The sequence below is a fragment of the Bos indicus genome, chromosome 15 (assembly GCF_029378745.1).
Source record: "Bos indicus isolate NIAB-ARS_2022 breed Sahiwal x Tharparkar chromosome 15, NIAB-ARS_B.indTharparkar_mat_pri_1.0, whole genome shotgun sequence".
Taxonomy (NCBI): Eukaryota; Metazoa; Chordata; class Mammalia; order Artiodactyla; family Bovidae; genus Bos; species Bos indicus.
In genome coordinates, this window is record NC_091774.1 from 56306220 (window position 1) to 56450398 (window position 144179).

The 144179-nt window shown below is 39.6% G+C and overlaps 1 protein-coding gene and 1 pseudogene across 16 annotated transcripts; both read left to right on the top strand.

The window, feature by feature from the left end:
- The first annotated feature begins 14882 nt into the window (after nucleotides 1–14882).
- On the top strand, nucleotides 14883–95711 carry EMSY (EMSY transcriptional repressor, BRCA2 interacting). 16 transcript variants are annotated; one of them, XM_070803930.1, is made up of 22 exons: nucleotides 14883–15029; nucleotides 16719–16827; nucleotides 22107–22206; nucleotides 23707–23781; nucleotides 25120–25161; nucleotides 28535–28710; nucleotides 30322–30471; nucleotides 32200–32459; nucleotides 41417–41693; nucleotides 46069–46323; nucleotides 58369–58518; nucleotides 61213–61383; nucleotides 67015–67151; nucleotides 69624–69797; nucleotides 71801–71999; nucleotides 79988–80152; nucleotides 81854–82009; nucleotides 83017–83058; nucleotides 85606–85757; nucleotides 87667–88230; nucleotides 89199–89699; nucleotides 93666–95711. In XM_070803930.1, exons 2-22 carry the CDS (start codon nucleotides 16758–16760, stop codon nucleotides 93858–93860), a joined length of 4011 nt encoding a protein of 1336 aa, XP_070660031.1. In that variant the 5' UTR covers nucleotides 14883–15029; nucleotides 16719–16757; the 3' UTR covers nucleotides 93861–95711. The 16 variants fall into 16 exon arrangements, with proteins under 16 accessions (XP_070660031.1, XP_070660044.1, XP_070660039.1 ...); XM_070803928.1 differs by having other exon boundaries at nucleotides 14884–15029; nucleotides 30319–30471; XM_070803929.1 differs by lacking the exon at nucleotides 14883–15029 and adding an exon at nucleotides 15058–15240 and having other exon boundaries at nucleotides 30319–30471.
- Nucleotides 95712–112313: 16602 nt separating this feature from the next.
- On the top strand, nucleotides 112314–117297 carry LOC109569034 (prefoldin subunit 4 pseudogene; annotated as a pseudogene).
- Nucleotides 117298–144179: the final 26882 nt, after the last annotated feature.

The window sequence follows — 144179 nt, forward strand, 5'->3', positions numbered from 1 at the left end:
ATTCCTCTTTTGTCCCAGGTATTTAGTTCTACCTGGATGGACCTAACCAGTTTCCAACTGCCCCAGTAAGAAATTACTTTGCATCATCCCCTGGTAGCGAATCGGGGGTGCCAGGAAGGGAATTCTTATGATCAAATGCAGGATTAGACAAAATAACAGTTAAGGTTCCATTCCTTTTCTGAACAGTCTATAATTACCTGAGAGGTACCAAGAAACCTAGAAAAGCATTTTGGGATCATTCTGAGATAGTTTCAACATGCCAGGGAAAATGATTTGAATTTGATAGTAAATGAGTACCAATGAAGGCTTTTGATCAGAAACACAACATGCTCAGCATTGTGATTTAGTATATGTTATTTCGGCAGGTATAAGCAGAATTGATGTAAGAAAAGATGGGGATGGGAAGACCAGTCTGAAGATTTAAGGGACCCCCTTCTCCTTTACCACCTAATGAAGGCACTACTTTCTGATTAGCAGAGCCCAAGTGTCTTGCATACCACAGAAAACAGCTTCAGTGACCTGGGAAGAAACTCACACCTCACTCTGAATGTTCCCACCCAGCTCAAGGCTCACACATGTCACGCTGCACACAGCAGAGGTGCTGACAGAGCCAGAGGACCAGGATCAGTTACACGGAGAGAGGAGGTAAGACTGCCAGAGCCAAGCTGCAGAGAATTATCACTGAAGACAGCAGGCCCCAAAGGAGCTTGAGGCAGCCTCTCAGCCAGCTGCAAGGAGCTCAGAGCAGGAGTTTCAGGCTCTGGGAAGGCTGGAGGCCTTAGACAGTACTTGGAAGTGCAGGGTCATCAGTCCCAGGATGTGAGGACTGGGGGGTTTCTGAAGGATCCAGTAACCCTCTTCCTGAGAAGCTGGGCCAGTTCTGCATGATTACTGGGGGCAGCCTGGTCTTATGGCTCTGGTTCTGGAAGCAGGGGTTGCACTGCATTTCCTCCATGCTGTCACCAGCTGCAGAGAACTCCTGTTATTAGCTGCCTTTGGGGCCATGGACAAGCTCTTTTCTGAGCCCTCTCAATTTCTTTCTACTTGATTCATCACCTACTCGAGGCTGTGAAAGTCAGTGTTGGCTTCTCTTCGACAAGCTCTGGCCAGACGTGCACATGTCTCCTACACCTTTAAGACAAGCACTCCCGGCACATTCCTTCTTGATGGCCTGTGAACATTGCAAGATTTTACGAAAAGTAAGGCAGCCCCATGAAGTCATCGCTCTTTATATAGCAAACCCCTGCAAGGCAACATAAATGAGTGAGGGGCCTGGGTTTAAGAGAAAGTTGCATTTCTCCAACAGATACACGTTTCTTCACATCCACAAAGAAACACGGTATTCCTTTTTTTTTTTTTTTCATTGCCATGGCCCTTGTGATCTAACCTCCATTTCCCCCACTTTTCACAGAGACATGGGTACTAAGAAATATTTGTTCTCTTAAAGAAAAACATGAGTGCAAGTGTGATGATAAACGGTGTGGTGGAGACTAGCAAGTTATAAAACACCTTTGGCATTTAAGAGGGATAAACAACACTCGGCTCATGTGAGAATGAGAGTGTGGTAATGGCTAGATCTTCTGATTTTTCAACAGAAGCTGGAGATCCAGAATTTTACGTAAAATCTCCCAGTTTTAAAACATTGGCTCATTTCCCTCCACTTACCAACTATGTTTCTATGCTCTTCCCACTGCACCAAGCCAGCTGTCACTCCTGCCCGGACCTTGATCTCTCTGTAATGTTGGTCCCTGTCTGCAATGCTTGTCCTCCCTTTCTCTGCCTGAGAATCTCTTACAATTTCTCAAGACCCAGATCAAACTACCCATCCTTCTAACAGCTACCTTTCTCTTTGTAAGATCAGGTGCTCTTCATTCTTTCTCTGCCCCCACAGTACCCCGTACATACTTCAACCAGACCTCTTACCACACTGTCCTGGAATTGCTGGTTTCCTTGTCTTTTGTTCACCAACCTGAGAACTCCCTGAAGGTAGGAACTTTTATAGTCTCTGATATGAGAACCTAGGGTAGGACGGTGAGAAATATGCAAGAAAGTATTGGGTTGGCCAAAAAGTTCCTTTGGGTTTTCCCATAAGATGTTATGGAAAAACCCAAATGAACTTTTTGGTCAACCCAATAGAAATACTTTCTACTAAACAGAGGAGAAGATAAATATTCAGACAAGACAGAGAGCCAAAGGCCTGAACATTTCAAGTAATAGGTCCAGGAGGTGATTATAGGTGATAAAGAGAAGACAAGCCCAGAAGCCAGGAATTAGGGTGATTAAAATAGGTTGGGAACTGGAATGGTTTAAGATGGATGCTGTGGATGGAAATAGTGTCTGGAGCCTGTTTTTACAGGGTGCTGAGAATGTAATAGGGGCAGAGAAGGGTCTCATTGCCTTAACATCTTTGTGGTAGCCTCCACTATTAGCCTGATAGTCTGATGAGTTTCTCTTCTCCATTTCAATGATTCATTCTCAGCAAACTTCTGTTGAGCATCCATTCTGTGCCAGGCTGTTAGGTACCGTAACTATAATGTGGAATCAGATATCATCCCTGTGCTTGAGCTTGTGATCTGGTGGAGGAAATAGATGCATAAATAGATAATGACAAGAAAATGAAATAAGTGCTACAACAGAGAGAAGCACAGAATGCTCTGGTAGCACAGAGCAAGGGCTCTCGATCCATTAAGATCCAGAAATGTAATTTGCCCGAGGACATACAACTAGGGAGGATTAGAACTCGGACCCATTAGACTTAAAAAGCTATTCTTTTTCCATTGTAGAAAATTGGGACAAGACAGAAATGACTTTATGATGATGGAAGAAATTTATGTGTATATGCTTGGTTAAGCTGCAACTGTATGAGTCTAGGTTAAATTTGGTTAAAAAAAACGATAGTTGCCTGAGATTTGGGAAGCAGAAGTGAATCAGAAGGTGCAGCTCTCTGAAGTTGTGGGTCTGAAGGCAAACATGGAGGTGCCAGCACATTTTAGCTTGTCTTCATTCTCCTCCACTCCACACCCTGGTCTTCCCACTGCTGACTCTCCTGGTCAATCGTAACTCCAAGTCCACCACCAGACATTTGGCTGTGCACCCACAGACTACCCCCTGAGACGTCTCCATGAGCTCCCCCATCACAGTCCCATTCTGTAGCTTGGTGTCCTTGGCTTCTTCTAGGATTGGTGACTTCTAGGATTGGATCCGTTGGTGACTCCACTGGTCCACTTTCAGAGCTCCACTGGCCCAACTCCTCCCACATTGTACAAGTTCCAATTCCTACGATAAACCCCTTATCCCATAATTCAGAGTAGTTCTGCTTTCTTAGTTGAACACTTACTGAAATACTGTGCTTTTCCCAAAGATGAAAATAATTGAGTAGATAGAAGAACTGACTGAGATTGAAAGTCTATTTTCACCATTATCTCTGTAACTCCAGTGCCTCTGCACTTAGCAATTCAGTAAATATTTGTTGAATTGGGTTGAATTTGTAGGTTGCTTCCAGTTCATTAGTACAGATATCAAAGAATAGCTTCTGGGGAAGAGATTTTTTTTTTTTTTGCTTTTGCTTCTGTTTAGTTATTTTCCTAGGATCAATGCAAAGGTATGGAGTCCTTTATGGCTCAGGTTCTAACTCAGGACAGCATCTGTTGCATTGGCTATATATGTTTGTTTCCTGGGGTACAATATATTTTCCTCTGGCTTCTATTTTCCTCTTTCTTCCTTTCTATCCCTTGCAAAAACAGAGGAAAACCTCACTCTTGTGCACTTTCTCCAAAGAAAGTATTTCACACTCTAATCAGATCAGAAAAAAAAAAAAAAACCCCATATATCGAGTTACCCTCATGGGAATGCTCCTCTGGCAGGGGCTGAGTTGGAAGTGAGAGAAACAAAGACATCTGGAAGTGGAGGGGCTCTGCTCACTTGGGTTGCATGGACAGCAATCAACTCTGAACCATTTAATTGCAGGGGAATTTCCTTCTTGCTACTTAGACCATTCAGCACTGGTTGAGAGAAGACACATTACATGCTCACTTTGCCTCCTGGAAAGCTGGGTTAAATGTTGTTTCAATTAGATAACCATTTATGGAATGTCTGTCCTAAGCTAGTCCCTAATGTAGCTGCTGGAGATACTGCCCTTGATGCATTTTTAGCCAAAGAGGGAGGGAAACACGATGAGTTATAGCACAAGTTAGTTTATACCAAGTGCTAGAAAATAAGCATAAACAAAGTACTACCAACAGAGGAGGGAGCAATTACACTTGATGAGGGACTCTGGTGAGGGGGCGGGGGTGAGGGAAGAACACTAATGGAAACACTAAAGAATGTACTGACAGAGGGACCTAACATTTTTAAAGCACTGAACTGGGTTTCAGAGAGCTAACAGTTACTGATAATTTATCCTGTGCTGGTCACCGATCTAGGTGCCATATATATGTTATAACATTAAATCTTCCCCAAAACCCATGTGGAGGAAACAGAGGCACAAAGAACTGAGGTAACTCATTCAAGAACTTAAAAGAGGTAGCACTGAATTCAAACCCAAATCTTTTTGATTTCCAAGAACATGCCCTGCTCCCATCTGCTTGGAGAATGATTTTCAAAAGACATTTGAGATGGACAGTAAAGAATAAGAAGGATTTTGATAGGCTTCAAAAGGCAAGGGGCTGCATCGAAGGTATGGGGGGAAGGCATTCCAGGCAGAGAAAGAGTGGAAAGAGAACAGCCCCAGGGCAGAGCATGAAGGTGTGAGGCCTGCTGGGCAAACCTTAGGCAGTCTGGGGTGACTGTGGAAAGACATTGCCACATGCACATACCAACCACTGTCTTTTTGGGTTCAACACGCCATTCAGTAATTCACTCAACAGTTTTGGGAATTTAGAAGTCAAAATCCTCAGTCCTTGCTCTCAAGGAGTCTCTGATCTAATGAGACTCTGGTGAGATAACTATCAGCAGATTGCCTTGTACATTTCAGGTTGGGGGTGTGTGTGTGTGTGTGTGTGCGCGCGCGCACGCACGCATGCATGTGAGCATTTCCTTCCCACAATCATTTCTCACCACATATATTCCCCAGGCTCTCCATAAGCACGTGTTCCTTTATTACCTCTGCCTTTAGCAAGGATTGGATTTGAACTGCTGGCCTTGACGTGATAAGTTTAAAGCCTGCAGCATCTCAGCAAGTGCCGTCTCCACCCATAAGAGACCTGATCTGGTCTTCCACTAGCTCACTTAGAGAATAATGATCAATCCTAGGGTTACAAGGGAAAAAAAACTTTCACTGAAACTGACAAGAAAGCAGACACTTTCTACTATTTCTCTGCAGACTTCACAAGTGCTCAACACTTCTTGAAAGAGAATATGGCTCTGAGGCTTTCGTTCTGCTGGCTGGAGGAGAGTTTTAAAAAATACATTTCATCTCTGGCAAATCACCGCAGAACGTCATAAACAGCTGGAAACTCTCTGAGGTGAAGACAAGTTGAATATTATGTTTGGATTTATAGTCCCCTCCCCCTTACCCCATGTAGTTGATTTCCATTTCCGACAGGGTTATTATTTCCATCTTTATGAAATATCTTGGATCTCATCTCAGATAATTACTAATTATCATCAGCTCCTCACCTGAGGCACCTTAGCACTTGGGTGAACCTAATTTTTTTATTTAAAAAATGAACTAGGGAAAACTTAATGGGTGAGATTATGTCTTTAATTCTATTTTCATTTGCAATTCCCTTTGGCTTTCTAATGATCAGGTCATTAATCAGTGTCAAATCACCATCCAGAGCACAGACAGTAAGTACTCTTGTTACTTGGGCTCCAACATGGATTAAATGGCAGTAACTTGTGTTTTTGGGTCTGGTGCTCTTTTGTGAGGTGGTGTGGTGATTATTTAGGGTACAGACAAAATCTCAGAGGCCATCTAAGGTTTTTAGCCAAGAGTGTACATCACAGCCTTCTGAAATTTGATAGAGCTTCCCAAGCTGTTCTGACAGGTACTCCCAGTTGAGGACCACTAACTGGGAATCCAATATCCCTCATTTCACTTCTATGTGTCCTGTGCTTCCATGCCTTTGCTTCTCCTATTTTCTCTGCTGTGACACCCTTGATACCCTCTTCTTACTTCTCTGTCTGGTAAAATCCTGCTACTTTGTGAAGCCCAGCTCAAATGCTACCTCTGCTAAGGAGCCTTCTGTGATGGAAATAATCCTTTCTCCTTGATCCCATAGCACTCATTAAATGCCACGTCATCGTGGACATTCTGTGTTATCATGTTCTCCTATGGTAAATAGAGCTATCTGCATATGTCTACCTTCCCCACTCAACAATGAGGTCCAGGAGGATAATGGTTATAACTTATTCATCTTCAAAACTTCGGGGCCTGACATTCATTCAAAGAATAAGATCAGATCAGATTAGTCGCTCAGCCGTGTCTGACTCTTTGCGACCCCATGAATCGCAGCACGCCAGGCCTCCCTGTCCATCACCAACTCCCGGAGTTCACCCAGACTCAAGTCGATCGAGTCAGTGATGCCATCCAGCCATCTCATCCTCTGTCGTCCCCTTCTCCTCTTGCCCCCAATCCCTCCCAGCATCAAAGAATAAATTGATACCCAAAAGTAGTAAACATTGGCTTGCTAAATTTAGCCAGATCTGGGCTTCCTTTGCATTTATTCACTAGGATGCTTATAAAGAAAGATGTGCAAGGATGTGAAAGGTAAGGACCTAAAGGGCCATGATGTTAAGCTTTTAAGTTTTTTTTAAGAACATCACTTTCCCAACAAACACAATAACTGCTTTTATCCAAATTAGTAATGTAAGGCTAGATACCTACTAGAAATTGAAGATGGGTTTTCAGAAAAGCAGACAATTTCACCAAAACCCAAATCTTAATCAATTGGTTCAAATGGTAAACTTTTACATGTGCATATTTATTCATATAATGCCCACTTAGATCAAGATATAGAACATTTATAGCACACTGGCATGTTCCTACCTGCTCCATTCAAGTATTTGCTCTCTTCAAGGTATTTACTTTTCACACTTCTAAAACTATAAATTATATCTGATGGCTTTTGATCTTTATATAAATGGAATTTCACAGTATGATTGCAACCTCTTAGTCTCTGAGCAACCCAGGTCTGCTGTCATAATGAGAAGGAATGAGTGTGTTTTGCATGTGAGAGGGATATGAACTGTTGTGGACATTTTCCAAAAATAGGCACAGCATCATTTCTGGCCCTACATGTTCTTTCAGGACTCTACCACTCTTCCATCAAGCAATGGAACCTATTTCCCACTTTCCCCTTGAATTCAGGTGGGCTTGACTGCTCCAGTCTAGAGTATGGCAGAAAAAAGGCTCGGACTTCCATAGCTTGATCATAAAAATGATAGTTTCCTTCTCTTCAGTCACTTGTCCTTCAAATCTGGCTACATGTTGTAAGGATGCCCAGGCCACATGGAGATGCCACATACAGATATTCCCAAGAATAATTCCAGCAAAGATTCCAGGCAACAACCAACATCAATTGCTAATCATATGAATAAATGAGCACTCATATGCTTCCAGCTCTTAAGATATCAAGTTGCCCCAGCTCATGCCCAGAGTAGAGATGAGTTGTCCCCACTAAACCCAAACTTGGAGATTTAGGAGCAAAATAAATTGTTCAAGGCAAAGCAAAGGTTTGTTATGCAACCACAGATAACTAAGAGTCTGTAGTGTCTGTGTGTTCTTGAGAAGAGTCTTCTGGTGATATCCGACTTTGGACAATTTTTTCTCTTTAGGCCATTGTAAAATGGAACAATAATTACTACGTTAAGGGAATTTTGAGGTTCAAATGAGGTAATACACGCCCAGGTACTCTTTTTATAATAGGATCCAAACCACCTAAAGGAAATCAACATTGCATATTTATCAGAAGGACTGATGCTGAAGCTCCAATACTTTGGCCACTTGATGCAAAGAGCTGACTCACTGGAAAAGATCCTGATGCTAGGAAAGATTGAAGACTAAAGAAGAGGGCAGTAGAAGATGACCTGGTTAGATGGCATCACTGACTCAAAGAACAAGAATTTGAGCAAACTCCAAAATAGTAAAGGACAGGGAAGCTGGGAGTGCCGCAGTCCGTGGGGTTGCAGAGTTGCACACGACTTAGCGAATGAACAAAAATGCTACCTAATATTATCTCAACTTAGTTTCATCAAGCTGTTCTAGATTTACTGTTTCGTACCAAGTCCCTTTCATGGTATGTATGTGTCATATACACAAATATAAACCATCTTTCTGTATACACATAGGCAGGCACATCATAATACTGCAGCTTCTATCTTGCTTAGATCACTTGCTCTGGGGGAATCCAGCTACAATGTCATAAGGATGCTCAAGCAGCCTTATAAGAAGTCCCCATAGTGAGAAACAGAACTCTTTTATCACTAGTTTGCCAACCATGTGAGTGCCCTACCTTGGAAGCTGATCCTCCAGCCCTAGTCAGCCTTCAGATGATTGCAACCTCTTAGAGATCCAAAGCCAGAACCACTCTCCTAAGCCACCCACAGAAACTGCAAAAACTGTTGAAATAAAATTTTTTTTAATTCACTAAGGTTTGGGATAATGTATTATACACTAATATTTAACTAATAGATCAATCAACATGGGGAGGGATGCAGAGATGAAACTGATCCAAGCTTGAGGGCTGCTTTAGGGTCTATGTGGAAGGATAGAGACTGTCGAATGGACTTGAAAGCGCTGATGAGACTGAGCTTGAAATAAATCATCTTGGGAGTCCAGGGTAGAAAGCAAAATCAGAGGAGGGAAGACTTAGAACTGGGAGACTGTGAACTACAGATTTCACTGAAGTTGAAGATCAGACTTAGTGAGGGTAAAGGAGTAAGAAATCTGTAATAAATGAGTTTTGATTGTGGAATACCTTGCTTAGTGATTTCAAAGGTGGAACAGTTCTGGAGAACAAAGTGCAGGATGGCAATGATGGGGAAAGGTTTGTATACTTTTCTGGGGGAGTACATGGGCCAAGCAATGGGGTAACCTAAGCAGGTATCAGCAGATTATTAAAAATCTCCTTAAGAGTCTTTCATGCCTAGAGTTACAAAATGAGGGTGGAATGGAGTTTGAATGGCTTGATGGTAAAAGCCTTAATACAAGAGTAGTTGGCTTTAATACAGATGGTAGTGACAAATTAGAAGAAAGTCAGCCTTTATTTCTGGTTCAGGATACTGAAGATGGGAGGAGGAGAATTCCATTTGAAAGAGTTTCAAGGGAAGCAGTGAACTTGAGGAAAACATTAGATTTTAGACAAGATTAAAAGGCTATGGTTTTTCCTGTGGTCATGTACGGATGTGAGAGTTGGGACTGTAAAGAAAGCTGAGTGCCGAAGAATTGATGCTTTTGAACTGTGGTGTTGGAGAAGACTCTTGAGAGTCCCTTGGACTGCAAGGAGATCCAACCAGTCCATTCTGAAGGAGATCAGCCCTAGGATTTCTTTGGAAGGAATGATGCTAAAGCTGAAACTCCAGTACTTTGGCCACCTCACGCGAAGAGCTGACTCATTGGAAAAGACTCTGATGCTGGGAAGGATTGGGGGCAAGAGAAGGGGATGACAGAGGATGAGATGGCTGGATGGCATCACTGACTCGATGGACATTAGTCTGAGTGAACTCCGGGAGTTGGTGATGGACAGGGAGGCCTGGCGTGCTGCGATTCATGGGGTCGCAAAAGAGTCGGACACGACTGAGTGACTGATCTGATCTGATCTGAAAAGGTGACAGCAGTGTTCTAGGAACAGGTTAGATGAGTAAGCATGTTTCTTTAGTTCAGCATGGGTTTGCTCATAAAAAAGCTAAAACTTTATTCTTTTTAAAAAAATTTGTTTTTATTTTGGCTGTGCTGGGTCTTTTTTGGCTGAAGCTGCGTGGGCTTCTCATTGCAGTATTTCCTCTTGTTGTGGAGCACAGACTCTAGGCCATGCGAGCTTCAATAGTTGCGATTCCCAGGCTCTACAGCACAAGTTCAGTAGTTGCTCCTCAGCTTGTGGGATCTTCCTGGATCAGGGAAGTAAACCTGTGTCTCATGCACTGGCAGGTAGATACTTAACCACTGAGCCACCAGGGAAGCCCTACAATTTTATCACTAGCATCTATGCATGCTTAGTTGCTCAGTTGTGTCCAACTCTTTGCAACCACATGAACTGTAGCCTACCAGGCTCCTCCATCCATGGGATTCTCCAGGCAAGAACTCTGGAGTGGGTTGCCATTCCCTTCTCCAGGGTTACCTTCCTGACCCAGGAATCAAACCTGGGTCTCCTGTATTACAGGCAGATTCTTTTACCATCTGAGCCACCAGGGAAGCCCATTGGCATGTGGGAGCTTCCCAAGTTTTATGTAGGTGACTGACGTGTTTGAAATTCACAAAACTCACCCTGACTGTAGTGGCTGTATGGCAGATGTAGTGGCAAGGAATACAGAAGTTCCTTTGGAGAAAGAGGGTTGGTAAAAAGGTTCATTCCACACAGGTGATGAGGCATCACCACCAGCCTACTAAAACAATGAGGTCAGCTACTTGGGAAGTAGAAGAGTATAGAACTGAATGGTTAGCTGGAGAGAGGAATGGAGGCAGTTGACAATGCAAAGGCCAGATCTTTTAATCATTTTAGAACCTGTTCCAGACTGCTCAAAGCACTTCTGATCCTTCACTGAGCCTGGATATGTATAATAATTGTCAGTTATCTCCAGTTTACTTCCCTTCTTTCTTTTCTGTCCCCCAAATCCACTTATTTTTGATCTATTCGATATTCTTTTTTTTAAATTTTGGTCTTGTTATCCCCTTTTAGCACACACCCTGGCTATACCAGTGTGGTAATACAACTTTTTGATGGTAAGAATCTAAAGGCAGTGTGATAAAGTGGAAAGGGCTGGTTTCCAGTCTCACTCCTGCCATGAAATTCCTATATGACTCTGGTTAAGTCACTTCACTTCTTTAGACCCCCCAATTTTTTAATTTAGAAAATGAATCTTTAAGGTCTTATCCATTTCAATTTTCCTACCTGTACAATATCATAGGAGCTTAACAGATATTTTCATAAGAGTGAAATCTACCATCTCCAATATAGTACTGCAAAATTAGAATGGTAGATGGCATGCATCTTGAAGTTTGTTCCAAGAAACATACTTAATCTGCTTTGTCAATAGGGGAATACAGTTTGAAATAGGTATTGAACGACATTTCCACAGACCAGAAGTAGAGAAGAATGGTTCTCACTTTATTTACATTTCCTGGAGTTAAAGTGACTTCACTTGAAATCATGGCTTTGCTACTTACCAGCTTGTTACCTTGGGCAAACTATTTGGTATCTCTGTGCCTTAGTCTCTTCATCTATAAAATAGGGGTAATAATATATCTCATAAGGCTACCATGGAGATTAGATACATTTGAAGCAACAGTTAGAACTGGACATGGAACAACAGACTGGTTCCAAATAGGAAAAGGAGTACATCAAGGCTGTATATTGTCACTCTGCTTATTTAACTTCTATGCAGAGTACATCATGAGAAACGCTGGGCTGGAAGAAACACAAGCTGGAATCAAGATTGCTGGGAGAAATATCAATCACCTCAGATATGCAGATGACACCACCCTTATGGCAGAAAGTGAGGAGGAACTAAAAAGCCTCTTGATGAAAGTGAAAGAGGAGAGTGAAAAAGTTGGCTTAACATTCAGCTCAACATTCAGAAAACGAAGATCATGGCATCTGGTCCCATCACTTCATGGGAAATAGATGGGGAAACAGTGGAAACAGTGTCAGACTTTGTTTTTTTGGGCTCTAAAATCACTGCAGATGGTGACTGCAGCCATAAAATTAAAAGACGCTTACTCCTTGGAAGGTAAGTTATGACCAACCTAGATAGCACATTGAAAAGCGGAGACATTACTTTTTCAACAAAGGTCCATCTAGTCAAGGCTATGGTTTTTCCAGTGGTCATGTATGGATGTGAGAGTTGGACTATGAAGAAAGCTGAGTGCCGAAGAATTGATGCTTTTGAACCGTGGTGTTGGAGAAGACTCTTGAGAGTCCCTTCGACTGCAAGGAGATCCAACCAGTCCATTCTGAAGATCAGCCCTGGGATTTCTTTGGTAGGAATGATGCTAAAGCTGAAACTCCAGTACTTTGGCCACCTCATGGGAAGAGTTGACTCATTGGAAAAGACTCTGATGCTGGGAGGGATTGGGGGCAGGAGAAGGGGATGACAGAGGATGAGATGGCTGGATGGCATCACTGACTCGATGGACTTGAGTCTGAGTGAACTCCAGGAGTTGGTGATGGACAGGGAGGCCTGGCATGCTGCGATTCATGGGGTCGCAAAGAGTTGGACACGACTGAGCAACTGAACTGACTGACTGACTAGATATGTAACTGCATCTGTAAGAGAAAGCCCTAGATAAGCATTAGCTATTATTATATGCTAGGCAGAAGAGTACAAACTCTTGTGCCTCTCCTTAAAGAGCTCACTCTCTGTGAGAAAGATTTTCATACAAATGACCATTAACTCAATGTTCTGGGTTCTGTAACAAGAACTTACTACAATAAGTGGTGTAGGAGCAGAGACAAAAAATGCCTCGCTTTTCCGAGAGGGAAAGGTAGGGACAGGATAATTGTCTTGAGAGTAAAGTTTGAGTCTGATCATTAAAGAAGAGAATTTAATGTTAGGAATATTTGGGGATATGGAGCAGTGAGAGGCATTGTGGGGAAGGCAGCTTCTTGCTGCAAAAGACAAACAGGTTCTGAGCAAAGGGAGTATGTGTGGTAGATTAGAGGTAGTAGTTGATGACAGAACATCATCACTTGAGAGCTTGTTAGAAATATAGGATCATAGTCCCTACTGAGATCTACTCAATCAAAACCTGTATTTGAATAAGATAGTTAGGTGGTTCACTGAACACTGAAGTTCGTGAAGCACTAGCCCAGGGCAGACTCTGGAGCCAAGGTGCTTAGGTTTAAATTCTGGCTTTACCATTTACTTATTATTATTTTTCTGGCTGAGTCACTGCAACATGGGAATTGGTTCCCTGACCAGGGATTGAACCCATGCCCCCTGCAGTGGAAGCACAGAATCCTAACTGCTGGACTGCTAGGCAAGTCCCACCATTTATTTACTATGTCTAACTTTAGGCAAGCTAAATTCCTTCCTATGCCTCAGTTTCCTCATTTGTAATCAGAGATAAACAGTATCTACCTCATAAAAGTTTTAAGAATAGAATGAATATTTTAAAAGCTTAGAACAGTATTGGCACCTATCAAGCACAAGCATAGTATAAGCTATAGTAATTCTTGACTCATACACTAATTATAGTCAGAGTTGGTTTTATAAGCAGCTTGTCTTTCCATTTCTACTCCATTACCTGTCACCTTGACATATGTTGTAGAGGAAGACACTTGGAAGTCAGAAGACCTAGGGGAAAACCTAGCTCCCTTCAATTCCTAGCTTTGTGGAATAGGGTGAGTTCTTGATCTGTGTTTTTCTTTTTCATAGTAGGGAGTAATCTTAATTAGACTTGGCTCACTAAGATGCTATGAGACTCAAATCAAAGAATATTCAAAATCTTCTATTAAAGTTTCATTTATCATCTTTCCAAGAGTTAAGAAACTGGTCAGAAAACAGGTGATACTTTTAGTAGGACAGACGGAAGAGAATGCATTGGAAGATTAGGGATGGGGTGGTGGGAGACTATTTGTCCCACTTCCTGACTTTCTCAAGGGACAGACTTGGGTTCCAACACTATAAAATTTTCCTGGGCCTCAGAGGATTCTTAGCTAATGGGCCAATAGCACACACATGTTGTTATTTTTTTTTTCCTACCTAACCTACAATGGAGATCCAAGAACTTTTCTGTACGTTGTGTATCACATCCCAATAGGGTAAAATTAACATTTATAAGAAAACCTTGTTAATATCATAAAGCAGATTAAAAACTCCTTTCCATTTGACCATTTTTACCGGAACAGTCGTTTCCCAAAGAAAAAAATTTGAAAGGGTGGGAAATCACAAAATTTGATTAGATCTTCAACAATAACAGGTACTGGTTTCGATCTTACGGCCGCAATTAGCTATATATTGGGCCCTTTTTCTCATCCATTAAATAGAGGCAACAATACCCTCTTCACACAATTGTTCTGTGATTAAGAACAAAGGCTAAAGGGTGAACCTACCAAGTCGCTGGGCCTCAAATAAATCCCTTCTCCTTCTTGCCTTTGACAGAAATGGCACTATCATTCCCACTTCTCAGGTGGAGAAACCCGAAGTCGAGAACGCTCGGGTCCCCCTTCTCTACTTGCAACTTCGCAACCCCAAGTTCGGGTACGCCCAACTGCGGTTTCCACTGTGTCAGGTCTGGCAGTGTGGATGTTCTCTCCTCGAGCTGCGTCTGGCGGGGCTGGAGGCCGTAATAATTGCTCCCAATACTCTTGAGGAATCCGAGTCTAATCCTCAACGGCTTCAGGGACCAACAAACTTCCCAACCTTTCCTAACCCCGCCTAGAATAAAGGTCGCAGGGAACCCTCGGCTCCAGCTACCGACGCCATCTTGGCCGCTACGTGTGACGCCACACGTAGCGAAACACGCAGCGGAGAGCCAGTCCATTGGGTCTCTCAGGACAGGCGCGCGAAGCCGGGAGAGGAGGGTATGGGAGAAACTACAATCCCAGCCTTCTTTGCGCGTGCCCACCGAGAGCGAAAGAGGAGGGAGTTTGAGTTCAGACCACAATTCCCAGCAATCCTCGCGATGTCTCTCCTTTGCTTTCAAAACGTGGAGGAAAAGAGGGACAGAAGAATGGAGATCTTTTGGTGTCCGTTCTTCGAAAGGCGGGAAAGGCGAACTACACCTCCCGACTTGCAACGCGCGCCTGCGCCTGCGCCCTGATACCTGTCGCCATCTTGCCCGTTCAGAGGCACCGCAAACAAACCCAATTCCTGGTGTCCCCTAGTCTTGGCGGAGGAGCCTTTTAGATGAGCTCAGAAAGGCCGGGCAGGTGGGTGACTCTCAGACAGACTGCTGGGAAGAGCTGGCAGGATAGCCAGTCTGAAGGACCGCCGGGCCAAGCATTTGGAGCCTGGCTTGGGGCGCCCAGCCCCATCCTCCGTTGTCTCCTAACGGGATCGTGGGGCTCCCCGAGGTGGGCTTAGGGGAACTGGCAGGCCTGGTGCTGGAATTGCGGGGGTCCAGCTCCTGGGGGCCTGCCGGTGAGTCTTGGTCGTCTACCTGGCTGTCCGAGCGTCAACTCTTTCTCTCCGTTGTCCTCTCCGCTAAGGAGGGAGCGAGGCGCTGATGCCTACCAGAGCCCTTGACTCCGGCTACTGGTCCTTACAGAGCTTGGGTCGCGGGCTTGACATTGGGGTGGGCGCTGAGCGGCACGGGTGAGGAGGGTGGGCGGGCTACTCTTGTTGTGGTGTTGCGAGAGAGTGCGTGTTTGGGGAGGGGGCGGGGCGGGCTGGCCTCCTTGACACTTGAGTGGGGGGAGGATTAGACAGGATTCCGTTTCCCGGAGCGGGCTCCGGCAACCTCTGCCCAGGTTTCCAGTGCGATGCGGCCCCGCACTAAGGTCCTCTGGCGGGGACGCATCGGGATGCCGTGACGTGGTGCTTGATTCCGGCGGTCGCCGGCCACCTCCAAGATCCTGTCGGGAGGCGGGGACTGGCTTGTGGAGGGAGCGGATTCCTTTGGCTCTGCCCCTTCTTCCTCTTCCCCACCCCTTTTCTTTATGTCATTCTGCCGACTGGGGCGCGCAGTCCAGTTCTCCTTGCTCTGGGTTGGTTCTTAGCTGAGAGGACTATGGGAAGTAGGGGGAGGGGGTTCAACTCCAGGCGTGGAGCTGGAGTTAGCAGCCCTAGCTCTTGGAAAAGAGATAGCAGTTATTACGGATCGATGCCTGACTCCTAGTCTAGACACTGAGCTCGCTCATTCTTACACTCACTCATTCATTCATTCGTGTTACTCTTCTCAATCACTCATTTATTTAACAGATATTTACAGCAGATCTGCTGTGGGCTAAGCAGGTATTGTGTAAGGGCCCAGCGCCGTTGTCTTTTTCTAGACCAGGGGATTACCAGTCCGAAGTTTCTGACATCTAAACTTTTGGGAAACGCTTTTGTAAAGACTTCGGGGTGTAAATTCATCTTTCATTGTTAAGACGAGGAGACAGTTCCATTTATCCACTTAGCATCTTAGGATCTTTACATATTGTATCTCATGTAATTCATAGTGAGAAACCTGGCAGAAGTCAAGTGAATTAATTGCCCAAGATTACATAGGTAGTGGCACCTATTTATCAAATAACGTGCCTGCCACTAGAATAAGAACTTCACGTACACTGTTATTCAGCCCTCATAGCTGGGTGATAAAACCTCTACTTTATAGTAACACATGTTCAAGTAGACCTGTTTACCCAGGATCACACAGCCAGTAAGTTGTAAGATCTAATTAAAGCCTATAGGTGTCTGATACCTATGTTCTTTCCATGTGATAGCCTGGAATAGTAAACTCCCAAATGGTTAAGTTCTTCGTTTGTCAGAAGTTGTAAAATGTGGAGGTGAAATAGGATTTTGAGATACTTTTACTGATTTTGCTTCTTAACGTGTGAATAGCCAGGTGAGTGGGCTTTTGAATGCACTTGAGCAATGTGGCCTTTTGTAATTTGACTTTTTGGTTTTTGCTTTGGAAGGGAAGACAAGCTCTTTGGGGCTACCAAAAAGAAGCAGCAATGCCTGTTGTGTGGCCAACACTTTTGGATCTCAGCAGGGATGAATGCAAAAGGATTCTTCGAAAATTGGGTATGATTTTAATTTCTGATGTTTTGTGCCTCTCTGTGATGCTTTTTGCTTTCTATTTGGGTCATGACTGTTTGCATGGATGTCATATTTCATGCTGTGTTAGAAATCCTTTAGAGGTATATAGTTCTTGTTTTACTCTTTGTTATTTCCTTAGTGCCTAGCATAGTGCTTTGTACACAGTAGATGCATGAATCCTATTAATAATAATTGCAGCTAAGAATTCTTCAGGGCTACTGGACTGAGTCCTTTACATTCAACATCTCATTTAATTGTCACTCAAACCAGATAGGTATTTTTCTTTTTATGTCCCCATTTTACAGATGACAAAACTGAAGCTTAGAACCCAGACTAATTCTTTAGTATGTCATGGGGTCAGAATTTCAACCCAGGGAATATGATTCCAGTCTCACTTTAACATACTCTTAGGCTTCATGAGTGTGTGTGAATTACATGTGTGTGCGTGTGTGCTCAGTTGCTCAGTTGTATCTGCGACCCCATGGACTGGAGCCATACTGTTTCTGAATTCTGAGTTAATGTAAGCTATGCTGACTTTCCCAAATTATATTTTACTATCAGTAATAAAACACCATTTACGCTTGTAATGAACTATTTAGTGCTTCTTTTCCTTTAGGGCAGTCTTTCTCAAACAGCATTGAGGGAGAGAATTAAGCCCTAATGCTAAGGCCTTCATTGTATGTAATGAACCAAGTTTTCTACCTGCATCTAGAATGGTATGTTATGTATTATCTTTGGGACAATTGAGAAAAAAAGAGTTACTCAAATCATTTTCTGTATTTTGTGATTCAAGTGAGAATCCTTGGTTGAGAAATGTAGCCTTAGACTCTAAGATTCAAGGAGGATATTTTTGTCTTATTCACCACTGTAGTCTCAGACCAGCGCATAGTAATGACTCAATAAATGAAAAAAATAATTTGGAAAAGAACATTAAATGTTTTGGCAGAGGAGAGCCTGGTAAGCTGCCGTCTATGGGATCGCACAGAGTCAGACACAACTGAAGCGACTTAGCAGCAGCGGCAGCAGCAGCAGCAATTATTTAGATATCTGTGATTTTGAAGGGGAAAATGCGGACTTTGAATTCACATAGATTTAGGATCTTGGTTCTGTTACTAATGACTGACATCCAAAAGCAAGTTGTTTAATCTCCCTAAATCTATTGATAATTTTGTAAATGAAGGGTAATAATAATCTGCCTCATAAGTTTGTGGGTTAAGTGTATACAGAAAGAGCCTATCACAGTGTCCGACATCTGAGTATATAGCATTTTAAAGCAGTTGCTTTCAGACATTTATTTATTTGCAGTTGAATCTTTTCTTCACAAGAAATCTTTGTTGGAAATTCCTGTGGATAAATCTGAATCACAGCTAGTCTGGCCTTAACTGCTAATAACCTTTGCCCTTTTTATTTCCCCTTAGGGGCTACCATGAAGATTTCTATATTTTAAACTATTTCTTAGCATTGTACTCTAGTACCTTGGTTTTTTTTTTTTTTTTTTGTCAATTATTCCTTTATTTTATTTTTTTAAATTTAACCTTATAAGTTAAATTTTTACTACCCATTCAAGGTTTTCTATACACTGATAGACAATTGGTCTAACTTGTTAGCTACCAGTTATAAAATTGGATTTGTATTTATTTCATAGCTGAAATAGTTAAAGAGTTATTGTGATCTGTTCAGATCACAACTGCAGTCAGCTGCTTTAGTTTCTGGGCTTTTGGAACCTCAAATCAAGAGATTATGTTTAAATATAAAAATTGTAAGCTTTAAGTCTTAAATTTATCCTTACTTTTAGTCAGAGCTGTGTAGGTAATGTTGCTGAAGAGCTGCTTCTGTACTGAAGAGAACAGCCTTCCTATAGGGTAATGTCATCTTCAATGATCCTTCTTTTGGGAGGTGAGCTTTGATAGTGATTTGCAGAATGACTTCCTCCTCACCCGTTGACTCATTATCATAACAGTGAAACCTTTGAATTGCTTTCGGACACTAGCTCTAGGTCCAGAGTTTAGAGAAGGTACTGTGTTTAAGAGTTAGCTTAAAATATTTTAAGGATTAGCTTTTAAAAAGATTCTTTTAAAACAGTTATAAATTATTTTAACATAAGATGTTAAACATTTATATTTTACTTGTGAAAGTGTTAGTTGCTCAGTTGTGTAGCCCACCAGGCTCATCATTCCTTGGGATTCTCCAGGCAAGAATACTGAAGTGGGTTGCCATTTCCTTCTCCAGGGGATCTTCCTGACTCAGATCAAACGCGGGTCTCCTGCCTTGCAGGCAGATTCTTTACTGTTTGAGCCACCAGAGAAGCCCACATAGACATTGGGATAGAGGATTTCTATCTCTATATAATGCTAACATGGGGCTTTATGAAATACAGTATTCATATTGAATGGCAGGTTTGCTTAAATGGAATGGGTTGAGGCTTTATTAAAATAAAATAGTTCAGATCTTTTGTTTTCTGTGGTATTTCATGTGTTAATTGTTTCATTATACTTAAGTCTCATTAAAGTTAACACTGTAATAGAATGGTATAAAAAATAATACCAGAAATTCAACTGAGCTTGATATTTGTCAGAATCTTAGGATTCTCATCAAAATGGAAATCCACAAATGTGAATAAGGTTGGGAAGCTAGCCGATGTTCTTTACAGTGAATGAATTTCTCATTGAATGAAAGGAAAGTGTGCCTTGGATTGTGTACCTGTGAGAACTGTGTTCTGAGTTATACAGTTTTGTGTGTGGTTGCTACCTCTTCTATCCTTGACTTTTTAGTTAGACTTGGAATGAGACTTGAGGTGTCAAAATCTTTGTCTTTAGTTAATTTCACTTTCTAAAAAATACTGTGAAATAGTGAAATTTTGATCACCATAAATTTCACAGGCCAAAAGTGAACCTTTTCCTGAAATCACTTCTCTCTGACCTCTCCATTTCTTTTTATGGTATTGTCATTTTCCTAAATATCTTGGAAACTGAAAAACCTGGTTATTTTCCTTCTGCCATTCCTTCCACATTTAATCAATCACTGAGTCCTATCAAAAACTTTTTAGACTGGGGATAGTGGCTTTTCTTAGTCTGGCCCCAAATTCTTTTTCTGTTTTTATCCTTGTTGGATTTTAATCACTTTGAGAATACGGACCTTGTTTTGTTTATATGAAGATTCGCCTTGGTACCTTGCAGTAGTAGTAGTGTTCAGTTAGTAGTTAGGTTTGAATTAGTGACTAGCCAAGTACAGACATATTTTTACTTTTCCTAGTATAAAACTCTCAAAACAGTGACTATTACTGGAAGTTTAACATCTTTATGAAACATTATATGCTCTTTTACTCTATGTTCTTTTTGTACATTTGCGTCCCGCCCCCCCACCCCCCACCGCCCCGCCTAGAGCACAGTTCTGTTTCTGAGTAAAGCTTATGCTTCTAGACTAGATGATGTTTTTCCTCTGTGCCTTTACCACTGTATTGTAAACTGTATCAGAATTGTCTGATGACTTGTTTCACTGTAACTTTATTCTAGAGTTAACTTCTTAAGGCAGGGTTTAGCATACTATCTCGTATATATAATGAGATTCAACACTGATTTGTTGAATAAAATACTTGATAAATGAGGCATAAACATTTAGAGTATAGTGATTTCTTAAGTTATCCCCAGTGTCTTTCTGAACTCTACTTTGGGTTCTGATAAAAGCTGAAATATGTTTTTTGGATCAAAGTATTTCCAGGGAAGCAGAGATTGTCCTTCCAGAAGGACCACATGAAACATCTACCTAATATCCAGTGTAGATTGAACATGCAGGATGTTTACACATGAAATAATTCAGTTGGACAAGACATGTCTATTTAATATGGTCAACTCACTCTTCTATATAAATTCTTTTTTTTTTTTTTTGACAGAACCGTGGATAATACAAACTGAATGAGGCTACTATTTTACTGTTATTGTAGTATCTTGAATGCAGCTGTGCATGCCTTAGTTATTTGGCTAACATTCGGTATCTATTATATGTAAGGCATTGGCAAATACTGGTAGTAAGTTGGATCTATTAAGAAGATAACTGTAGTCTGGATACTTATTTCCCATCATTTTGTTTTGTTCAGGTCTACTTGTCTCATAGTGTTTATGGTTTGAAACAACTGTTTTATTATTTCTCATGATTCTGTGGGTTGCTCGTGTTGCCTGAGCTCGCTCACATGGCTGTATTCAGCTGGAAGCTTAGCTGGTTAGTTGGGCTCAGCTAAGGTGGCTGGGCCGCTCTCTCCATGTGACCTTTCATCCTGTGCTTCTTCACAGCTTGGTGATCTTAAGGTTCCAAGAGAACAAGGCCCTGTGTGCAAGGCTGCTGTTTGCATCATGTATGTGATGTTCCATTGGCCAAAGCAAGTCACATGCCAAGTCCAGAGTCATTGTTGGAGGTACTATAGAAAGGTAGTACATGAGGAAGTTCACTGAGAAGCAGGCATGGTTCATTGGGAGCCATTGAGGGCTTTTTGGTTTTATAGTTTAACCACTACTAGGGACAACAGTTTCATTAAATAATGGTTGTTGCTGTGGAAAGTTAGTGAAATGAAACTGTCTGGAATTAGGTTTCAGTGTATTATGTACTGATTCTGTAAGAGCGAAAATTCACGTTTGCTAATCTGCCTTAGTCATTTTGCTGGTGGTTTCAATTTGTTGGTGGTTTCTTCAAGGTACCTTCAAAGTGTCTTCTAGGACACTAGGTAAAGAAGCTAGGATCAGAGATGAGAAAGGACTTACCCAGGGTCACACAACTAATGTCAGTGCTGGAGCCAGAATCTGGTCATTTGACTCTTGATCCAGTAGTTTTTCAGTTGCACGCTACTCACAGATGGAATATAGGTTGAATTCTTAGGCAAGCTTAAGGAATTATTTCAAAATTTTATCAGCAAAGCTACCTATCAATAATACTAAGAACTTCTCTTACCAGCCTTATTATACCACTGGGAACCTTTTCCCAGTTGTTGGTAGCATCCAAGTTGAATGTTCTTCAGTGATGATATGTAAAGCAAAATATTTAGACTTTTCTTCCTAAACTTTTACACACATGACTTCTGTGAGGCAGTAAAAAAGAAAATAAGCTTATAAAAGCCACATTTAATGTATGTTAGAAGATAAAATTTTTAATAAGAGGACATTAATGAAATATTTGCATATTGATTTTTAGGTTTCCTGCCCTGAAGTTTCACTGTATATAGCCATACTATTAAAATATTGATGGTCTATTTTGATAAAATAATTTTCTTCTTCTAGAATTGGAGGCATATGCTGGAGTTATCAGTGCACTTCGGGCACAGGGAGATCTCACCAAGGAAAAGAAAGATCTTCTTGGAGAACTCTCAAAAGTTCTTAGGTAAATTATCATAAAAGTTTGTGAGACATGACTCTAGGAATTTCATTTTGAGATATTTTGGTACTTTTCACTCTTAGGCTGAAGACAGAGGTGTTCAAGTTGTTGGTACTTAGAGATCCCATCCCAGTTGTGTGCTTTGTTACAGAAAATCATGTAATTTACCATTTATTCTGTACTCTAATCAGAAGAGGTTTAAGGCAGGTTATTTTAGCTTTGGGCTAGTTGGAAAAGGGAAATATTTTTAACCTGGGTAAAGGAAAGAAGAGCTAGGAGTGACTGGATATGAAGATCTAGAGTGTCCAAGTGGCATCTGTTGGGGTAGAAGAAGACACTAGGAAGTTGTTGTCTTAGGTATAGAAATGGGTAGTGATTATATAGTCATAACATTAGGGACAATTGATCCCTGCAGCTTCCCATTAGTGTGGGACTTCAATTCATTAAAAAAAATCTGGTGAAAGGGGTTCTTTGATACTTTGCCTTGATCCATTCTTAACATCTTGAGCTTTCTCAGAAAATTCAGTTTTGTTTTAACTGAAATGTCCTTTCTACATTTAAGACTATTTTGTCCTATTTTTAAAGTGAAAATAGGGAAGAGATTTTTTTCCTCCCTACGTTCAATTATCAGTAAAGTAGATATGTTATTAAATTCTGTCTTAATGCCTCCATACTTAACAATTTATATTTTTTGTTTGTTGTTTATATTGCCTCATAAATTCTGCTTTTAAGCCCCTTAAATATTTTAATCAATGGTATAGATTTAGCCTAGTAATAAAGATTACAGTTTCAAGGGTGGTATTCATTTTATTGAGTATTTATGAATGGAATGGGTATAGCCTTTTTTTTAGTTGTTTAGATTTAACTTTACATATATTTAATCAGATCAACATAAGCACATTTTTACCATAGTGGTGATGTGATATAATGCAGAAGACATGTAGCTTCAGTGTTGAGTAATAAAGGAGTAATATCTTGGTGTCAAGTTTCATAGCATATGAAACATTATCTTGTCACTTTCATTTATTTAGTATATTCACTGAACATAAAATTTTAGACTCTTAAGCTTTAGAAAGGACTTTCTTTTGAGGGCCAGAATCTCAGTAACCATGATTAGAGGTCATTCAGTGGTTTGTATTTTTAGATAACAGGAACCTCTGCTAATCTTGACTATGGTCTGACATTTCTGAATTGACGTTAATGACTTCATATCAAACTGAATTTGTCTTTCTGTGATTTGTAATTTGTACAAATTTATAATTTGTAATTTATAATTAGAATTTAGTTACAAATTCTCTCTACAATTACACAGAATCAGTCTGAATCCTTTTCTATGACTTTAATTAAAGCATTTGAAAATATATATATTAGACCCTTGTCTTTATCTTTTTTACACATCAATTCCCCTCCTCCCCCACAAACAAAATGTTGACTTAAACATTAATAAAAGTATAGAGAAGAGATGCCTGCTTGGCAGAGTTCTATAATGGCTATTTTTTTTCATAGTATCTCAACAGAACGCCACCGTGCTGAAGTTCGGAGAGCAGTAAACGATGAACGGTTAACAACAATTGCACATAAGTAAGCCATTAGTCATACCACCCCTGATTTTTCATGACGTAGTATACCATAGTTTTGAAACAGTCTTCCTATTGTGTAGAGATTCCTGAGTCTTTTATCTTGATAGTAATATCTCTGTACTCAGGGATCCTAACCATAGCTGTGTTAACTGTTTATTTTATTGGTTATGTTTTGCATTTGGTTAGGCAAGCTTTAAGTACTCAGGTCAAATCCTGTTACAATGTAATCTCTGTGTACCTAAAGGCCTCTGCAGTTTAGCAGGTGATTCCTGTATTTGAAACAAAGTTTAATAAAACAAAGTAGCCTGCTTCCCAAATTTGACAGCCCCTTAGAGTTTCTTTGTAACAGTATTTGATATGTATACATATTGCTTTATAAATAGGCATTATAAATTTTTTGACTAATATTTCATGTATTTTGAGATTCAGAAAAAAGATTGTAACATATAACCTGGTTTTAAAAAATATGAATACAATGTATTTTAATTTATTTTGAAAAGACAACAAAATACAATTATAAAGGATTCTTATCAAATTGCTTTCAGATCATTATGACTATTTGATAGATGGGGTGGAGGGTGGTGGAAGGTAGGGACTGAGCATTAACGGAGTATGTATGGAGAGAGTGCCTCCTGAAAAATAGAAAAGAGCAGAAATTATCCTTTAAATGTTAATGCAAGATGGTAGGAACATTTGATAAAATAAGGTATGTTATAGAATAATTCATTTGTTTTTTATTTTTGTCTTAATATGAAGTAAAGCTACAAGAAAAATTTTGGTACCTTTCCATTCTGTAATAAATAGTGCTTTTAACCCAATTGGCAGTATTAGTATTGACCCCGAAGATCCATTAGCTTCATGTTGTACTTCTCTGTTCCTCATTTTACTTGACTGATAAAATGGGGTGCTATCTTTTTAACTGCATAGTTTGAAAAATAAGCAGTTTGAATTTGGAGATTTTTCAGCGGTAGATATCTATGCACTGTGGAAATTTAGAAATTTTCCTCTAGTGACATTAAGTATTGTTAGGCCAACATGGCTGAAACATTTAAATATTAATGTGCTCCTTCTTTTAAATTTCTCTAAACTTTTAAATTGAGATACTCTAAAAATAGTAATTGAGCCTAGATTCTAATTTGAGAACTGGTAATAGGAAACTTATGTGCTAGATAATGAAGTAGTGAATAGTAGTTTGCAATCAGGGGCACTTAGAGACAAAATTAGTACCTTAAAAACATTGGAACAATATTGTGGGGCAATTAGTTATAAGTTGATGCATCAGTTTCATACTTAAAGATAACATTTATTTAGTCTCCTTTTCCTTTTTTCCCCTTTAAAGAATGAATTTATCCTTATATTTGGGTGAAAGACCAAGTTACAGGTATGCAAATAGGTTATTATTATTTCAGGCTTTTTCTTGTATTTATTTCAAAATTGAAGCTCTCAATTATTCAGGGGCACATACTTCATTTATGAATTAACCGAGCCCCTTGCTTTTCCTTCTCTTCTCCTCCTCCCCTTCCTAATACTGCCCACCCTTTAGCTATTTTGCTGCTTGAAAGTAGTCAGAGGGTGGGAAGGGAGAGGAGGTGAAAATTTTAATTAGTCATTTTACTACTTGTTAGTTGTTCTGGAAAAGGTTTGATGGAAGAAATTTTAAGTATTTGCCAAAGTATTTTGGTTAATATGTGAGTTTCTTTAATCTGACCTCTCCCTTTCCCTCCTCTCTCTATTAGCATGGATAATTGAGAGTTGGCTTCTACCTACCTGTTTCCTCTTTTTTTCTCTCCTTTTCTGATTTCTTTAATACATGAATTTAATTTTTTGAAAAACGTTTACTTCAGTGTATAATTTTAAGCTTCTCAGGCATTTCCATACTCCTGTTTTAATATTTTATATTGCGGTTTTAGTTTGACCAGATGTTGTATTTACTTGTGGAGCCCAAGGGGCAATGAGTGGGTAATGCTGAGGAGGACATAGATCCCTCATCTGTCCGTCTCCTTTGCCGTCTGTAGCAACAGAATCTAGTTCTAAAGATTATCTATAGGAGGTTTCATACTCTGAGCCTGAAAAAAGTAACTTGAGCCAAGGAGGAATGCATCTGAACAGACTGCATTCCCTTTCTCCTCTCCCTTCCCTCCCCCACTCAAAACAGCAGCTTAGGCCAGAAGGAATGTTTGAAAGGTGAAAAGAAAGCCAAGAAGATTGAGCACAAAGGAGGTGGAAACAAAAGGAGTCGAGTGTCTGGGATCAAAGAAAAGCCTTGCTTGAACCATAACACGTTTTTATTATTTGATACTCTAATTCAGTTTTGAAACATGACAGAATTATAGTATTAAAGCCTGGAATGTTAAGAGGCCTCACAGTTTTTAATTGGGCCACTCTTGGATCTAAAGAAAGTAGCTATCCAGAATGACTGATCTCTTAACTCCTTCCCCATCAGCTAGTCATTCATGGATACTGTATGAGCCTGTCTGTGAGGATTTCATGCTGGTGCCATGCACACCAAAGGATGCAAGGGCCAAGGTAGTTCTACTAGTGTCAGACTTCTCAGAAAAGGGACTTGGAGCAAGGTTTCCACCCGCCTCTTGCTATATTTAGTATAAATAAAGAGATGTTCTCTGAAACTTAGGAATCCCAGGGAAGCCATGGAATAAGATGTTTACAGAAACCTGTAAAATTCTTTTTAGATGATTTGTGCAGCTAATGCATATTTACACCCTCATTAATAAGCAAGTAGGAATTTTAAATCTAGGTCTAACATGATGAGTAATTTTTCACTCACTTAAAAAAATTTGGGCATGTTTGCGTGAGTAGAAATTTGGAAGATTTATAGATCTTTTTAAAAGTTGCAGTTGTGTTTTTTGCACTGCAGATTCTGTCTTTTCAATAGCATATATATTCATGTGTTTAAATTATTAATCTTCCATAATTTCTGCCACTATTTAACAGTGTACCAGGTAAGTGTAGACATCATTTTATTTGTATGGTAAACTTTCATCAGCAAATTTTTTTAGCGACTTTCTTAGTAAAATGGTAGCAAAACAGGAGTAAGCCAAGAAAATACTGAATAGCTTTTAGAACTTTTTCCCTTTGACAATCAGTAATAGCCCTTTTCTGTCTCTCTTGTTGTACCATTCTCTGTTTCAAAACTAGCATCAATTTGGAGATTACATGATAACAGATTTGTGAGGGTTATCGGGGTCTTAGGAATCCCTCTTTCCCTTGTCTTAGGTAGGCCTGTGTTAAACCATAGGGAATTTGCAGATTTTCCACAATAACTCAGTTGGATTCATCAACTCCTAGAAATTCTTTTCTTAACTGAATGTAAATTCTTCTCAAGTTGTAATTTGTTTCATTTATTGAAAGTTTGTAGATTAGACAACAGTGTCTAGTTAGTATAAATCAAAGGCAAAAGTTTGACATGAAACACATTTGAAAATTTTTATACCTTCTACTTGTGTTGTGGCAGTTCATTTCAATAGAATGATGTATGCTTGTTGAAGGAGCTGTTTAGTAACTGTGTGACCCTAAGCAAGTTATTCAACCTCTTGGTAACTCAATTTTCCCATCTATAAAATGGAGATGATAATATTACCAATTTCATAGGATTGAAAGAATTAAATGAGTTAATACAGGCAAAATATTTAGAACAATATATCACATATACTAAGTGCTAATTGATGTTAACTATCATCATCACCGTCATCATCATCATTCCACTATCCACTAACAAGAGCTTTTGTGTACTCTATCAAGAATCAGTGCACACACAGAATCTTAAACTCTAGGTTGGGTTGTAGAATCTTTGGTTTTGAAAAAGGTGCGCAAGTATTTCCAACTTAGTGAAGAAATTGGTTGATTGATTCTGGGTGAATTTTAAACCTTGACAGTCACCATTAGTTAGACCGCTGCCTTTATTGAAGCCAAGCAAAGGGAAGGGAAAAGCTGTCTTTTCATGCTTCAACCTCCGTTTGGACTCCTAGGATAAAATTTGCTCAACAAGTTTAGAGTAAAATTGAGAATAGTGTCTGCTAAGGAATAGAGTTCAGTTGCCTCAAACATTTCTAAGAGTGAAGAATGATATAAATAAGTAAAATTAAAATAGTGGCAGATTTCTTTCAGTGTCCTCAGATCTAGTCTACTTATTTTTAATAGAAAGGATAATAATATAACACATTGTCAGTGACACCTGCAGTGATGTGTACAGCTTCGCACCTCCCAGTACCTAGTCTCCCTCGTTTACTGCCTCAGTTTCCCTTGTTTGAAAGCCTTAGAACCTCTGGCCATGCAGGCAGTTAAGATAATTTTGCAAAAATTCAGTGAATTTCATCCTTAATTATTAAGGAAAGTCTGATTTTTGAAATTGAGTAATTTTTACCTTTTTAGCCTAATTACAACATTAGTTCTAAAAGTTGGTAGAAATACTAGTTTTCATCTTCAATACCAACCAGATTTAAACTAATGAAAATAATGTTGATGTTTATTTACAAGGCATGGGACAGTTTTCCAGAGTTTCAGAGATGTTCGTTATAAGATTCAGATTATGGAATAAAATGTGTGAAAACCTAAGTGTATGTAAGATTCCTTAAATTCTGATTTTTATTCATAGTTTTGATCTTGCTTAAAATAAAGCCTCTCCTGTTCACTCAGGGTACTTTTTTTATAATTTAAAAAGTTATATTTGAATATATGTATTTGATTCAGTTTTAGCTATCAAGAACTTTTGTAGCAGCATTTTCTTTTTTGTTTAGTATGTCTGGACCTAATAGCTCCTCAGAATGGTCCATTGAAGGTCGTCGATTGGTACCCCTGATGCCCCGGCTGGTTCCCCAAACTGCCTTCACTGTAACAGCTAATGCTGTTGCCAATGCAGCTGTTCAGCACAATGCATCTCTTCCAGTGCCTGCAGAAACAGGAAGCAAGGAAGGTGAGTAAAGAAATATTTCAGTGTGTAGAGATGACTTTCCTTGGATTCTTTCAAGAAAAGTTATCTTATTTTTCATCTGTTTTTGTCCCAGTATTCAAACGCTGTGAAACGTAGTGAATAACTCTTGTTCTGAAACTAGAAACTGCCAAGTTTTTAGTCTCAGCCAAAATTAAATATCCCTTTTGTTCAAAGTGTGAATTACATTAATCACAAAATTGCAAAAAGCCTTGGAATGAATTTTTCGATAGGAACCTGTCTTGTTAGAAGTGGATAAAAGGCCTTAGAAAATTAATAAGGCAATAGAAGTCATTTATAATAGCTGCCGGAGAAAGATGCTGAACTGATACTTTAGAAAATAAAGTTCTGTTTTTGTCTTCTGGAATCAGTGGTATATACTGCTTCTCTGTTCCAGTCAATGTGTTTAATCTGTTAGGGGTTACGTGGCTGATGGAGAAGGCTTTCTTATTGTTATTTAATCTAGTCATTGACACATGCTTTAAAATTCCTTGGAGTTTCTAAGGTAACCGAGAGTAATATTAAATTTGAGAGTGCATGTTTGAGTTGACTTCAGTAGCTTAGTTTGGTGTTATATGAAAATGACCCTGAAAATAATGCAGATTATTATTACTGTCAGATTATTTTGGGGAATTATCTTTTTTTGACTATCTATGGATCGTGGAACAGAATGAGACATTCCTCTCATACATGCCAGACTCTGTTTTACATGTAAAGAAGCTATATTTAGGGAGAGACAGTTATCAGTGTGCAAACTTGGCCTTCATTGAATTCCTGTTTTCTTTGTTGCAGGTGAGATATCTTTTTTCTCTGCCCTCTTTTATCTTTTCTGTTTACCACCTCTCTGATTCAGTGGAAAGAATATAGAATTTTTGATAGTTCTAATCTAGGTTTAAATCCTCATATTTCATTTCCTTGCTCTGTGACCTCCACCCAGTCTTTTAGCTTCTGTGAGCCTTGGGTTCCTCATCCTTAAAATGAGGATGTGGTGTTGTGAGATTAGTGATAATATATGGGAAGAATTTAGCATAATCCATGGTACTCATTCCTGCTTGTTACTGTTATTCAAGCAGTTAAAATACTGTGTTGTCATTACCTTAGTTATTATTGCACTGTTTAGATGGCAAGTGACTAGTGAGTTGTTTATAAGAGAAACTTACCTTGGTTTTCTCTAGGGGCTAAGTTGGAAATTTCTGTGGTTAGGGAAAACTGATCCATCACTCCATCATTGATACTGCTATTAGTATTAGAAAAGAATATAAGTATATGCTTTTTGTCCAACTCTTGCCATGAGTAAATAATGATTTTCATTTTTCTCAGTTTTGAACTTGGTTTCTTTGTAACTGTGCTCTTCTCTGTTGTCAGTGCCACCTGTAGACAGCTACTAAATACTTGGGGAAAACCTCGTTAAGTGATGATTTTCAGGAAAGGTTATTAATTTTTTTAACCTGTGGACCTAATTCCTAGTATTGGCTGCTAACTTCTGGTTATATGAAAATGTTAAAATTGGCCTGAAGTAAAAAAAATTATCTTTGCGTATGTGTGGACCGTTTTGGTGAAAGTTAACAGCGGACTTTTTTATTGTTCCTTCAGTAGTGGTTTGCTATTCCTACACAAGTACCACGTCAACCCCAACCTCTACCCCTGTTCCAAGTGGCAGCATAGCAACGGTTAAGTCTCCAAGACCTGCCAGTCCTGCCTCCAATGTAGTTGTCTTGCCAAGTGGAAGTACTGTTTATGTCAAAAGTAAGTGATATTCTCAGTGTTATCAGGGCCATCTTGGCTAAAAGCTGCAGCATAGGCTCCGATTAGATCTGCCTTCCTGATTAATTCATTGGCCCACTGGCTATAAGCAGTGGTTAATTTTTGAATATTGTAAAGAATTCCTTTCTTGTAATTGTAGTCTTTGTAGTGTTTTTAAAAATTATGCAATATATCATCTAATTGTTAAATTTCAGTGAAGCATTCTAGAGCATCTTTCTTTCATATTTCTAGTTGACTGTAATTTTTTGAGGTTTATTTGCAGTTGTTAACCCTTTGATTCTACCCTGTGAAGCACTTTGATGTCCAGTTCATTTTTTGCTTTCAATGTCTGTTATGTCAGTATTGATTTGCTTTTAGTGTTAACTCGAGATCATTACTATTTGACTTTCATTTTTCTCAATGTAGTTATAAACTTAATTTCTTTGTAACTTTTAGAGGTGGACTTTGCAGTTTTAGACAGAAATAATTTTATGTCATGTCAGTCTTGGTTAGAGTCTAAAACTTAAAGGTATAAGGAGTTATGTTTTATCACCAATTCCATGAGTCATGCTGAGTGCTTTTGTAAATGTCTGCTTTATAAAGATTTCCTATGTATATTGCAAAATTTTGTTTTTCATTTGATTTTTTTCTTAAGTACAAGACAATTGAGGCTTTAGTACGTAAAGAAAAATTTTAAACTTTGGGAGTATTATACCTGATTTCTGTGAATTTAGCCAAAATGGTTTTTTAAAATAACTGTAGAGGTCTATTTTTTAATTGTTTTTTAAATGTTGGAAGTGAATCCCAAACATGAAGAAAGTATTTCACATAATATATAGCTTGAAGTAACTGAAAGTTTATTGCTTTATTCTCAGAAATCACACAGGCAACATTAGTTTGAGACATAATCATTCATTCTCCTAACTTCATATGTGCAAGGCACTGTACCAGGGAAACAAACCAGTAAGACTGAGTTGTTGCCCTCTGAGAGTCCCTTCATAACAGGAGATGTGCAGACTGACTGCCACATTGCCATGGGATAAGTGATACCAAAAAGAATGTATGAAGTGCTTTCCAAGCTCAGAGGCGACATGGATTAGCATTGCTTGGAGTAAGGGAAGGCTTCACTGAGGAAATAGCTTACAGGATGATGATTGCTGGATGATGAAGAGGTCATTGATGATACTTGGTGTTCCCCAAAGAACAAGAGTATATAGAGATTCCACATGGATAGAGAATGTGATAAGTTGGCTTTGGGGAATGGTGAGCATGTCAATTTGCAAGGATTATAGGGTGGGTGGAATAGGGTACTGTGTTCTTAGAAGGATATGGGACCTTGAATGAGACAGTAATGATTTTTGTGGCTTATCTTGTAGGGAGGTAAAACTAAAAGATTTGAGGCAGGGCACTGGCATGATTAGATGTGAGATTTTTATAACTTGTAGTAGGTTGAAAGGTAGAACGGAAGTGGAGAAATTAGAATCATGTACACCTTTTAGGAGGTTGTTGCTGAAACACAGGCAGGAGATAAGGAGGCCTGACATGGCTGTAGGGTTAAAGTCGGGAAGACTCAGAGATAGCTCCCCTAAGGGAGGATTGATAGAACTGTCTGATTGGGCATGAGGCAAAGGGAGAGGTCAAGGATGACTGATGACACGATGATTTTAAAATGAAGTATAAATACAAGGTTAGATCACTATAAAATTTAACGATGTTGTTATTGCCTTACAGGTGTTAGCTGTTCAGATGAAGATGAAAAACCCAGAAAACGAAGGCGAACAAACTCTTCTAGCTCCTCCCCTGTTGTCCTTAAGGAAGTTCCAAAGGCTGTCGTTCCGGTCTCGAAGACGATCACTGTGCCTGTGAGTGGCAGTCCTAAGATGAGCAACATCATGCAGAGCATTGCCAACTCCCTGCCACCCCACATGTCTCCTGTGAAAATAACCTTCACCAAACCATCAACACAGACGACAAACTCAACAACACAGAAGGTATGTGGTAGAGGGAATCTCTGTCTGCCAGGTGCTGCTTTAATCTCTTTCAGTCAATGTGATTCAGATTTAACAAACATGCACTGAGTACTTACTATGTGCTTGGCATTATGGTGGGAATGTTCACATCTCTTTCTTTAATTCTACATATAAAGCTTTGGGTTAGATATTATTATTTTACTTTTTGTTTATGTTTTTGTAGATGAGGCTCAGAGATGCCACATGACTTGCCCTATATGATATAGCTAGCAGATCTTCTAAGACTTCCATTTATTTCACTTTTATGGTTCTGTTTGGAAAAAAAAATATAGAGGATTCTTTCAGCCTCTATTTGGATAACTTTACCTTTAGGAACTCAGTATTTATGCTGCCAGAGTAATGAAGTTGTCAGACAGAGTTAGGTGTTTCATAGAAGAAAGGAAGGATATGATTAAGTGAATAATTGTTATCATCTTATTTTTTAATCCTTGAAAGCTATCATTAATTCATTTCTAAACTCTTCTCTCAGTATGTTCAAGTCATCAGTATTTGGTCAGTTTTGTTATTAGAACCCTCTACTTCCGACACTAATCTGGAAACTGATGGTGCCCTAGGCTTGTTACACACTGCTGTGTCTAAGATCTCCCTTCACTGTCATTCTGATCTTCCCCTTTCTTGGTTCATTTACAAATTTGCTGAAGTATATCCTCCAGTAGCTTCTTGGTGTATGGGTGGGGTGGAAAGTAGAGTTGTTCAGACCTTTTGTGTGTGCGTGTGTGTGTGTGCACGTGCGCACGCATGTGCATATACTCAAGTCGTGTCCGACTCTTTGCAACCCTGTGGACTGTAGCCTTCCAGGCCACTCTGTCCATGGGATTGTCCAGGCAAACATACTGGAGTGGGTTCCTCCTCCAGAAGATCTTCCTGACCCAGGGATCGAACCCATGTCTTCCACATCTCCTGCATTGCAGGTGGATTCTTTACCACTGCGCCACTTGGGAAGTCTTTGAGACCCTACATGGTAGACTGAAAATTTCTTTATATTCTATCCTCCTACTGTCTTGATGTCAATTTAGCAGGTAAGTATTCTAGGTGGGAGATCGTTTTCCTTGAGAATTAAAAGATGCTGCTTCACTGGCTGTTGGCTTACAGTGTTGCTTTTGAGAAGTCCAGTAATGCCATTATTATTCCAGACCCTCATTTTCTCTTGGAGAGCTCTTAGTAACTGTCAGAGTTCTGAAACTTCAAGGTAATTTTCCGTGGTTGGGGTCTTTATTGATAAAATAAATTGAGTTGTGGACTCAAGTGGCCCCTGTTATTCTAGTCACTCATATCCTTCAATTCTGGAAAATTTCTTGAATTATTTCTTTGATTTTTCTCTGTCTTTTTTTGGATCACCTCTTATTCTGGATATTGAATGCCTAGATTGATCCTGTAATTTCAATCTTTCTCATCCCCAATTTCCATTTGTTTGCTTTTCCTACTGTAGTAAAGTAGTTAAAAGCTTGGATTTTAGAAGTAGACTTCCTGAATTTTGAATCCCATTTTTTGCTACTTACTAGTTATGTGACTTTAGGAAAACTAAACTCTTGATGTAAGTTTTTCTGTGGTAAAATAGTGAGAATAATATATCTATTTTATAGGGTTTTAAGTGTAAACAAATGAAATAATAAATGTAAATGTGTAGGATAGAGCCTGGCACATAGTAAATGCTCTGTAAGTATTATTTTCTTTATTTTTTAACTTTATCCTTCATTACTTGTCTGGAATTTTTCATTTTGGTTTTTCTGTTTAAAATGTCTAGTAACTTTCTTGCTCTCTGAAAATTCCTTTTTTTTTTTTTTAATAGTATCTTGCTCTTTCATGGTCACTATGTTCTTTTCTAATGATACGATAATTAAAAAATTTTTTTTTCTTTGATATTTTCTCTCTTGTAAATTTCTTTTACTTATTTGTTTTAATCTCTGTCTTTAAGTTTCCTTAAACGTTGGCCACATCTATATATGGAAATGGGGACTAAAAAGCTGATGAAAGCTTTGTGAGTTGGATGGGACATAACTGGCTGGTGACTTTCATTGTGGGTTGACTTAGCTGGGCTGTTCTGTTGATAAACACTCAGTACCACTTTACCTCCACCAGTTGTCATTCTCATTAAGGCTTTTTCTGGACGGATTCTTTAGAGAAGAATCTTCTAGTCTTCACCTACAATAGTAAGCCTGTCTGCCAATATTTTGGGAATGAAGGGAGGGAGAGGGCTGGATAGTCTAATCATTCAGTACATAAACTTTACTAAACCCCTCTGTTTTCACCATAGCACTTACTCTCCTCAGCCTTGTATCATCAAATTCCCTTGGATTCAATCTCTCCCTCAAGAGAATAAGTTTTTAGTCTTCCTTTAGGATAGGGGAGGATAGCTGGGGATCTTAATGCTGCTTGAACAGGTTTTCAACTGATTTCCATTTGTTTAATCCCTCTCTTACCCCCACTTCAGAAGCATCTGGTACTCTCAAGTTTCTGAGTCTTTCTGGGATTCTCTGAAAGCTGTCTTAATTTTTTGTTTCTCTGCTTGCTGGTCTTAGATGTTCAGTTTTTTGAGTATGCTCGATTGGTTATTACTTCTGTTTTCCACTTTTCAAAAACGTGGTAGCTGTTGTCTCCTTTCTATTTTAACCTTTTGGGTTTATGTGCCCCTTCTGAAAAATCCCTTCATACTGTTTTAGAGGGATTTGGGGGAAGGAGTAGAGGTGAATTCTTGTTTTCAGTAGTTTGCTTTCCTACTTTTAAGTCTTTAGATCCATGATAACTTTCATTTAAAGAAGTTTCTTGGAAAGATGTCAAAATTTTAATTTTCTTGATAAACTAGAAATGATAATGAATTGATTGGTGGAATATAATTTTGTCTTCAGTCTTAGGATGAGGCATCATAGTTTAGTATTAAAAATCAGGTAAGGATTTTTATAGTCAAAGAGGCCTGGGTTAGAACCCCAGGTCTTGCAGTATGACTTGAGATAAATTAACCTTTCTAAATCTGTTTATCCATCTGTGAGATGAGGATAATACCTATTTTATAAGGTTATTGTGAGGATTAAATGAGACTGGGTATTTTATTTTTAATATTTATTTTTATTTATTTGGCTGCATAGAGTCTTAGTTGTGGCACATGGGAACTAGTTCCCTGACACTCAGGGATCGAACCCAGCCCCCCTGTATCGGGAGCACAGAGTCTTAGCCACTGGACCACCGGGGAATTCCCGAGATTGGGTATTTTAAAGTACACAAAATGTATGTACTCAAAAAATGTTAGGTCTCTTCCCTTGCTGGTGTTTTAATGGAAAGCAGTGTTACCTAACACTAACTTGCTAATCTTTTTTGGTAGACTTATATAAAAATATTTTACTGGAAGAGATAAACCTATAAGTCAAGTCAGTGAACTTTAAAAAAAAATTTATTTATACTATTGGGAATGAACTGTTCCAAATAATGAATTTATTTCACTAAGCCTCCCCCTTAATATATAGAAATTGACTATTTTTGCTGACTTCTTAAATGTTACACTGAACATAATTTTTGTATTTGTATTTGATGGCTCCAGGGTAATCTTTCTGAATATCAATTTTTATACATTTTAATTATTGTTTTCTGGGCTAGCTGGATATTAGGTGTCTTTAGCCTGCTATACTCCAAGAATATTTAAATCTACTTCTGTAAATTTGTACTACCTTCTTTGCTGGATCCATTTTATCAGTAATTCTCTTCTCATCTCCCTCTTCTCTTCTGCTCTTTTGATATTTGAGAAATAATGTAGCAAAGTTATACCTAAAAGAGCACCCACCTCTAGTCTATGTCCTTTTATTTCCTTATTCTGTCTTATTTTACTTTTATTCATTATACTTATAACTAGTTGACATTATGTTACTTATTTGTTTATTTTCTATTTCTCCCATACAGTATAAGTTACTGAAGGTAGAGACTTGGTCTTATTCATTACTATTTCCTAGTGTTTAGAACAGCGCTTGACATGCAGTAGGTGTTAACTAATATTTGTTGAATGAATAAGTATATATGGTTCTAGTAGTTGCTCTCAATCTCTCTTGAGCCTCAGTTTCCTTTAAAAACAAAGATAATAATAGTGCTTACTACTTAATTGAGATGATTCGTGGAAAGTACTTAACATAGTACATATGATGAATACTCAGTAAATGTCACCTGACATTTAAATTAACTTTCCAGTCTTCTTAGTAAACCTGTGTAGAAATTCTTATAATAGATGGGGGCTCACCTATAAGTGAAATTGGTGAACTTTTTAATTTTAATTTTTCCTTTTCTTCTGAATTGTCAATTGAAAATGGATAGTTGAGGTTGTCAGACTTGTAATGCTCATAAGAGGACATATTTATCTCCAAAGTCATGCATGAGTCATCCCATAATATTCCAGGCTTAGAACCTTAGATTTGTCCTACTGTGTTGAATAAACATGTAAAACAAATTAAATTGGCTTTTCTGGTGGCTCAGTGGTAAAGAATCCGCCTGCCAGTACAGGAGACATGGGTTCAATTCCTGCTCCCAGAAGATCCCACATGCCATTTACCAACTAAGCCCCTTTACTGCAACTACTGAATCTGTGCTCTAGAGCCCGGGAGCCATAACTACTGAGTCCATGTGCCACACCTGCTGAAGCCTGCATGCCCTGGAGCCTGTGTTCCAAAGAGAAGCCATTGCAATGAGAAGCCCACGCACTGCAACTAGAATAGCCCCCACTTGCCATACCTTGAGAAAGCCTGTGCAGCAATGAAGACCTAGCACAGCCAAAAAAAAAATAAAATTAAGACCTATTCATTCCACAAATATTTGCTAAGTATCTAGTATTTATTTTGTTTTAGGTGCAAAACTATACTCTTCATGTGTATTCAGTGCCATTAATTTTGTTATTTCTTGGAGAAGCTGAATGTGGGTAGGACTAATAGATACACTGGATTTTTGGTATGTTTTTTGTTTTCCTTTTGCTGGATAATTGGATTTTTTTGAAATCTCTGTAAAGCTGTTACCATTATTCTATTCACCTTGGATTTCTCACAAATCCTATGGAAGTCAACTTAGGAATTACTTTACATTAAGTATAATTATTTATGAATTTGTGGACTTGATTCAAACTCAAATAGGTCATGTATTTTCAGGGTAGACAAATTTCCACCTGTGTTAATGTGGTGCCTTCATTTTAAGTATAACATTGGTACAACACTTATATAAACAAAGCAACAGAATATAGCTTTATGCTTTCACATGCTTGATTGATATTTTTCATTTTATCCTTAGGGTGCAAGTCCCAGCACTCTTAAGGAGTTTTTGTGAGTGCTAGAAGGTCAGTAATTTGAATTATGGCCTGAATAAACATTGTTTGGTTCTCTTGGTTTCAAAATCCCTTTGTTTTCCTTATTGTAACACGTAACTGAAGTACAAGTAAATTTTCTTCAAGGTGGATCTCTAATTTTGGATAACCCCTTTTCAAATCAGAAATTAGCTTGCAGACTGAAATCTCAAAGTATATTTTATCGTTTATACCTATAATCTAAAACATGCTTTCAAAGATTCTATATTTATTTTGCTGAAATGTTATTGTCTCAATATTAGAAGTCTACATGTATACTCTAGTTCTAAAATTAAAAATATTTGACCCAAGTGTGAATGCTTCCCTTTCCCTACCCATGACAGATATTGCCTGTTAAGTGTGGCAACTTTCCTGCCAAGCCTTGGCTAATTCTCATCTGTGCCACAGAGTCCCTTTAAAAACTGTGCTCTAGGAAGGTACTACTATTAGTTCAGAATTGGCAAATATGAAACCTGCCATTACTATTACTACTATTAATTGGCTTGGCTAGTTGATAGTAACTGTGAGCTCTTTGGATTCTCAGGAGTATCAGAATTTGGGAAAAAGATATATAAAATTTTTTAATGAAACAAAAATAGAGTACATTAAAATAAATTTCCACATTAATTTGATATATTAAAAATTTAATTTTCAGGTTGATTTGATCTATAACAGCTTTACTGATATCCTTCTAACATTTATTAAGTAGTAGTAATAAGATACTATTAAGTACCATTTGTAAACTGCCAAATATTGACCACCTGCTATGTGCCTAGCACTATGTTAGATGCTTCACATCATTATCTCACTTAAGCCTTATAATGGTTTGTAAGGTAAGTATTATTATCCCTATTTTATAGATGAAAATTGGAACATAGAGATTTTCACATATCCGGGGCCCTACCATTAGTTAGTAGCAGAGATTCTCTACTCAGAGTTCTCAGGTTCATTTGACTCTTAACTTCGGGTCTTTTCACCATATTGGTCTACTTCTCAGTTTATATGAAGGCTAATGATTGTGTTTGTAGTAGTGCTATGTAGAGGTTTGCTGATTGAGTCTATGTAGAAGTACACTGGTCAGCTCTATAGAGGTTTTTGCTGGTCAAGACTCATATGTCTCTTGACTCCTCAAATAATCAACAAACTTCTTAAAGTAATGGACACTACTTAGAATTCTCTAACACTGGAATATATAATAATAATGATATGACGTCAAAGCTTCTTTGAGATGTCAGTACTGAGTACAGACAGACATCAGTAAGTTTGACTTACTGATTTAATTTCAGACATTCTTTAGGACTGATACAAAAATTAAAAAAAAGAATTTCTCTCTTAAATTCTTTGGGTTTTTCAAAACAATTTTCTGTCCTAGGTAGGTAAAAAGTAATTCTGGTTAAAGAGGAAAAATTCACTTAGTATCATTTGGGGTATCACTAAACTACCATTATTCTTGCCCAGAATAAAGCTGATACTACAGATTTATAAATGGTTTTGTGTTCTCAACTGTAAAATGGGGATAATAATAGTAATCTCTGTGGTAAAATTGTTAGGAGATTTCAGTAAACCAGTGTGTATTAGCTCTAGGAGCTAATCTTGATTCTCTTCTTTTCCTCAACTCTGCCATTTCCATACATCAGCAAGTCCTGTTGACTCTTTGTCTTAAAGTAATCTGAATCTGATCACTTCTCTTTGACTACTAACACCCTAGTCCGAGCAGCCTCTCCCATTTCTTGCCTAGTCTACTGCAGTGACTTCTTTACTAGTCTCACTGCTTCCACTCTTAACTCTCATCACCTAGCAACTAGAATGATATTTTAAACTATAAATCAGGTTTTGCTATTTCTTTACTTAAAATCTTCCCATGGCTTCCCATTATACTTAGTATAAAATTTAGATTCTTTACTCTGGTTTGCAAATTTGATCTGGCCTCTGCTTACTTTTGTAACCCTTCCTTGCCTTGTATGCTTTTGCTGCACTGGCTCTCTTTTCTGTTTTTAAATACATCAGACTAATTCCTACCTTTGATCTTTTGCGCCGTCCTGTTCCCTCTTTCTGAAATGCTTTCTCCTCTGTCACCTACATTTTTCAAGTCCTAGTGGTTAACCTTGAAGTCTCTATCCTGCCTCTTTTTCCCTCCATTTTCTGTGTCTGTGAGCAAATCAAGTTGGTTTTCCTTTAAATATATTCAGAATTTGTTCACTTTTTGTCAGTTTTACTACAGACATTTTGGTCACCATCTTCTCTGCTTGGTTTTCAGGAGTCTCCTAATTTGTCTTCCTGTTTCTCCTGTCTCTGCCTGGCTGTACTTTTCACCTAGCAAATTGAGTAGTGCTTTGTAAAAAGTACTTTATTTTTTTGAACAGATTTGGATTTATAGGAAAATTGAAAAAATAGTACAGAGAGTTCTCATATACTCTGCACTCAGTTTCCCTTGTTCTTACATTTTGTGTTAATATGGTACATTTGCTCCAATTAATAAACCAGTATTGATACATTAATATTAATAAAGCCCATGGTTTATTCAGATTTCTCTAGTTTTTACCTATTGTCTTTTTCTGTTCCAGGATACCACATTACATTTTCTTGTTATGTCTTCTTAGACTCCTCTTGGTTGTGAAAGTTTTTCATACTTTCCTTGTGTTTGAGGACCTTGACAGTTTTGTGGACTAGTCAGATATTTTGTAGTATGCCCCACTTCTTTAATTTATCTCGTGTTTTTCTTATGATTAGATTATGGTTACGGGTTTTTAGAAGGAAGACCACAGAGATAAAATGCCATTTTCATCATATCGAATATCAAGGGTATACATATCAACATGGTCTTACATCATCTAGTCCCCCATTACTTTACTAAGCCTGTCTGCTACTACTCTCTGTTTTATAAATTCCAATCCAATTTATTAGGTCCTTGAGGTTTCTTGAACATACCAAGCTTGTTTCTCCCTCAGGAGCTTATTATTCGCTGTTCCCTGTTCCATTGGATGCTCTCCTCTAGGTAGCAGTGTGATTCAACCCCTACTTGGAGTTTCTGCTTATTTATCACCTTGTCAGAGAGATCTTCATTGAACATTTTATAAAAAACTGTATACCACCCCCTTTTTCTTTTGTTTTCTGCCCTGCTTTATTGTGTCTTCCATTTATCTCAACATGACATATATTTTTCTACTCGTTTACTATTTTTCTCCCCTTACTGGACTGTAGTTTAATGGAAATTAGAAATTTTTCTGTTTTGTTCATTCCACTAGCCTCAGCCTCTAGAACCATGCCTGGCACATAGTAGATGCTCAACAAATATTTATAAATGAATGACTATCCAAATTATTTTCTAGAAAAATTATACCAGTTTATACTTCCTGAGCATATTGAAATGCTGCATCTGTACAGCATTGAATGTTGTCTTTTAAAATGTTTGGTTAGTAAAAGTTGTTTCTTTTAAATAAATATTGATGATCACTAGTAAAGGAAAGCTTTCATATATTTTTAGTTGTAAATTTCTTTTTCTTGAATTGCTTCATTGTGTTTCATAAGCTATTTTTAAATTGTATAAACTGTGAGTCTGGATACATTAGTAGTGTGATAGGTACATGAAAATAACTTATTTTACCTTCCTTAGGTTATTATAGTGACCACATCACCAAGTTCAACCTTCGTGCCCAACATTCTCTCCAAATCCCATAACTATGCAGCAGTCACTAAGCTTGTACCAACATCAGTCATTGCTTCCACAACTCAGAAGCCACCAGTGGTTATAACTGCTTCACAGTCCTCTCTGGTCAGTAGTAGCAGCAGTGGCAGCAGCAGTTCTACACCATCACCTATTCCTAATACAGTTGCAGTAACAGCTGTGGTTTCTTCCACACCATCTGTGGTCATGTCAACAGTAGCACAAGGTAAGTGGTAATTCATCACGAAATTCTGTCCCTGTAGTGTATGGAATTTTTTTTCATAATATTTTAATTTTATTGGAGTATAATTGATTTACAATGTGTTAGTTTCAGGTGTACAGCAAAGTGATTCAGTTATACATAGATTCATTCTTCTTTAGTTTCTTTTCTCTTATAGATTATCACAGAATATTGAATAGAGTTCCCTGTGCTATATATATAGTAGGTCCTTGTTGATTATCTGTTTTATATATAGTAGTGTTCATACCAAGCTTCTGATTTAATCCCCGCCCCCCAACAACACACGCACATTTCCCTTTTGTGAAATTGTTATTTGAGAAAAGAAGGGTATTTCTCTTGTTGTTCAGTCACCCAGTTGTGTCCGACTCTTTGCGACCCCATGGACTGCAGCATGTCAGCGTTCCCTGTCCTTCATCATCTCCCAGAGTTTGCTCAAACTCATGTCCGTTGAGTCGGTGTTGCTATCCAATCATCTTGTCCTCTGTCGTTCCTTTCTCTTCCCGTCTTCAATCTTTCCCAGCATCAGGGTCTTTTCCAGTGAGTTGGCTCTTTGCATCAGGTGGCACAAATATTGGAGCTTCAGCTTCAGCATCAGTCTTTCCACCGAATATTCAGGGTTGATTTTCTTTAGGATTGACTGGTTTGACTGACTGGTATTTCTCTTCGTTATTATTGAAATACCTTTAGGCAAATGAATATTCCATGCTTCCATTTTTCATTCTTAATTTTCTCCAGGTATCTTCTGAATCTTTTGGGAACCTGTGACTTTGACTTCCCTATTTTCTCCTTTGTTTCTTAGCATCCTGTATATCTTTGAGCCCTAAGTCGTCATAGGAGAGCTGGACAGGACATCTCAGAGATTTCTCCTAAATTCAGTGGATTTCAGTAGAGCATGAGAGATACAAAAGGAAACTATCCAAATGTAGATACTCCAAGGAAAGTGTATGATTATTTTGAGTTTTTGTTTGAGATACTTAATTTAGATATAAGGGCTAAGAAATTAAGGCATTTTCTTAGAAAAAGGTAAATGTTAGCAGAAGTGGTAATATATAAACTGCAGTTGTGATCTGAGTGCAGGGCTTCTTCAGTAGCTTCTTTGTAGGTACCTGGGGCACTATGGCATTCAGCGTCTGCTTCTTTTGGGGACTAAAGACAAACTGTTTTAGAGCTGATGTATCTGTTTCTGGTTATTCTTCTAGGGGCAGCTGGTGGTGGAGGGGGAAGAGTCTTAGTAACAATAAGACCTGGTGGAGGACGCCATGTTAATATGTGTAGTTGTTCAGGCGCTAAGTCGTATCTGACTCTTTGTGACCGCATGGACTGCAGCACACCAGGCTTCCCTGTCCTTCACTATCTCCTGGAGTTTGCTCAAGCTCATGTCCATTGACTCAGTGATGCTGTCCAGCCATCTTATCCTCTATTACCTGCTTCTGTTGCCCTCAGTCTTTCCCAACATTAGGGTCTTTTCCAATGAGTTGGCTCTTTGAATCACATGGACAAGGATTGGAGCTTCAACTTTAGCATCAGTCCTTCCCATGAATATTCAGGGTTGATATCCTTTAGGATTGACTGTTTTGATCTTGCAGTCCAAGGGACTCTCAGGAGTCTTCTCCAGCACCACAATTAGAAAGCATCAATTCTTTAGCACTCAGCCTTCTTTATGGTCCAGCTCTCACATCCATACGTGACTACTGAAAAAAATCATAGCTTTGACTATGTGGACTTTTGTCAGCAAAGTGATGTTTCTGCTTTTTAATGCACTGTCTAGGCTTGTCATAGCTTTTCTTCCAAGGAGCAAGCATGTTTTAATTTCATAGCTGCAGTCACCATCCGCAGTGATTTTGGAGCCCAGAAAAATAATCTGTCACTGTTTCCACTGTTTCCCCATCTATTTGCTATGAAGTGATGGGATCAAATGCCATGATCTTAGTTTTTTGAATGTTGAGTTTTAAGCCAGCGTTTTCACTTTCCTCTTTCACCATCATTAAGAGGCTCTTTAGTTCCTCTTTGCTTTCTGCCATTTAAGTGATATCATCTGACTGGCTCTAAAAGCAGAGTTTAGGGGAATTGTGTATGGTTGGCTCATGTGTATGGAGAGGAACTACATATTTGGAATATAAGAAGTCCTAAATTCTACCAATTAGAATGTTTATACTGAATTGGTCATCTACGAAATAGGATAACTGAAATTTTCTTTTTTATTATGGAAAATTGCAAGCACATAAGCAGATAGAATAGTAAAATGAATACCCATGTGCCCATTACCCAGCTTCAGTGATGAGCAACACATGGTCAGTCTTGTTTCATCTATACCTGCTTTTTTCCTCTACATATTCCTGACCCAGAATATTTTGAAGCAAATCCTAAATATCATAATTTTGGTTATAAATACTTCAGTATGTATCACAACATGATTCTTCCCTTTTATCCCCTCTAGTTTTCATATAGTATTTATCAGACTATAAGTCATAAATAACCTTTTTTATCTTATCTCTTAAATTCATCTGACTCTTGTTCTTCATTAACAGAAGAATGGACTATTATTTATTACTCAGATTGATCACTATTATTTTTCTACTTTTTATTGTTTCTCAGATAAATCCTGTTGCCATTGTCTTTTCTCTTACTTTGGTGAGAGAAATTTCTTTTGTCTCATTCTTCTAATGATGTTTTATAGACTTGATGAATTACCTTACCAAATATTGTGACAGTCTTCTGCTTTTATTTTCCTCCTTGATTGCACTTCAACCTAAGTAACATGGTACTTCCTATTTTGTTGTATACACTAATACTCCTGTTCTCTTTACTGTATTTGTCTTTTTAGTCTGGCCCTGAACCCAATTCCCATTTTCCATTTCTGTTTCATGAAATCCTCTTGTTATGAAATTCCTCAACCCTGTCAATTCAAATGTGCTCCTGTATAAAAGGATGTAGAGAACATAGATTGGTTAGGTTCCTCATGTGCACAGTTTACCTCAGTTAATACAAGAGTTCATTAATGCAGTGTAAAGGTTAAAGTTTTCAGATAGTTTAAAAATACTTTCACTTGAATAACACTTTATATTCATTAAGTTTTAAAACGTTGGCACTTGAAAGGGGCTCCAGAGATAATCTAGTTCAGTAAAACTAAGCAATATAGCAGACACATGTCACTAAAATCCTAGCAGTCAGGGAGGGATGGAGGTGAGCAAGGTGGAAGAATAATGTGTAAATAAGATGAGTAAGCCCTTGAGCTGATTCTAACTGCATCTTTCTTTTGTCTTCTCTCAAAATATTCCTCAATCTGTGGTTTTACCTGATCCGTTAAACAACCCTTAGAGAATTATAGTGCAGGGTAAACTCAACATACAGGAAAACTGAGTTGGAGTGTCTTAAGATTTCTTCTTCATTTTTATTATTCTCCAGAAACATTTTACATACAAATGTGATATTTAAATTTTTTTTCTGTAATGCAATATAAATGTCATAATAGGGCTGTGGGGGAGGAAGGTGTGAAATAGCCTGTTTGATAATTAGATTTTTATAATTAGGTTATTAATTTATCAGTTTCTCTTCATTACAGATAATAGTCCTCTTGTGTTGTTGATGAATTGTAAAATTACTGATGAAAAATCTGGGAGAGGGAATAATTTTTCTCAAACTCATAACATCTGTAGTGAAAATTGTTGGTATTTGCTTCCTGTGCCTGCTTGCTAATACTAGCATTGCACTGAAAAATTTCTTAAATACTCTTATCATGAGAATTTTTTGCTATGGATATATTAAATAGTATGCCCACTTGTACCTTTCCACATGATTATTTAATGACCCAGTTCTCAAGAAACAACTGATATTTACTTTATTGGAAATGAGATACAGAAGAGCTGCTTTACCATGCTAAATAATAAAAGGTGAATGTTTCAGTATGAATTATTTTGTCTAACGCCATTTTTAAATTGACTCATTAAAACCTGAAAAGCAATATTTAAAAAACTGTATTCAAAACTTAGTTTGCAAAAAACAAAACCAAACTTAGTTTGCTTTTGTTCTTTTATTCACATTGAGAATCTATATTTTCCAAGAGAAAAACCTATTGAGAGATGAGTGAGAATGTGCTGGTTGATGTTTCTTTTGTTTTGACTCTTCACCAAGGGAAAATGAATTAGTTTTTTGAGTGTTGGAGCAATGATGCCTCTCTTGCAAAGTTTGAGGACTAGATATCAGATATGTAAAATACTACATACATTATATCTGACCCTAGGTGTTGGATAATCATTGTTTCTTTGATTTACCTAGTTTTAAATTATTATCTACTATAATAACCAGAAGTAGTTTTAATTATGCTTTAATTTTAAATGTTCTTTTCCTTACTTTTCTATAGGTGTATCTACGTCAGCAATCAAAATGGCATCAACCAGACTTCCTTCTCCCAAAAGCTTAGTGGGTGCCCCAACTCAGATTCTTGCACAGTTTCCTAAACAGCATCAGCAGTCTCCTAAGCAGCAGTTACATCAAGTGCAGCAACAGACACAGCAACAGGTGGCCCAGCCTTCTCCAGTATCTCATCAGCAGCAGCCTCAGCAGTCTCCTTTGCCACCGGGTATCAAGCCTACCATTCAAATCAAACAGGAGTCAGGTAAATGGAAAAATGTTTATAGGAGATGGTAATTCTTCCCCAGTCACCAGTTCTCTGAAAATTGTAATAATATATATGGATTTACTTCCACATATAGGCTCCTTAAGCACAAGAGTTTTAATTCCAAAGTATATTCTGAGGCCCTCATGTTGGGGATATTTATATAGAGGAAACTGATGCTTGGGAATAGAGAAGAATGAAAAAGCAGTTTGCACAGGAGGAACAGGTTTTCTTCAGTGAACTTTCAGGAGAGATAAAAGGAAGCAGAGGAAACAAACCCAGATTTTAGAACTATACTCTGGAGCCTACTGGGGTTATGAGAAGTGAGCAGTAGAAAAATTAGTCTGGGGAGTCTTGTGTTAGAGGTCATATTGTGAATTTGGCATGAGTTGCTAGGTGCTAGGCAGAGGTACTAAGATTAAAAGACACTGTGTACAGTGAAGAAATGTGGCATAACAGTTTATTGAAATCCTCTCTAGCACAGGGTGCTAGCACATTGGGCACTCAAGGGTAGGAGACAATAACGTAAGTTACTGAATCATAAAGGTATTGACTAGAAAGGCAGATAGGATAGAGTCTTAGATTTAAGGAGATTAAATGCCTCATAACATACTTAATATCTTTAAGAAAAGAAAATTGATTTTTTTTTTTCCTCCATGGAATCTATATTTTATTTCAGAGTAGAACAGGACTTTGGGAGATCCTGATATTTTCAATTTTTTGTTTACTTTCTTGATAGGAACATTTTATTATTTTTTTAAGATGTAATTGATATAACATTGTATTAGCTTTATATGTAGCATAATGATTTGATGATATATATATATATATATATATAACAAAATGATTACTCCAATAAGCATCATCACCACACATAGTTGCAGGGTTTTTTCTTGTGATGAGAACTTTTAAGATTTACTCCCAGCGACTTGCAGTATACAAGTGCAGTACTGTTAACTATAGTCATCATGCTGTACATTACATCCCCAGCACTTATGTGTCTTTTAACTGTAAGTTTGTACCTTTTGACTGGAACTTTGTACCATTTGGTCACTGCCTCACAGCTAGTATGAGGTATGGATAGTACAATGGATCAGTAGTCATAGGGAAATTGATCTCTTGTTTTCTTTTTGCCTGCAGTCTCTGTCAGGCTTTAGTTTCAATGGTATATGTGCTTTCAAGAAAGAAGTGTAAAGTTTTCCTTTTCAAAATGCTCTGGAATTTTTTTAAAAAAAGAGCTTTATTGAGAGAGAATTCACCTACCATTCAACCCATTTAGAGTACTATTTAATGGTAGGTAGTATATCCTTGGTGGCTCAGATGGTAAAGAATCTGCCTACAGTGTAGGAGATCTGGATTCAGTTGCTGGGTCAGAAAGATCCCTTGGAGAATGGAATGGCTACCCACTCCAGTATTCTTGCCTGGAGAATTCCATGGACAGAGGAGCCTGGTGGGCTACAGCCGTAGGATCACAAAGAGTCGGACATGACTGAGCAGCTTTCACTCACTCCGTATATTCACAGATATGTACAACCATCACCACAGTTGATTTTTAGAATATTTTCATCACTTTCAAAAGAAGTCCCACCATGACAACCTCTTAGTCTTAAGCAACCACTAATCTACTTTCTGTCTCTAGATTTCTGTATTCTGGGTTTTTATGTGAATGCAGTCATTTAATGTGTGATCTTTTGTGACTGGCTTCTTTTACTTCACAATGATTTCAAGGTTCATTTATGAAATAGAATGTATTAGTGTTTCATTCCCTCTTATGGCCAAATAATATTTGCACATTCTGTTTATCCACTTGTTCATTGATAACACTTGTTTGTCTCTGATTTTTGGATTCTAGCAACTAGTACTTTGTGTGAAGTGTGAAGTGATATTTCATTGTGGTTTTGATTTGTGTTTCTCTGATAACTAATAGTGTTGAGTGTCTTTTCATGTGATTATTGGCCCTTTTTATATCTACCTTGGAGAAATGTCTATTTATATCTTTTGCCATTTTTAAATTGAGTTATTTGTCTTTTTATTATTGAACTGAAAGGTGGTTTTTTTTTTTTGCTATACATATTTTAGATATTAAGCCTTTATCAGATACATAAACTTCCAACATTTCCTCCCATTCTGTGGGTCGTTTTTTCATTTCTTGATGGTGTCCTTTGAAGCACAAGTGCCTTTAATTTTGATGATATACAGTTGATTTTTTTCTTGTGTTGCTTGTACTTTTGGTATCTTATTTAAGAATCTTTTGCCAGATCCTAGGTTATGAAGATTATCCTTATGTTTTTCCTAAGAGATTGATACTTTTACCTCTTAAATTTAGATCTCTGATCTATTTTGATTAATTTTGTAATGGTGTGAAGTAAGGATCCCACTTCATTCTTTGCATATTGAGCTTTGATTATCCCAATACCATTTTTAAAAAAGACTGTTCCTTCATTCAATGATCTCAGTACCCTTGTGGAAAATCCACTGAAAACGTGTATGACTTTATTTCAGGATTCTCAATTGTATTCCATTATACGTCTGTCTCTGTGCTGATTTGATTACCATTGGTTTATATTAAGCTTTGAAATCAGGAAGTGTGAATATTCCTGTTCTGTTGTTTTTTAAAAGATGTTTTGGCTGTTCTGAGTCCCTTGCGATTCTGTATGAAATTTGAAATCAGCTTGTCACTTTCTACAAAGGAGAAAGCTGAAAATCTCATGGGTTTGCTTTGAATCTGTAGATCAGCCAAGGAGTATTACCATCTTTATAATATTAAATCTTCTGATCCATGAACATGGGATGTTTCTGTGTTTATTTAGATCTTTAATTTCTTTCAACACTGTTGAAATGAGTGGTTTTCAGTGTATTAACTTTACACTTTTGTTAATTTATTTTTAAGTATTTTGTTTTTCTAGTTACTTGGATTAGTATAGAAATGCAACTGAATCTATTGATTTTACATCTGCAACTTAGCTAAACTCACTTTTAGTCCTAATAGTTTTTAGTGAATTCCTTAGGATTTTCTATATGAAATAATCAAATCATCTGCAAATAGAGATAGTTTCTTCTGTTACAATCAGGATGCCTTGTATTTCTTTTTCTTGCCTGATTTCCCTGATTAGAATGGTAAAATTTTGAATATAACTGGCAAGAGTGAATATCATTGTTTTGTTTCTAGTTCCTTCTATTCATAGAACTTCTTTCAGTGTCTGTTGTAAGGGGTCAGTTAGCAACAAATTCGCTTCATTTTTATTTGGTAAAGACTATTACATCTGCAATATTTGAAAGATAGCTTTGCTGAATATCAGCTTCTTGGTTGATGGATTTTCTTTGACACTTTGAACACATATTTCTACTGCCTCCTGGCCTCCATTGTTTCCACTGAAAAGTCAGTTTCGAACCTCGATGCAGTTCCGTTGTAAATGAAAAATTGTTGTTCTCTTGATGCTTTTTGGATTTCCTCCATGTCTTTGACTTTCAGCATTTTAAGTGTGGTATGCCTGTTTGTGGATCTCTTTGTATTTATCTTCTTTAGTGTTTGTCCAGCTTCCTGATGTGTAAGTTACTGCTTTTCAATAAATTTGGGACATTTTCAGCCATTGTTTCTTTGAATGTCCCCTTTTCTCTCTGTTCCTTCCTTTTTGTAGTTACATATGTATTGTGTACTTACTGGTGTTTCACATTTATGTTCATTTTTTTCATTCTTTTTTCTTTCTATTCTTCAGCTTGCATAATCTGTAAGTGATCTATCTTTAAGTTTGTTAATTCATTTTTCTGCCCGTTCAAATCTACTCTTAAGCCCTTCTAGTGAATTTTTTATTTCAATTACTATACTTTTCAGCTCTACATTTTCCATTTGATTCTTTTTTGTAATTTCTATTGCTTAATTAATATTCTTTATTTGATGCAACTTTGTTATCATACCTTCTTTTACTTCTGTAATCCTGCTTTCCTCTAGTTCTGTGAACATATGTGTAATGGCTGTTTTGAAGCCTTTTTGTTGTTGTTGTTAAATCTGACACGTGATTGCTCTCACAGTTTCTGTTGACTGCTTTTTTTCCCCTGTGTGGGTCATATTTTCCTGTTTTTTTGCATGCCTCCTGATGTTTTTGTTGAAAACTGGACATTTTAGACATTTTACATTGACATTTTAGATTGTATATATAGATAATAGACATTGTGTGTTGTAACTGGGTACAGGTCTTCCTCTACCCTCATTTGTGATTTGTTACTGTTATTTGCATGGTTATTTGTTGTTTAGTGACTGGATCAATTATTTTGTTGAAGTTGAGTTCAGTTCAGTCGCTCAGTCGTGTCCAACTCTTTGCAACCCCATGAATCGCACCACGTCAGGCCTCTTTGTCCATCACCTACTCCCAGAGTTCACTCAGATTCAACGTCCATCGAGTCAGTGATGCCATCCAGCCATCTCATCCTCTGTTGTCCCCTTCTCCTCTTGCCCCCAATCCCTCCCAGCATCAGAGTCTTTTCCAATGAGTCAGCTCTTCGCATGAGGTGGCCAAAGTACTGGAGTTTCAGCTTTAGCATCATTCCTTCCAAAGAAATCCCAGTGCTGATCTCCTTCAGAATGGACTGGTTGGATCTCCTTGCAGTCCAAGGGACTCTCAAGAGTCTTCTCCAACACCATAGTTCAAAAGCATCAATTCTTCGGCACTCAGCCTTCTTCACAGTCCAACTCTCACATCCATACATGACCACAGGAAAAACCATACCCTTGATTAGACGGACCTTTGTTGACAAAGTAATGTCTCTGCTTTTGAATATGCTATCTAGGTTGCTCATAACTTTCCTTCCAAGGAGTAAGCGTCTTTTAATTTCATGGCTGCAGTCACCATCTGCAGTGATTTTGGAGCCCAGAAAAATAAAGTCTGACACTGTTTCCACTGTTTCCCCATCTATTTCCCATGAAGTGATGGGACCAGATGCCATGATCTTCGTTTTCTGAATGTTGAGCTTTAAGCCAACTTTTTCACTCTCCACATTCACTTTCATCAAGAGGCTTTTCAGTTCCTCCTCACTTTCTGCCATAAGGGTGGTGTCATCTGCATATCTGAGGTTACTGATAAGCCCCCACTATTTTTCCTTAGGGAGGTACAGCTCCAGGTATGCCCAGTTATTCTGAGGTGACAGTGGTATTGGTATGGCTCTTTCTTCTTTTTTCCTGACCACATCTAGTTGTTAAACTTCACTAACTGATTTCTCTGTTGTATCCAACAATGCTCTGGAGCATAAGTTGCTCTACAAACTGTTGCAAATTGTGGCTTCTTTGAAGGAATAATTTCAAAGGTCTATTTTTGATATTTGTTCTTACCATAGGAGGGTTCCTCTCAGCTTCCTTACTATTCGTCTCTCTTCTACAAACTATCTGGCCTATAGTCTATCTTAATCAAATCCATGATTCTACTTATAGAATTGCCTTTCATCACATCTTCCACTGTTTTGAAATACCCTAAGGCTTGAACTTCTCCACTGTTTTTCAGTTGCTAAGTGGAGTCCGACTCTGCGACCCCATGGACTGCAGCATGCCAGGCTTCCCTGTTCTTCAGTATCTCCTGGAGTTTGTTGAAACTCATGTCCATTGAGTCGATGATATCATCAAGCCATCTCATCCTCTGTTGCCCTGTTGCAGGAATGGGAAACCCCTTTCAGGGCCCGAGAGTGGGCTCTTGTCTAACACTTGGAAATGAATTGTTCAAGGAGACATATGAGCTGACAAAGCAAGAGATTTTATTGGGAAAGAGGTTGCTTGGCGGAGGGCAGCAGGCTAAGGGAACTCAGGAGAAGTGCTTTGCCACGTGGCTTGCAGTCTCTGGTTTTATGGTGGCAGGGTTAGCTTCCTGGTTGTCTTTGGCCAATCGTTCTGACTCAGAGTCCTTCCTGGTGGTGCCAAGGATTGCTCAGCCAAGATGGATGCCAGCAAGAAGGATACTGGGAGGTAGTTGGACACATGGTGTCTCCTTTTGACCTTTCCCAAACTCTTCTGATTAGTGGTGGCTTATTAGTTCCGTGTTCCTTGTGAGGACCTCCTGTCATAAAATAACTCAAACAAATGATTACTATGGTGCCTGGCCAGGGTGGGTGATTTCAGTCAATGTGCTTCTAACAGCCCTCTTCGCCTCCTTCCCTCAATTTTTCCCAGCATCAAGATCTTTTCCAATGAGTTGACTCTTCACATCACGTGACCAAAGGATTGGAACTTGAGCTTTAGTATCAGTCCTTCCAATGAATATTCAGGGTTGATTTCCTTTATTATTGACTGATTTTATCTCCTTGCAATCCAAGGGACTCCCAAGGGTCTTCTCCAGCACCACAGTTCAAAAGCATCAATTCTGCAGCACCCAGCCTTCTTTATGGTCCAACTCTCACATTCATAAATGACTACTGGAAAAACTATAGCTTTGACTGGAAGGACCTTTGTTGGTGAAGTAATGGCTCTTCTTTTTAATACACTATCTAGGTTTATCAAAACTTTTCTTCCAAGGAGCAAGTGTCTTTTAATTTTATGACTATAGTCGCTGTCCGCAGTGATTTTGGAGCCCAAGAAAATAAAGTCTGCCTCTGTTTCCATTGTTTCCCTATCTATTTGCCATGAAGTGATGGGACTGGATGCCATGATCTTACTTTTCTGAATGTTGAGTTTTAAGCCAGCTCTTTCACTCTCCTCTTTTACTTTCATCAAGAGGCTCTTTAGTTCCTCTTCACTTTCTGCCATAAGGGTGGTGTCATCTGCATACCTGAGGTTATTGATATTTCTCCTGGCAATCTTGATTACAACTTGAGCTTCATCCAGCCCCACATTTAGCATTATGTACTCTGCATGTAATTTAAATAAGCAAGGTAACAGTATACAGCCTTGACGTACTCCTTTCCCAATTTGGAACCAGTCTGTTGTTCCATGTCCGGTTCTAACTGTTGCTTCTTGACCTGCATACACGTTTCTCAGGAGGCAGGTAAGGTGGTCTGGTATTCCCATCTCTTTCAGAATTTTCCAGTTTGTTGTGATTGACACAGTCATAGGCTTTAGCATAGTCAATGAAACAGAAGTAGGTATTTTTCTGGAATTCCCTTGCTTTTTCTATGATCCAATGGATATTGGCAATTTGATCTCTGGTTCCTCTGCCTTGTCTAAATCCAGTTTGTACATCTGGGAGTTCTTGGTTCATGTACTATTGAAGCCTAGCTTGGAAGATTTTGAGCATTACCTTGCTAGCATGTGAAATGAGTGCAGTTGTGTGGCAGTTTGAGCATTCTTTGGCATTGCCCTTCTTTGGAACTGGAATAAAAACTGACCTTTTCCAGTCCTCTGGCCACTGCTGAATTTTCCAAATTTGCTGGCATATTGAGTGAAGCACTTTCACAGCATCAACTTTTTAGGATTTGAAATAGCTCAGCTGGAATTCCATTACCTCTACTAGCTTTTTCGTATAGTACTTCAGAAGGCCTTTGACTTCACACTTCAGGATGTCTGACTCTAGGTGAGTGATCACATCATCCTGGTTATCTGAGTCATTAAGACACTGTTTTGTATAGTTCTTCTGTGTATTCTTTCCATCTCCTCTTAATATCTTCTGCTTCTGTTAGGTCCATACCATTTCTGTCCTTTATTGTACCCATCTCTGCATGAAATGTTCCCTTGGTATCTAATTTTCCTGAAGAAATCTCTAGTCTTTTTCGTCACATCCTCCACTGTTTTTGAGAGCACCCTTAGGTTTGAACTTCTCCATGCTCTGTTACAAATGAGTTCAGTTTCTCTGGGAAGAGGCTAGGGAGCTATCTAAGACCTGTTTTTATCCTCAGGCAGCTCTGGAACTCTGGGGGTAGGGTCATGGCAGTCTTTTCTATGTATGTTACCCCTGCTCTGTAAGCTGACAGCACTCAGTGAAGTCAAGTGTGGGAGAGTGGGCAAGCAGCCTGAGATCCTCTCGGCTTGCTTTCCCCAGTGGTGGAGCCACTGTCTTACAAGCCAGAGTGGTCACGAGCCTAATATTCTCAGAGGCTTTTTGCCCAAGATAGAGCCATGGATTGGGGGCTGGGCAAAAGGGAGTAGCCACCTCTTGACTGCAGTGGCCTGTGACTTAGCAGCAGGTACCAGGGAGCAGGATGAGATAAGCTGAAGTCCTTCTACTCCTCAGAAGAAAGCCCTCCAACTAGGAGCTGGAGAAGGAGGAAACACTGTGCCCTTGACTATGGCAGTCTGGAGAGGAGTCCTTGCTTCACATGTAGGGAGGGATGACGAGGAACAGGTCTTAGTTTAAATATTAGAGATTTCCCCTGTCTTACTAAATGTATTCTTGAATAGATGTTTTTCATTTAGTCTTAGGACTGTCACCAGAGCCTTTCATTGGTTGGTTTTATTTATTTATTTTTGAAAAATCATTTTCACCAGTTTCATTGTCAGCAGAACTCCTTATGCTTTCTTGTCAGAAATCAATCTCTTGAATGGTTTTTGTAATTTGCTTATTTTAAATTGAGGTATAATTGACATATAACATATTATTAGTTTGAGGTGTATAACATAATGATTGACATATGCATGTATTATGAAATGACCCCAATAAGTTTAATTAACATCCATTACCACACAAAGAGGAGAGTGAAAAAGTTGCCTTAAAGCTCAACATTCAGAAAACTAAGATCATGGCATCCAGTCCCATCACTTCATGACAAATAGGGAAACAGTGGAAACAGTAGCTGACTTGATTTTTCTGGGCTCCAAAATCACTGCAGATGGTAATTGCAGCCATGAAATTAAAAGACGCTTACTCCTTGGAAGGAAAGTTATGACCAACCTAGACAGCATATTAAAAAGCAGAGACATTACTTTGCCAACAAAGGTCCATCTAGTCAAGGCTATGGTTTTTCCAGTGGTCATGTTTGAATGTGAGAGTTGGACTGTGAAGAAAGCTGAGTGCCGAAGAATTGATGCTTTTGAATTGTGGTGTTAGAGAAGACTTTTGAGAGTCCCTTGGACTGCAAGGAGATCCAACCAGTCCATCCTAAAGGAGATCGGCCCTAGGTGTTCATTGGAAGGACTGATTTTGAAGCTGAAACTCCAATACTTTGGCCACCTGATGTGAAGAGCTGCCTCATTTGAAAAGACCCTGATGGTGGGAAAGATTGAGGGCAGGAGGAGAAGGGGACAACAGAGGATGAGATGGTTGGATGGCATCACCGACTTGATGGACATGTGTTTGGGTGGACTCCGGGAGTTGGTGATGGACAGGGAGGCCTGGCATGGTGCAGTTCATGGGACACGACTGAGTGACTGAACTGAACTAACTGAACTGAACTACACAATTGGCTTCCCAGGTGGCTCAGTGGTAAAGAGTCTGCCTGCCAGTATAGGAGATACAGAAGATGCAGGTTCCATCCCTGGGTTGGGAAGATCCCCTGGAGGAGAAAATAGCAACTACTCTAGTATTGTTGCCTGAAAAATTCCATACAGAGAGGAGCCTGGTTGGCTACAATCCATGTGGTTGCAAAATGTTGGACATAACTGAGCAGTTGAGCACACCACACAGTTTGTTTTGTTTTGATTTGGTGATGTTAGGGCCAAAATCTTGGCTTTCTCTGCCCTCTGAAGCCGAATAAAAAAATACGAAGACAGAGTTTGGAGGAATTAGAAAGGTGGCTTTAATCCTCAGCCAGCAGAGGGTGGAGGAACCTGATAGGCTGCAGTCCAGGGGGTCGCTAAGAGTCAGACACGACTGAGCGGTTCACTTTCACTTTTCACTTTGATGCATTGGAGAAGGAAGTGGCAACCCACTCCAGTGTTCTTACCTGGAGAATCCCAGGGACAGGGGAGCCTGATGGGCTGCCATCTGTTGGGTCGCACAGTCGGATACTATTGAAGCGACTTAGCAGCAGCAGCAGAGGGCGACACAACAGCCTCATGCCTCAAGACCTGAACTTCCACCTCTATGAGGAGTCTAAGAGCTTATATAAGATGAGGGCTTGCAGTCAGGAGTCAATGATGAGGAACAAAGGTGTAAGGATCTTGTATTCTTCCTCTTGCATTGTTTCTAAAAACAATGATAGGGTGGCATCAGGTAACCCAGTAATTGAATCTGGCAGTTTGGTAGCCCTGTGGCCTTCTTTCTGTAGTGCAAAAAGAGAAAAACTATGAGGGGTGGTCTATGAAGCGAGTGCTATAAAGGTGAGCACCAGATTCAGGATGTAATTCACAGAGAGTCAAAGGATAATAGGTGCAAAATGTAGCTCATGTCGAGTTAGGGGGCAGAAAAGCAATCTTAGTTACAGACTAGAGATTAGGATTGATGCTTTTGAATTGCAGTGCTGGAGAAGACTCTTGAGAGTCCCTTGGACAGCAAGGAGATCAAACCAATCAATCCTAAAGGAAATCAACCCTGAATATTCATTGGAAGGACTGATGCGAAAACTCCAGTCCTTTGGCCACCTGATGTGAAGAGTAGACATTGGTAAAGACCTTGATGCTGGGAAAGATTGAGGGCAAGAGAAGAAGGGGCTGACAGAGGATGAGATGGTTGTATGGCATCACTGATTCAATGGACATGAGTTTGAGCAAACTCCAGGAAATAGTGAAGTACCGGGAAGCCTGGCATGCTGCAGTCCACGGGGTCGCAAATAGTCAGACACGACTGAGTGACTGAACAACAACAGATTAGGAACAGTTAAAGTAAAAAGTAGGAATGATCAGGCCTGCTGACTGTTCTCTTTATCTTCTTTGTTCTCAGGAAAGGGAAAGAAAAAACTTAATTCCTCTTTTTTCCTATTTACTGCAACAATGAGAGGAATGGTTTTAAAAGCATGGGAGTTATCTTCTTTATGTACCTTAAGCATTGTTGTAATTCATTAATGAGATAATTCTAGAAATCATTTTTCCCCTACAGCTTTATAGTTTATGATTTATTATAATAAGAATTTGTTTATACAGTAGTAATACTTTTTTTTCTATTGAATCCTTGCTATGTATTAGGCAACTCACAATTTTCCCATAATTAATCTTCACAACAATCCTAGAAGGTATATATACTAATATTATCTTTATTTTATGAATGGAAAGCTGAGTCATAAAGATCATTAAGTAATTTGACTAATTATGCCTAGATGTTATTATTTTAATTTCTTTGTTGGGTATAAGTATTTTATAATTATTTAAGGCTATTAAATAAATATATTTGTTTGCTACCTCATATCTTAACCTAAATCACCATCCAAAAAAGTAATAAAAATTTTAGTTGTCTATTGAAATACATTGTATTCCATGAATTATTTCAGTGAAGTTTAGTGGGGAAAAAGTGTTACCAAAATTTTCCTTCCTTAGTTAACAGCTGTTAGGACTTAAATTTGTTGTTAGCATGAGAGATTTCTTTTAAATGGACATCTGAAATTTGGAAAGTCAATGTAACAGTAACATTTAAATGGAAAAATGTATGAAAAATATAACATCACCACCCTAATATTTTAATTTTATTTTTATATATTGTTTTCAAATTCTTGTCCACATGTGTATTTTATGTAGGTTCAATAACAGCATATTCTTTACTTTTGACAAAGTGAGCTATTTAAATACTTTAAAATAAGTTTAAAAATAAAAGGTTCAAAAAGAAAATGTTCTTGCTTTTTGTAATCTTAAGAGGTTAGAAAAATCTTTGATAGAGTAGAGAATATGTAAAAGCTACATTAACTTATTTTTGTCTTCTAATCCTTTCATCCCAAGTATTTGCATAGAACACAGATTGTCTGTGAAAGTTAAGATCAATGGCTAATTTGGTTTGAAAGCTCTCATATGATGTAATCATAGACAAAAATCATTTTTTATTAACAACTTGTTAAATAGTTTTTGTATTTTAATTATATTCCTGAATCAAAGAAATTTGGAAAGATAGGAGTTTGAGGGATAAAAGTTAAAAGAGTATTATTTATCAATATGAAAGAAAGCTTCTTTAGTCAAGACTCAGTAAATGTGTATAACTGCTGCCCTCTTGGGTTGATATAAACCACGTTATTAAAAAATAATTTGTATTGAGATTTATCTTTCTTCTTTCAAAGGTGTTAAAATCATCACACAACAAGTTCAACCAAGTAAAATCTTACCCAAACCAGTGACAGCAACTCTGCCTACCAGTAGCAATTCCCCTATTATGGTGGTTAGCAGTAATGGTGCAATTATGACAACTAAACTGGTAACCACTCCTACTGGTAAGTTATCTTGAGCATCAGTCCATTCATTCATCATACTCACTGAGTAATTTCTCTGACTCAGTAATTTGCTTGACATTGGGAATATAGAAATTCAGGAGACAGTTCTTTAAAGAGGCCTCTCTTGACTCTTCCCTCCTCCCAACTCGAATTAGCTCTCTGCTGTTGTCATGGTCCTCTTCTTTTCCTTTGTAACACATACTACAGTTTCTAATTACTTAGGTACTTTTTTGTCAATTGTTTGATGTTAATTACTTTATTAGCTCATGAGCTCCATGAGGATAAAGGACCGTATCTGTGTTATTCACCATATGTATGTAGAGCTGATCTGTAAGTAGGTGTTCAGTCAGGATTTGTTGAGTGAATGAAAACGCAGTCCCAGCCCAAGAGAATCTCACCCTGATGAGGCTGAGAATCGTTGTTACATTATTGTATGGTAAGTGTTAGTCTGACTGAGAGAAGCATTGGATGCCATTTTACCCAGGTATGAGAGTATCCAGACTGTGGCCCAAGGAAGTGAAATAGTACCATCCTTTGTGACTTTGACCAGTTTAATTCCTCTCAGTCTTTTCTGTTGTCTATTTCTATGTGATCATAATACCTTTACCAAATCTGGTATGTTAAGTCCCCAGGAGAGTGCTTTACTAGCCATTACTATAATAGCCATTACTATAAATTAATGTTAGAATTAGTATTATCCATTGGTGTTATTTTAAATTGGTGTAACTCTTGCCAGACTCTTTGAAGAGGGCCAAATTTAGATGATGAGATGAGATTGTTGGCTGCATCACTGTCTCAATGGACGTGAGTTTGTGCAAACTCCAGGAGATAGTGAAGGACAGGGAAACCTGGCATACTGTAGTCCATGGGGTCGCAAAGAGTCGGACATGACTTAACAACCGAACAACAACAATTTAGATGATAGAATCTGAAGAGTGTAAAATGATTCCTTTCTCAAGTTTATAAGCTATCACCTATTGGCCATTATGTAAAAGTGTGTATAAACATTACCCTTAGTCTCCCTTAAGCTTTAATGTCTCCATTTTCAGAAACAAAACAGAGACTTATGTTAAGCAACATCACATGGCCACATAGTCTATAAAAGACAGGACTGGAATTTGAATCCAGGTCTCTTTGACTCCCAAAACTTTTTTTAAAAAGGTTGTGATAAAATATAGATAACATGAAATTTATCATTTTCACCATTTCTAAGTGTACAGTTCATTGGCATTAAGTACATTAACGTTGTTTTGCAGCCATTACAACCATCTAGCTCCAAAACATTTTTGTTTTCCCAAACTGAAACTGCCCATTAAACAATAACTCTCCATTCCCACCTGCTTCCAATCCCTGACAACCGCCATTCTGCAATACTTCATCTTCTTGCAAAGCCTATGTTTTAAAAACAGTTTTTCTTTTATTGAATCTATCATTCTTCACCCAAAACTTTTCTCCATTTTGTACAAAGATGTGATTCCTCATGTTAGGGAAAGGTAGTGAAAAATAATGTATCCTTATATATCTATGTTAGAATAAATGTTTCTGCAAAATTTAAAACAAAAGCTAACGTTGAAATATTTTCCAGTTATAATTAATTCAAGCTGTGTATCTTCATAGCATATTTATTTTGTACTAGATTTGTTTTTCTGATTTAGATGTATGTTTGTAATCAGTTTAATTCTACTTAATGTTCCTCCGCTTCTTCCTTTTTTTGGGTAGTGATTGTATTTTAAAATGGTAAATACTAACTGGATAAAACCAATTTTAGGGGGGTTTTGAAAATGATTATTACAGTGACTTCTGAACCTAATTATGAAAAAAATGTTTTCAGTTGAAGAAAGTGTTACCTGAATTATCTTCTTTCTCCTCAAAACTAACTGTTCTTAGGAACAGTTTTAGAAACTTAGGAATAGTGTTTCTGAGTTACCAGATGTGTGAGATGCTACAATAGGCTAATCTGGTTAATTTTTAGTTCCTGTTTGGGGGAAAGAAAAAGTCCTAAAAATAGTGGGTACGAGTGTAAAATCTTTTTGAGAGATATGAAGAAAAATATTCTAACAGGTCAGTTAAAGTTGAGGAAATATGTAAATAGTGAATTTTCTCAGTTAAAAAATATTCCTGGCAACTCTTGGCAGCTACAACTTTAATCTCTAGTAAAATGATGGAATAACTCTCTAATGATGGAAATATATTTAGAGGGTAGCAGAGTACAAAACAGTAAAAGTTTATAAAATTTTAGGCAAACAATATACTGCCTTATTTGCTGAGTGCTGACGTTGGATTTGGCACTGAGAGCATAAAACAGATGCGGAGACCTTGAAATCTATAACAGAAATATCTAAAATGCTCTGGCAGGAAAGATGATTAAATTTAAGTTTCTTTTGGCACCAAGCTAGTGGAAGAAGGGTAGTGGAAGAAGGGAACAGAGTTAGTTATGCTTTTCTTGGGGTTAGTAATTTGATGCAACACATCACAAAATTTTATGTGTAAAGTTAATTCAAATTGAGTTGGCTGTAGTTCTTGCTATGTGCATTGAAAACTGGCTGTAAATTGTTATTTAATGGCTTGACACCTTGAAATTCCATTTTCAAGTTAAAGCAATGTAGATTACATTGAATTACAGTTAAACTGTATAAATTGTCATTCTTCTAAAAGTGATGACAAGTTTTTTTCTTGGCTTTTCCCTTTTTATAGGCACACAGGCAACCTATACTCGGCCAACAGTGAGCCCATCTATAGGTCGGATGGCTGCAACCCCTGGAGCTGCAACCTACGTGAAAACTACCAGTGGTAGCATTATTACAGTAGTACCCAAATCATTAGCTACCTTGGGGGGCAAGATAATTAGCAGTAATATAGTTTCTGGTAGGTATATCTGAAATATGTTAAAGGTATAGGTGACCAATAAGAGGAAAAAACATTTCACTGTCAAGGGATACTGTTTTGATCTCAGTTTTCTGCTTAGAAATCTAGAACTTGGTTTTTAGCCCTTATGTCTAGTGATTAAGTATAGTTTTTTAGTTCCAGTATAAAATCTTTACATGTTAAGCTTTTGAGAGTTTAAAAATAGAAAGAACATTTAGTTGCTTTTAATCAGAATGGGAGGATTATAGTTTACATTTGCATAGAGATGTTTCATTTATAAAATATTGTCCCATCTATCAATTCATTTCTACCTCAAAACTCTGAAATAGTTGGTATCATCTCCAGTTTATAGGTATAGATGTATTGTACATTTCAAGAGATGAACGTGACCTGTCCAAAGCCACATAAACTAGGCAGTGAAAGAACTAGTATTTATTTGTCTAAATATGTTTGTGGGATCATAATCTCAATTACTGACTAGTATTTATTTGTCTACATATGTTTGCAGGATCATAATCTCATAGTTTCAATTACTAATGTCATTTTAGCTTATTAAAAATAAAAATACTTGAATATTTTTATTTGTTTTTCACCATTTATAATGGCTTTTTACTTTTTAAAAATATTTAACTCAGATAATGAAAGCTAATATTTATTGGTATTTTAGAACCTTACCTGGTTTTTAATGGCTCATTTATTCCTGCAATATTTGAGTTGTATACCCTGAAGTGGAATGTTAACATGGTGTCTATTTTCATCGAATATTGTTTTTTAATTAAAATGATGTGAATAATCTCTGACCAGGCAAGCCCTGTGGACTTTTACTGTCTACCATTTTTGTAGACTAGCTGTATTTTGTATGCCCCCAGTGAATTGTTCTGACATTTTAAAGTGAAGGAATTGAAGTTCCTGGCAGTAATATGATGTTGCTGATAACTCAAGGAGTGAAAAAAAACAAGGCAGGTCGTGGTATTGGCATAAAGCTCTATATTTAAAGCTGCTAACTTTGGCTCTGCTCTTTAAGTGTAAGTGAGAAACTTTGATGTTTGCCAAACTAAGGAGGGTGAAACCAGTAGGGAAAGAATCATCATACTTCAGCTTTTAAGAGGATATTTTAAATAACACAGTTAAAACTAGATTGTAATTTATTACCTGACAATATCTTTAAATAGTATAGAGCACGCACTTAAACTTTATTTTTCAAAAAGTAATCATGTTTTTTTATTAGTGTATAACTTTTTATGACCATAGGGTATTTCTTTATTTAGGTATAAGTTCTTAATACCATATAGCTTGAAGGAATGTCATGAAGCCTCTTGGTTTCAAACCTTATTTATGATTTAGCTGCTTTGTGTGAGGTTAGAGCAGTATACACAAGCACATTTTCCTAGAAGCAAAGAGGCAGTGAGGTATATACCCTACACTTGTAAACATACCTTTGTTCTAAAATATAAAGTAACTGGTGGTTAGTTGCTATTTCAAGTGTATAGATACGTAGAGGAAGAGCTCTTAAACTTTTTCAGCACTGTAGGGTATAATGGGCTCACAGCTGAAATAGCTGTATTCATTGCGTGGGGCTCGTTTTGCCTCTACCTCTGCTTCACTATTTGACACTTTCATTCTAAAGAACTTCTCTCATTTCTGAGTACTTTAAACTAATCCTTATGTTACGTGTCAGTGTTTCTTATTATATTCTCGTTCCATGATACTGGGGTTATTGGTCAGTTTTTAAATTTTCAATCCCTGTCTTTTCACAGTAAACCAATAAGCCAGGTTGAATGAATTTAGACAGTTTTCTACCTTAATCTGTGATCCGATGCTGGATGCTAGAGTCAATGCCCTCACCACCCCCACAACAAAAAAGAAATGCTTTTCTTAAAATACACTCATACATCTGGCTTTGAGAATGGAAGGCTTTTTAAAAAAAAATAATACTTTTATGTTTATTGTGGGGAATTTAGAAAATACAGAAAGGTATACAAAGAAAACTAAAAACCTATAATTTTTGCCATCTAGGGAAATAATCTGTGTATATTTCTGTTTATTCCTTTTTCTATTTAGATTTCTGTATAAATGTTTTGTGCATATATGTATATTTTAAAAATTAAATATAGATCTATATAATCAGTTTTAATCTTTTTTCATATAATAATATCATTTTCTCATTCCATTAAATGTATTTTGATACCTCACACCCCAGATTAATGACTATACAATATTCTCTCCTATAATGCACCATAATTTAACTGTTTATTCATTGCTGAATGTTTTAGGTTACCTAACAATTTTTTTCTCATTGATAATCCTATGAAGAATATTATTATACATAAATTATTATATGAAATTCTTATTTCCTTTGTATAATGTCCTGGAAGGCAAATTCATGCTTCCAAAGTACTTTCCAGAAAGGTCAAGTTTTTATTTTTATTAGAATAAGCAGTTAAGTTGAAGGCATGACTGTTTTTGCAGTTAGTCATTTATGCAGTCAGATATTTACTTATATGTGTGTGTGTATATATAGAATTATCAGATACGTAAGTCTGTTGGTGAGCTTTGTTGAAAGTTGGTTGAAAAATCGTGTCTGTTTTATGCAGAAGATGGATCCTTTAGAGGTAAACTCATTATCTTGAATCTAAGGACTTTATGAGAACCTATGACAATGGCAGGACTTGATTTTGATTCCCCTTATCTTTAGTACAATGTCCAGGCAAGGGGCTAGTGTTTGTATATATTTGTTCATTCGTTACATTCATTTGTTCATTCGTTATATTCATTTGTTCATTCTTTGAGCAGAGTAACATATAAAAAATTACCCCCAAAACCAAAATTGCCAGAGTGATTTAAGAATCAGTGAATAATAAAGTCTAGGCCAATTAATTTGTGTTCTTTACACCTGCGTTCCATAAGGCTCAAAGTTTTACAGGCATCTTATTTTTGAATAAGAATCTCTGGAATGCGTCAGTGTCATAGCCTATGATCCAAATGTGATTCACAGTTACTTGCACCTATTGTATGTTGACTCTATAAGTAAGGACTGTATGTCTAGGTGAGTTCTCTAATATGCTATGAGCTAGATGTGGGGTTGGGTGCTGTGATAAACAGTGATGTACACAAGGGATATTCTGTGCCCTACAGAATGCTAAACAGGTGAACTTCATACATTGTCTTGTAACATGAGAACTATAGGCTGAATGCTATGAAAGTATAGAGGAAGACTTTTTTTTAAATGAGTAATACTTCTTACTTCAATATAATAGATATCACCTGAGATACAAAAATATACTATTAGAATTTTAAATTTTTACAATTTGATAGTTCTAGTTATAAATCGTATTCTATCTTAATATAATACTGTACTTGCTTTTCCTTATGTTATGCCCTTTTCTTCAGTTTTCTAACACACTGCCTCCCATTTTGTTAAGCTAGTGAACTTGGTTTGCAGCTGTCTCACAAATTGACACACCTGTAATAGAAAGGATTTGATATTTTCATAGTTATAAAGATAATTCATTTGTTAAGTAAGTTTTGTCAAAAATGTGACCCTTATACTTTGCTATAAAATTAAAGCTTGGTTTACATTTCCTTGAGCTAGTATTTAATGCTTACTTTCTAAAAACATTTTTTTATTAACCAAATATTTGATGAGGGAGCATTGTCAGAGAAGGCATCATAGTTAATCACATGAGGAATTGGAGTTAATAAGAGTTAAAGTTGATATAAGTAAATAATAGGCAGCTTGGTTTTTGTGGCTTTTAACAGCTTACTATTCACAGACCACAGATAAAGGAAAAAATATTTGTGAAACTGGCCCATGGACAAAAGTGCTTTTTTATGTAACCTGAGCATGTTACCTCGGACTGATAGAGGCATTAGATGATGGCAAGTGTATTATATTGTAACAAGATTGCCAAAAATTGATACATAACTAGAACATTCTTATTCTTATCAATCTTATTTCCGAAACTATAGTAGAGAATGCTAAGGTTTCCCAGTAGAAAATAATAAAATTTTAATTTTTCTTCTCAAGAGTATATTAATCAGTCATGTATTTAATGTGTATCCATTCTGTGCTTAGTCATTTGATAAATGATATGCAAGCCTGTAGAGGAAAACTATGACTTGCCTGTTTGCATAGCCAGAAAAAATTCTAGGTATAAAGGGTGCATTGGGTCTAGTATGCTCAAGGACTGATGTGGAAATCAGCACACTGAAGAAGAGATATATATTGGGTAATCCTGAAAATTAAAGTCTGATGGAACCTGGAGGGCTAAGCTGAAGAGTTTGGTCTTTGTGTGGTAGATAATAGGAAGCCATAATAAAAGAAAATACTCGTTAAACTATAGAGATTATGGTGTACATTGTGCAGTGGGAACAAATAAGATCAAATTATAAAGGATTTTGAAACCGAAGAAGGCAAGTTGAAACGAAATGCAGTGAGGATTTGAAAGGCTTTTGACCAGTTTCACATGTTGTTGGTTCGTGGCATGATGAAATGAGGTGGTGTTTTGTTTTGTTTTGTTTTAAGAATGTTTGCTATGGCAGGATACATCAGAGCTATTTGCATGACAGAGAAGCTTGAAATAGGGAGAAGATACCGGAAAGCAAGAGAGATGTGGGCCTATCTGTTGAGCTGACATTGATAACATTTTGAAAGAAGACATTTGTTATGACAAATTTAGTTCATTTGTATACTCACTGAATGATAACTTGAGTAATTGCAATACAGTGTGTGCTAAACACTGAGGAGTCAGTGGTATAAAAAAATATGGTTGGAGCTAAGGGGCTGTTATTTTGTTAGAGGATGCAGAGTGAAGACAAGGCAAGAATCAAAGATTTGCACCAGGATTTCCAATTTGAACAATTAGAAGAATATAGGGTATGAATATGATAGGAAGATAAATTTGATAGAAGAGAAACATATTGTGGAAGTATGTGCGGGAGAGGGTAAGATACTAATATGTTTGGATTGGTAGATATAGATCTATTATATAGAACTTAATGATTGAAAATATAAATTTATATATTTAAGTATATAAATTAGGGTTTCATCCTCAGACTTTTCAGAGTGTTGGAAATTATAAGAGTATGTGTTTCATCTGACTTGGTCTGGGACTAGTGTTTATTTTCTTTTTTGTTCTCATAAAAATAAATGACATTTCTTTTTCATAAATTTTCTCTACAATTTAGTGTTATATGAGAATTTTGATATACATTTATCCTTTTTTATATTCTTTTTTTGAAGCATTTTCCTGTCATACTAGTCACACAGGTAATACTATTGAGTTTGGGAGAAATGTTTGTCATAAAATAGTCTAATTTGTTCCAGTGAACTAGTCAGAAGAAAAATATCGATAGGGAAGCAGATGGTGATATATTTAGATTCTGAGTTTGTTATGTAGGTCTTCAGATTCCAAAAAGATGAATGCTGTAAGAATCGATTCTTAATATTCTTTCATTCTAGGACAACTTGTAATTTATTATTCCAAGGCCTTCATTTTCATCCTCATGACAGCTTTGACATCATCTGGGGTGACACTGACTACATGTATTTAATTGTGTACAACATGAATAGAAATAACCAAATATCACTAGTCCTTAACTCAGGCCTCCTTTTCTCCCCCCTTCTCTAAGGAACGACTACCAAAATCACTACAATCCCCATGACTTCCAAGCCCAATGTGATTGTTGTGCAAAAGACTACAGGAAAAGGAACGACCATTCAAGGCCTCCCGGGCAAAAACGTTGTCACAACGTTGCTAAATGCTGGAGTAAGTAAGAGCTTAAACTACAGACTGAGCAGTCCACTGAGGATTTTAAAGACCAGCTATATAAATATTTGTCTAAGGACTTTAGAACCCACAATGGATAGAATGGCTTGATTTACTCCTGCTGTGATGTAAAAAACACCACCTATTGATGCCATTTTTTACAGTAGTTTCTAAAACATGTTGCTATTGACTATGTTGCTTATGACCATGATTTCAGTCTTAGCTTGGTTCAGATGGAAGATTTTACCAGCTTAACTCAGAGGGAACTCTGTCAGTGGACAGTTTTATTGCTGCCTATGGCCAGTAGATACCAGTCTCGTATTGGACATAGGCTAGGCAAAGAGAAGTATTTGCCGCTAAGACTAAATTAATGATAAGGATTTGTTACTTTCACTTTTACTTCTTGAGCTAGTGGGAAAAAAAATCAAGTAAATTAGAGATGCATTTATAGTTCTGAAGGCAATTGTTACGAGGTTAAGAGATTTGAAGTTAGCCAAACCTAGGCTTTGTCTCTGAGTATCATAGGTGTTTGGCTAACTTATTCCATTTCTCTCATCCATAATTTCCTCATTTGTACATTGGTGATCTCTACCAGTGAGTTTGTTGAGTTATGAGTAACTAACTGGTAACTGTTTTAAAAGTGCTTAAAACAGTACCTGGCCCATAAGTCCTCAATAAATTGTTTCTTCTTACTGTTATTATTCTTTGTACTTAACTATAGAGGTTTGGTAGTATCTCTACTTTGCTAGAAAAAAGAATACTATGCTTCATTGTAGTTGATCTCTAGTGGCTTCCTTGGCATCATAGTCTTTACAGTGCTGGTGGGTGTCTAGTATTAGATATTTTCATCATGTAGGAAAGTATAGATTATTCCCAGCCTCAGTTCACATAGTAAGCCAAAAATAAAGCCAGAATTAGAATATAGATTTTCAGAAATTACATGGTTTGTAATTTCATGGAACTTGATATTAAAAGAGAGGGGTACCATGTACTCTAGGTCCTATGGTCATATAGATATAAAAATAGTATATGTGAGTACTAGCTGCTATATATATCTAATAGCAAAAAGTTTGATGCAAGAAATGATAGTCAAACAAGAAGATCAGGGTATAAGACCATCCTCTTCACCACATAGGTACATGCACCTATACTCGTAACTTGCTTACCTGTGCATGTACACACACACACACACACACACACCTGTGCATGTATGCACACACACACCAAAAGAGCTTTTTCAGAAAAGCCTGCTAGTCTGTTTTGAATGGGTCTTTATAATTTTACTTGGACAGGGCCCATTGAGCTTCTTAATAAAAGGGCACGCCCAGTTGCAAGCTAGCAGCTCTTGGCAAATGATTATAGAGCTCTTTCCAGAGATGCTGCCGTGAAGGGTGTGTTATGTATTAAAATAAGTAATCGCACGGTTGGCAGACACTCCATGTTTTCCTTAGATTATTGCAGCAGATATTTAAACTTGTGAAGTTTGTAATCATTTAACCTAAATTTACAGAGTAATTACCTTTTTGCCAGTTCACCTAGGTGTTTTGTTTTTACTGGCTGCTAAATTTCAGTGGCTGCACATTTAGGTGATGGTGACTGAAAAGAAAAACTGATAAGGTGAAAAAATTTTAGATATTTTCCTTTTTAATTTTATGGATTTTAATTTTTAAAAAATTTTAGTACTTTAGTAAAATGACTGAATTTAATTTGTTAAGCTCAAGTATTGACTCCATAAATGATCAGAAAATAGTACTTAAGAATAAAGCAGATGAAAATGTAGAAAATGGTGAAAAGTTAATGGGCTTAAACTATCTAGTTAGTAGACTAAAGTGATATTAGTAACATGCTAATGTGGGAAATGTCCTAAGTTTTTTCTTTGTATTTTCCAGTGTAACCTCAGAAAAAATGTTAATATTGCTGCTGATTACATTTCTTGCCCACACCATTTCACATAGACATTCTGCTATATAGCCTTATAACTTCATATTTGGGAAACTTAATTTATTTTGTATGTGAACATTTAGCTATTGGTAGAATGCACACTAATTTTTTTATTACACATATGTTTATTTCATATAAACTGTCACATAAAGATGAATATTGAGGGAGCACGACCTGTAGTTCCAACACTTAGAGATAACAGTATATACTCTCTAAATTTTGACTCTTTTAGTATATATATTCTGTGAATGACAGAGAATACTAAGTATTCTTAAAGAAGGTAATTTTTAAAATTCACTCACCAAGAAATATTTACTGCCTTCTTTGGACAGAAGGTTGGTCAGATGACTTCTAAGATCATTTCAACTAGGTCTAACATTTTTGATCACCTGGAAGCTTATACTTTGTTGCACAATTTGCAACCCTTTCCCCATCATCCTGGTAAAACTTTTCTATGATTTTTCAGTAAAAGGACTTTTTTTTCCCATTTAAATGTATATAAATCTCATGTATTTACTGACTTCAATTTAGGGAGAAAAGACTATTCAGACGGTGCCAACAGGAGCAAAGCCAGCTATTATCACTGCTACAAGACCCATCACCAAAATGATTGTAACTCAGCCAAAAGGTATAGGTTCCACAGTTCAACCAGCAGCTAAAATCATCCCAACAAAAATTGTATATGGGCAGCAAGGGAAAACACAGGTATGCTAAGATATGGTGATTTTTCTTGACTCTGGTATATTTCAAATTCCTAAAATTCCAAGGTAGAAATCTGAACAAAAAGATGAGTAACATTGAAAGAACCAGATTATTAAAAGTTATGATTGAGTGTTTATAACCGTCTGTTTTCAAAACCTGTGTTTCTCTTTTCAGTACTTAAAAAAAATTAAATATTTGTATCATGTCATGAGCAAAAATTAGAGAATAGAATCCCCTTGGAGTAAAATTTGCTGAAGGTGTATGTTGTTATTTGAGAAGTAGATGGTTGACAGAGGATAGTAGTTATTCATAATCTGTCAAAGAATATTTTTGTGTAAGCTTATATGACCTTTGAAAGCACTTGAGATATTTACTTATAAATTTTATTTCCTTGAAACCTAAACAATGGAGAAAGTAAAGATCTGTTCATTTTTCAACCAGTAAATGATAAGGGAGCTTTTCTAGAAATTTACCTGGGAAATTGAGGCTCAGGATTTAATCTTGTGTTGGTGGGCTACTGTTTATTTTTCAGGTACTTTACTTTCTTGAGAATATCAAAGGAAATGATGTCAGCTTTGGTTGAAAAATGCCATTTTTAGAATTTTTGTAAAAGATAATTTATCTATAATAGTTTGCCTTTAGAGTCAGTTCCCTCAATATTATAGCCAAATAGTTTATATATCAAAAGCATTAGTTTTGTGATTTTTCTAATAAGGTCAAATTGCTTTAAATTTCAGTGGCAACAGTTACATTTGCTCCATCATCTTTGTCATAACCCATGTTTTCATTCTTGAATTTTTGGAAATGGGTGACTTAATAGAGCCTGAAAGATTTAGATTCATATAAATGGAGAAGTAAAAAATAATTGTGGTGAAGTAACATTTTCATTCCATGTACCCCATTGAAGTTAACTCCTGGAGTCCACACTTTGAATTGAATGGTTCAGTGTGAAACTTTCTTCCCGTTTCACTTGTTCTACTGTCTGTGTGGTTTTGACCTTTGCCAAGGTTGATTTGTCACATGTTCTTTATTGACTATAGTAGTTGTCTAAATTGTGGCTCAGCAGTAAAGAGTCTGCCTGCAATGCAGGAGATGCAGGAGATGCAGGTTCAGTCCCTGGGTGGGGAAGATCCCCTGGAGGAGGGAATGGCAACCCACTCCAGTATTGTTGCCTGGAGATTCCCATGGAGAGAGGAGCCTGATGGGCTAGAGTCCATAGGGTTGCAAAGAGTCGGAAATGACTGAGCATGCACGCACACCCAGTTGTCTAAATTAGTGTTCCTTTGGAGATTTCTTACAAGATGACTTAGGTCCTAAGCAAGATTACTTTGTGCAGGTGTGTTAATTAGGAATTTCATTTGGTTGCTAAAAAGAAACCTGAAGAACAGTGGCTTAAACAAATTAGGGTTTTATTTTTATTATGTTGATAAATATTTAGAGGAAGGAAATCCTGGACTGTTATTGTGACTCAAAAATTCTCCTGGGAGATCTGAGGAAATCTTTCCTCTTATGCTGACTATGTATAGTATACATAAATACTTAAATTCTATCACACACACACACACACGGGAAATCTTTCCTCTTATGCTGACTATGTATAGTATACACAAATGCTTAAATTCTATCTCTCTCACACACACACACTTCCCCTGGGAATCTAGGCTCCTTGTGTCTTTCTGTTCTGCCGTCCTTAGCTTGTAGCTATCATTCTTCTATATAACTGCAGATTGTAAAATGATTCCTGAAGTCATTTTAGGCAAGAAAAAACAGAGCAAAGGCTCTTGTCAGGATTGTAACTGTTGTAGCATGAACTGTATATGTGGCCTGGTATAATTGATTCATAGATTGAATTTGTCTGTGGTGATCAATGCTGTGCCCAAAGTATAATAAATGGACAGAGTACTGTTTTCCACGTCAGGAAAATATTTGTTTTATTATGATCTAGAAGTTAAACATATTTTAAATGCTCAAAAATTTATACTGTTGTATTTCCACTTGTCTTCTAGGTTCTTATTAAACCCAAACCAGTGACGTTTCAGGCCACAGTTGTTAGTGAACAAACAAGGCAGCTGGTCACAGAAACATTACAACAAGCCTCCAGGGTGGCAGAGGCTGGTAATTCATCTATTCAAGAAGGAAAGGAAGAACCACAGAGTTATACAGATAGTAGTTCCTCTTCTACAGAGTCCTCCCAAAGTTCCCAAGGTAAGACCCATTTTACTTCTGATTTATATAATTATTGCTGAGATAATGCCCTAGTTCTAAAATAGTTGAATCTAAGGATCTCAAACAAACATGTATACTTTGACTTGTCATTTCTTTTGATTTTATTGTCTTTTGTTTGATGTGAGCAGACATTTTGTTTTTGGTAAGGCTTACCATTCTTTCTTGCCTGGCATATGTTCATCAAATAATTCATAAACTAGGTGATGATTTGGGGAGATAGATATTATCAAACTGGATAGAGCTGTGATTCCTTTTGTTTGCTTTGAGTAAGTAGAAGTGTGCAAGAAAGTGAGTGTACCTTTTGAAATGATTTTTGCTGAACCTTGAGAAAGGATCATGGTGGCCAGAGATAGGCCTATAAATGGGCTGTATGTGGGTGTTCATACATTGCAGTTTGCATGGAATAAGTCTTAGTTTATTTCTGTTCTAGAATAATAATAGCACTCTCTTTCACTCTCATAGGTGTTCCAGTTTAGATGATAATTGTGTGGTTGTCCTAATTATAAGGAAGGTGATATGAAGCCAGGCTCCATAGTAGGGAAACTAGTTATAGTTAGTGCTATTTTAATTATGTTGTTCTAGGGAGTCACTTATTGAAATAAACTCAATGATCATAAGCTTTGAGATTTTCTACAAATCTAGTACCTGTGTCTGTCAGTTACCTTAACCACCCATATTGATCATAAACTTTGAGACTTTGTACAAATCTAGACCCTGATGCTGGGAAAGATTGAGGACAAGAGGAGAAGGGGGCGACAGAGGATGAGATGGTTGGATGGCATCACTGACTAAATGGACATGAGTTTGAGCAAACTCAGGGAGATAGTGAAGGACAGGGAGGCCTGGCGTGCTGCAGTTCATGGAGTTGCAAAGAGCTGGACATGACTGAGCAGCTGCACAACAACAACAGATCTAGTACCCGTGTGTGTGTCAGTTACCGTCACCACCCAGGTAGTATATTTATGCCTGTACTTAGAAGCTCTGATATATTGAAACAGAACTGTTTATCTTTCTTTGATCATTCCTCACTCACTCTGTTTCCTCTCCTCATCGTCCACATTATTCTCTCTGGGATGCTTTCTTAGCACCTTCACTTTTTCAATACAGTTTCTTCATATTGTACAGGCATTATTATTTTAACTCTTTGGTGGAATCATCCCAGATTAGTCTTACTAATGGTTCATATTGCTAATTATTCCATTAATTCAATTTGAACATTTATCTTTAAATTTATACTATGTAGTAAGCTTTATGAGAAAGCTTCATGAAGGAGGTAGCATTTGAAATGGTCTTTGGAAACTCATTGATAAAAAAATAAATTAAAATATTGATTTTAGCAAACAGTATGGCTCTCATTTTAGAAAATGGATAATTTTCTTCAGCATATTATTAGTAATAGTAATATTTTCTGAATCAATTTACTAAGGTTTAATTTATCATTCTATATTGGTTATGAATCAGTTTATGTCTGGTTACAGTGGGGTGATATTTATTTCTTTTAGACTTACTGATTTGATGTGTATAGATTCTATTCTTAAACTAACAATAAGATTCTTTTTTCCTCTTTTATTTTTAAGTCTGTACTTATTTGAATAATTCCAGCTGTTTTTTCCTTTGAGAAATATTTTCATAAAAGACAGGTAAAATGTTTAGGTTATGAATTGGTGCTGAAATGGGAACCTGAACAGTAAACTATATACACAAGCTCAGGTTACCTTTGAAATTGCTGTTTTTTCCCTAAGGGAGCTGTAAGCCAGTCATTACTTCCCTAACATGCCATTTCATTAGGGAGCCTTTAGTTTTCATTCTAAGAAAAGGATAAAAGTTTGACTATTTTTGGAAGTGATTGAGTATAAATTTCTTGCTCTTTGATCTGTTATTATATGTGGCATCATTTATTTTTATTTTTGTTATTTATCTCTCATTGCATATTACTTCTTTTTAAAATATTTTGTAATACAGAAAAAAATCACCAAAGAGGAATATCTAATATAGTTAACTATAAAGCCAGTTTAAAAAAATATTTATTTATTTGCTTTTTATTTGGCTGTGCTAGGTCTTAATTGTGTCCTGCAGAATATTCGTTGTGCTGCACAACTCTTTAGTTGTGGCACAAGGCTCCAGAGTATGTGGGCTCAGTAGTTGTGACATTCCCTGACCAGAGATCAAACCCATGTCCCCTGCCTTGCAAGGTGGTTTCTTAACTACTGGGCCACCAGGGAGGTCCCTAAAGCCAATTTTTATAATCTTCATTTACTCCTCTCCCCATTTCACTGTATAGTTTCTTAGTACATTCTCCAAAGACAAGGGACTATATATGCTGTGGGAATGTATATGCTGTGTTATAAGAAAGGGATAAAGGTTTTGTTAAGTCTAAGACTCAAGTTTGGTTTTCATACCTACTGGGAATATAAGCACTATATAACAGCCCATTTTTTCCTTTATATTGTTTTTGTAGTTTTTAGCCCACCTCTGTTTAGTACTTTTAATGTAATTTCAAATTTATAAAAAGTTACAGGAATAAAAAGAACTTCTGTGTATAGTCTTTTACTATATTCACCACTTATTTATATTTTGCCCTATTTACTTTGTTGTTGATTCTCTTTCTGTGCCGCCCCCTGTGTGTTTATAATTTTTGAAATTTTTAACCATTTGAGAACAAGTTGTAGATGTCATGCCTTTTATCTCTAAATACTTATATATTTGTTGGCTTATATTTCTTAAGGGTTAGTCTCTTCATAACTAAAATACAGTTATCAAAATCACGATTTAAAGTTTTAGTTCTATGATCTACAGTCCATTCAGATGTCATCAACTGTCCAATCATGTAATCCTTTGTAGTTTTGCCAGTACAGCAACCTACCCCCACCACCAGTCCACAGTCCACATCAGTATTATGCATTATATTTAGTTGCATTGTCTAATGTTTCTCATTTGATTCAGCATGAATTCCACAGATGTAGTGTATTCTTAGCTTTATCTTATCAGAAGGCACTGATGTCAGTTTGTCCCAATATTGATGATGTTATGTTAATGTTGATCTCTTGGTTAATGCCTCCCCCCCGCCTTTTTTTTTTTTTTTTTGCATTATGAAATTACCATATGTCCCTTTGAGATTAATGGTAATATATGGGGAGATGGTTTGAAACTATATAAATATCATATCCCTCATCTTTATCTGCTAGTTTTAGCATCCAGTGATAATTTTCTAAAGTCTATTATTTGTTACCTGATAGTTGGCATTCTACTGTAAGAATAGATCGACTTTTCTCGACTTCATATCCTTTTTCTAGTGACTTCCTTTATACAAGTCTTAGAATAAAGATGTCTTTTTATGCCAAAGGTTTCCTTGATTCTACTTGTGGTTTCTAAACTTTTCCCACCATTCCCTGCCTGAAAGGAGAAGCAGTTTAGGCCTTATACATTATTTCTGAACTGTCTTCTCACAGGCTAGAATAGTGACCTTCATCTTCACCTTGTTATGGCACTTTCCTTAATCACCCTGGGAGGGTTCATTACTCCTTCTATACTAGGCTTCCAAAATTGCTTTGTACTACCAGCTAGTTTATCATTGATCATTTTATTTTGTACTTTTTTTGTTTGTTTAATATAATTATTTTCTTTTCCACTAGGCTACTAACTTCTTAGAGGCAAGCATCGTACTCATCTCTGTATATTCAGTATTTAGTGAAGAGGTTAACTAGCTCTAAGTAGACACTCAGTAAAAGTTTCTCTGAATGAACAAACAAAACAGCAACTGTAACAGCAACTGTGGCACAGGGTCAAGCTTCAGCCTTATAAATTCATTTTTGTTTCCTGAGTCCAAAACATTTTTTCCTTTCTGGGGTTTCTCCTAACCTAGTGGGTTAAGTGCTGTACACCTAAAGTATTTTTACATACTGATAGACAGCTAGATGACCAACTAATAGTTCAGGGTCATACTTACCTAGGTCGCTAAATGAAAATTGGGCCACATACCTTCCACAGCTCTTCAGCTTTCCTTCCTATTTGGATCTTCTTTTTTTCTCTTTTTCACTTGGGAACAAGGTTATTTGGCTTATTGGGTTCCATATTTTTTTTTAAAGAGAGAAAAAAACGTTAAAAGCAAAACTTTGTTTCCAAAAAAGGTTTTAAGTAGACTAGAATACAAGATTATGTGAAGTAAAATGGAAGAGAAAAAGGAGACAAAACCAAAGGTAGTGATTTAAGATGGAACATGAATGAAGCAAATATGAAAATGCATCCTATAAAGACATTGTTTTAAGTAACTTTTTTTCTAGGATGATTTTTCCAGAAGCTTCATGATCTCAGCAGGTTATGGTGAGGGTAAGGAATGAATGAAGGTTAAGCAAAACATACCAATACTTATTGCAGAACTTTTCAGAGTCATTATGTGGTGATATATATTGTGAAAGATGAAGAATGGCGTATATAATATAAAATGCCCCCCAACTTTTTTGAGCATGGAACCCTTCTTTTGCAAAATGTTCATTGGAACATTTGGGGGAAAGCTGTGTAAGCAGTTAAATACTGTGAGGGCCTTGTTTTTTATGACAGTATTTCAGAGGGAAGATACTTATTACATCATGGAAAAGATACAGACATCTTGGTTTTAGTATAGAATAGATGGATTAGGTGCGTGCAGCATCTGGGAGTCATTTTTATGAAGAACAGTAGGTGGAAACAGGACATTTATAGAAAAGAGAAGATGAAGATTGGGTTGGGTTGTGGGGGACATAGGAACTGTTGTCAGTTATCTTAAGGAATGTGACATAGAAGAGGGAAAAGAATTGGTCTTTGATAGGTACATGGGCAGAACTAGAACTGTTGAGAAGCAATCAGAAGACCTGTTTCCACTCCATACAAGAAAAATTTCTAATTGTCATAACTGTGCAAAGATGGAAGGAAATTACCTTGGAAAACAGTGAGTTCTTTAGTGCTAGATTCCTGGACTGGTGGTGATATTTTGAAGATTTTAACATAAGATCGATGATAGTATTAAACATACTTTTAGATTTTATTTTTTCTAGCTGAGAGGTCCCATGTGAAAGTTGAAAGTAGCTCAGTCGTGTCTGACTCTTTGCGACCCCATGGACTAATACATAGTCCGTGGAATTCTCCAGGCCAGAATACTGGAATGGGTAGCCATTCCCTTCTCCAGGGGATCTTTCCAACCCAGGGATCAAACGTAGGTCACCCACATTGCAGGTGGATTCTTTCAGCTGCAGGGAAGCTACCAGGGAAGCCTGAGAGGTCTTACCACTGCTGCTGCTGCTGCTGCTAAGTCGCTTCAGTTGTGTCCGACTCTGTGCGACCCCAGAGACAGCAGCCCACCAGGCTCCCCTGTCCCTGGGATTCTCCAGACAAGAACACTGGAGTGGGTTGCCATTTCCTTCTCCAATGCATGAAAGTGAAAAGTGAAAGTGAAGTCACTCAGTCGTGTCCGACTCCTAGCGACCTCATAGACTGCAGCCTACCAGGCTCCTCCGTCCATGGGATTTTCCAGGCAAGAATACTGGAGTGGGGTGCCATTGCCTTCTCCAGAGAGGTCTTACAATTCTATGCAAATGTGATAGAAGCTTTTTATAGTAAAGACATATGAGACTTTCTTCCATAGAGATGCCTGAATTTGCCTTTGGGTATAACAGTATAGTGTGTATCTCTAGTACATAACATACAGTATATGCCTGATAAATACTTGTTAAATGACCTATGGGGAAAGATATCTGAGGGTCAGTAGGCCACCATCCCCAAGAGAGGTAGGGAAGTCTGGATGGATGCACACTGCATAATCAAATGGAACTGTTGTATCAGGCTCCTGCTGTCTCAGTCATTACACTCTGACCTCAGCGTCAGATTTGGTAGGCAGTAGATTTAGCTAGTCTAAGCTAGAGGAAAATCACTCAAGGAATGTTTTTGATGTTTAGGTTCACACCCATTCTGTGTCACAGCCATTGTGGTTGCTGCATTGACGCTTTGTATGGTCAGCTGCACTTTTTGTGTATGGGCAAAAAGAGAAAAACCAGTCTCCCCAGTCCCTATGGGATGATGTTATGTGGGCTGATGTGTCTGATTAGGTGCTCCTTGTAGAAATGTGTTTTCTTTTTCAGTCTTGTGTTACCTTATCTCTCTACCAATGCAGTTTTTGCTTTCTTCTGGGTAGTTAATATGTGTATTTTACAGAGTTGGGTTGCAAAGTCATTCTTTGCCTATAGGTCCTTGTACCTAACCAAGGGGTACTTATAGCATCATGAGAGATTCTTAAAATTGAGAACTAAGTTTATATAAAATGAATGATTCCCTAATATAATCAGTTTTCTTTAAGTTTAATTTCTTATATATGCTCTTAGAATTAGTAAAGAAAAACTGCTGTAGGCCTCACATAGCTTTTGATATTACTACATGATATTGTTCTTCAATCATCTAGATTTTTTTTGAAAGTTTAATGGAAATTGTACATCCCTGGTGTGGCATATAGTCTACCTAGAGTTTAGAGGATAAGGTAGGGAGCAGAAATACAGTTTTGTTTTTATGGTAAATAAAAATTCCAGATATTTTGTATATTGATTTTGTTTTGGGGGGAAGATAGGTTTTTTGGTTTTGTTTTGTTTTTGAAGAGTCATTCCTGCTGCTTCAACCTTTTTGAACAACTTTGTGGTTTTCAAAAATATAAAATTCATAGAAGGGTGAACTTAAGTTGTACTTATTCTTGGTTTTGGGGCTGCATGAATTACGTTCTGTGATACTTGCACTGACCATTCCAACTCATAGTAGTCTTTTTCTTTCTATTATATAATTGCCCTAATCATTTGACTTTATCTCAGGATACAAAGCTACACACACACACACACACGTTTTATGTCTCCTCCATTAGAATCTAAACTTGGGAGTAGGAGTCATGCTTTTATAGCCTATGTAATTTCTTTGTGGTATCTTGGACCAAGGAGTTTAAGAACTTAACAATAGTGTAGTATACTACACTTATACTACTTATTCCATCTACTTATTCTGTAGATGGAAAACTCAAATAATTTGTTGTTTGATTTTATGTGTCTAATATTTACATGCATACTTACATAGCATGAATATAATAAGCCTTGAGTTAGTTAGGGCTATAATTTATTTTGAAACTAACAAAAAGGCTTAGAATTGAGAAATTTTCAGGCCACAACCAGAACAACAACAACAAAAATAAAACATTTCTATTGTCCTTCATAGTTTATAAAGCTCTTTTACATATATTATTTCATTATATCCTCAGAAATCCTGTGAGGTAGAGAGGTAATTTTAGTGTTGCCATTTTAGAAATAATGATACTAAGACCCAAAGAATCAACTTGCTGGTAATTGCTAGAGCTGGGACTGTAACCTAAGACTTTGAATTCTGAATGTTATATGTGTCCTATTATATCATGCTGCTTCTAGATCATTTATCCATTTTTCTTGTCAGTGGACAGGATTTCCTTTCAGTAATTCCAGTAAGTGTTGACTGAATGCTCAGGTTGTAATACAGAACACATTTTTAGGTGCATTGGGGAAAATAAGACTCATACCGCATTTCGTTCTTAATGGTACGTGGACATGCACCCACCTACAGAAATGCACACCTATTTATCATAGCAGTTATAACATTGAATTGTAATTTGTCTCTTTACATGTCTGTCTCTCCAACCAGATTGTGTGCTTCTTGAGCATCCTTTGATTATTCTGTGAGCTCTTTTATATCCAGTGCCAAATGTAGACTGGCACATAGGTGCCCAGTCTGTTGAATGAATGAATGAATGAATAAGTGAATATAGACATGAAAGACATTATGCCCTCTGGGAGCTTACAGTCTTTTTGGGGAGATAAAGCATGAAGTTTGTAGTAAAACAAAGATTTTTTAAAAGAACAAATTGTTTTTTTTTTTTTTTTTTTTAAGAGAAACTTTGTTTATAGGGTTTTTTTTTTTTAACTAATATAAAACAGATTCCCAGCCTGTAGTTCATGTAATTGCTTCCCGGCGTCAGGATTGGTCAGAACATGAGATTGCAATGGAGACTAGCCCCACCATAATTTATCAGGATGTATCCAGTGAATCACAATCAGCTACTTCAACAATCAAAGCTCTGTTAGAACTCCAACAGACAACAGGTATGAATTCACATGCTCAGCTGAATGAAGCATGTTTTCTCTAGAGATGGGTTGTGCTAAAGTACTACTACTGTTATATTTTCTTTGTTATTATTTGAGCACATTTCCCCCCTCTGGACTTGTCTATAATCATTGGTTCAGTCTGTTTACTTGTCAGTTCATTAAGATGTTCACAGGAATACTGAAGGATAGACAGACTGTAGTCTATCATTTCTATCAGAAGAAAGAAGAAAAAACAGCACAGTTCTTTTCTTCTCTCTCTCCAGCTTAAAGTGGACAATCCTGTTGCCTTTTGTCACCAGAAAGGAGTAGGTCTATCGATTTCTAAGCACAAAGATAAATGCAGTACATTTGCCAATTCTATTCAAGAATAGTAGAAGGCAAATTGGAGGGCCCCTGCCATCCTGCTTGATATTGGTGGAGCAGTTTTGTGGTCATAAAACATTAAGGGCCTTGCTAACATTCTAATTTGTTTTTTTATCTTCATACTTCTTTGTATAATATAACAACCTGAGCTTCCATGCAAAGCTGTTCTCATTTAGCAAGATCCAATCAGTATTTCCAGTTATTAAATATCTTCTATAAACTCTAGGCAAAACTGTGTTAGTTATACTGACTTTTCTATTATAATAGATCAGATATTGTCAGAGTTCTTAGGGGACCTTAGTGATGATCTCGTCCATTCGTTTCATTATGGATAAACATACTGAGACCTAGAGAGGTTATCCAGTTGGCTAGTGGCAGAGTGAGATTCCATGTCTTTTGATTCCCAATTCAGTGTCCTCTCTACTTGTGGGGTGACTTTTGTATTCCTTTGGTTTTGTTTTACTTTCTTTAAATGATTATCTTGATTTTATCACATTTTATGCTTGGTGAGAACAATCTGAATGATTGCTTACTGGACTTAATTACTTACTGTTTGTTGTAACATCCACTCTACACTACCCAAAGAATACTAGCATTTATTTTAAGTCTTTGATTTTTTTATTGGTGTTATTTTTGGCTTTAGGCATTTCCTTAGCTCCTTGTCTTTAACATACTCAACTATTTCCGTTAATGCCTTATAGAGGGTGGAAACCAAATAATTTTGTAGAAAAAGTGATAATTTAGAAAGTTATTCTATCCATGGAAACCATTCTTGATTCCAGACCATTCCATAGACATTTTTGCAGGAACATATTTTCCTAACAGTGAATATTTTTATCCTTCAAGAGTCATAAAAATGTAACAATTCTTTGGGAATTATCTTGAATTTTTAATAGATCAAATTAAACTGGTCACTGTGTTGTGCTCTTCTGGGCAGTTGTGTCCTGGAGCAAATAATGCTAAGTAGTGCTTACTCACCCTTTGTTTTCAGGTTGGTGAACTGAAGAATACCAGGTACTGCCTTGACTAAGGGTAAAGGAAGTGTTCTAAAGGGATGTATGTACAAGGGAAACAGATCCAGTTGTTTGGCCTAGTGATAATAGGGGCAGATTTTAGTCTGAACGCCTCTGCGTTCTTGCTGTGCTGCTGAGTATGCTTGCACAAGTTGTGCACTCTATAGCCATCCAGTAGTCTGTGCTTTTGTTTTCAACTTCCTATCTTCTTAGTCACTGCCCATGTGGCACCCCAGAGGTCTTGTTCATTTTTCCATGGACAACTCTGGTTTTAGTACTTGTTTATAATAAAGTTAATTTTTCCCCTGACTTTTTTATACAGTGAAGGAAAAATTGGAATCTAAACCAAGACAACCCACTATTGACCTAAGTCAAATGGCAGTGCCTATTCAGATGACCCAGGAAAAGAGACATTCTCCTGAAAGTCCATCAATTGCGGTGGTAGAGTCAGAACTAGTTGCTGAATACATCACCACTGGTAGGTGTCCTTTTAAAAAGTAGTATTAAGGTAGGAGTGCTACCTTTCTGGATTTCATGTGATGATTGGGGGAAAATGTATTTTTTATATTTCTCGATCTCTTCCAGTTTTCTCTCAGAACAGATTCACATTGTCTTTGGGATTTACCCTGCCTTTAATGATTAGAGGGAGAAAATTGATAGATTTTACAAAGTTTGCAAGTAATATAAAACTGTAGTTGGCCTTAAAGAATATCTGTGAACATCAGGCAGCACCAGTAGTGAGAGGATAGAATATCTTTTATGGGGGAATAAGTACTCATATACATTTGAATTTTTTAGTTTTGGGAAGGGGAGGTGGGTCAAGGGTGAAAGAAAGTATAAAATCCAACCCTCCTCCCCCTTTTTAATGTAAAGAAAAAATGTGGAAAATTTTAAATCCTTGTAAATAGTTAAGAGTTGTGATGGAAAACACGTTAGGTATTTATGTGGTCTGGCAGCAAAAACACTGATGATGTTTTTGGATGGCATATGTAGAGAAGTGGAGCAGGAAGGATAATAGGTTCATTCATATTCTGGTGAGACCACACCTGGAATACTGCTTTCTGTTTGGGGCCCTCTATTACTTTGAGATTTGGAGGAATTCAGAGAGTAGTAACATGAATAATTAGGGCTTAGGAGAGATGACTTATGAGGCAGTATATAAAGAACACCTGTCTTCTGTTTTCTTAAGCATAAGAGAACAAAAAGTTGCAAGTATTTGAAGGATGTAAATACCAAAGTGGAAAGGGAATTTTTTGGCATAATTTTGGGAGATATTGTTAAGACTAATGGATTAAAATTGCCAAAAGGGAAAATCCAATTAAAAATTATGTAAAGCTATCTAGCATCTTTCTTTAGAGATACTTAGCAAAAAGCAGAGGGCAGTATGTTGGGAAAATCAATAATAACCTCTGGGGATAGACTAGATTATCAAACGGTAAATAGATAAAAAGACCTATGATATCTTCCCTTACTTATCCTTTTCAGAACGCACTGATGAGGGGACAGAGGTTGCTTTTCCCCTTCTAGGTAAGTGGTGTGCATCCATTTGTAGCAAAAGTAACTGAAGATAAAAGATGATTGTTTTGGGGGCAAACCACTTAATGGATGCGCTCTACTCTGATCTGGTAGAGGAAAGGTAAGCTCTACTCAGTAAAAGGGAGAGAGACTTTCCTTTTGCAGAGTAGTGGGATTCTTTCTCAGAAATGAGCAGTCTGACATTGGAAAAATAAGAGTTGTTTAAAGAAATAAGTGACTGTTTTATGGTATTTACATGGCCCAGTTAAAGGTCACTTCAGCTGTTTTCCAAATATCTACTCTGTGACCTCCCTTCTATAATCTTCTCCCATCATATCTTCAGCCTCACTGAGTGGTTTTTTTTTTTTTTTCTTTACTTCAAAGCCAACTTCCTGACCCTCTTGTATTATTCTGCAGTGGATGTTATTTTTCTTTAACTTACCTACACTCTGGAGAATTACTATGAAGAGATTTTAGTATTTTGAATTTATAGTATCTTGAGGATTATTCTTAAATGGTTTCAGTTGATCATCTATGAAATCTACTTCATTTCTTAATAAATGTAATAATTATGAATATTAGTGTGGGCAGTAAAAATGTTGCATATAATCTAATAATTTCATCAGAAATTGTATATATTATTTTTCAAATGTCATTCATTTCTGATGATGCTTCTATCAGTAAAAAGCTTCATTGATTTGCTTGCTTAGTTTTAATATTATTAATATGATTTTTTTCTCTTAGTTGTACTATAAATGATTTCAGTATTTGTTATTTTAATACAAACTATGACTCCATTTTTTCCAGTTTCTTTGAGCACATATGAAAGATTGTATTAACTCATATAATTTAAAATGTATATATAAAGCTTCTTGTGAAATGCAATAAGATACTATAGTGCATTTACAAAAGAGTACTAGTGGTGCTGCCTGTAACCTCATATCACATGTAGGCGTATATATAGCAACAATAGAAAAACTGCATGGTGGGACTTCCTTGGTGGTCCAGTGGCAGACACTCTGAGCTTCCAGTGTAGGAGGCCTGAGTTTAATTCCTAGTCAGGGAACTAGATCCCACATGCTGCAACTAAAAAGGTCCTGCATGCTGCAACGAGGATCAAGGATCCTGCATGCAGTATTGGGACCCAGTGCAGCCAAATAAATAAATATTAGAAAAATGTTCAAAAAAAAAAAAGAAAAATGGCATTTTTGAATATAGATAAAATGTGTTATAAAAATGAAGCTTATTTGTATTTCACTAGATAGTTTTAAAGTTCTATACTGACAGTGGCACTTTTACATTGATTTTGTAGTGATCATCTTTTCCTTGGGCATTTGACTGTGACTTTTCTAAGTATGGAACCACTACTACTTGAAATTGTAGATCAAGGTATATGAGAATTAGAACCATGGATTACTGAGAGGTTTTGATATTCTCAAAATCCTTAGCTAATTTTACAGATTTATTTTTATCTGTTTCTGATTCAAAAAGTTGGTTTCCAGTAACTATAGACATTTTTAAAGCTCTGTAGAGTAAGAAGTGTTGAGTATTTATACTGTTTAAAAAGTTGAAATTGAGGCTGATTAAAAGTGATAGTTTGGCATCAACATAGATGTGTAGTTTAAATGTACAGTTTACTCCATGGGACCTTCCAGCAAGAGACTAAGAGGTGGAATTATTTCCTGAACTGTACTCTTACTCATTTGTTTTGGATGAGCTGAATTTGAGAAGATGAAAGAACACTAACTTTTCTGTTATTTTGTTAACTTTATATTTTGGTACTTAACAATCTAAGGACCATTTTCAATTCATTACTTCATTTGGTCCTCTTCTAAGAAATAAAATTTTATTTTATTTATAAAATAAAAAACAAAAATAAACAAAATAAAACCTCTGAACTTTAGAGATTAATAACATAGAGTTTAAGTGACCTCTTCAAATTCACATAGCTGATTGGTGGCAGAGTGGGACAGAATCCAGTTGTGACTGTTGATCCAGTTCTCTTTCTGTAGTATCACCTTGACCTATCATATCACCTTTAGGATATGAGAGAGTGTCTTTTGTATATAAAGGAGTGAATGCTTCTGGTTTTTGTATTACCTTTAGAACTGGGATCAAGAGGTTAAAAACTTGTACTGTCTCATTATCCTTAAAAATATTAGTCTAGGATTTGATTGCAGAAATTGATTGTTGTTTTGTTACCTTAATGGGGTAAAGGTCACTGGAGAAAGAGTACAACTCACAGGAGGATATAGCTTTAAGGGATTTGTTCCTCCTTTGTGGTAATAGTTTTCACAGTGCTTCCACATACATTTCTCATCTCATCCTTATAATAGCTCTGTTATTCCCATTTTACAGATGAGGACACAGAGTCTCAGAGAAGATAAGTGACTTTCTCAGAGTTACACAGCTCATAAATGGGCAGACTCTGGTCTTCTGCCTCCTAGTACCACACTTTCTCTCTGTGATGCAATCTCACAGACAGTTATTTAAAATGACTACTGGTTACAGATGCTGTGGTGATTTCTGGAGAAATATCATCACCTCCTCTATTTTCAGTCAGCCACCGCTCCCAGCCCCAACAGCCTTCCCAGCCTCAGCGGACCCTCCTCCAGCATGTGGCTCAGTCACAGACTGCAACACAGACATCCGTGGTGGTGAAGTCCATCCCAGCTTCTTCCCCTGGAGCAATCACCCACATAATGCAGCAGGTTGTATCTCTGCTTTTTCCTTCTACCTTCTGTAGCCACTTCCTTCCTGAAATAAGATTCAGTTTCATCTCCTATTATAAGAGGGGAAATAACTGAGTTAAAGAGTGTTAGTGTAGTTCTTTTCATCTGTGAGGGGTGAGTAAAGGAAATGAACTGAGAGTCTTAACACCAGAAAGTAATTAAGAAATAGTATTCTTGGATATTCTGTGAACTCTTAACATTTCAAAAGGGTAAAGCTATCTAGATGAATCTATGATATCAGAATTGCTCACTGTTTCTCTGTATTTTCTTGTTATGGAAGGGTTTATCACTGAGGCAAGATTTTCAAATGAAATAGAAGTTGGCTTCCTTAAGCTGTTTGATGCTGAGTTTTTCATTTGTTTTACTTTTTGCTTTCATAATGAATCCTTATGGGAACATTAAAAATAACTAGGTAAATATTATTTGACTTCTTTTATTGAATGTGACCAATTGAGGAAGAGAGACTCAACAGGAAGGAAAATGAATTAATATAAAACAGAAAATGTGGTACCAAGGGTAATGGGGAAAAGGTAAAAAATACATCGATATATTGATTTTGTGCCAGATACTGTGCTTTGAGCTTTAAATGCTTTAACTTATTTAATTCTTGCTATGAGCCTGCAAGGTGATTGTATCATCCCTCTTACAAATGAGGAAACTCATGCCCATAGAAATTAAATAACCTATTCTGGATGGCAGAACCAGGATTTAAATCTAAAGAATCCTGCCTCTATTATAAAGTGATATCATAAATATCAGATTTAAGCATGACTTATCATTAGCAGCCACATAAATTACCATTACTCAACTGGTAGCAGTTGACCGTAATTACAGGCAAACTACTCAAAAGGCATGAAGAAATTGTTGAATTAAAAACCTGTATATGTAAGGTCATTATGAGATAGGGGAGAGTTTCAATTGAATCTCAAAGTTTTAAAGTTTAAGTAGATGTGTAGCATTTGACAAAGCAGTGGGAAGGATGGGATTGGGGTGGATCTTCTGTCACTGAGGGAAACCAGATGGCCAGAGATTTTGCTGGGTGTCAGCGCTGAGCCTGGAGTCTGGCCCTCATCTGGCTGTCCTGACATTGACTTTTCTCAAGACACCCGGGGAGGTCGGACAGCTGGCTCTAACCATGTCACTCAAGATTGCTGCTGCCTCCCATCGCTGTTAGAACTGACATCAGGCCATCTCTGTTTCTCCTGACAGGAGTGCTCTTATTGCTGCCACAGTTTCCTTCCCTCCTGGGAGGGAGCCGGGTGTGTGAAAGCCATTGCCTGGTGGGCGTGGAACCTGGGCGAGGAGGGCTGGGGCAGAGGGCAGATCACTCAGACCTTGGTAGGCCTGGCCACCCGTCTCCACCCTTAGCAAAGAGGCCCTCTGTGGAGACTGGGATGGGCATGGCCCTCAGACAATGCCTGCCTCCTGGACTGTGCTGAATGGGTGCACAGCACAAGTGGGCATCTCTGAACCTTGGATTTTCTCTAGATACCTCACTTCTGGGTTGCTGCGTTCTTCCTTTGGACAGATGAACAGCTCTGGAGCTGTGTCCTGAGCCAGGGACCCTTTTCTTTTCCCATCTTGTGCTGTGCTTACAGAGCATCCTTATTTTTCTTACCTTTTAAGTTCTGGGCCCTCTGAGAGTTTTCTTACTGCAGTGCATTTGCCAGTTTTTGCCGTACTTAATGTCTAAGAGTTGAAATTTTAAGAGTCTCAATCTAAGGCTGCCTTTAGATTTAGAGACCTTGAGAGTTTTTTGGTCTTCTTAGGTTCTCCCTTCTGAAAATTTTGAATGATTCTCATAATCAAGTCTTTTCCAATTTGAGGAAAATGTAGCAATATAGGTGTTTTTCTTATTTCATTCTTACTTTGTGCCTTTTTTACTTAGGCATTAAGCAGTCACACTGCTTTTACCAAACACAGCGAGGAACTTGGAACTGAGGAGGGCGAGGTTGAAGAGATGGACACTTTAGACCCTCAGACAGGTCTGTTTTATCGATCTGCCCTGACTCAGTCACAGTCAGCTAAGCCGCAGAAACTTAGCCAGCCACAGCTGGAACAGACTCAGCTGCAAGTGAAAACTCTGCAGTGCTTCCAGACTAAACAGAAGCAGACCATCCACCTGCAGGCAGACCAGCTCCAGCACAAACTCCCGCAAATGCCCCAGCTTTCCATCAGGCATCAAAAACTCACCCCTCTCCAGCAAGAACAAGCACAGCCCAAGCCAGATGTGCAGCACACACAGCATCCCATGGTGGCCAAAGACAGGCAGCTTCCTACCTTAATGGCACAGCCCCCACAGACTGTAGTACAGGTGCTTGCAGTGAAAACCACGCAGCAGCTCCCTAAACTGCAGCAGGCTCCGAACCAACCAAAAATCTACGTGCAACCCCAAACCCCCCAGAGCCAAATGCCGCTCCCAGCCTCTTCAGAGAAACAGCCGGCAAGCCAGGTAACGGAATATTGATAGCATGCAAAGTTAAACTTCTCTGTTCACGGAAAAAAATGAAAACATCACAACCCTATCGTGATTAGCGGTGCATTCTCCTGGCAAGAGGAAACTCAAAAGCCTCATTACGCTGGTATTACTTTACTCCATCAGAAGGTTGACATTAGGGAAGAAATGTACGCATTAATATAGGAAGAAAAAAAGCATAGCACTCAGAACTTGAATTTCCAGGCAGTTTTTAATGAAATAACTTCAGCATTGATCAATAATGCATAGATATACCTAAATTATTTTTATTTTTTAGGCATAAAGTATTTATCTCCATGCTTGTAAGCTCTTATTTCTGTGGCAATAATGCTAATAAGTAAACTACAGTCTTTTAAGGAGCTTCATTGACCGTCTTCCTTTGTAGTTTACACCACCACCATTTGGTTAATAAATTTATCTTCGAGATTTCAGAGGAATTATCTGTGAATATTGAAAAGAAAAATTATATTAGGGAAAATTAGTGGCTTTGGAGTGATGTATGTGTATATGTGTGTGTTATAAATACATATATATATATATATATAGAATATGTTTGTATAAACGTATTTTGAAGCAAAAGATTGAAAAAACCCTACTTTTATTTTAAAAAACTGAAGATTATATGAAATGATTTGAGATGGGTTTAAGGTATACTGTGTGGGGATGTAAATCCCAAGGAAAACAAGGCTGCTGTGACTTTTTTTCCTTTACTGCTATGAACCTTGGCTGGCTGAACAAAGGTTCTTTTGACCCCTCCTCTTTCACTAGTTTTCTTAAAGGTAACCAGATACTTTCCCATCAGCCCTCTTATTGAAACACCAAGCTTCAAAATATCTTCCTAGTATACAGCACAAATGTTTCTTTTGCCATTATTATCTGGGGTGTTTGATAGGTTTTCTCAAAGATATGTAGCTGTAACACACACAACCCCAATTTGTTTTCAGGTGGAGCAGCCAATTATAACCCAAGGATCCTCTGTTACAAAGATAACTTTTGAGGGGCGCCAGCCTCCCACAGTTACAAAGATAACTGGTGGCAGTTCTGTGCCTAAGTTGACATCACCAGTTACAAGCATATCTCCCATTCAGGCCTCTGAGAAGACAGCAGTGTCAGACATTTTGAAAATGTCTTTGATGGAAGCTCAGATTGATACAAATGTAGAGCATTTGGTAGTGGATCCCCCAAAGAAGGCTCTTGCCACTGGTGTGCTCACTGGTGAAGCAGGATCATTACCCTCCACCCATGTGGTGGTGGCAGGGATGGCGAATTCCACTCCCCAGCAACAGAAATGTAGAGAGTCCTGTTCAAGTCCATCTGCTGTTGGCCCTCCCCTAACGACAAGGAAAATCGATGCACCAGGAGTGCCTGCGACAGGCCAGTTCATGCGTATTCAGAATGTAGGCCAAAAGAAAGCTGAAGAGAGCCCAGCAGAAATTATCATCCAGGTAAGAATCAGAAGGAACACAAGAGATCTTGGGTGTCTTGAGGGTTGTGGGTTTGGTGTGTTTTGGGGATGTCACAGGAAGAGTCAAGCCAAAATAGCAGAGAGATTATCAAATTTGGTTTATTACCTATTACAAATATACAAGTTTATAATTATTTTCTGAAACAGAGTCCTAGAAAATGGATAGATATTATCACAACAGTACACCTTAGAGACAGTTGAGGGCCCTGAGCCCCAGTGTCCGCTTGATTCATAGATGCAAGCCGCACTTGCCAGTGTTGACTCAGCAGTCAACCTGCAAGGTCAGCAACTTTCCAGGTCAAATTTTGGGCTTCTCAGTCTTTGCCCAGAGTAGAAGTAGTTTGTACTCTTGGCATATAACTGGATTGTACTCCCATTTCAAGTTAATTTTAGAGACCCCTGTAGAAACACAGTTCTTGATCTTGATCCAAATTTATGGTTTTCAGCACTATAAAACCTTAATTAACTGAAATGTCTAGAGAACCATGTTGTAAGAGAATGTTTCTTAGTAATTTAATTTTATAACTAACTTGGGATTAACCGTAAAGCTTTGCTTTTTATTTCAATCATTATATTATTGAAAAATCTTATTATGGTTACTCTCCTGTCTTGGTAAGTACAGGCTAGTGAACATGATGGATTGTTCATTGACAGTAGATTTTCCTATGCCTCACATTCCCTTCATTCTAAAACTCATCTGTTATCATATATAATCCAGACTGAAGAGTTACTGGGTCCAGACTAGCTTTTAGAAGTTGTGTTTTATTTCCCTCTCTCCTTGCAAGGTTCCAGGTTTTTTTCTTGACATTTGTTATTTTTTGCTTGGAAGGTATCAGAGCAGCACATTTTAGTTAATTGAGAATTTGGATTTATTGAAATGTGGATAATCTAGTATTTACTATGGATGGTAGTATTTATTGTACTATATTGTGTGACTTAGACTATTCTGTAGTAAATTTTGCCTTTCCTGTGATCCCAAGCCATGAAAGAATGCAAATTGACCGATATTAACCCAGATGGGATTTATTTTAGTATAGGGGAAATGCTTAAGTGCAAATAGATCTGGCCATTGAATTATTCAAACATTTTGTTCCTGTCAAAACAGTGAACTAAATAATCGTTGACCAGATGGATTTGTTACATGTTTTTTCCCCCTGAAGAGGTAGCATTGCATGCTAAGTCGCTTCAGTCGTGTCTGACTCTTTGCGACCCTATGGACTGCACCAGTCTCCTCTGTCCATGGGATTCTCCAGGCAAGAATACTGGAGTGGGTTGCCATGCCCTTCTCCACTGAAGAGGTAGGGTTTGGTGGAAAAGGAGGTTTCGTGGCTTTGCTATTCACTGTGTGACTTTGGGCAAGACTACTTAACCTCCCTGTGCCTTAGTTTCCTCATCAGTAAAATGGGAATAAGGAATGCCTACTTTACGTGATTGGCATAAGGAGTATATATAGTTGAGATGAAGCACTTAGCACAGTACCTGGCTTGTCGTGATTGCCCAATATATGATAGCTATTCCTATTTTTACTAAAATTTACTGTGGCCCCTGGGAGTTTAAGTTCTTTAAGTTCATATACTTGCTAAATTGAAAATTATTTTGAATAGCTTATGTGGAAATTATTTTCTCTACTTCATGAACAGGGGTGAAAATGTAATTTGCTTCATGTATCAAAGATGATAGCTAATGAGTAGGTTCTCTGCAAGAATACTGAGCTAATTTTTAGCGTTTACTATATGCTAGGTTGATGTGTCACTGTGTCAGAGGGAAGAGCAGCATTAAGGACCAAGCTTTTGGAGTCAGAAATATCTAGATTTGAATCCCATAATCCTTACCTACTTTGTGGCTTTGGGCAACAGTTAACCTCTGTTCCTGTGATGAAGGGGAAACAATAACAGCTCAAAGAGTTGTTTTGAGGATTGAGTAAATATCTGGTTAAGTGTCCTGTATAGAGTAATACTCAATAAGGATAGCTCCTGTTGTTATAATCATCACTAACAGATTGTTAGAACATTTATTTTCAGGTCTCAGTAGTTATGCTTAGCTTTGACCCAAAGTATTGATTTTTACTCATTCAGTAAAATACCACTGACTTGAGTGAAGGAAGTCTGCAGAAGTTCCTTGAAAAATGTTCTGTAAAAATTCAGCATGTTTAATGTTAAGTACCTTGTAGACAGGTAATCCATATTTCTTTTATTCATTCATTCATTCCACATGGATTATTTGACCTCTGTGTTCCAGGCACTGTGCTAGGTGTAAGGATAGAGGAGTACACAAGATGAATGTATCTTCTATTTTGAAGGGGTCTATATGTATATGGAATTCATAGAATTTAGATCTGTAGGGATATTTAAAGCATATCTTTTCTAATGATCTTATTTTACACAAAATTAAACTAAAGCTTAAGAAGGGAAGTGACTTATTCAGAGGTCCACAGCAAGTCACAGCTAGAGCTGAACTAAAATTCTGACCCCACCAGAGACTTTTTCATAGCGATCAGCTGTATGGAACAAGGGCAGGAGGGTGAGGGAAGACAAAAAACTTTACCACTTTAGAATCAATGCCTGGGCATCTTACACTATTTTCTTGATAGTATTAAAACTAAATTTGCATCTCTCCTCAGTAGAAGGTTGTTTTGGTTAGGTATATTTTCAAAATGCTGATATTCAGCTTTGCTCCTGGGTTCTTTATGTCAAAGATACATTATTCGTTGGGAAAGTTAAGAATCTGTTGGCAATGCAGGAGACCTGAGTTCAGTCCCTGGGTTGGGAAGATCCTCTTGAGAAGGGAAAGGCTACCCACTCCAGTATTCTGGCACAGAGAATTCCATGGACTGTATAGTCTCTGGGGTCGCAGAGTCAGACACGACTGAGTGACTTTCAGTTTCAATGTGTGCCAGACCCTGTTCAAAAGTTCTGGGTATCTGGCAATGAAAAAGATAGTCAGGATCTGTGCTCTGGTTCATACTGTGTTGGATCTTACATTCTAAGGATGAGAAGAAAACAAAGAGATGATAAATCAATAAAGAAAATGTACAGAACATAATAGGGGTTACGGGTGGAATCGACCCAGTACTCTGGTTTCCTTTCATAGAAGGAAGGCTTCTCAAAGCCTTTTACTTGAAGCATTTGAGCTAAGATGCAGATGATAAGAATGGAACCAGCCATGTAAAGATTTAGAGGAAGGATATTCCAGGAAGAGGGGAAGAACTAGTGCGCACACTCTATGGTACAAGTGAATTTGGAATAAGGCTGGAGACAAGAACAATAGGAAACAATTGTAGAATTTTAAGTAGGGGTATGATATGAACTGATATACCTTTTAAGAAGGTATATAATAAAGTTGAGAAAAAAAAGAATCTGGCAAGGGAATATGTGGTTATCTTTTGGTACTTTCATTGTTTAAAAGACTGTTTGTCTTCTCTAGCCTCATTTTCAGTAAAGATTGTTACTATGTGACCCAAACAAATAAGTTCACCTTTGAACTACCAAAGGGCTTAAAAATATTGTGGTATCAGTGGATTAATCATTCATCTTGCAGAAGCAAAATCTGATGCATTTACATTTAAAATTTGCTTAATGACCAAATAAAAATATCCTGAGTCTGTCTCTTGAATTAGGCATGGACTTCAGCCTCCTTTGTTAGAAGAGGCACCATCAAGGAGTGGAGAGATCACTTTGCGTTGTGGAGGGCTTGGATTTGAATCCTGGCATGCTAGCATTAACCCTGACCAACTGTGTGACCTTGATTAAGTCACTTACTATCTTAGTTTCCTCATTTGTAAAATGGGAATAATATTAAGCATCTAGCATAGTGCCTGGCATCTAGTAGTTGTCCAGTTAATGTCAGTGTCCTTATTTCCTTCCTTGTTATTGTTGAGGACATCCTTCTGTTACCTTTTTTTTTTTTTTTTAACCATGAAACTTCTCTCCTCTGTCTTCTCTTCCAGGCCATTCCCCAGTATGCTATTCCTTGCCACTCCAGCTCCAACGTGGTCGTAGAGCCAAGCGGGCTCCTTGAACTGAACAATTTCACCAGTCAGCAGTTGGATGATGATGAGACGGCCATGGAGCAGGACATAGACAGTAGCACAGAGGATGGAACTGAACCCAGCCCCTCTCAGAGTTCTGCTGAGCGATCCTAGTGTTTTGGACACAGGAGTGCACTTTAAAACCTACTTGGTTACCAAGTGTCCAGGGAAGCCCTTGTATTTTGATGTCTAAAGAGAGCACTTTGCCCATGCTTAGACTGTGGACCCTGAAACAGCAGTGTTTCAACAAGAATTGCTGCAGGAGTAGCATTTTAAAACAAGATAAAACTCACAGGGGAATGTACTTTTTTTTAGCAAAAGAAAAAAGATGCACATCTACAGTGACATAAGACCTGATATTCTTTCTCTGTTGGACCACGGCTAATGGAAAAGTTTGTCTTGCGGTGGAAAGAGACTTTTCCTGTGAATGTTCTTCAACTGGTTTCTACTGAGCAAACACCATCAAAAAAGGAGAATGTGAATAGTTTGTATTTTGAAACAGTGTGTCAGGAACAGTTTTTTTTCTTTTTTTTTAAATCTTGTATGTTTTTGCAAATCCCTGCAAGTGCTGAATTGGTTAACATTTTACATCTCCGCAGTTCGTATTTTATAAAATAACTAGTTATTTGATACTGGCATTAAAGAATCCTTGTTAGATGGTGGAAATCAGGTCCCTAACCAGTGGGAAGTGCTTTTTTGGGTGATTTGTACATTCTCACCAGTTGTATGCTAATTTATTGTGTTGTTGTTCCTTTGTGCTCTGGGCAGCACACTTGCTTTCTATTTATTTAAATGTAAACATTTCAAAGCAGGCCGTATTCCTTCTGACAAATTTCCTGTAAGCCAGGATTGTCTACCCTTTCCACCTCCCACCCCCTCCCCCTTTCTCCTTTAAGAAAACTTATGAGAAAATGTTTCATTGTGAAACAGAGGAATAGAAATATTTTCTAGTCCAAAGGAAATGTTCAGTTATGTTCAGGAAAACAAATTATTCATATGATGCTATCTTAACACTGAAATTGCACATTCATGTTGGACTGAGACTTTGAAAATAACTTTTACATACCTTTGTTTAACCCCCTTTGAAATGTATAAAAAGTTCATTTGCAGTTCTAAATGTAATGTTTTTAAGCATTCTACCTTTTTAGGACATGATTTGTTTAAGCAATATGTTTGGGTCTTGTGATCACTGTCTGTCACAAGTAGAGTGAAGGGTAAGAGGGTGGGAACGGGTAAGAGTTTTGACAAGTTGTGGCAAAGTAAACTATACTTTTCATTTTTTAAAAAAATGTAAATAGAAAAGTTTTTAACGGTTTTATATAGATTTCACTATAAATAAGCATTTTAAGACTGACAAATGTTGAACTGTATATACATATATCAGCATAACTGCCCAATTTTTTGGTGCTGAAGTACTGTAAAGTAGAATTCATCAATGGTCTCCTAATTTTTACATCTATATCTGGAAAAAAAAAAAAAAAACTGTGATCCTATAGTTAATAAATTCCCACTAGAGTGACACTGAAGATTTAAACACAGGCATTCACAGATGCACTGATTTCTTGTAGTTGTCATTATTTCTGCTACATGATAATGACTTATACCCATAGATGGAGCTGTTGGGTATTATTTTATTGTACAAATTCCTGTTTAAAAGACTTTGTGACTGTTTCTAGTTAAGTAATTTTTTTAACCTTTTGGGTCATAGACTTTGAAAATCTGATGACACTTTGAACTCTCACCAAAAAGTGAAAACTCTCACATGCCAATATACATGTTAGGTTTTGCAATTTTTAGGGGTTCATGGGCCTCTAAGCCTATCTATGTGTTCCAGGTTAAGCCCTCTGTTAACGGTCAGTCCATTACTTACAGATGTAAGTTTTTATAAAATAAAATATCTTTTAAATATTCATGGATCAGGTAACAGCAAACTTGAATAAAGTCATTATGTTCTACTTCTGCATATTCCGGTACCACAGCATACCTGTGTCCCTTTGAGAATTTAGCCTTAATATGTTTCAGCAACTAAAATGGCAGATGAAATTTCCATAGTCTACATTTAAAAAAATTAGTATATATTTTAACAAATTATCAAATGAGGGATTTATTTTTTTTTTCTTTTAAAAACTGTTAATCTCAAGGACAGCATGAATTTCAGTTTATTTGATAAATATTAGTTAAGCATCTTCCGTGTGCCAGATGCTAGGCTAAGCACCAGGTATGTACCATAGTGAATAAACAGAAGATCCTTCCCTTGTGGAGTTGACAAGCAGGGTTACTGGCTGATGAAATGGATGTGAAGGCTAAAGGAAAGAAGGAACAAGAGTGGCTCTTAGGTTTCTTAATTTAGTGGGTGGATGGTAATGCCATTCATGGATCTCTAGGCATCCTTTAACTGAAGATCTTAGCATTAGCTCTTTTACCATTTCATATGTTTAAGTTCATAAATGTAAGTTTACGTCATCCGTGTGAAAGATATTCCAAGATTACAGTGCAAATGCTATGAAATGAATAAAACCCTAACAACTGTTATAAGCAGTGATAAGAAAAATCTGTTTGGTTTAAAGGAAACTTTGATAAATGCTTCGTACTAGCAGTTGCAATTTATGGTGAAATTACAGAACTTTAAAAAAATGAGCAGTTTTACTGAGATAACTTCACATCATACCATTCACCCATTTAAAGTATCACAGTCAGTGGTTTTTTAGTATATTTAGAGTTGGGCAGTCATCACTACGGTCAATTTTAGAGCATTTGTATAACCCCCCAAAGAAACCCTGTATGCCTGAAACCACCACCACCCTGGCCCTAGGTATCCTCTGATCATTTCTGTCCCTATGGATTTATCTGTTCTGGACATTTCATATAAACGGAATCATGTAATATGTGGTCTTTTATGACTGTCCTCTTTCACTTAATGTAGTGTTTTCAAGGTTCATCCATGTTGCAGCGTGTATCAGTGCTCCATTCCTTTGTGTGGCTCAGTAATAGTCCGCTGTGTGGATATACCACATTTTGTCCATCCATCAGTTGATGGGCAGTTTGTGTTTCTACTTTGAGGCTCTTACGAATGATGCTATTATGAACATTTGTGTACAAGTTTTACGTAAGTTTTCAGTTCTCTTGGGTAAATATCTAGGAGTGCAATGTCTGGGTCATGTGGTAAGTATTTTTAACAGTTTGAAGAACTGCCAAACTCTTTTTCTACAGTAACTGCACATTTTATATTCTTGCCAGCAGTGTTGGAGATCTCCAGTTTCTCTGTGTCTTGGCCAACATTGGCTGTAATTTTAATTGTAGTTATGCTAACATATGAAGGGTCCTGATACATATTTCCTTGATGGCTAATGATGGGCATTTTTTCATGTGTTTATTGGCCATTCATACATCTGTGGAGAAATGTTCTTTGCCTATTTCTTAATTAAATCATTTTCTTTTTTATTATTTTAATTGAGAACTTTTGAAGTACAGAAATATTACTGCTCTTAAAAGTCAGTTGTTTTCTGGAAATTAATTCATCACCCTTAAAATCTTAATCAGGTTCTTGTTCTTCATCTCTAATGTAGCAAATTACTTAACATCCTTAAAAGTGTATAGAGCTTTATAGTTGAAAATGCTTTTAAATACATTTCAATACACTGCTGTGATAGGAGACTTCAGTAGCACCTGGGATGGTGCAGAGGAAATAGTGGGTAGGTGTTGAGCTCCAGGCTCCTCTGTTTATTCGTCATATGAACTTGAGGAAGTCACATTTTCCATAATTCTGATCCCGTAGAATTATTGTGAAGATTAAATGAAATTGTTTATGTGAAAATGCCAGGCACAGTTGTGCTCTATTTTGTAAGTCTAAGTTTGGTGATCTATTTTTTAAGTATTTGTACCACTACCACTTAAAAAACTGAAGGCTCAGAGACAGGTGATGTACCAAACCTCACAGGTTAAATGCTAGCAGGCATCATGCTGAGCCATGAGTTGCTACTTTCCATAGAAGAGTATATTTGTGCCACCAGACACAGGACTGATCTTTGGAAGGTCAGAGGAACTTGGTGTTGGTCTTTAAGATGATCATTCGCCAGCCTAACATGCCTTCACTCAGAGGTGCTCAACTCAGTTTAATTATGTGTCACAAACTCCTGATAAGAGGAAGTAGAGTGAAAAAGCACCATATGGGCAAGGCCTTTCCAAGAAAGGACAGTGAAAAACAGTCTTTTGCCTCTGCTTGCAGGTTTATAAGCCTTTATGTAAGTGAGGTTTGATGATCACTGTACATTTGTACTTGTGAGAAGGCCCACTCTTGCCTTTTTCTCTTCCTTATTTACATACACAGTGTACCTGTACACTTTTATTTTTAAAAAAAAAAGCAAGCCTGAGTTTGATTCCTGACAAGCCATGTGAGTTTGGACAAGCTCTAAGGGGCTTAAAACAGCAGAAGATGGAATGAATTATAATTCCTACTTTAAAAAAAACTGATAGGTGAGCAAAATTCCTCCAAAGAGGTTCTTTCTGACTTTTTCTTTCTCTTCCAAAAAATATCAATAGTAACTGTATACTTCCTTTGCATAGACATCAGGGACACAGTTGTTAGCTGGAGGAGAAGCCCTTGTCCTCATGGAGCTTAAGCATAGCAAAGGAGATAATGTTCATCAAAGATCACACCTAGATCTATTCAGTGTTAAATGCTGTGACAGAAAGTGCCATGATAGCATATAAATCGGGAGGTTGGGGAGTTTTCCTTCAGGAAAGATTGTTTAACCTGTAATCTGAAGGAAGAGGACTGAGCTAGGCAAAGAGGAGGGCAGCAGCTGTCCAGTAGATGGACAGCAGATACAAAAACCTCGTGGTGGGAGGGGACTTCTAGGCCAGTGTGGCAGCAGTTTGGAGAGCAAGGGCAGTGAGTACAGTGGGAGTGGAAAGTAGAGACCAAACTATATGGATCTTACAGCTTGTTATAAAAGTTTGAATATTTTTTATAAGAACAATGAGAAGTCATTAAAAAGTTTTAAGCCATTAGAGCCAGTAAAATGAATTAATACTTTTACAAAATATTTGGAGTTACGTTGGTTCATTGGAACAGAAAAACATTTAACATTTCTTTTTTGATGCCAGTCTCATCTCTTTATGTCCTTTTTCTCTAACATCTACAATGGTTCCCCAGTACTGTGGAATCTGGTATTCAAGGTTTTTAGCCATAGCTTCAGCTTAGGTTTCTAGATTCATAATTCATTTCACTACCCTGGTCTGTTGCCTATATACCCCACCACACACACAGTTTATGCTGTGTTAGAAAGTCTCATTCCTCAAAGCCCAGCTTGAATTTCACCTCCTTCACTAAGACTGCGAAGATGTCTTCCAGGAGAATTCATCCCACCCCACTGCTAGGTTCCTCTAGAATTTTGGGAGAAACATGTTTTTACTAATCATTTATCATTAGTTACCTACTGTGAACCGTTTGTATTGCATGTGAATCTCCCTTACAGACATCTTTTGGGGAGGGGGTCAGTTCAATTCAGCTCAGTCATTTCCGACTCTTTGTGACCCCATGGGCTTCAGCACGCCAGGCTTCCCTGTCCATCACCAACTCCCAGTGCATGCTCAAACTTAAAGTGTTGCCAATTTCATTGATCCCTTCCAATAAATGACTTCATTGATTCTATTGTTTTTCTATTCTCTGTTTAATTTATCTCCATTCTGTTCTTTATTATTTGCTTCCTTTTGCTAGCTTTGGTGTTAGCTTTTCTTCTTTTTCTAGTTCCCCAAGATGTAAAGTTAGGTTATTGATTTTGAGACCTTCATTTTTAATGTAGGCATTTACAGCTATAAATTTACCAGATGCATTACTTTTGCTATATTCCATGCATTTTAGTATGTTGGGATTTTTTTTTTTCCATTCATCTCAGGCATTTTCTAGTTTCTCTTGTGATTTCTTCAACCATTGGTTATTTTAAAATGTGGTTTAGTTTCCACATATTTGTGAATTTTCAGTTTTACTTATTTTTAAAGTTATTTACTTTTGGCTGCACTGGATCTTTGTTGCTTCGCACAGACTTTCTCTAGATGCAGGGAGTGGGGGCTACTCTAGTAGTGATATGTGACTTTCTCATTGTGGTGGCTTCTCTTGTGGAGCACAGGCTCCAGGGCACACAGGCTCAGTAGTTGTGACTATTCGGCTGTATAGCACAGGCTCCGTAGTTGTGGTACACGGGCTTAGTTGCCCATGACATGTGTAATCTTCCCAGACAAGGGATCAAACCCATGTCCCCTGTATTGGCAGACAAATTCTTAACCACTAGACCACCAGGGAAGTCCCAGTTTTACTTCTTTTATTTTTTTTCTTCATTCTAACATAGATAATCTATCCATGATGGATGAAAGTGGTGAACTGACATCTCCACAAGTCTCTATTATTGTGGAACAATTTCTTCCTTCGGTTTTTATTAATATTTGCCTCATATATTCTGGAGCTCTGTTTGGTGCATATATCCTTAACAATTGTTTTGCATGGATGGAGGTGCCTGATAGGCTACAGTCCATGGGGTCATGAAGAGTCGGACACGACTGAGCGACTTCACTTTCACTTTTCACTTTCATGCATTAGAGAAGGACATGGCAACCCACTCCAGTATTCTTGCCTGGAGAATCCCAGGGACGGAAGAGCCTGGTGGGCTGCCATTTATGGGGTCGCACAGAGTCGGACATGACTGATGCGACTTAGCAGCAGCAGCAGCTTGATGAATCAACCCCTTTATCATTGTATATTGTGCCACTTTGTCTCTCTAACAGTTTTTACTTAAAATCTATTTTTTCTGATAGTAGTATAGTCACCTAAGCTCTCTCTTGGCTACCATTTCCATGGAATATATATTTCTATCCTTTCACTTATATTCTATTTTACCTTTAGATCTAAAGTGAGTCTCTTGTGGATAGCAGATTGGATATTTTAAAATGTAGTCTGCCAGTCTTCTTGAAAGGAGAGTTAAATCCATTTACATTCATGTAATTATTAAGAAGGAAGGATTTACTTCTGCCATTTGCTATTTGTTTTCCAAATGTCTTATACCCTTTTATCCTCCATTTCTTCCATTACAGTCTTCATTTGTGTTCAGTTGATTATTTGTAGTGAAATGTTTTGACTCCTTTCTCAATTCTTTTGTGTATATTTTTTAGATATTTAGATATTTCCCTTGTGGTTACCATGGGAATTACATGGAATATCTTAAAATTACAGCAGTCTAATCTGAATTGATAATTTTGATAGCATACAAAACTCTGCCCTTATATTCATTTGCCTATGTAGTTATTGGGTATCTTTATTTCTTCATGTCTTCAAGTTACTATCCAGTGGCCTTTTGTTTCAACCTGAAGGATTTTAGCATTTCTTTTAGGAAAGATCTATTGGTAATTAAGTCCCTCATTTGGAAATGTCTTAATTTCTCCCTTATTTTTGAAAGTTTTGCCAGATATTGAATTCTTGATATTTTTTTTTTTTCTTTTAGCACTTTTAAATATGTCATCCCACTTCCTTCTAGACTCCATGGCTTCTGGTGAAAGATTGGCTGTTGATCTTATTGTAGAGCCCTTGTACATGATAAGTTGCTGCCCTCTTGCTTCTTTCTAGAATTTTTTCTTTGTCTTTTGAGAGTTTGATTATGATGTGTCTTAATGTGGGTCTGTGAGCTATTCCAAATCCTGAAAGATGATGCTGTGAAAGTGCTGCACTCAATATGCCAGCAAATTTGGAAAACTCAGCAGTGGCCACAGGACTGGAAAAGGTCAGTTTTCATTCCAATCCCAAAGAAAGGCAATGCCAAAGAATGCTCAGACAGCCACACAATTGCATTCATCTCACACGCTAGTAAAGTAATGCTCAAAATTCTCCAAGCCAGGCTTCAGCAATATGTGAACTGTGAACTTCCTGATGTTCAAGCTGGTTTTAGAAAAGGCAGAGGAACCAGAGATCAAATTGCCAACGTCCGCTGGATCATGGAAAAAGCAAGAGAGTTCCAGAAAAACAACTATTTCTGCTTTATTGACTATGCCAAAGCCTTTGACTGTGTGGATCACAAGAAACTGTGGAAAATTCTGAAAGAGATGGGAATACCAGATCACCTGACCTGCCTCTTGAGAAACCTATATGAAGGTCAGGAAGCAACAGTTAGAACTGGACATGGAACAACAGACTGGTTCCAAATAGGAAAAGGAGTTCATCAAGGCTGTATATTGTCACCCTGTTTATTTAACTTATATGCAGAGTACATCATGAGAAACGCTGGACTGGAAGAAACACAAACTGGAATCAAGATTGCCGGGAAAAATATCAATAACCTCAGATATGCAGATGACACCACCCTTATGGCAGAAGGTGAAGAGGAACTCAAAAGCCTCTTGATGAAAGTGAAAGTGGAGAGTGAAAAAGTTGGCTTAAAGCTCAACATTCAGAAAACGAAGATCATGGCATCTGGTCCCATCACTTCATGGGAAATAGATGGGGAAACGGTGGAAACAGTGTCAGACTTTATTTTTCTGGGCTCCAAAATCACTACAGATGGTGACTGCAGCCATGAAATTAAAAGACACTTACTCCTTGGAAGGAAAGTTATAACCAACCTAGATAGCATATTGAAAAGCAGAGACATTATACTTTGCCAACAAAGGTTCGTCTAGTCAAGGCTATGGTTTTTCCTGTGGTCATGTATGGATGTGAGAGTTGGACTGTGAAGAAGGCTGAGCGCCAAATAATTGATGCTTTTGAACTGTGGTGTTGGAGAAGACTCTTGAGAGTCCCTTGGACTGCAAGGAGATCCAACCAGTCCATTCTGAAGGAGATCAGCCCTGGGATTTCTTTGGAAGGAATGATGCTGAAGCTGAAACTCCAGTACTTTGGCCACCTCATGCGAAGAGTTGACTCATTGGAAAAGACTCTGATGCTGGGAGGGATTGGGGGCAGGAGGAGAAGGGGACGAGAGAGGATGAGATGGCTGGATGGCATCACTGACTTGATGGACGTGAGTCTGGGTGAACTCTGGGAGTTGGTGATGGACAGGGAGGCCTGGCGTACTGTGATTCATGGGGTCGCAAAGAGTTGGACACGACTGAGCGACAGATCTGATCTGTAAGTTTATTCTACTTGAAGTTCCCTGAACTTGGTATGTAGATTCATGTCCTCATCATCAAACTTGGGAAATTTTCAGTTATTTTCTATTCAAATATTTGTTCTACCCTTTCCTCTCTTTCTTCTTCCGGGACTTCCATAACACATACATTGATCTGTTTGCTGGTGTTCCATACGTCTTTTAGACTCTATTCATTTTTCTTCATTCTTTTCTCTTTCTGCTCCTCAGACTGGGTAATATCAGTTGTTTTATCTTTAAATTCACTGATTCCATCTTCTGCATTTTCAAATTTGCTGTTGAACCCTTCCAGTGAAATTTTTAAAGAACTTACCAACATATCCCCCATTTTTCCAGCCCCTGGCAACCACCATTCTACTCTCTGCTTTTATGAGTTCTACTTTTTTAGATTCTACATATATGTGAGGTCATGCAATAGTTGTCTTTCTGTGCCTTGCTTATTTCATTTAACATCTTCCAGATTCATACATGTTGTTGAAAATGAGTTTTACTTTTTAAAAGCTGAATAATATTCCATTGTATATGTATACAAGAGAGTTCCAGAAAAACATCTATTTCTGCTTTATTGATTATGCCAAAGCCTTTGACTGTGTGGATCACAAGAAACTGTGGAAAATTCTGAAAGAGATGAGAATACCAAACCACCTGACCTGCCTCTTGAGAAACATGTATGCAGGTCAGGAAACAACAGTTAAAACTGGACATGGAACAACAGACTGGTTCCAAATAGGGAAAGGAGTATGTCAAGGCTGTATATTGTCACCCTGCTTATTTAACTTATACGCAGAGTACATCATGAGAAACACTGGGCTGGAGGAAGCACAAGCTGGAATCAAGATTGCCGGGAGAAATATCAATAACCTCAGATATGCAGATGATACCACCCTTATGGCAGAAAGTGAAGAAGAACTAAAGAGCCTCTTGATGAAAGAGGAGAGTGAAAAAGTTGGCTTAAAGCTCAACATTCAGGAAACTAAGATCATGGTATCCGGTCCCATCACTTCATGGCAAATAGATGGGGAGACAGTGGGAACAGTGGCTGGCTTTATTTTGGGGGGCTCCAAAATCACTGCAGATGGTGATTGCAGCCATGAAATTAAAAGACGCTTACTCCTTGGAAGGAAAGTTATGACCAACCTAGATAGCATATTAAAAAGCAGACATTTCTTTGTCAGCAAAGGTCCATCTAGTCAAGGCTATGGTTTTTCCAGTGGTCATGTATGGATGTGAGAGTTGGACTATAAAGAAAGTTGAGCACCGAAGAATTGATGCTTTTGAACTGTGGTGTTGGAGAAGAGTCTTGAGAGTCCCTTGGACTGCAAAGAGATCCAATTAGTCCATCCTAAAGGAGATCAGTCCTGGGTGTTCATTGGAAGTCCTGGGTGTTCACTGATGTTGAAGCTGAAACTCCAATACTTTGGCCACCTGATGCAAAGAGCTGCCTCATTTGAAAAGACCCTGATGCTGGGAAAGATTGAGGTCAGGAGGAGAAGGGGGCGACAGAGGATGAGATCGCTGGATAGCATCACCGACTCAATGGACATGAGTTTGGGTAGACTCCGGAAGTTGGTGATGGACAGGGAGGCCTGGTGTGCTGCGATTCATGGGGTTGCAAAGAGTCAGATATGACTAAGCAACTGAACTGAACTGGACTGTATATGTATACAACACACACACACTTTCTTTATCCATTCATTTGTTGATGAACAAATGTCTTGACTTGAGAATAGTGCTGCAGTGAACATGGAGTACAAATATCTTTTAGAGATACTCTTTTTATTTCCTTTGGATATATACCCAGTAATGGAATTGCTGCACCATATGATAGTTTTGTTTTTAATTTTTTAGGAAGCTTTATACCTTTTCCATGATGTTTTCATTTTAATAATTATATATTTCATCTCCAGAATTTTTGTTTGGTTCCTTTTTATAATTTATTGATATTCTCCTTTGTTTAGACATCACTTTCCTTTATTTCTTTGTCCATGTTATTCTTTAGCTCTTTGAGCATATTTAAGACACTTATTTTAAAGGCTTTGTGCAGTAAGTCCAATGTCTGAGTTTTCTGGGTGACTTTCAGTTAATTGATTTTGTACTGCTGAATGGATTGTACTTTACTCTTTATTTATATACTTTTGTTTTTTTTTGTTGAAAAGTGAACATCTGAATATTAAGATATGGCAACTCTGTAGACATCAGATTTTCACTTTGCCCCGGGATTTGAAGGATTTTTGGTTGGTTGGTTTGGCATTTTTTTGTTTTTTACTTTGATCGTTAAAGGCTATAGTGGGTCACTTGTCTCATGACTTCTCCTAACTTCTTTTCCCCACCCAAGAAACTGTTTTCTTTTTTATGTGTGGTCACTGAAGTCTCTATTCCTCAGCATGTATTCAACTAGTGTTTTGACAGAAATTTCCTTGAACCCTAGGAGCTAAGCAAATATACACACACATACATACCTCCTTATGTTTGTAGGCTGACTTTGTGCTGTGGCCCTTCAACACTTAACCAAACTTCACTGAACTTAGAGACCATGCTAATGTGAAGCTTGAGGTCTCAGTCCTTTTCCTAAGTATGTGCATGGCTTTCTAAATGTCTCCTAATATACGGGGGCTTTTGAATGCCCTAATTTCAAAAAAACAAAAACAGATGACTCCCTTGTCTTTCTCCCCAGTCCTTAGGTGGTTTATCAGTGGTTGATGTCTCAACCAGATCTTGTTCTTCAGGTGTGTGTAGGTTGTCTTTCAGCCACACCATGTTTTCAAGCAATGTCTGCTGCCTTTTCAGCCTGAGTGAGTGTTTATTTAAGTGAGATAGCAATGAGTGCCTTGCTTTGGTCCTTCAAATAACCCTGAGGCAGCTTAGAACAGATGTACACAATAATTTGCAAAGGAGGTTTGCTGTCCTCCTCCCAGAACCAGGGACCAGGCCCCTACACTGGTAACTTGACATCTTTAAGCCAAGTCAGGGAGAGAGTGGGATGAAGGCTAGTAAAATGCCATAAAGCTTTCCTGGTTGTTTTTTGTTTTTTTTTTTTTTTTCCAGTCTTATTTTTTAAAATTCTGGTAAAATATACAGAATAAAATTTACCATTTTAAGTACACAATTCATTGGCATTATGTACATTCAGATTATTGGACAACCACTACCACTGTCTCCAGAACTTTCCTCATCCCCAACTGAAATTCGTTACCCATTATGTAGTAAGTCCTATTTCTGTGCCCCATGCCCAGCCCCTTACTAACCATCCTATACTTTTCAAGTTGCCATTTGCTTGACTCATCATTTGGTTATTGCTGTAAACCTTTGACTATATTCCAGAGTCTGACAAATTAGTTCTGACAGTTTCTGCTTATTTTTCAGTGTTTCTGTGGGACCATGGGAGCTTGGAGTTGTCTATCGTTTATCTGCTGTCTCCATCAAGATTTTGTCCTGAGCAGTTAGGAAGAGTAGAACAGCCGTTAACTGAAGTAGGAGAGACTTAGGGAAGATCAAATTTTGAAAGAGGGTATCAAGGGTTCAGTTTAGCATAAATTAAATTCAAGATACCTGTAAATAGGTAGGGGGGAAAAAAAGAGGTACAAGGGCTGATCCCTGGGCAGCCCAGCACATAGGGGTCAGGAAGATGAGGCAGAATCAGAAAAGGAGACAGAAGAAATGACCAGAAGGATGGGAGGTGAAGCTGGAGACTGAGGTGGTAGTATCTGGGAAACAGCTAAAGAAAGCTGTTAAGTCAAAATGAGAACTCACAGAGCTAGTCATGTGAAGTCATCGGTGACTTTGGGACGAGCAACTGTGGTGGAGTTAGGGACAAAAGCTAGAGAAGAATGTGAGGAGGAAACTGAAAATACAGATAATGAGTTGCAAAGATAGTGAGTTGCTATAAAGAGGAGCAATTGCTAGAAAGGCAAGTGAGGTCGAGAGGTTTGTTGATTTTTGTTTTGTAACTTAAGAAAATAGGATTACTGATGGGATTGATCCAATGGACAGAAGAAAGTTTATAATGCAGGATAGGAGAATTGCTCATGTACTGTTCTTGACTAATGGGAAGAGAAGGGATTTGTGGAGGTGTTGGGTTCATCCATTACAACATAAGAGAAGTAAATTCAGGAACAGGAGGGTAGGTGGGGAGATAACATTTGCGTCAGTTTTCTGCTGAGTCTCAAATCCATATCTATAATATTATCTCTTCCCAGAGCCAAAACCCACTGCCTTGACGCATCCCCAACTGGATTTCCTAGAAGTACTTCAGCCTTAGGCTGTCCCAAACCGGAATAGATTAATTCCTTTTCTTCTAATTTATGGTTTCATTCATTAGCAACCTCAGAGCTGGTGCTGGAAGGAGGGTAGACATCTTCCATAGGCAAGAAAGTAGGAGAATGGGATAGGCAGATAACTCAAAGATGGTGGAAAATTGGGATGTGGGGTGACTAGGGAGCAGTGAGCTCAGAACAGGCCTCTGGAAGCTATTACACACCCAGAGGTCAACAATGCAATCTGTCAGGGTCTCATGGAGTTATCCATGGTTTTTTTTTTTTAATTTTATTTTTTTTTTAACTTTACATAATTGTATTAGTTTTGCCAAATATCAAAATGAATCTGCCACAGGTATACATGTGTTCCCCATCCTGAACCCTCCTCCCTCCTCCCTCCCCATACCATCCCTCTGGGTCGTCCCAGTGCACTAGCCCCAAGCATCCAGTATCGTGCATCGAACCTGGATTGGCAACTCGTTTCTTACATGATATTTTACGTGTTTCAATGCCATTCTCCCAAATCTTTCCACCCTCTCCCTCTCCCACAAAGTCCATAAGACTGTTCTATACATCAGTGTCTCTTTTGCTGTCTCGTACACCAGGTTGTTACCATCTTTCTAAATTCCATATATATGCGTTAGTATACTGTATTGGTGTTTTTCCTTCTGGCTTACTTTACTCTGTATAATAGGCTCCAGTTTCATCCACCTCATTAGAACTGATTCAAATGTATTATCTTCAGTTTTTCTCTGGAGCATTAGATTGTTAGCCAGCTGGAAAAACCTGACAAGCGCTTTTGCTTCCTGGGCCTTGTATTCCTTCCTACTACACTGTACTTATCCCTGATTATTGACCAAAACGCCTTCTCACCCTCCATCCCGAAGGTCACTTCCAGAGATACTTTTCCCAAATTCTTCCCCCATTACTGTTGAATCTGTCTCCTTTATAGCTCCTCTGAATTTTCATTATGGCTTCCAATTTTTCCTCCGTGAAAGTTTTGCTCCAAGAATTGAATTCCTCTTCATGTCCCTAGAATAGGATCTGGCATGGATGAGGTATCAACAAATTTGTTGATTGTGTAAAAAAAAAAATCAGACCATTCTGGTCCTGGGGTTTGCTCACAGGTGCACAAATGCTTATTAACATTAAAATGCACAAGCACATCCCAGCAATAACATCCTTATTGCAAGCTGTTTTTGGATGAGGATGTTATTGTTGTGAGATATTTGCGTATCGGCCTCTCTGGACTCCGAGCGCAGTGCCCTCCTCTGCTGTCACTTCAAAGTGCAGGAAAACCATGGGTGGTGATTTTAGAATCGTATTCAGAACCCTCAGGGAATGAGTCATTTCATACTGACGACTTTTCCGGATTGCCACAGTTCAAATAAATTAAGCAACAGGACATTGTTGTTGTTGTAGTTATTGTTGTTAATTTTAACCTCTTTAGAAGGTAAATTTCAGAAATATATTACCATACCATCCTGAATATGATCCTACCATCTCTTGTTTCTTCACAATCTTCATTATGAACAGAGTTATAATGATTTTCCAGCTCAGCGATCAGAGTACACAGCCTTGCTAAAGGAGTGAGAGGAGGCATAAGTCAGGCTCAGTCTCTCCCTGGAGCAGATCCAGACTAGAACCCCAAATCTAACCTGGAGGCAACCAAACTGCCCCAGGAGTCAGAGGGGTAGGTGGCGGTGGGGGCAGGGGAGGGCAGAGGCAGGCTCTGACCTGAGCACAGGACCAGTGACTCAACTGCTTCTTCGTGGATTTGAACTCTGTGAGGATTTGTTAAAATGCAGTTTCTGAGTCAGTAGATTTGGACTCAGCTCTGGGCTGGCATCTGAGTTCTGCATTTGAAACAAGCTCTCGGGTGATGCCAGGGCTGCTGGACCACAGGCCACTCTGTCAATATCAAGACTTTTGTTGACCTACTGGAGGTTTGCTTATAACCGTGTGTGGGTTTTCTTGGGAAGCTTATCTTCAGTGAGTCTTTCTCCGGGGCGTCTTACAAGTACCTGATGGCCTCTGGCAGTGTGCACATAGTGCTCTAAGTTTGCAGAGTGCTCTCACATGCCCTGTTTCCCTTCATTCTCACAATAGTCCTGGGAGGTAAGTTAGCACCATTTTCCCAACTGGGAAACCAGTTCCTGACATCTCCACATTTCTTGCTCTTCTTGTGGTTTCTTGCTGCCCACACCACATCTGCACTGTGTGCCTTCCACAGCCCTGTGGACTCGGCACAGTGGGGATGCACTGGGGAAAATGGTTGTGTGTGCATGCACGTGTGTGCCTGTATTAAAATCAAAGGCTTATCAACAGCTGGAGCGCACAGGCCCATTCAGTCTCACTCAGGACACCCTGACTGAGAGAGACATTTTCTCTGCTCTCAAATCTCCTCCTCAGATGATGACCTCACCTTGTATTGTATAGACTAAACGCTGAACTCAGAAGTGGCAGTGACCCTCTGCAGTGTATACTGAGATGCTGTTGGCACCCCACACATCGCTCCTTTAAAGCCTTTCCATTTCAGGGCCAGCTGGCCAGACTCCTGCCGACATCAGCCTCTCCGCTCACCTAAGGGCTTTCTCTGGCACAGGGACCTGCCTCTGCCCCATGCAGGTGCCGAAATGCTGGGAAATTTACGGCCCTCCAGTTAGCCAGGGACTGATGGGAGTGGATATAAACAAATAACCCACCTCTCTCACCTCTTAATTTGGGATAACTTAAGAACATCTTCCACACGTTAAGCCCCAGTTACCCACAGTGGTAACTGGCTTGGTAATATTGCCTTTATTTGCTGCCTTCCCCTCCCTCCCTCACTCCCCAACTCCTGTAATAATGTTTCCCGGGGCCCCCTCCTGAATGAATGACTTACACGTGATGACTCCTTGTCTTGTGCTCTGCTGGGGGAACCCAAATTAAGATACTTCTCCCAACCACTATTTCTAATGACCTACTTACGTCTGGGCCCACGTGCCTGCCTTCTCTCTAGTCATAATGGAGAGAGCATTCCAGTTCCTTAGAAAGGTCACACCATCTCCCAGGGATCTGGATGATATCCTCCTGCTTCTTTTATTGAATGCTGATTGGTGCATGTGTGTGACGACACTATCAAAGACAGGGGAAAGATCCACCTGGAAGGATTAGAGGAAGTAGTAGCTGTCACTCACACAGGGCCAGGAATAGAGTTGGTTCCCACCAGCCAGACTGGAAAGCTACTTATTTCACAAGGCTGCAGGTAGAGTGCTCTGCAGGTAGAGAGTTCTGCCTCAGTCATGGGGAATCATAAGTCCTGGATGAATTGCCGTTTTTGTCCTGCCTAACGCATCTTAAAAGAAATACCCCCAAGAAGATCAAACTGTTTCAAACTCATTTAAGTCATCCTAGAACAAAGCTCAAGAATCTTTATAGAAATAAATATCTAGCATTCAACAAGGTAATAGTCACCATTACTTGCATCGAATAAAGATGATCAGAAATGCAAATAAGCAGGAAAATGCAACCTACAGTGAGAAAAATCAAATAAAACAGACACAGGCTTACCCCAGATGTAAAAACTAACAGAGAACATTTTAAAATGTCGTTATCAGTACATATTTGTATTGAAGTGTTAAATGGAGACATTGAAGATATAAAGACGCAAATGAAACTTTTAGAGGTGAAAATTGTAATATCTGAGATATATGTTGAGTAGGATTAACAGCAGATTAGGCATTTCAGAAGAAAGATTATGGGACTTAATGACAATAATAGAAAGTATCCCCAATGAAACACAGAGAATAAGAAGAAAACATCTTAAAATGAACAAGAGCATCAGTTGACTGAGAAAATTTTAAGCAGTCTAATATATGTGTATTTTGGCACCCTGGAGAAACAGAAGAGAGACAGAAGAATACCTGAAAATAATGGCCAACACTTCCCCGAATTTGATGAAAACTATAAACCCACACATCTTAGAATCTCAGTGAGCTCCAAGGACAAGAAACATGAAAGAGTGTACATAGACATTTCATAGTCAAATGCTCAAAACCAATGATGAAAAGGAAGCCTTAAAGCACTAGTGTGAGGAAAAAGACACAAAGGAACCAGAAGAAGGATAATAACAGATTTCTCTTAAGAAACAATTCAAGCAAAAAGACAGCAGAATGATACTTGAAAGTACAGAAGGAAAATACCTATCAACCTAAAATTCTGCAGCCACTGAATGCAAGTTTTAATGATGGTTTTTCACAACACACTGTGATTATGTGGGATTTTGTCCTTAAGGGAAGCCAGGTGAGCATACAGGGGAACAAAGAAGACAATGGATTTAACCCTAACCATATAAAAAATCTGGGCTTCCCAGATGTACTAGTGGTAAAGAACCCACCTGACAGTACCGGAGACATAAGAGATGAAGGTTCGATCCTGGGGTCAGAAGGATCCCCTGGAGAAAGGAATGAAAACCCACTCCACTATTCTTGCCTGGAGAATCCCATGAACAGAGGAGCCTGGCGGGCTATAGTCCATGGGGTCACACAGGGTCTGACATGATTGATGCAACTTAGCACACACTCACATAAATAATCACGTTAAATGTAAATTATCTACTCTCAACTAAAAGGCATAAAGCATTAGATTAAATATAAAAACGAGACTCAATTACATGCTGCCTCCAAGAAACTCACTTGAAAAAAATCATAAATAGTTTAAAAGTAAGTGGATTGAGGTACAAGCTACTATGTATAAAATAACACAAAATTATAGAGCAAAAGAATCGGACATGACTGAGCAACTAAACACACACACGCCTTGTACATAACATGGAATACAGCCAATATCTTGTAATAATTTTACGTGGCGTATAACCTATAAGAATATTGAATCATTATGTTGTACACCCGAAACTAATATAATATTGTAACTCAACTATACTTCAACTTTAAAAAGTAAATGGAGGGACTTCCCTGCTGGTCCAGTGGTTAAGAATCCGCCTGCCAATGCTCGGGACGTGGGTTCGATCCCTAGTCTGAGACAATACCACATGCAGCAGGACAAGTAAGTCCTGCATCACAACTACTGAGCTCGTGTTCTAGAGCCCATGCTTTACAACAGGAGAAGCCACCGCAGTAAGAAGCCACGCTCTACAGCTAGAGAGTCGTTCCGCTCGCCACACTAGAGAAAGCCTGTCCGCAGCAATGAAGACTCAAAAAGGTAAGATAGGTCACTTCAGCCGTGTCCGACTCTGTGCGACCCCAGAGACAGCAGCCCACCAGGCTCCCCCGTCCCTGGGATTCTCCAGGCAAGAACACTGGAGTGGGTTGCCATTTCCTTCTCCAATGCATGAAAGTGAAAAGTGAAAGTGAAGTCTCTCAGTCGTGTCCGACTCTTCGCGACCCCATGGACTGCAGCCCATTAGGCTCCTCTGTCCATGGGATTTTCCAGGCAAGAGTACTGGAGTGGGGTGCCATTGCCTTCTCCGAAGACTCAATACAGCCAATAAATAAATAAATACAATTTTTTTTACAGTTAGTTAAAAAGTAAATGGATTGAAAATATACATACTATACTATCAATAGTACAAAAAGAGTTGGAATGGCTCTACGTGTCAGATAAAGTAGATTTCAGAGCAAAGAATATCATCAGAAATAAAGAATACCATTTCCTAATAAGAAAGGGGTGCCATGTGCATGCTCAGCCATGTCTGGCTGTTTGCGACCCCATGGACCGCAGCCTGCCAGGCTCCTCTGTCCGTGGGATTCTCCAGCCAAGAATATTGGAGTGGGTTGCCATGCCCTCCTCCAGGGGATCGTCCTGACCCAGGGGTCAAACCTCTGTGTCTCACGTCTCCTGTATTGGCTGGCGGATCCTTTACCACTGAGCTACCAGGAAAGCCCTAAGAAAGAGATAAACTCATCAAAAGCACGTAATTCTAAAAGTATATGCATGTAATAAAAGAATTTCAAAGTGTATTAGAGGAAAAATCTGCTAGAATTGCAAGGAAAAGTAAACAGATTCACAATTACGTTCAGAGACTTCAACATCTCTCTCTTATTAATTAATAGAAAAGAGATAAAGAAAGCGTTTACACTGAAAAATGGGGGAGCCCAAAGCAAAAACATTATGCTAAGTGAGAGAAAACAGTCACAAAGCACCATATACTGCATTGTTCTGGTGTTTAGTCACTCAGTCATATCCGACTCTTTGCGACCCCGCTGGGCTCCTCTTGTCCATGGGATTCTCCAGGCAAGAATACTGGACTGGGTTGCCATTTCCTTCTCCACCATTTACTGTATAATTCCATGCATATGAAGTATACAGAATAGGCAAACTCATACAGAGTGTAGATCCATGATTGCCTAGGGCTTGGGGTTTTGGGTAGTGACTGCTGTTGGGTACAGAGTTTTTGTCTTTTTAAAAAATATGATGCAAATGTTCTAAAATTGTTTGTGGAGAAGATTGTCCAACTCTGTGAATTAAAAAATTGAATTTTCACTTTAAAAGGGTGAATTTTGTGGCTTGTGAATTATATTTCAATTAAGCTGTTATTTAAAAAGTTGTTCTAAATTTTGTAACTAATTCTTGGGTTAAGTGTCAGACAAACTCCTGATGGTTTCTCACTGCTCTTACGATGACTTCCCAACCCTAAACCCTGGTGCAACTGACCCTATCCAGCTCATCTCCTTCTTCTCTTCGTTCTTGTGCTCCAGCCACAGTGGGCTTCTCTCTGTTCCTGGACATGGCAAACTGATTCCTGTCTCAGAACCTTTGCACTTGCGGTTACTTTGATCCTGAAGTCTGTTCTACAGAACCACTTTATTCTCATCAACCATGTTTCATCTCAAGTATCATCTTCTCTGAAAGGCCTTCCCACATTGTCCTGCCAAAAGCCTACTTCTGATTCCATGTTACCTTATTTTACCTATTTCATGCAACTTAGTTCCTTAAACAACCTTCTTTGTTTATTGACATATGTGTCTACCTGCGCTAGAATGTAATGTACATTCTTTGAGGAATAGGTTTCTTGCCTTGTTCCCACTGTATCTACAGTTTTTAGAACAGTGCCTGGCTCATGGTTGTAACTGAGTAAGAGTTACCCAGATCAAAGAAAATCACCAGAAATACACAGTGCTGGTAGAAATAATGGCACTAGGGAGCGAGGCATGAAGGGTAGAAGGAGTGGATGAAGGTCATGCCTAAGTGACACCAAGGGGGTCAGGTTGACTGCTCTCTGTAGGTTAGCAGGCTCAAGTGCTAGGGCTAGAAAGACGCTAATGCAGTAGGAATAGATGTTTCTAAACTTTTCTTTAACGATTTTTAAAATTAGAAATATATAATATATACAGGAGAGTATATAGTATTTTTGTACAATTTAAAGAATAATTATAAAGCTTCCCTGGTAGCTCAGATGGTAAAGAATCTGCCTGCAATGCAGGAAACCCAGGTTCGGTACTTGGTTTGGGAAGATCCCCTGGAGAAGGAAATGGCAACCCCCTCCAGTATTGGAGGGAGAATTCCATGGACAGAGGAGCCTGGTTCATGGGGTTGCAAAGAGTTGGACACAACTGAGCAAATAAATACAAACATTCATGTAGTTACCACCCGAGTTAAGAAATGGGAACTTGCCAGTCACCCTCCAAGTCTGTATGATTCTTGTTACACTCCTCTTCTCAGGACAAAACCACTCTCCTGATTTTTTTTTTTTTTTTAATTATTTAGCTGTGTTGGGTCTTTGTTGCTGTGTGTAGGCTTTCTCTTGTTGCAGCGAATGGAGGCTGCTCTCTAGTTGAGGTGCACGGGCTTCTCACTGCAGTGGCTTCTCTTGTTGCAGAGCACGGGCTTTAGGTATGTGGGCTTCAGGAGCTGTAGCACGTGGCCTCTTTAGTTACGAGCCCAGTAGATATGATGCAGGGGGTTAGTTGCCTTGTGGTATGTGGGATACTCCTAGACCAGGGATCAAACCCATGTCCCCTGCATTGGCAGGTGGATTCTTAACCACTGGACCACCAGGGAACTTCCACTTTGCTGATTTTTATTATAGTTATAACGTTGCTTTTTTTTTTTTTAATATTTTGACATCTACTTGTGCATGATTAAATAATGTATTTTTCAGTTTTTGAACTTTACATAAATGAAGTTATACTGACTGTATCTTCTATGATTTGCTTCTTTTACTCAACACTATGTTTCTTAGCTATTTCTATGATGACAGATATGGCTGTTCATTATTACTGTTGTATAGGACTCCATTGACTGAACATACCACAGTTTATTTTCCAGCCTACCAAAGTGGGGTGGCGTCTAGTTTTTGCTATGCTAGAAATATTTTTGTATATATTCATGTTTTCCCAAGCCCAGTATGTGTATACTATTTTCTCTGGAGAACCCTGACGTTATACTCAGTTTATTTATTCATCTATTGAAGGACATCTTGGTTGTTTCCTATTGGAGCATTCATGAATAAAGCTACTATAAATAAACATTCATGTAAAGGATTTTGTATTTACTTAAATTTTCAATTCACTTAAGTTATACCCAGGAGTGTGATTGCTGGGTTGTATGGTAAGTCTATATTTAGCTTAAAAGAAACTGCCAGGGAAGAGCGCTCTTATTACTTCACATACTCATCAGCATTTGGTATTGTCAGGTTCTTGGACTTTAGTTATGCTATTAAGTGTGTAACAGAATGTCATTATTGCTTTCATTTGTATATGACAAATTATTTTGAGTGTAATCATATTTTTAACTTTCACTTTTCTGATTACTTTTAAGGTTGAGTTTATTTCATATGTTTATTGGCCATTGACTTTTCTCTTTATGAAGTGTTTGTTCAAGTCTTTTTGCTCATTTTTTCAATTTGATTTTTATCTTTTTCTCATTATTTCCTAGAACTTCTTTATATATTCTGGGTGTAATTTCTTTTCTGGTGTAAGACATTGCACATGTTTTTACTTACTTTATGGCTTGCTTTTCACTTTATGATGCTTTTTGATGAACAGAAAACCTCTGTATTTGAACTAGAGCGCAGGCTCTAGAGCTCTTAGTGTTACACTGGTTTCTCTAGTTTGTAAAACTACGTGGGTAGTTTTTACACATGGGTTTAGTTGCCCCTTGATACTTTGAATCTTAGTTCCCCAACCAGGGATTACCAAGGAAGTCCCCGAAAGTAAATAGGCTTAACTTCTTTTGCCTAAGTCCTGCTCCCCTCCCTGCTGCCCTCTGATCCGGTTCCTCTGTGCTTACCTTCCAACCCTATTCTCCATTCCCAAAGGAAAAGGTCCTATCTGGGATTGCCTTACAGGGTAAGGACGGGCAGAACTGAAAGGGAAAACGTAGAGTCTTGTTAGTGGGTAGGAGTTGTTAGGACAAGCTCTTGAATGCTCATATGGTAATCTTTTTTGTCCTGTCACAGCTTTAAATCATAGTAGTAATCTGGGTGGAACAGGGACCACTACACAGAATCTACCGCGCCCAAGGGAATCCTATGAGGGACCCTGCCGTTTTCCCCTTTTATTTTCCCTGTTGCTGGGCAAGAGGCCAAGGTGATCCACATAGTAAAGTCCTGGGGTTGAGGGGAGGGAAAATGAGAAAGAACTGAATAGCTTGGGGTTGGAGAAATTTTTCAGGGCATTTGAGGTGAGAGGAGCCAAACTAAGAAGAGGACAGAAGTGACAAGAGGAGAAAGTGGATTCTCAGAGCATCAAACAGAGTGTATTTAGATTCATTTTTCTTTTCAACAGACTCAAGCAAAGAATGAATTGTTCTAAGACTCCACTAAGGTGGCAGCCACTATGAGGAAGGTGTCATATGAGGAAGGTGTCAGTGTTACTTTTGAAGGTAAACAAAAGACACATTTGCACAGAATACAGTTGGAATCCCAGAACTGAAGGAAGAATTAGGAGTAAAGAAGGAAACAACTTTGAAATTTGGAAGACGCTTGTCAGGGCATCATGCTTGCAGATGATGACTGCGTAATGATATCAAGATTATTTAAGACTGGTGATGTTTTCATTAGCCATTCTCAGTAATGAGCGCAAGAAGTCTCAGAAGAAGCAAAGAAAAAATTTCCAAGAAGAAACTGATGCCTTAGAATCCAAACTGAGATCAACTCAGTGGATGTTAGACTCGAAAGTTGAGTTATAATCAAGATTTGACAGCAACATAAGCCTTGAAGTGAAGTGAAATCGCTCAGTTGTGTCTGACTCTTTGCGACCCCATGGACTAGAGCCTACAAGTCTCCTCTGCCCATGGAATTTTCCAGTCAAGAGTACTGGAGTGGGTTGCCATTTCCTTCTCCAGGGGATCTTCCCGACCCAGGGATCAAACCCAGGTTTCCCGCATCGCAGGCAGACGCTTTACCATCTGAACCACCAGGGAAGCCCACTCTTTGCGACCCTATGGACTATAGCCCACTAGGCTCCTCTGCCCATGGGGATTCTCCAGGCAAGTATACTGGAGTGGGTTGCCATGCCCTCCCCCAGGGAATCTTCCCCATCCAGGGATTGAACTTGGGTCTCCTGTGTCTCCTGCATTGCAGGTGGATTCTTTACCACGGAGACACCAGGGAAGCCCAGTTTATTTGCTTATTTTATACATAACAGTTGTACTGTTAGGGGAAGCACACTGATTGAAACCGCCCACCCTGGCCAGGCACCATAGTAACTATTTGCATGAGTTGTTTTATGACAGGAGATCCTGATAAGGAATACGGAACTAATAAGGCACCACCAAGCGGAAGAGTTCGGGAAAGGTCGAAAGGAGATACCGCATGTCCGTCCACTTCCCAGAATCCCTCTCGCTAGCATACATCTTGGCTGAGTGATGCGTGCGCCACCAGCAAAGACTCTGAATTAGAATGATTGGCCAAAGACCACCTGGAAACTAATCCCATCACCGTAAAACCTGAGACTGCGAGCCACGCGGCAGAGCAGTTCTCCTGTGTTCCCTTACCCTACTGCTCTCCACCTGGATGCCCTTTCCCAATAAAATCTCTTGCTTTGTCAGCACATGTGTCTCCTTGGAAAATTCATTTCCGAGTGTTAGACAAGAGCCCAGTTTTGGGCCCTGGAAGGGGTCCCCCTTGCTGCAACAGTACCTCTTAATCCTACACCCTCTGCTTCCCTCTCCCCACTGGTAAACACTAGTTTGCTCTCTATATTAAACTTGAATAATGTTTACATTGAAATGACTTCTTTAAAAAGAGAAGGATGAATTGTTCTGCTGTCTTTATCTGCTAGGTTTACTTCTTAAATGCAATGCTAGTCCGACACTGAACCCTGAGTGTCTTTGGCTTCAGAAGGACTCCACTGCCTGCTTGCTATGGATGTACAAGGCTGTGTTAAGGACTTTAAGGATGAAGAAACGGAGGATCCGAGGTGGTGGGTGTCTTGCCCCTAGTCACAGAACTAAGATGTCAGAGCATGGACAAAAATGCAGCTAGGTCTGACTTTCTAGCCTGAGGTCTTTGTCTTGCTGCTCAGATGGCTCTCCTTTGATCTGCCGCTGACCCTAGCTCATTCCTGCCCCCTCACACTTCCTGTTCCCCTCCCCTCCCCCTTGTTGTCCGCAGGGCCAGGCCTTGCCTCAGGGCCCAGCTGAACCTGTACCCTCTCCAGCTCCTGTCATATCAGCCTCTAGAGACATCGCCCCCTGCCTCCTCAGAGAGAAGGAGAGAAAGCTCTTTGCATCCTGACACTCTCCAGACAGCCAGGCCCCAGAGCTTGCAGCCAAGTGGAACCCCTCCGGGTGCCCCCAGCCTGGGCTCCGGGTACGCTCCCCGTCACAGCCCAGGAATGTGGGCATCCGAGTATCAGCAGCAGACACGCTGGCTGTCAGCCGAGCCAGGGGCCCTGATAGCTGACAGGAGCTGAAAGAACCATTAGAGAGGAAGGCTGGGTCCAAGGGGCACATTTCAGGGTCGCTGGGCTGGGCAGAACAGCACAAACAGCCAGGGCTGGTAGCCTCGGAGAAGCCACTGCCTAACAGGCCTCAGTTTCCCCATCTGTAGAATAGGGATGATATTTCCTTTAAAAAAAAAAAAATTCATTTTATTTATGTATTTGTTTTTGGCCACGCTGGGTCTTCATGGCTGCTGAGGCGTTTCTCTAGCTGCTGTGAGCAGGGGCCACTCTCTAGTGGTGGTGAGCAGGCTTCTCATTGCCATGGTTTTTCTTTTTGCTGAGCACAAGATCCAGGGCACATGGGCTTCAATAGTTGTGGTGGGAGGGCTCTAGAGCAAGGCTCAGTAGTTGTGGCACATGGGCTTAGTTGCTCTGTGGCCTGTGAGATCCTCCCAGACCAGGGATCGAGCCCCTGTGTCCTGAACTAGCAGGCGGATTCATTATCACTGAGCCGCCAGGGAAGCCCCCAAATACTTCTTGACCTGCCTGCCTCACCAGGCAGCTGTAAGGAAATGAATGTGATTGATAATACCACCTGATTTTATTGCCTACTCCAGCCCATCTCAGAGAACCACAGGGGAAACCGAGGCCCGAAGAGGGCAGCTCACACCTGGGGCTGTTAACAGAGCCAGGCTCAGCTTCCAGGTCCCTGTTTCCCCAACCAAAGCTCTTCTCCCTATTCTCAGTCCTTTCTGTCCTGAACACACTCAGGTAGAAAGGATAACTTCCTGCATGGGGGACTGGGATGAAGCAGAGCTAGTCCAAGGACCTGGGACAAGGCCAGGAGAGCCAGACTCCAGGCTTAGGCTGTCATTGACCTAATGTGAGAAACTGGGACAGGATTTCTCCTCTCAAGGCCATTCTTTATTATAACGTGGGGGCATCACCATCAAGGGTGCTTCTTAGACTTTCGTGTGCTGGTGAATCGCTGGGATCTTGTTAATAGGCAGGTTCTGATTCAGCAGGTCTGGGGCAGGGCCTCAGAGATGTCATTTCTAACAAACTTCCAGAGTCTGCTGATGCTGCTGGCCCTCGGACCACTTTTCTTATTCTTCAGCTAAGACAGCAAAAGAAATGATTTATTGTACACATTACATTCAGCCACAACTGACAAGAGAACTAGTCCATAATATCACTAGTCCAGGGCAAAGGACCAAAAGGAACTGCTTTGATACAAGCATGGTGGGTCTCTCAAAGGTGGTCAGGGCAATCAGAATGGCTGTAGATGTTCCAGATAGATATTCCACTGAGACAAGTTCTAGATGGATGACATGCAGTCGAACACTTTGTACCAGCGTCCCTGGCCTCTAGCTTTCACCATTTCTGCTTCTGTGGCTTCTGTGGTGTACGAGTTTACTTGGACCTCTGCCTCATCTTTCTTCTTTTGTGCTTCAGCCTGCACATTCACTTCTTCCTCCACTTTGCTCTCAAGGTATGGAGGCTTCTCCAAAAAAAGCCCTTGGACCACTTTTTAAGAACAAGAGTCTGAAGGAGCCCTAACGGCTCCTGGTATGGCCTTTGGTAAGTGTCTGGTACTCTGGGATGTCTCCTTCCCTTCACCCCAGCAAACCCCCACCCCCAGGCTGTCCAGAGGTTCCTGACACTCCACCCGGGGAGCACTTCCTCTCTTCTCTGAGGCTGTTCCCTCCATCCACTCCTGCTTCACCTTCAGAAGCAAGAAGTCTCAAGTTGTTCCTTCCTCCAGCTGGGACTTGCCTCATGAAGACCCTCCTCCAGCCTTTCATAGGAGCCAGAGTCCCGTCTCTGTTGAGGATGTGAGGAGCTTGTTACACAGCTTCCCAGCTCCACGGGGAAGGCTGGGAACCCTTAGAGAGCAGACTCCCAGGAGCGCCTCATCCCGAGGCCTGGTTCTTGTCTCTGGAGTGGGGCCACCTGGGCTTTCCTGCCCTCAACACCCGCCCAACAGCAGCAACTTCTGCAGTAAGATTTATGTGATGCCATTGGGTTTTTTTAAAAAAAGAAAAAACAGGGTGTGTGTTAAGAAGGAAGGAAGAAACCCAACATTTATTAAGGTCCTATTGTGTGGCAGGCATATTCACAAACATCTCTTCCTCCCAACCCTTGGCCCTGGAAGGCACTTGCCTGAAGGTCATGGTAAGGATGGGAAAAAAATGAAGCCTGTGAAACTCCTGAGTGACTTGTCAGCAGTTTGAGGAGTGGATAGAGGCCAGCCTGGTTTCAGAGCACAAAGAAAGAGGAGGCTGGAGCAGGCAGAGGAGGGGTGTCCAGCGCTGGTGGGGCCTGTTGATCACAGATGGAGTAGAACTTCTCTCTATGAGCAGTGGGAGCTGGTAAGGATTAGGCAGATTTGGGGCCAGATCAGACTGGGTCTCCAGAAGGACAATGTGGCCACTGAGTGGAGATGTGTGGAGGGGCACTGCTACACGAGGAGGTCCTTTCCCGCCCTGGGATCTTGAACTGCCCAGGCTGTGTAGCGGTTGTTTGTCTCCATTCTAAGTATCTCTATGGCACGTTCATGTCCACAGCCCAAGTTCCCTGTCAAAATCCCCAGGAGGGGGCAGCACAGACCTCAGTCTCCCCTTTGGGAGACAAGGTCCAAGGACCGCCAAAGGCTTCCCCGAGACCCCCCTGGGATGAGTCACTGGGCAGGAGTGGGAACCCAGGCTCCCACAGGCTATGTTGCTGCCAGGACTCTGGGGCATGGGAGGGAGAGAGACCGGAAAGCTGGGGCCCAGCCCGGGTCAGCCAGCGTCCATCACCAGGAGCATCACCAGGCTGGCCTGGCTCAAAATAGCTCTCCAGACGCAAGGAAATATTTTATCCTACTCTGTTTTCCCACCAAAGAAAATAAACATTCCCAAATCTCAATGGGGCCAGACTCCAAAGAGGGGGAGAGGGAACGAGAGCAGGCCTGGCCGCCCACTGAGAAGTCGGGTTTCTGTCCTCTTGGTTCCTTTCTTCAGGGTCAAGACTTTGCTTTGTGACATGAGTGTGGCGACTCCCACGACTTTCCCAGTGGTGACTGGCTTTCCCTTCGTGTCAGACTGCCCTTTCCCAGGGGTCTCTCATCTCAGACATGCTGACACTACTGGCCAGCTGCAGAGACCATGCTGGAGGGGTACAAGTATGGATTATTTAGGACACAACTCTGCCCTTGAGGGGCTTACAAGATACTGGGTGGCAGGGCGGGGCTTCCTCTCTCCTTGAGGAGCTCTTGGAACCTGGGGGAGAGAGCACTAACATTTACTGAGAGTCACCCAAGAGCCTGGTACGTGCCAGAAACTCCCACAGACAGAGTCATCACATTTGACCCTCACAAGCCTTTGAGCTGTATGTTATCACTTCCCATTTTCCAGATGAAGAAACTGAGGCTCAGTACGGGCATGAAATCTCAAGGTTTCATGACTTGCGAATGATAGATCTAGGATTGAATCGTATGTTACGCAGTTTTAGGACTGCCCTTTGCATCCTGCTGGCTCTTGTGGGCCCCACATTGAGACTGGCCTGCGGATTGAAGGAGCCCTGGACGCACTCATGTACAGAGCTCTCCCCTTCTCCCTCTGGCTGTGGGAACCCTAGGTCCTGGGACACAAAGACCTTCTCAGGAAGACAGAAATGAGGCTGGTGTTATGTTATGGATTGAATTGTGTTCCCCCAAAAGATCTGTTGAAGATATAACCCTCATACCTGCCAATGTGACCTTATTTGGAAATCAGATCTTGGCAGATGTAGTCAAGTTAAGAAGAGGTTGTAGGGTGGGCCCTAGTCCACTATGGTTAGTGTCCTTATAAGAAGAGGAAAGATTGTCATGTGAAGACAAAGGCAGAGATTGGAGTTATGCTGCCCTAAACCAAGGAATGCCTGAGACTACCGAAAACTTTTAGAGGCAAGGAAGGGTCGTCCTCTGGAGGGCTTTGGAGGGAGCATGACTGCCAGCACCTAGATTTTATAGTTCTAGCCTCCAGAACTGTGAGATAATACCTTTCTGTTGTTTTAAGTCATCTAGTTTGTGGTCCTTAGTTATGGCTGCCTTGGCAGACTCCTATAGCTGAGGTCTGCCTGGTGTCCCCCTTGGCTTCCTTAGGAAGCAGGCAGACTAGAACTTGTGGGAGAGAAGAGCTCAAGTCTCAGCTCCATGAGGGAAAAACTTCTCCCAGTCAGAATGAGTCTTCAGTGGGGGCTGCTTCAAGGGAGTGAGGGTCACATCATAAGGTGTATATGTGAAGGAGTAGATGGACCTTCTATAGGAATATTTGGTTGTCTCTTTCTTACTGCTTTTTTGGGAATTCATAAATGTATATATAGATATAAAAATAGAAAGGATCAGCCTACTGATAAATTTTCTATGTATTTTGCAAACATGTTTTCTAGTTAAGGGGCTTCCCTCATAGCTTAGACGGTAAAGCGTCTGCCTGCAATGCAGGAGACCCGGGTTCGATCCCTGGCTTGGGAAGATCCTCTGGAGAAGGAAACGGCAACCCACTCCAGTACTCTTGCCCGGAATATTCCATGGACAGAGGAGCCTTGTAGGCTCCAGTCCATGGGGTCGCAAAGAGTCGGACACAACTGAGCAACTGAGCATGCCCTTGTTTAATATCTGGTAGAGCAAAATTTCCCCATCTGCACTTTCTTCTTCTGGAATGTCTTCACTATAGTTTTTGGTATTTATTAAATGTCATTTAAAAAATACTTATCCCTGCCCATTTATATTCAAGTTCTCTTAAAATAATACTAGTATCACTATTAATCTGAATGATTTACTTTAAAATTTGTATAACTATTTGTGTAATAAAAGTTTAAAAGTTTGGGATATAGTCACAAAAAATTTTAAGTATAGATAGCAATATACATTGGAGAAGGAAATGGCACCCCACTCCAGTACTCTTGCCTGGAAAATCCCATGGACAGAGAAGCCTGGTAGGCTACAGTCCTTAGGGTCGCAAAGAGTCGGACACGACTAAGCGACTTCACTTTCACTTTTCACTTTCATGCTTTGGAGAAGGAAATAGCAACCCACTCCGGTGTTCTTGCCTGGAGAATCCCAGGGACGGGGAAGCCTGGTGGGCTGCCGTCTGTGGGGTCGCACAGAGTCGGACATGACTGAAGTGACTTAGCGGTAGCAGCAGCAGCAATATACATACAATGTATTTATGTCTACATTATGATGAAATCCCTGGAGAAGGGAAAGGCTACCCACTCCAGTATTCTGGCCTGGAGAATTCCATGGACTATGTAGTACGTGGGGTCGCAAAGAGTCGGACACGACTGAGCTACTTGCACTTCACTGTGATGAAATCATTCTTCATACACTATTCAGCCATTTGACTTTTTCACTTGGACATATGTTCAATATATTTTCTTGTCATCAAAATCAAACTGACAGCCCACTGACTCTGGAAGAGGAAGACCCCATGGCTGGGGCTGTTGCAACCATGATTGCCCAGTTAGTGACCTGAATCAAATAGTCATCAGAATGCTGGGCAAAGGAAAAAAAAAATAGAACTGCCTCATTTAAAAAATGTTCACAGTGTATCCCATTTTAGAGAAGTACTCTAATCTAGTCAATCAATTTCTTGAGGTACAATGATACTTTCAACAGATCATTAAAAAGAAAAAATTCTAGGGACTTCCCTGGTGGTCCAGTGGATAAGAACCCACCTTCCAATGCAGAGGATGCAGGTTTGATCCCTGGCTGGGAAAGTAGGATCCCACATGCCTTGTGGGCAAATAAGCCTGTGCACTGCTACTAAGACCCAAGGCAGTCATAAATATATAAATAAATAACTTTTAAAAATTATACTTCCCTAAACAAACTACCTTCCAAGAATTGTGGCCATTTACACTCCCACCCCACTCCAGTACTCCTGCCTGGAAAATCCCATGGACGGAGGAGCCTGGTAGGCTGCAGTCCATGGGGTCTCTAGGAGTCAGACACGACTGAGCGACTTCACTTTCACTTTTCACTTTCACTTTTCACTTTCATGCATTGGAGAAGGAAATGGTAACCCACTCCAGTGTTCTTGCCTGGAGAATCCCAGGGACGGGGGAGCCTGGTGGGCTGCCGTCTCTGGGGTCGCACAGAGTCGGACACAACTGAAGCGACTTAGCAGCAGCACACTCCCACTAACCCTGGATCACAGTGCCTGCTGGATTACAGTCACCAACACAGGGTGTTTCAAGAAGGGAATTAGATACTTTAAAAATAGAGCAAAGAACATAATAGACAAAGAACATAAAAGACATCACCCAGCTTTGCCCCATATTTACCGCATGAGCTTTTTATTAGTTTCTTTGGAAATTAAAAAGAAATTAAGGACATTTCACACATAAGTAAAAGTGGAGCGAATGAACCCTGACCACCTTCAACAGTTATCAATTCATGGCTAACTGTGCTCCATCTAGACTCCCAACCACAAGTTAATGAAACAGACACCAAACTTCATATAATTTCACCTGTAAATACTTCAGCAAGCCTTTGCAAAAGATATGCAGTTTCACACCTTAAAAATGAATGATTTTCTAATATAATCAAATACCAATGTAACAAATTTACTGGTTGTCTTTTTACATATATTATACATATGTATAAAGTATATATACATACGTATATATAAAGTATAATAGATAATATGTATATTCATTTATATATATTTTTTCTCTTTATGTATATATATTTGCTTGAATAAGGATCCAAAGTAAGGTCCAGACATTGCTTTTGATTGTGTCTCTTAAGTTTTTCTTTTTAATTTTGAAACAAGCACAAACACAGAAAAGTGGCAAGTACATTACAAAGAACTTCCCTTCCCTTGAACCTTTTGAGTGTGAGTTGTGTACCTGGTTTCCCATCACGCCCTGAGTCTGTACTATTTCCTACGAAGACTGTCTCCTCTGTAATACAACCAGCAACACCAGGAGGCTAACAGGGAGTCATTGCTACCGTTTACTCCTCAGACCTCCTTCAAGTGGCCAATTGCCCCAGCAGTGTCTTGCATAGTCGGAGGACCCAGTTCAGACACACTCGCTGTATTTAGATGTCATGTCTCTCTAGCCTCCTTCAGTCTGGAAAAGTTCCTCAACTTTTGACTTTTAAGACCTTGACATTTGGGGAGTGATTTTCTAGACCAGTAGGAATTTGTCTGACATTTCCTCATGATTATGCATCGTTAGCAGGAATAGCCCAGAAGTGACCCTGTGGTTTTCTCATTGCGTCTTCAGATGGCGTGTGATTTTGACCGGTTCCTTTATTGATGAGGATAGAGGTGGTATCTGCTAGTCTTCTCCACGGTGAAGTTACTCTTTTCTCTTTTGTGATTTCATAAATACTTTGAAACTGTGAAATGTCTCATTTCTCATCAAGCTTTCGCTTTATTCATTTGTTTATATCAGTGTGTACTTATGGTTTTCTGTTTTATTCACTGGGCTGTATTTAGTTTTGTGATCAAACTGTCCCTAGCTTGATCAGTCCCTTCAAGCTGGGTCATGTATCCTTTTGAAAAGTCCCCGTCATTCTTGGATACTTCCGTAATTTCTGGCACAACAAGATCTTCCAGGCACATCTTGTACTCTTCCTTCCCCTATCCTGTGATCAGGCATTCTCTGAGGAAAAGCAAAACGGTGACATTCTAACTCAATTAGTCTTTCTTTGCTTATTAGCAAGGATTCCTTCATTCCAAACAAAATTTAAAAACTTCCTTTTCATCAAATACACGAGTTCATTTCTTTGAGGTAGTTTCAATAGCAAGTCAGGATAAATGTCTTTCCCTTTTCTTGTCAGCTTTCATAATAATAAGTTTATTTTCTAGCACCCTCCAAAGCTGATCAGTAAGACTTTTTGCTTCCAGTTTTATTGACATATAGCTGTTCTAAAGTTTAAGGTGTACAGCATAATGTTTTTATTTACATATAGCATAAAGTGATATTATAATAAGTTTAGTCAGTGTCCATTATGTCATATAGACATGAAATTAAAGAAACAGAAGGCAGTTTGCCATGAGAACTCAAGATTTACTCTAACTACTTTCACATATAACATACAGTGGTTTTAATTTCATTTACTGCATTGTACATTTCATCCCTCGTACTTATGTGTCCCATAAGTGGTAGTGTGCACCTTTTGACTACCTTCATCCAATTCCTTCTCCCCCAATTTCCCACTTCCGGTTACCACAAGTCTGAATTCTTTTTCTAAGAGTTTGTTTAGTTTTGAAATATAATTGACCTACAACACTACATTAGGTCCTGTTACACAACATAGTGAGCCAACATTTCTATACATTTTAAACTGATCACCATGATAGGTCTATTATGATATGAACAAGTATTGTTATGAACTTGGTGACTTTTAAGTATTTCAATATATTTGTCATTATTGTTATGAAGTTCAGATGGTCCCGTATTTGGTCAGTGGGAGTCTGTCTTGGTTTGTTTTTCCATATGAATCTAATCATGAGGAAACAGGAGAAATCACAAGCAAACTGAATTCTTTCCCAATGAAAAAGTTCACTGGGAATTTTGTTTGGGATTGCACTGAATCTACAGGTCAGTTTGGAGAAAACTGACATCTTCAAGATAGCAAGTCTTTCCATTTATTAATGTGATATACATCTCTGTTTATTTGGTAAGTAACCTGTCTGCCAATGCAGGAGAGTTAAGAGACTCGGGTTTGATCCCTGGGTTGGGAAGATGCCCTGGAGAAGGATATGGCAACCCACTCCAGTACTGTTGCCTGGAGAATTCCATGGGCAGAGGAGCCTGGTGGGCTATAGTTCATGGGGTCACAAAACGACATGACTTAGCGACTAAACAGCAACAGCAACATCTTTCAATGAAGTTTTATTAATAGTCCTGTACATCTTTTGTTAGATTTATTCCAAGATATTGCACATTTTTATTAGTACAAATCATATTCTTTTTAAACTATATTTTCTAACAAAAAATGGAAAAATGGTAGTATATAAAAGTGCAATTGACTTTTGTGTATTGACTTAATCAGATGAATTGCTAAATTCTCTTAGGTCTGATAATTTGACTCTAGACTATTTTGCTTTTCTAGGTAGAAAGTCATATTAAATCATAACAGTTTTATTTCTTCCTTTTTGATCCTTAATTTTATTTCTCTTTTGTCTTATTGTGTTCTCTGGAACTCCTAGTGCAATGTTTAATAGAAATGGCAGTAAGTACTCTTCTTTCTCTTATTCCTATTTTTAAAAGAAGCACTTTTATTGCTTCAGAATTTAGTAAAATGCTTCCCATAGATTTTTTTGGGTAGATATCAGGTTTAGAAAATTTGTTTATATTACTAATTGTGAAGAGTTTTATTTAACTGCAAATGGATGTTGACTTTTATTTTTTCTATTACTTATTAAAAATAATTTTAATTTTCCCCTTTAATCTGTTGTTAAAAGCAATTCATTTATAGATTTTTCTAATGCTGAACACTGTAGTCAGAGAACATGGTTTATATGATTCTTTGGAGTTTGTTGATACTTGTTTAATAGCCTAGTGTATTGTCAGTAGGCAAAGGTGGTCTATGTGCTTTAAAACTGGGTTTATTGTACAGTTATTGGATACAGGATTCTAAATGCAAGCATTAGATTGCTGAAGTCTTACTGATGATTTTTTTTATGTGATCTAACAAGTTCTGATAGATCTCCCCCTGTATATGTCTTTCTTAAAGCTGTGTTTTCATGTGTGTATGAATTAAACAGTTTTATATCTTTCTGGTTAATTGAAATATTAATTATTTCATGATGGCCCACTTTATCTCTCATAGTGTTTCTGTCTTCAAATCTGTTTAGTCTGATATTTATTTGGCTACAACAGATTTTTTTCTTTTTGGTTAATATTTGTTTCATCCTTTGAATTTTCTGTGTTCTTACAGCTATTTTTTTTTTAAACTTTCTTTAACCATCTTCACTTTGCTATTGTGATTCAAGTTATTTCTACTGTATAGCACATAGTAGGTACTCAGGAAACCCGCCATTGTCAGCCTCGGGTGTCTTCGAAGCCTTCTAGGGGTAGGGGACTGGGAAGGGAAGTGAGGTCTCCTCTCACTATTACCCCTCAGTCTGGGGGGCCTACAGGACATGGTTTTTCCTGAGAAAAGCATGGCGTTTCCAGAAAGACCTGGCTGAGAAAACCCCACTAGTCTGAGGCCACATAACTGTTTCCTAGAAACTAGATGTGAGTGAAACTCTGCTGGTGCCCGAGTCACAGCATACGTTTCCTGTTTTTCATCCACGAGCTAATAAAGTTATTTCCTTCACATGCTGCACTGCTGAGCAGGAAGGCCCTGCTGCCTCAAGGCTGGAGGCCGGCCCTTATCCACCGTGCTCCAGGCGAGGGAGGAAGTGGCCTGGGCTCTCCTGCGGGAGGGGCTTCCGCCCGGGCAGGACGGCTGCCGACTCTCCTCCCCACACACTCGACCCCTCAGCTGCAAGGAGGCATCAGAGCCAGCTCCACCCTGACAGTCCCCAGGGCTCTGTCCAGGGGACTGGAGCCCTCCGTGGGTGTCCCAACCATCTATCTGGTTCTCTTGGAAGACCCCTCAATGTCTGAGCAGCACCTCAAATTTCACGTGTCCCACACAGATCCCTTGCCTCATGCATGTCCTTCCTTACTGTCCCCATCTCTGCAGTTCTCTCACCATCCACCGCCTGCTTGATCCAAATGAAGGGCATAACTGGACCCCCTGCCCAATCCGTGTAGCCTGTTAGCCAGATGACTTGATCTGAGCTCCCCGGCCCCAGCCTAGACTCTATGCCCAGCAGTGTGGAGAGGGCTTCTGGGGGGTCCCAAGGACAGGGATGGGATGGTGTCATCGCTTTGCCCCAGCACAGTGTGGCATTAGGGAGACTATTCCAGAAACTGTGTTGAACGGTGGAGTGAATGAATGAGTGAATGAATGGGCAGGGCCCTCTAGAGTCTTCTTCAGGATAACAGCCTGCTGGGCCACCTCTTCTAACCATCCTCCCTAGTTGTGGCTTCACCATTGCCCCCCGCTCCTTCTTCCAAACCTGCTCCACTTCTCTCCTACATGAGCAACCCTGCTGCAGACATAACTCTGGTCGCTCCCCCGGGGCAGGGCTCTGGGGGTGGTGTGGTCTTGCACAGTGTCCACTCTAGGTGCCAAGGATACTGCACTGGGTCCTTTGTTTCTGATTCACTCAGACATTTCTGGAGCCCAGAGTATGTGCCATCCACTTGGGATATGACATCACACGGGTGAAAATTTCCTTCACCTGAGACTCACTCACCAGAGCGGGGAGTTGAGGACCCATAGCACCCAGTCACCAGTACATCCAGGTGAGCTGGGGCATCTGAAGTTGGGCTTGGTGGGTTCAGCCATGTGGTAACAGGGCAGGAAGCCTGTGAGGAGGTTGCTCAGGTGAAAACCTGGACAGCAGGCCAAGCTGCAGGGCTGAGCCCAGCTCCCAGGATATAGTGTCACAGAAGGATGGAGGGTGATGGCCCTGGGGGGCTGGGATCCACCACTGGTGACCCAAACAGACAGTGAGAAGGTCATGATTTAGGAGTCAGGCAGCCCCAACACACTGAGGAAGCCGCTCTCTGAGCCCCAGTTTCCTTTTCTGTAGCATAGATGTTAACAGCCCTTGTTTCACTAGAGGATGAAATGAAAGCACATCAGGCAGGCCCCTGGCACCTGTGAGGGGCTAAGCTGGGGACGTGGGAGGTGGGGAACTGTATCAGTCCTGCACAGGGGACAGGGGCCAGAGCCGCTCAAAGCCCCTTGCTGTCTTCTGCTCAGGGCTGTCAAAGCTAAGACAGAGGATGAGGCTTAGGGTGAGGGGCAGTGGAGGGCAGAAAGATTTAGTTTTGAGTTAGGCGATGTATGCACATGAGTACGACGCTCACAGGCTTCAGGAGGAGCGGGAATCACCCTGAGGAAATGGAGGCTCGGAGTGGAGATGGCCTGCCCCAGGTGATGGGCACAGCTGGGCTCCAACCCCGGCGTGCAGGCTCCTGCTCAGTCAGGCCCCCTGTCTTGCTTGTGCTGAGTTTGGGGACCTTACCCCAGCCGTCACCTCCTTTCTCAGAGTCACGACTCTGGAGCCAGCTGATTGGTAGACCTACCGCTGCATTGTTGACCCTGATTGGCTCATCTTTTGTTTCCAGCCCAGCCTGGAAGCCTGCAGATGCCCAGTGGTCTCCATTCTGCTCCTGACTGGGCCCCTCCGTGTCTTGGATTGGCCTCCCTGCTGAGTTCTAACGGGGTTGGGCCTCATCTGTGTGTCACTAGCACCCAGCCAGGACCCTGGCACGGCGCAGAAACCTAGAAAAGTTTTGCTGAAGAGGAAAGAAGTAGAGGGTAGCCTGGGTTACCAGAATGCTCTGAGTGGGTGAAATTTCCCCACCCCGAAGAAGGGAAAGACTCCCAATTGTGGTTCCCCATGGTCCTAGGTACACAAATGTACTTAGGTGCATTTGGCCATTTGTTTCCAAATTGCAGTCAAATATACGTAATATACAGTTTACCATTTAACCCTTTTTAGCCACAACTCGGAGGTATTAAGCTGTTGTGCAACCATAGCCACCATCCAGCTCCTGGACTTTTGCGTCCAGGACTCTTGGCTGTCTTTTTCTTGTTTTTGGCTATGTGCTCCCGGGAGAGCAAGAGCCCTGCCTCAGAGCCTCAGCAAGCGCCCTTTACACACCAGGAAGCACGGCTGCCTCACAGCTTGTTGTGAGACTAAAGGAGGTGGGTGTGGGCCATGCTTCCCGGGTCAAGTGGGGTGCACCCGGGAGTGGCTGTTATCCTTCCCACGTTGGCACAGGCCAGCTCCTCAAGGGCACTTCCTTAAGGCCAAGGTTGCATGTAATGAGTACGATAATTGTGGCACTATCATGACAATGAGGCATGAAAGAGAGGACACCGGCCAAAGGGGAGCCGGGAGACCTAAAAATTCTCCGCTGTGGACTGTTTGTGGCCTCAGCCGTATCCCTGCCCCTCCTGGGCTTCTCTTTCTCCTTGTACACAGGGGCACACAGAGGGCGCTTTCTTATGGTACCGAAAGCTGCTTCTTCTCTGTCATCAACCTCAGGCCTCGCCTCACCTGGGCCAGGAGGCTGGGTGAGCAATTCCCTGTGCACACAGAGGGGAAGTCAGTGCCTCCCAAGGGCTCTCTGCTCCCTGCACATCTTGTGTGCTTGTCCACCAGACCACAGGCCCCTCGGGGACAGAGGCGCTGGCCTTCTCTCAGCCATCCGTTCATTCACTCACTCATTCACTTGTTTATTCACTTCTGTACTGTGTGAACTCTTGTCTGTGCCAGGCCCTGTGCTGGCTGCCTGTGTGGGCTCCTGGTCTGGTGAGAGGTCAGAGCCAGGCTCGGACAGGGTGGTACAGTGCTGGGCCTGCAGGGACAGAATGGTATTCCCGGCGCCCTGTGCCCGGCAGAGGGTGGGGTGGGAGCGGCCTGTGGTGCAGACGTGCTGGGGCAAGTGCCCGTCTCCTACAAGCTCTATCTCCTTATCTGTAAAGCAGCCGCCCCAGAAGGGGGTTGTGAGGAGCCAAGGATGCGGGTGTACGTGGCAAAGAAAGAGCACAGCTGCTCGGTGAACATGGTCTCGCGGGAGCAGAGTCCACGGTGGGGTGGCCCCACTCAGGAAATGCTGCTCCTATGTCTGTCCATCTGTCCCTTAGCCAAACCCTCCCAGCACCTGTTGGAACAGTGTATGGCAGACATCACACAATCTGGGCTGTCACTTCTGCAAGGTACTTCTTGAGAACGCTTAGAGATGCTTATCTTCACTGAGCTGGGGTTCTCAGAAGGGACCTGCTGCTGGTTGAGCATGAGACTTGGGTCCGCGACACAGCAGCGCAAGCCCCAGGCCCCGCCCTCCAGGTCCTCAGTCTTGTGGGGAGAAGTCAGGTGTGACACTGCAAGCGACCTGCTGCCGAGCGGGGTAGACCGTGGGACCCCAGGCCTGTGTTCCAGTGGGGGTGGGGCAGTGCCGAGCAGAGGGATAGACTCAATTCATGGACGGAGGATAGGATTGAAGCTGAGGTAAAGAACTGTTCGGGCGAGTTCTAGTGTTTAGTCTCAATAGCACCACCCACCCCCCAACACACAATTTAGTTATTATACCCACAATCCCCATTTTACAGATGTGAAAGCTGAGGCTTAGTAAAGTTACTCCCTCTCCAAGGATCATGCTGTTGGCAGGTGGTGAGGCCTGGACTTGAATTCCATGCCACGCCCTGTTGCCTCACACAGTCTTTCTCTCCTTCTGGGGACCTGCCCTCCCCTCTGCCTCTTTCATGATCCCGTACTCTGACCTCCTCCAGGTTTCACCTTAAAAACCACGGTGCCCAGAAGGCTCCATCTCATTTCCTGCTACAGGCTTCCAAGTACCTGGGTGCAATCCGCGAGAAAGCCGTAACTTTGTAATCCCTACTTCTCCCACAGCCCAGGCCTGGGACTGTCTTCCTAGCTCTGGGAAGGCCCAGGTACACAGGCTCCACCCTAGGGTGTGGGCATGGACAAAGCCTCTTTGTTCCATTGCCTGCCCCAAGGCTCCGCCTGAGCAGGAAGCTATGCCAACCCAGCGTGGGTTTGCTGATGAGGCAGCGAGGGCCACAGATCCACAGATTCAGTCCCTGGGCTCTCATCTCCACCTGCATGTCAGTGTCAACTGCTGCTGCTGCTAAGTCGCTTCAGTCGTGTCCGACTCTGTGCGACCCCATGGACGGTAGCCCACCAGGCTCCACCTCCCTGGGATTCTCCAGGCAAGAACAGTACAGTGGGTTGCCATTTCCTTCTCCAATGCATGAAAGTTAAAGGAGCTTATAAAAAAATCGCAAGGCAGGGCCCCACCCCAGACCCATTACACCAGAATCTCTGGGTGGTGCCTCAGTTCAGTTCAGTTCAGTCATTCAGTCGTGTCCGACTCTTTGCAACCCCATGAATTGCAGCATGCCAGGCCTCCCTTGTCCATCACCAACTACCGGAGTTCACTCAGACTCATGTCCATTGAGTCGGTGATGCCGTCCAGCCATCTCATCCTCTGTCATCCCCTTCTCCTCCTGCCCCCAATCCCTCCCAGCATCAGAGTCTTTTCCAATGAGTCAACTCTTCGCATCAGGTGGCCAAAGTAGTGGAGTTTCAGCTTTAGCATCAGTCCTTCCAAAGAACACCCAGGACTGATCTCCCTTAGGATGGACTGGTTGGATCTCCTTGCAGTCCAAGGGACTCTCAAGAGTCTTTTCCAACACCACAGTTCAAAAGCATCAATTCTTCGACACTCAGCTTTCTTCACAGTCCAACTCTCACATCCATACATGACCATTGGAAAAACCATAGCTTTGACTAGACGGACCTTTGTTGGTAAAGTAATGTTTCTGCTTTTCAATATGCCATCTAGGTTGGTCAGAGCTTTTCTTCCAAGAAGCAAGTGTCTTTTAATTTCATGGCTGCAGTCACCATCTGCAGTGTTTTGGGGGCCCTGAAAATAAAGTCTGCTATGCTTTCCACTGTTTCCCCATCTCTTTGCCATGAAGTGATGGGACTGGATGCCATGATCTTAGTTTTCTGAATGTTGAGCTTTAAGCCAACTTTTCACTCTCCTCTTTCACTTTCATCTAGAGGCTCTTTAGTTCTTCACTTTTTGTCATAAAGATGGTGTCATCTGCATATCTGAGGTTATTGATATTTCTCTTGGCAATCTTGATTCCAGCTTGTGCATCATCCAGCCCAGCATTTCCCATGATGCACTCCACATGTAAGTTAAATAAGCAGGGTGACAATATATAGTCTTGACATACTCCTTTCCCAATTTGGAGCCAGTCTGTTGTTCCATGTCCAGTTCTAACTTTTGCTTCTTTACCTGCATACAGATTTCTCAGGAGGCAAGTCAGGTGGTCTGCTATTTCCATCCCTTTAAGAATTTTCCAGTTTGTTGTGATCCACACAATCAAAGCCTTTGGCATAGTCAATAAAGCAGAAATAGATGTTTTTCTGGAACTCTCTTGCTTTTCGTATGATCCAACGGATATTGGCAATTTGATCTCTGGTTCCTCTGTATTTTCTTAATCCAGCTTGAACATCTGGAAGTTCACGGTTCACATACTGTTGAAGTCCAACTTGGAGAATTTTGAGCATTACTTTGCTAGTATGTGAGATGAGTGTAATTGTGTGGTTGTTTGAACATTTTTGCCATTGCCTTTCTTTGGGACTGGAATGAAAACTGATCTTTTCCAGTCCTGTGGCCACTGCTGAGTTTTCCAAATTTACTGGCATATTGAGTGCAGCACTTTCACAGCATCATCTTTTAGGATTTGAAATAGCTCAACTGGAATTCCATCACCTCCACTAGCCTTGTTCATAGTGATGTTTCATAAGGCCCACTTGACTTTGGATTCCAGGATGTCTGGCTCTAGGTGAGTGATCACACCATCGTGGTTATCTGGGTCATGAAGATCTTTTTTTGTATAGTTCTTCTGTGTATTCTTGCCACCTCTTCTTTACAGCTTCTGCTTCTGTTAGGTCCACACCATTTCCGTCCTTCATTGTGCCCATCTTTGCATGAAATCTTCCCTTGGTATCTCTAATTTTCTTGAAGAGACCTCTAGTCTTTCCCATTCTATTATTTTCCTCTATTTCTTTGCATTGATCACTGAGAAAGGCTTTCTTATCTCTCCTTGCTAGTCTTTGGAACTCTGCATTCAAATGGATATATCTTTGTCCTTTGCCTTTAGCTTCTCTTCTTTACTCAGCCATTTGTAAGGCTTCCTCAGACAACCATTTTGCCTTTTTGCCTTTCTTTTTCTTGGGAATGGTCTTGATCACTGCCTCTTGTACAATGTCACAAACCTCTGTCCATAGTTCTTCAGGCACTCTCTCTATCAGATCTAATCCCTTGAATCTATTTGTCACTTCCACTGTATAATTGTAGGGGATTTGATTTAGGTCATACTTGAATGGTCTAGTACTTTTCCCTACTTTCTTCAATTTAAGTCTGAATTTGGCAATAAGGAGATCATGATCTGAGCTACAGTCAGCTCCAGTCTTGTTTTTGCTGACTGTATAGAGCTTCTCCATCTTTGGCTGCAAAGAATATAATCAATCTGATTTTGGTATTGAACATCTGGTGATGTCCATGTGTAGAGTCTTCTCTTGTGTTGTTGGAAGAGGGTGTTTGTTATGATCGGTGCTTTCTCTTGGGAAAACTCTTTTAACATTTGACCTGCTTCATTTTGTACTCCAAGGCCAAATTTGCTTGTTCTTCCAGGTATCTCTTGACTTCTTACTTTTGCATTCCAGTCCCCTATAATGACAGAGAAGGTGATGGCACCCCACTCCAGTACTCTTGCCAAGAAAATCCCATGGACGGAGGAGCCTGGTAGGCTGCAGTCCATGGGGTCGCGAAGAGTTGGACACGACTGAGCGACTTCACTTTCACTTTTCACTTTCATGCATTGGAGAAAGAAATGGTAACCCACTCCAGTGTTCTTGCCTGGAGAATCCCAGGGACGGGGGAGCCTGGTGGGCTGCCATCTCTGAGGTCGCACAGAGTCGGACACAAATGAAGCAACTTAGCAGCAGCAGCAGCAGCCCCTATAATGAAAAGGACATCTTTTTTGGGTGTTAGTTCTAGAAAGTCTTGTAGGTCTTCATAGAACTGTTCAACTTCAGCTTCTTTAGCATTACCAGTCAGGGCATAGACTTGGATTACTGTGATATTGAATGGTTTGCCTTGGAAATGAATAAAGATCATTCCGTTGTTTTTGAGATTGCATCCAAGTACAGCATTTTGGACTCTTTTATTGACTATAATAGCTACCCCATTTCTTTCAAGGGATTCCTGCCCACAGCAGTAGATATAATGGTCATCTGAGTTAAATTCACCCATTCCAGTCCATTTTAGTTCACTGATCCCTAAAATGTCGATGTTTACTCTTGCCATCTCCTGTTTGACCACTTCCAATTCGCCTTGATTCATGAACCTAACATTCCAGGTTCCTATGCAATACTACTCTTTATAGCACTGGACTTTACTTCCATCACCAGTCATATCCACAACTGGGTGTTGTTTTTGCTTTGGCTCCATCTCTTCATTTTTTCTGGAATTATTTCTCCACTGATCTCCTGTAGCATATTGGGCATCTACCAACCTGGGGAGTTCATTTTTCAGTGTCCTATCTTTTTGCCTTTTTACGCTGTTCATGAGGTTCTTAAGGCAAGAATACTAAAGTGGTTTGCCATTCCCTTCTCCAGTGGACCACATTTTGTCAGAACTCTCCACCATGAGCCATCTGCCTTGGGTGGCTCTACATCACATGGCTCATAGTTTCATTGAGTTAGACAAGGCTGTGGTCCATGTGATCAGTTTGGTTAGTTTTCTCTGATTGTGGTTTTCATTCCTCTGCCCTCTGATGGATAAGGATAAGAGGCTTATAGAAGCTTCCTGATGGGAGAGAATGACTGAAGGGGAAACTGGGTCTTGTTCTGATGGGAGGGGCCATGCTCAGTAAATCTTTAATCCAATTTTTTGTTTGATGGGTGTGGATGTGTTTCCTCCCTGTTGTTTGACCTGAGGCCAAACTATGGTGGAGGTAAGGAAGATAATGGGGACCTCCTTCAAAAGGCCCCATGCACACATTGCCGCACTCAGTGCCCCCGACCCTGCAGCAGGCCACCATCAACCCACACCTCCGCCAGAGACTCCCGGACACTCACAGACAAATCTGGGTCAGTCTCTTGTGGGGTTACTGCTCCTTTCTCCTGAGTCCTGGTGCACACAAGGTTTTGTTTGTGCCCTCCAAGAGTCTGTTTTCCCAGTCCTGTTTTAATTCTGGTGGCTCTATGGTGGGGTTAATGGCAACCTTCTCCAAGAGGGCTTATGCCATACCCAGGTTTGCTGCACCCAGAGCCCCTGACCCTGCGGCAGGCCGCTGCTGACCTGTACCTTTGCAGGAGACACTCAAACACAGTTCTAGCTCAGTCTCTGTAGGGTCTCTGGGTCCTGATGTGCACAATATTTGTCTGAGCCCTCTGAGCGTCTCTGGCAGGTAAGGGGTTTGATTCTAAATGTGATTTTGCCCTTCCTACTGTTTTGCTGGGGCTTCTCCTTTGCCCTTGGACGTGGGATATCTGTTTTTTGGTGGGATCCAACATTCTCCAATCAGCAGCTGTTTAGCAGCAAGTTGTAGTTTTGGAGTTCTTGTAGGAGAAGATGAGCGCATGTCCTTCTACTCTGCCGTCTTACACCATTGCAAAATATTAGAAGCAATCTTTATCACCCACAAGCCCTTATGTTTTCCCAATGCCAGCTTGCATAAACAATATCTTTAGGAGGCACTCTAGTTGAGGAAATACAGAATCAGCCAGGGGAGAACATTTTAGAAAATGCCAGGATTTCTTTCCTTCTGTATTCTCCTTTGATGCCTTTGGATGCCACTGCAGCTGGGACTATTTGGAGCCAGTCTGTTGTTCCATGTCCAGTTCTAACTGTTGCTTCCTGACTTGCATACAGGCTTCTCAAGAGGCAGGTCAGGTGGTCTGGTATTCCCACCTCTTTCAGAATTTTCCACAGTTTATTGTGATTCACACAGTCAAAGCCTTTGGCATAGTCAATAAAGCAGAAATAGAGGTTTTTCTGGAACTCTCTTGCTTTTTCAATGATCCAGTAGATCATTGAATTTGATCTCTGGTTCCTCTGCCTTTTCTAAAACCAGCTTGAACAACTGGAAGTTCATGGTTCACGTATTGCTGAAGCCTGGCTTGGAGAATTTTGAGCATTACTTCGCTAGCATGTGAGATGAGTGCAACTGTGTGGTAGTTTGAGCATTCTTTGGGATTGGAATGAAAACTGACCTTTTCCAGTCCTGTGGCCACTGCTGAGTTTTCCAAATTTGCTGGCATATTGAGTGCAGCAATTTCACAGCATCATCTTTCAGGATTTGAAATAGCTCAACTGGAATTTCATCACCTCCTCTAACTTTGTAGTGATGCTTTCTAAGGCCCACTTGACTTCACATTCCAGGATGTCTGCCTCTAGGTGAGTGATCACACCATTGTGATTATCTGGGTCGTGAAGATCTTTTTTGTACAATTCTTCTGTGTATTCTTGCCACCTCTTCTTAATATCTTCTGCTTCTGTTAGGTCCATACCATTTCTGTCCTTTATCGAGCCCATCTTTGCATGAAATGTTCCCTTGGTATCTCTAATTTTCTTGAAGAGATCTCTAGTCTTTCCCATTCTGTTGTTTTCCTCTGTTTCTTTGCATTGATCGCTGAGGAAGGCTTTCTTATCTCTCCTTGCTATTCTTCGGAACTCTACATTCAAATGGGAATATCTTTCCTTTTCTCCTTTCTCTTGAGGAACTTATATGCAAGTCAGGAAGCAACAGCTAGAGCTGGACATGGAACAACGGACTGGTTCCAAATAGGAAACGAGTACATCAGGCTGTATATTGTCAACCTGCTTATTTAACTTATATGCAGTGTACATCATGAGAAATGCTAGGCTGGAAGAAGCACAAGCTGGAATCAAGATTGCCAGGAGAAATATCAATAACTTCAGATATGCAGATGACACCACCCTTATGGCAGAAAGTGAAGAAGAACTAAAGCTCCTCTTGATGAAAGTGAAAGAGGAGAGTAAAAAGTTGGCTTAAAACTCAACACTCAGAAAACTAAGATCATGGCATCTGGTCCCATCACTTGATGGGAAATAGATGGGGAAACAGTGGAAACAGTGTCAGACTTTATTTTGGGGGGCTCCAAAATCACTGCAGATGGTGATTGCAACCATGAAATTAAAAGACGCTTACTCCTTGGAAGGAAAGTTATGATCAACCTAGATAGCATATTAAAAAGCAGAGATGTTACTTTGCCAACAAAGGTCCATCTAGTCAAGGCTATGGTTTTTCCAGTAGTCATGTATGGATGTGACAGTTGGACTATAAAGAAAGCTGAGCCCAAAGAAATGATGCTTTTGAACTGTGGTGTTGGAGAAGACTGTTGAGAGTTCCTTGGACTGCAAGGAGATCCAACCAGTCCATCCTAAAGGAAATCAGTCCTGAATATTCATTGGAAGGACTGATGCTGAAGCTGAAACTCCAATACTTTGGCCACCTGATGTGAAGAACTGACTCATTGGAAAAGACCCTGATGTTGGGAAAGATTGAAGGTGGGAGGAGAGGGGACGACAGAGCATGAGATGCTTTGATGTCATCACCAATTTCGGACATGAGTTTGAGTAAGCTCTGGGAGTTGGTGATGGACAGGGAGGCCTGGCGTGCTGCAGTCCATGGAGTTGCAAAGAGTTCGACACAAATGAACAACTGAACTGAACTGAGACCTGCCCAGAGAAAATACCATGTGACAACAATGACAGAGATTAGGGTGATGCTTCTATAAGCCACAGAATGGCACCGATTGCCAATAAAGTAGCAGAAGCTAGGGGAAAGGCGAGAACCAGATCCTCCCTCTTACCCCCCAGAAGCACCCAATCCTGCCAACACCTTGACCTTGGACTTGTAGCCTCCAGAACTGGGAAACAATATATTTCTGTTGTGTAAGCCCCTCAGTTTTTGGCACTTTGTTACAGCAGCCCCTGCAAACTAGCCCCTCTCCTTTTTACAGATGAGCAAAACCAAGATTGTGAAGTGACTTTGTGGAGGTTACCTGGGTGCTGTGGACCTTGTCGACTGGTTGTTATTTCTCTGCCACCTCTTACATGCTGACCTCCTAAACACCCCAGTCTCAAGCCCTCAGCTCTTGAGGATTTCATCCATCCACACATCTCACACACATTGCACATAGATGTGCAGTGTTCTAAGCACAGGGGCCTAGCAGAGAAACAAACAGATATACAAACAAACACAAACAAACAAACACAAGCTCCCTGTCTATCCCCACCCACCATGGGGAGCAGACAGTGAATAAGGTAAGTGAGATGTAAGTTAACAGTAGGTTGCATGGTCTAAGGGCCATGGGGAAAAATGAGGCAGGGGAGGGGTATAAGAAGTATGGAGGGCTGGAGTTTTGAACAGGTATTTGCTGAAGGCTCACCAGAAAGGTGACACTCCTGGCACCATTGCACCCACCCACGCTGCAGCCTCTCCAGAGACACCTCTCAGTTCCCGCTCAGTTTGTCCTCCCCAGGGGCCCTCTCCCCTGTGACTTGCGCTGCCTGACCCAAACTGTGCTTCCCATCCACGTGCACAGCCAACCAGAAACCTGGAAACCAACTACGTCTCCTGCCAACCTTGCCTCCTCACCCCATCTAACCCTGGGAGCTGGAGGTGTCCCCTCCAGAGGTGCTGGAGTCGCTGGCTCAGCTCCCCCTCAGCATGTGGGGACTCTTTCAGTGAGAGCCAGTGGGAGGCTGTGGGCAGACTCCCAAGAACAACATCCTGCCATGATCAGGAACCAAGTCTCTTCCCTTTCTGGGCCTCAGTCTCCCCATCTATATAACAGGCACAAATCCCTGCAGAGTTAACCTCTTGTGTTATCTTGGCTGAACCAATGAATGTGAATGACATTGCTCTGAACAGTGTGTACCCATGAACAGATTAGGGTGAGGAAAAGATGAAGGGGGGTGCTGCATGTGCTGATGTGGACAAACCAGAAGGCAGCACCTGTGGCCATGGAGGACGCAGAGTGATCTGCATCCAATCCTTGCATGATGCTCTCCCACCCACCCCCTCAGTTTCCTCTCCAGGTTTCTCTCCTCCTACTGTCTTCTGTAGGAAGTTTGTGGCAAAGACAACCCCTGCCTCTGGGAGGATGCATTGTGCAGTGGGCAGGTCTCTTCCCCCATGTAAATAATAAGATGGGATGAAATCAATTGATCTCTGGGATCTTAGAGTTTCCACGGACTTACCAGGGATGCTGGGGACATAGAAGGAACATGTTCCTGAAACTGGAACATTGGATGAAACCTCCCTTTCTGAGATCCAGGTCAGAGCAGCAGAAGAGCTGGGGGGTGGGAGAGAAGGTCAGACTTACCAGATTCCACACTCTGGTCCCAAACAGAGCTTAAAGCAGGCTGGATGCTCAGGAGACAGAAGCTGTGTATCTGAGGTCGGAGGACAGTGAATGGACTTGGGATCTTATATGATTTTCTCACTGTGTGCCTCAGTTTCTCCATCTGTGCAATGGAGCTGCCCACCTAGTCCTCTACTCACATTGAATGGAAACCCCTGCTCTACTATGTTCATGCATAAGCATGCACACGTGTATACAGAAGAGTGGGAAAAGAAGGAGAAAAGCCACATCTTCCTGATCAGTTCAGTTCAGTCATTCAGTCGTGTCTGACTCTTTGTAACCTCATGGACTGCAGCATGCCAGGCTTCCCTGTCCATCACCAACTCCCAGAGCTTGCTCAAACTCATGTCCATCAAGCTGGTAATGCCACCAAACCATCTCATCCTCTGTTGTCTCCTTCTGATCCTGCTTTCAATCTTTCCCAGAATCAGGGTCTTTTCCAATGAGTCAGTTCTTCACATCAGGTGGCCAAAGTATTGGAGTTTCAGCTTCAGCATCAGTCCTTCCAATGAATATTCAGCACAGATTTCCTTTAGGATGGACTTGTTGGATCTTCTTGCAGTCCAAGGGATTCTCAAGAGTCTTCTCCAACACCACAGTTCAAAAGCATCATTTCTTTGGTTCTCAGCTTTCTTTATAGTCCAACTGTCACATCCATACATGACTAATGGAAAAACCATAGCCTTGACTAGATGGACCTTTGTTGGCAAAGTAATATCTCTGCTTTTTAATGTGCTACGTGGTCATAACTTTTCTCCCAAGGAGCAAGTATCTTTTATTTATTTATTTTTTGCATGTAGATGTGAATTTTATTCCCTTAATTATGCTACGTTTAATTGGACCATTCTGGAGTAGATCATAGAATCAGACAAAATCTAGAGTTTAAAAGTCACCCCAGAGATTATCTCAGCCCACAAAGCTTATTTATTTTCTCTCTCTGATATGTTTTGATTCTATTGACTTAAATTAAATTTTATTCAATGTCAATTTGGCCTTTGTATTTATTTATTTTTAATATAAATTTATTTATTTTAATTGGAGGCTAATTACTTTACAATATTGTACTGGTTTTGCCATACATCAACATGAATCCACCACGGGTGTACATGTGTTCCCCATCCTGAACCCCCCTCCCACCTCCCTCCCCATACCATCCCTCTGGGTCATCCCAGTGCACCAGCCCCGAGCATTCTGTATCATGCATCAAACCTGGACTGGTGATTTGTTTCACATATGATATTATACATGTTTCAATGCCATTCTCCCAAATCATCCCACCCTCGCCCTCTCCCACAGAGTCCAAAAGACTGTTTAATAATCTGTGTCTCTTTTGCTGTCTCACATACAGGGTTATCATTACCATCTTTCTAAATTCCATATATATGCGTTCAGTTCAGTCGTGTCCGACTCTTTGCGACCCCATGAATCGCAGCACGCCAGGCCTCCCTGTCCATCACCAACTCCCAGAGTTCACTCAGACTCACGTGCATCAAGTCAGTGATGCCATCCAGCCATCTCATCCTCTGTTGTCCCCTTCTCCTCCTGCCCCCAATCCCTCCCAGTGTCAGTCTTTTCCAATGAGTCAACTCTTCGCATGAGGTGGCCAAAGTACTGGAGTTTCAGCTTTAGCATCATTCCTTCCAAAGAAATCCCAGGGCTGATCTCCTTCAGAATGGACTGGTTGGATCTCCTTGCAGTCCAAGGGACTCTCAAGAGTCTTCTCCAACACCACAGTTCAAAAGTATCAATTCTTCGGTGCTCAGCCTTCTTCACAGTCCAACCCTCACACCATACATGACCACAGGAAAAACCATAGCCTTGACTAGACAGACCTATGTTGGCAAAGTAATGTCTCTGCTTTTGAATATGCTATCTAGGTTGGTCATAACTTTCCTTCCAAGGAGTAAGCGTCTTTTAATTTCATGGCTGCAGTCACTATCTGCAGTGATTTTGGAGCCCTCAGAAATAAAGTCTGACACTGTTTCCACTGTTTCCCCATCTATTTCCCATGAAGTGATGGGACCAGATGCCATGATCTTCGTTTTCTGAATGTTGAGCTTTAAGCCAACTTTTTCACTCTCCACTTTCACTTTCATCAAGAGGCTTTTTAGTTCCTCTTCACTTTCTGCCATAAGGGTGGTATCATCTGCATATCTGAGGTTATTGA

Coding starts and splice junctions, on each gene's coding strand:
- EMSY (XM_070803928.1), top strand. CDS start 16,758: ATGCCTGTTGTGTGGCCAACACTTTTGGATCTCAGCAGGGATGAATGC. Junction 16,828..22,106: donor AAGGATTCTTCGAAAATTGG/GTATGATTTTAA, acceptor TTCTTCTTCTAG/AATTGGAGGCATATGCTGGA. Junction 32,460..41,416: donor CAAACTCAACAACACAGAAG/GTATGTGGTAGA, acceptor TACCTTCCTTAG/GTTATTATAGTGACCACATC.